Genomic DNA, 144,179 nt, shown 5'->3' on the forward strand with positions numbered 1-144,179 from the left:
AGATAGTAATTACTAGCGATTGGAAACACTCAAAACGCTACTCCTCTGGCACCGAATGACCGGTAGCTGCCGGAGTATGGGCGTGTGAAAAGGAGTGGGAATTTCGAAAGCAAGCAGGTAATTGGTCAGATATTACTCCTTCTGCCTAACCCTCTCTGCAAGCTCAGACTCAGAGATTATACTCTGTCCGAAGTAGTGTAGGCTACTGAATCCCTTTTCTAAGAGCTATATGTTCATTCATCACTGCACAATTAAACGGACACAAAAAAATCCCACCATGTCGAACGAACTACTGACTTTACAATGCACCTGCCGCGGGACATTTGGGACCAGCCCTTCCCTCCACGAGACCCCCGGGACCAGCCTTCCCCCCCCCCACAGGACCCCGTGACCAGCCTTTCACACCACGGGACTAGCTCTCCCCGCCACGGGACCAGTCCTTCACGCCACGGGACCAGCCCTTCATACCACGGGACCAGCCATTAATGTCAAGGGACCTTTGGGACCAGGTCTTCCCACCATGGAACTCCCAGAACCAGCCCTTCCCACCGGGACCCCCAGAACCAGCCCTTCCCGCCACTCGAACCCCAGAACCAGCTCTACCCGTCATGCGACCTTGGAACCAGCCCTTCTCGCCATGGCACCAGCCCTTCCTGCCACAGAATCACTTGGACCAGCCCGTCCCGCCACGGAACCCCCGGGACTAGCTCATTCAACAGCGGCACCTCTAGGCAAGCCAAAGACCAAATGTCCTAAATGCAGTTCATGGCTAAACAAAAATGATCTAAATAGACATAACTTTAGAAAGCATTCACCTGTTGTGAAGGACATCACAGCACAATCCAATCTAAAGAGCCAATGCATAGACCAGCAAAAAGGGATTTCTGCAGAAATCTTTCCAGGGGACATGTGTCCCAATACATGTGATGAAAAAAACATTGGGGTCAAACACAAAGGATTGCCTGTGAATTGGATGTTGAAGAAGTGGGTTTAAGTTAAATCAATTTCCCCATACATGCTCAATTGATTACTGCACATCTCTGAAGGAAAAGTGTCTTATAACAGCTGATTAGGCAAAGTAATGGTGGTTTAATTCAAAGGAAAACACGTGGCACTGCCCTTGCTCCAAGGCCAGAGTTTCCTGTGTCTATAAATGCATTGGAAAATGGTATCTATTCCAAATTAAGAGGCCTCTTTCACACAGTGACCAGCACTGAGAATGTTAAACAGCACTTGCCATGTGATGTATATCCAGAAAACATTTGCGAAGACGATCTTGAACAAACAAGCACTGAATACACACCCAGGAATGAAGGTCTGACAAGGATGGTACACTATATTTATGAACATAAGAAATTACCATCCATCTGTGCTGTCAGAAGACGCTTTTGACCATCTTAGGGAAATAGAAGTCCCCAAAAGAACTAGTGCCAGAGATCTTTTGCAGAGAATGCTTGGGTATGTGCCACTTGGTTAACCATTGTTGATCACTGCTAAAGCAAAGGTTCCTAGATTGACTGAAAATAACTACAATGCAAGTGACTAATGTAATCATAGTTAGATCCTTGTTGAAACCATTTATGAAATATATTTATATTGAACATTTATAAACTGTATCTCCCAATGTACAGTACCAGTCAAAAGTTTGGACACACCTACTCAGTCAAGAGTTTTTCCTTTATTTTTACTAATTTCTACATTGTAGAATAACAGTGAAGACTTCAAAACTATGAAATAACACATATGGAATCATGTAGTAACCAAAAAAGTGTTATACCCCATCCTGTAAGGAAAATACACCTTCATTGCAGATCTCTATGTCCCTCCGACATGACTAGCACCCACCAATTAGCACCTTCACGGTAAGCTAAACTTTCTGGTGAAACACATAAATGGCCACCTTTTAAAACATGACAGTCAGTTTATTGTGCATTACCTCCCTTGTATTACGAGAACGCTCACATGGAAGACACCTTGATCATCCCACTGTGGAACCATGTGCACTTTCTGCTCTGTGTAAATTGAGACCTTTTGTGCCAATGTTTATTACTAGCCATCATTATTTGGATGGATTTGGATTGATTAAAGCCCAGTTGTAGATCCAATAACAGCATGGGATGGGCAATTGATGTGTGTGTTCACTGAAGTTATGAATAATGTCATTTTTTTGTTCTTCTGTTACGGTCCTGTCTAATACAGCTGTTACTCTGCTGTCTCGTTCTGTGGCATTGCTGTTTGCTTATCATCCCGACTGCATGTTCCCTAAAGGTTATGAGGCCACAACAGAAATAAATATTTTTCTGGACTCCAAGTATACAGAGAGAGCACAAGAGTTTGGACATGAAGGCTCTCTGAGTGTTTTAAGATCACCTGAGGATTACATGTTCTTTGGCGGTCATGTTCCCATGACCTGCTTATGAAGTTTAAAACCTCTAACCTTTAAGACCCTTTTTTTCAATTTTCGCCTAAAATGACATTCCCAAATCTAACTGCCTGTAGCTCAGGACCTGAGGCAAGGATATGCATATTCTTGATAGTATTTGAAAGGAAACACTTTGAAGGTTGTGGAAAGGTGAAATTAATGTAGGAGAATATAACACATTTGATCTGGTATAAGATAATACAAAGAAAAGAACATGCGTTTTTTTTCATCATCTTTGAAATGCAAGAGAAAGGCCACAATGTATTATTGCAGTTCAGGTGCCATTTAGATTTTGTCCACTAGATGGCTGCAGTGTATGTGCAGAGTTTTAGACTGACCCAATGAACCATTACATTACTGTTCAGAATGTTGTATCAAGTCTGCCCAAATGTGCCTAATTGGTTTATTGATACATGTTCAAGTTCATAACTGTGCACTCTCCTCAAACAATAGCATGGTATTATTTCACTGTAATAGCTACTGTAAATTGGACAGTGCAATTAGATTAACACGAATTTAAGCTTTCTGCCCATATCAGATATGTCTATGTCCTGGGAAATGTTCTTGTTACGGATAATCTCTGCTCTCTGCAGAATCACATGTTCTATTCACGTTTGTGTTTGGCATTATGTTCTTTATAGAAGTTATATATACAGTATATATTTTTTTTTACATATATATTTTTTTATAACACTACATTTGTCTCTTGCTTTCTCAGTGACCTGGCAAAGCAGCTTGTCCCTGGGACGTGCACATAATAATAGTTGGCCTGGACTTAAAGGTAATAGTTTGCATTGAGTGCTTTTTTGCATTTAATGTTATTATTTGGTTTCAAATATTTTGTTGTCTATTTTGTAACTGAAACTATTATTTTATCTCTTGAAACAGGGACTTCCTGGGCAACCATACGGCAATGATTCTTTATGCTCATGGTCAGATTTCACTGATCTAAAATCATAATTTTTTATTTAACAGACATTTTAAATGGTAATTCACATAATTATGTTTTATTGATTGTTTTCTTTCCAGTACCCATGGTATTTTGTTATGGACACTCCGTTTTTATTTTTCGATCATAAGTGGTATTATTTCAAATGCAGAATAGGTATTTGTTTTGTATTTACAGATGCTCAAAATTAGCAATTGAAAATACATTCTGACTGTGCACTTCCTTCAGCTCGACGTGCCTGGTCTGAGGAGATGGTGGTGTGTGGTCCTTCTGGAGAACCTGGAGCTGGAAGGGTACAATCTGTTATTTGAATAAAAGACAATGTAACTAAGATTATAAAGAGTGATATTACATTTTGAAGTGTTGGAACGTTTTTTCTGAAAATGTGCAGGCATGGCAGAAAGTTTTCCCACTGGACAGACCAAGGCAAGGCTATGGTGAGGGGGGGCTCTCCAACTTAAATTATGAATTTCACGGAAAAGGAGACATGAGGAAGCAAGTTGGTCATTTATTATAATGAAAATATGACATTATGTCATGGTCCCAGATGTACTTGTTAAAGGTTTTAGACTAGAGTATGTTATAACTATGAGTTAAATGGTGGTCTGATTTTTACAGACAGCATCAAATATATCTGAGGACCATGCATATGCCAAGAAGAGCCCAGAGGGTGTTGGTTTAGTGTCCATGGTAAATCTTCACAAAGTCACCACATGTAGGAGCATACACGACACAGACACACTCTCTCTCTCTCTCTCTCGCTCTCTCTCTCATATTCTCACTGGCCACTACAGAGTAGCTGTGTATGCATGCACATGGTTGGGGAGTAAGTTTGTTCCACCTGAGCGAGTCTGACCACAAGTCAGAGACCACTATGATGACACACCAAATGTGTTTGATGGATCGCAGGAAAAGAGCAGGAATGGGCTTTTGTAGGCTACAGTCCAAGCCATGTCTTCCAATGGTGCGACTGCTGTCAGCATCCAAAGATTATCCAACTTGAATAAACGCTTGGAGGTAAGGATGACAGCAGTGGTGTAGTCTATGGCGATACAGATATCATGTATTATTGATATCTACATAGCACATTGATGTGAATCACACTGCTGCTCTCTCATTTAGCTATTTGCGTCTTACGGATTGTGGTTGTTGTGGATAGCTGTTCACAAATCTAAATGTATATTTGAACCCAATAATGGTTGAATTCAAGAAGTTTAAGTTGCCTAATCATTGTCTTTGAAACCAGTGAACAGCCAATGAAAAATGCGCTCTTGCAACAGATGCATAGTGCGGATTCCAGCCTATGGAATACAAGTAGGGCTTTTATTACTCAACCTAATTCTTGCTGATAAAAACAATACATCCATAGGTCTAATGGACACATGCTCAAACGAGCACACTTTTGATATATTTAAAGGACAATCTGTAGTTGCTACATCCATTTTTAGACTTATAAATTATATATTAATGTAAATATATAATTGAATCATATTTTTATGTGTAGTAGAAAGCGATGGGTTAGAAGAAGCCTATATAACCAACCCATAAAGTAACATTTAACATCCATGTATGACCAACTATGTAAACTTTAACATTGTTTTATCCTGCAATAGATGTCGTTCAATTGGTAAGATACATTTTTGTCTTCTTCTAATGCCTCTTAAGGGGAAAGTAATCTAAAAGTAACTGAATGTAATCAGATTACATTACTGGGTTTGGGTAATCCAAAAGTTATGTTACTAATTACAATTTTGGACAGGTAACTTGTAACTGTAACGGATTAAATTTAGAAAGTAACCTACCAAACCCTGTGCATGCACTATATACTGTAAATGTACTGTATGTAGGCCATTGAACATTCTTTTTTAAATAACTTGTATCTCTCCCAAAAGCCACCAGACATATATAGGTACCAACCAACATATCTCTTGCAATATTGTTAAGTAAGTATTATTCAATGTTTTAGACATAGTAAGAAAATTGAGAACAGAAACAAGGTCTGTTTTTTATGAAACCTTTACTTGTGTCTCTGGCAGCAGAGCAACAGTGGCATGAAAATGTTACAGCACAATTGATCGATTCAAGAATTGAATTTATCATCAACTCTTTGTGTTTCACCCGTTTCATATATCATGTCGACTTTAGCAGTATTCTAATTATAAGCATATTCATTTTAATAATGTTATGTTCTCCCTGATTCTCCCTCTGTTTCTTGATACGGGCGTGGTGATCATGGAGAGGAAGGTGAGAGCATAGGGATGGGGGTCTGTCATATCTGTGACAGAGGGTTGGAAGAGGAGAGGGGGGATATACACTACATGACCAAAAGTATGTGGACACTTGCTCGTCATACATCTCATTCCAAAACCATGTCCATTAATATGGAATTGGTTCCCCCTTTAGTGAGGTTGAGCACTGATGTTGGGCGATTAGGCCTGGCTCGCAGTCGGCGTTCCAATTCATCCCAAAGGTGTTCGATGGGGTTGAGGTCAGGACTCTGTGTAGGCGAGTCAAGTTCTTCCACACTGATCTTGACAAACCATTTCTCTATGGATCTTGCTTTGTGCATGGGGGCATTGTCATGCTGAAACAGGAAAAGGCCTTCCGCAAACTGTTGCCACAAAGTTGGAGCACAGAATCGTCTAGAATGTCATTGTATGCTGTAGCGTTAAGATTTCCCTTCACTGGAACTAAGGGGCCTAGCCCAAACCATGAAAAACAGCCCCAGAACATTATTCCTCTTCCACCAAACTTGGCATTCGGCCAGGTAGCATTCTCCTGGCATCCACCAAACCAAGATTCGTCCATCGGACTGCCAGATGGTGAAGGGTGATTCATCACTCCAGAGAACGCATTTCCACTGCTCCAGAGTCCAATGGCGGCGAGCTTTACACCACTCCAGCCGATGCTTGGCATTGCACATGGTGATCTTAGGCTTGTATGTGGCTGCTCGGCCATGGAAACCCATTTCATGAAGCTCCTGACGAACAGTTGTTGTGCTGACATTGCTTCCAGAGATAGTTTGGAACTCGGTAGTGAGTGTTGCAACCGGGGACAGACAATTTCTACGTGGTACGTGCTTTAACACTTGGCGGTCCCGTTCTGTAAGCTTGTGTGGCCTACCACTTCACGGATGAGCTGTTGTTGCTCCTAGACATTTCCACTTCACAATAACATCACTTACAGTTGACCGGGGAAGCTCTAGCAGGGAAAACTGTCTTGTTGGAAAGGTGGCATCCTATGATGGTGCCACGTTGAAAGTCACTGAGCTCTTCAGTAAGGTCATTCTACTGCCAATGTTTGTCTAATGAGATTGCATGGCTGTGTACTCTATGTTATATACCTGTCAGTAACGGGTGTGGCTGAAATAGCCAAATCCACAAATTTGAAGGGGTGTCCACATACTTTTGTATATATAGTGTATCTGTTACATATAGGTCATGGGGCACGGTGGGTACTTAGGGGGAGAGGCAGGGTGGGTACTATTGAAAGAGAGAGGTGGGGTTCTGTATGTTACACTATCAATCAATAAATAAAGTGTGTGCAAATAAATAAATCAATATACTGTATCTGTTGCACTATAAGACTCCAAGTGGGTGAACTGAGGGTGGATGGGGTAGGAAGGTTGAGGGGGTTACATCTGTATCAAAGTCTCTGGTTATACAGTGCATTCGGAAAGTATTCAGACCTCTTGACTTTTTCCACATTTTGTTACGTTACAACCTTATTCAAAAATTGTATTGAAATTGTTTTTTACCCTCATCAATTTAAACACAATACCCATAATGACAAAGCAAAAAACTTTTTTTTCTTTCAATTTTGGCAAATTTATCAAAAATAAAAACTGAAATATAACATTTACATAAGTATTCAGACCCTTTGCTATGAGACTAGACTGAGCTCAGGTGCATCCTGTTTCCATTGATCATCCTTGAAGAGAAGAAGGGGCATGGTGGGTCCTGGGGAAGGAGAGAGCAGGGGGATCGTACATGCTATTCCGTACCTTGGGACGTCCCTACCCCATTGAAGTTGAAATTTCAAATGGTTAAGGTTAGGTAAGGGTTAGGGTAATGACCTCACAAGGATCCCGGATAGCACAGACAATTACCCTGCTCTCTCTTTCCTCACTACCCACCATGCCAATTATTTTCATCAACCCCCCACTAAACAATATATACATACAAAACAGTTTGTTCAAGCAATTAAACAAAGCATACAAATTACAATTGAACATGATAGTGAGGTGCAGCAGTGGTGAGTGTAAAAGTGTATCACAGTGTTTTGTGTTGTATGCATGGATTTGGGAATTAACCTGGACTAATCCATTGAAGGGTTTGTGCAGGATGTCTGGGAGGTACAGTGTGTGTACTTGTAGATGATGGTGCATAATTGTAGTATATTCATGGTGTAGATTGACATGATATTGAGTTTCTGAAACAGAAGAGCAGATCGAGCCAAGTAGTTAGAGGCGGCTTTCTTGTTAATTTGTGTAGGTAGGAAGCATATGTACTGGCCCACATAATATTGCAGTAAATGAGATAGGTAAATGAAACTGTCGTATATAATTACAAAGCAAGCCTGGTGAACCAAACCACTAATCTTTCTGATGATACCAATGGACTTCATCACTTTACAGCAGACAAAGCAATTTCAGACTCATATGTTCGCTACCTTTACCATCTTAGAATTTCTGTGTTCAATATTACCTATATATAATTATGTTATTCTGTCTATCTATTCATACTCTTTGTGTGTCTCTTATAACAAAACTATCTGTAAAATGTTTTGCATCATCAGCTGTAGGTGTAACCTTCCGGTTCTAACTCCTTTCTGAGGCAACCAATCAGCAGACACGGACACAATGGTACTGGAGCTCATGCAATCTTTATTTGCTATTTCTGGGACAGACAATAACAAACAATGCAGTGTTAGTTGACTTATGGCTTCTGTCACACTCCATTAATTCCATCAGCATGAAAGTCATATTATTCTTGTTTTGATCTATAGTATTTTTACTTTTTTTCTTAATGCATATGAGCTCCATATAAAAATGTAGAATAACAATTACATAGATCAAATACCCAGACAGCAAATTCATTCACATACCTGAGACAGACAATAACATACACCACAGTGTTCGTTGACTTATGGCTTCTCTCACACTCCTACAACATAAAAGGATTTTTTTAAACTCAACAAAAGTTTGAACCTTCTACCTAGGTTTGGACGGGTGCACATTTTGAAAACAAGCTAGTAACGTAAACTCACCCCTTACCATATAAATGTGCTAAACCGCAACATTCAAACGAGGCTACAAAGAAAACGAATGGGACTGTAGCGACTGTGTTGACTTCAAAATCGGGGGTGTGAACTAGGTTTCTATTCAAGCGTTGATCGACATGGTAATGGCTCTATAGTATTGGAGAAAAGTTGAAAAAACGGACCCTCCGTTACATCGTGGCGTGTCATGTTGTAACGTACAGCACACATAAAGCAACTATTTCTGTCTTACAATCTCTCTCCACCAGGTGTAGCACTTCTCTCATCGTTTAAAAACAAGAAATGGACAGTGACGGGGGTAAGGGGGGATACCTAGTCATTTTTTTGCTCATCATTGCATGCCATCATCATTCTCAAAGCCGCTGTTTACTTCTAAGATCACTTTAGCACCGCCCTAAAAACGAGATTCAAATTCGACACAAACCTTCAAATAGGTATGTAACCACACATTATATAAACTCTTTATAGTGTTTCATTTACATTTTAGAGGCGATAAGGTGATAAGTTGGACAGATCGAGTGAAAAAAAGCAATTTTCCCACACGACATCTTTCCTCACTATCACGCATTAGTTTCGCTTCCCCACCCGCCATTTTTAAAAAGACCCGACGGAGCTCATTGCCTACTTGAATTATGCAGAAACGGGCAGTGTTTAGGTCATGTAATTGATTCTGTTGGAAAGGGGAGAAATTGTGCTTTACAATGGTATTGACATTACAGTTGATCTGGAAGTATTACGTTTTTGGGGCGCTAAAATAAGGGCAATTGTACGGACCAAGGCGATGTACGAGTTACGGTACATGGCTAACAGGAAAAGAGCTAGCATAGCTAACATGTTAGCATGGAAACTTGGTAAAAACAACCAAAATACACTTCACATTATGACATACTACATGTCATTACATTGTACATTAGTTCACATATTCTGTGACCATTTGGATGCAATTATATCAAATGAAAGTACCTTTAACTGGAAAAGGAGCGGAGAAGCATTTCCTTCTGCCATTAATTCCATCGGCATGAAACAGTCTGAGGGAAAATGGTGCGCAAAAATAATACAGCAGCTAGGGTGCAATACTGTCAACCAACCACACAATGTCAGTCAAGTACCCATGAATGAAACCTGGCAATAGAGCACAGAACTTTAGAGCATTAATTCAATGATTATAAAACACATTTTGGCGAAATTCACAAATAAAACAAGATATATTTCTGAATCTGTTACATAGCATGCCTGTTACGCGAATGCAGTAAGAAGCCAAGGTAAGTTGCTAGCTAGCATTAAACTTATCTTATAAAAAACAATCAATCAATCAATCATAATCACTAGTTATAACTACACATGGTTGATGATATTACTCGTTTATCTAGCAGGTTCTGCGTTGCATATAATCGATGAGGTGCGCATTCGCGAAAAAGGACTGTCGTTGCTCCAACGTGTACCTAACCATAAACATCAATGCCTTTCTTAAAATCAATACACAGAAGTATATATTTTTAAACCTGCATATTTAGCTAAAAGAAATCCAGGTTAGCAGGCAATATTAACCAGGTGAAATTGTGTCACTTCTCTTGCGTTCATTGCACGCAGAGTCAGGGTATATGCAACAGTTTGGGCCGCCTGGCTCATTGCGAACTAATTTGCCAGAATTGTACGTAATTATGACATAACATTGAAGGTTGTGAAATGTAACAGGAGTATTTAGACTTATGGATGCCACCCGTTAGATAAAATACGGAACGGTTCCGTATTTCACTGAAAGAAGAAACATTTTGTTTTCGAGATGATAGTTTCCGGATTCGACCATATTAATGACCTAAGGCTCGTTTTTCTGTGTGTTATTATGTTATAATTAAGTCTATGATTTGATAGAGCAGTCTGACTGAGCGATGGTAGGCACCAGCAGGCTCGTAAGAATTTATTCAAACTGCACTTTCGTGCGTTTTGCCAGCAGCTCTTCGCAATGCTTCAAGCATTGCGCTGTTTATGACTTCAAGCCTATCAACTCCCGAGATTAGGCTGGTGTAACCGATGTGAAATGGCTAGCTGGTTAGCGGGGTGCGCGCTAATAGCGTTTCAAACGTCACTCGCTCTGAGACTTGGAGTAGTTGTTCCCCTTGCTCTGCATGGGTAACTGTAACGTTCGTCGTAGGCTGAAGGAAGAGTGGACCAAGGTGCAGCGTTTAAAGTGTTCATGATTTAATCCAAAAACCCAATCTAACAAAAACAACAAACAGGAGAACGAAAGCGAACAGTTCTGTCAGGCAAACAAAACAGCTAAACAGAAAATAACTACCCACAAAACACAGGTGGGAAAAGGATACCTAAGTATGGTTCTCAATCAGAGACAACGATAGACAGCTGCCTCTGATTGAGAACCACACCCGGCCAAACACACAGAAATAGAAAACATAGAACACAAAACATAGAATGCCCACCCCAACTCACGCCCTGACCAAACCAAAATAGAGACATAAAAAAAGAACACTAAGGTCAGGGCGTGACAGTAACGCTGCTTCGAGGGTGGCTGTTGTCGATGTGTTCCTGGTTCGAGCCCAGGTAGCGGCGAAGAGAGGGATGGAAGCTATACTGTTACACTGGCAATACTAAAGTGCCTATAAGAACATCCAATAGTCAAAGGTATATGAAATACAAATCGTATAGAGAGAAATACTCCTATAATTCCTATAATAACGACAACCTAAAACTTCTTACCTGGAAATATTGAAGACTCATGTTAAAAGGAACCACCAGCTTTCATATGTTCTCATGTTCTGAGCAAGGAACTTAAACGTTAGTTTTCTTACTTCTCCAACACTTTGTTTTTGCATTATTAACTCAAACTGGATGTACCCGTAACTAGAATCATTTAATGCTGGTCTGACCAATCGGAATCCACGCTTCAAGATTATTTTGATCACGCGTACTGGAAAATGTTCCGGGCAGCCTCAGAGAACAACATTGATCTATACGCTGACTCAGTGAGTGTGTTTATAAGGAAGTGCATTGGAGATGTTGTACCCACTGTGACTATTAAAACCTACCCTAACCAAAAACCATGGATGGATGGCGGCATTAACCATGGAAAGAAGACTGGGAATATGGCCGAATATAAACAGTTTAATGTCGCCCCGTAGCACTCACTTCTGTCATCATGAAGTGCTTTGAGAGACTAGTCAAGGATCATATCACCTCCACCATACCTGCCACCCTAGACCCACTTCAGTTTGCATAACGCCCCAACAGGTCCACAGACGATGCAATCGCCATCACACTACACACTGCCCTATCCCATCTGGACAAGAAGAATACCTATGTAAGAATGCTGTTCATTGACTACAGCTCAGCATTCAACACCATAGTACCATCCAAGCTCATCATTAAGCTGGAGGCCCTGGGTCTCAACCCCACCCTGTCCAATTGGGCCCTGGACTTTCTGACGGGTCGACCCCAGGTGGTGAAGGTAGAAAACAACATCTCCATTTCACTGACCCTCAACACTGGGGCTCAACAAGGGTGCGTACTCAGCCCCTCCTTTATTCCCTGTTCACCCATGACTGGCAATGCACGCCTCCAATTCAATCATCAAGTTTGCAGATGACACAACAGTAGTGGGCTTGATTACCAACAACGACAAGACAGCCTAGTAGGTGAGGGCACTCGGACTGTGGTGTCAGGAAAACAACCTTTCACTCAACGTCAACAAAACAAAGGAGATGATCGTGGACTTCAGGAAACAGCAAAGGGAGCACACCACAAACCAAATTGAAGGGACAGTAGTGGAGAAGATGGAAAGCTTCAAGCTCCTCGGGGTACACATCACAAACAAACTGAAATGCTACAAGAAGAAGTATACCTAAGGAGGCTGAAGAAATTTGGCTTGTCACCTAAAACCGTGACAATCTTTTACAGATGCACAATTGAAAGCATCCTGTCAGGCTGTATCACCGCCTGGTACGGCAACTGCACTGCCCTCAACCGGAAGGCTCTCCAGAGGGTGGTGCGGTCTGCACAACCTATCACCAGGGGAAAACTACCTGCCCTCCAGGACACCAACAGCATCCGATGTCAAAGGAAGGCCAAATCATCAAGGACAACAACCACCCGAGCCACTGTTCACCCCGCTACCATCCAGAAGGCGAGGTCAGTACAGGTGTATCAAAGCTGGGAACGAGAGACTGAAAAACAGCTTCTATCTCAAGGCCATCAGACTGCTAAACAGCAATCACTAACTCAGAGAGGCTGCTGCCTACATAGAGACTCACTAGTCACTTTAAACAATGCCACTTTAATAATGTTTACATATCTTACATTACTCATCTCATATGTATATACTGTATCTTATACCATCTATTGCATCTTGCCTACTCCGCTCGGCCATCGCTCATCCATATATTTATATGTACATATTCTTATTCCATCCTTTTAAATTTGTGTTTATTAGGTAGTTGTTGGGGAATCGTTAGATATTACTGCACTGTCGGAACTAGAAGCACAAGCATTTTGCTACACTCGCATTAACATCTGCTAACCATGTGTATGTGACCGATAAAATTTTATTTTATTTGCTATAACTACCGGTACATTGGATAGTACATGGAAAAAGCTATCATTACAGTGCGACCTACTGTTTACACTAATCTGGTGATGCAGTTTATCTGGATAGTAAGTGACTTTGAAATAGGCAAAAGCAGACAAAGGACATGTTAGCAACAAAACAACGCAGAATGTCAGAAGCAAGTATGGGTAGCTGCAGCCTAATATGGCGACCAGAGTATGGGCGAGTGCTTGTGTCGAAAGGAGTGGGCGTATGGAAAGAGAATCAGCTAATTGGGGATATTTGTTGCCCCTCAAGACCGTTTTGCGTGGCTGATTGGGCTGCATGACGAGTCGATAAAAGCCAATCTATGCTTGATCCGAAAATGTGGTCGGAAGCTTCTTATGGAGGGTGTGACGCATTTACGGAGCCCCCAGAGGAGGGCTATGTATAACTCTGAAGTGACATGATTGGTTGACGGTAGGTGGCGGTGGGAGGTCCAGTATAAACACAAACTCACTTCCAGTCATGGAAAGATGGCGCCGGAGGGTAGGGCTGCCGTCTTATCGGCTCTTAACCAAACATGCTATTTTGTTTGTTTTTTCGCGTTGTTCGTAACTTGTTTTGTACATAATGTTGCTGCTACCGTCTCTTATGACCGAAAACTGGGATTACTCACAAATTGCACGAGGAGTTCTTCTTCAACGAGTCGGACGCGAGGGATATACTACGGACACCCGACCAGGCCCAGTTCCCCGTGATTGGAAAGGAAACGTAGGTTTCGCGAAAAGAGATCAGGATGCCTTGTGAGGATCAGGCGATGAGTGGCTAATCTGCCCTTGCCTTCCATTCTGCTAACTAACATTCAATCACTGGAAAAAAATGGGACGAACTGAAAGCACGTATATCCTAGCAACGGGACATTAAAAACTGTAATATCTTATGTTTCACCGAGTCGTGGCTGAACGACGACATTAAGAATATACAGCTGGCGGGTTAAACACTCCATCGGCAGAACAGAACAGCAGCCTCTGGTAAGACACGGGCGGGGGCCTATGCATATTTGTAAACAATAGCTGGTGCACGATATCTAAGGAAGTCTCAGAGTTTTGCCCGCCTGAGGTAGAGTATCTCATGATATGCTGTAGACCGCACTATCTACCTAGAGAGTTTTCATCTGTATTTTTCGTAGCTGTCTACATACCACCACAGACCGAGGCTGGCACTAAAACCGCACTCAATGAGCTGTACTCCACCATAAGCAAACAGGAAAACTCTCATCCAGAGGCGGTGCTCCTAGTGGCCAGCAACATTAATGCGAGGAAACTTAAATCACTTTTACCTCATTTCTATCAGCATGTTAAATGTGCAACCAGAGGGAGAATTCTAGACCATCTTTACTCCAAACACAGAGCCCTGTACAAAGCTCACCCTCACCCTCCATTTGGCAAATCTGATCATAACTCTATCTTCCTGATTCCTGCGCACAAGCAAAAATTAAAGCAGGAAGCACCAGTGACTCAGTGTATAAAAAAGTGGTCAGATAAAGTAGATGCTAAACTACAGGACTGTTTTGCTAGCACAGACTGGAATATGTTCCGGGACTCTTGTGATGGCATTGAGGAGTATACCACATCAGTCAGTGGCTTTATCAATAAGTGCATCGAGGATGTTGTCCCCACAGTGACTGTGCGTACATACCCCAACCAGAAGCCATGGATTACAGGCAGCATTCACACTGAGCTAAAGGGTAGACCAGCCATATCAAGGAGCAGGACTCTAACCCAGAAGCTTATAAGAAATCCCTCTATGCCCTCCAACGAATCATCAAACAGGCAAAGCGTCAATACAGGACTAAGATCGAATCGTACTACACCGGTACCGATACTTGTCGGATGTGGCAGGGTTTGCAAACTATTACAGACTACAAAGGGAAGCACAGCCGAGAGCTGCCCAGTGACACGAACCTATCAGACAAGCTAAATAACTTCTATGCTCACTTCAAGGCAAGTAACACTGAAACGTGCATGAGAGCATCAGCTGTTCCGGACGACAGTGTGATCACGCTCTCCGCAGCCGATGTGAGTAAGACCTTTAAACAGGTCAACATTCACAAGGCCGCTGGGCCAGATGGATTCATTAACTACAGCTCAGCGTTCAACACCATAGCGCCCTAAAAGCTCATCACTAAGCTAAGGACCCTGGGACTAAACACCTCCCTCTGCAACTGGATCCTGGACTTTCTGACGGGCCGCCCCCAGGTGCTAAGGGTTGGTAACAATACATCAGCCACGCTGATCCTCAACACGGGGGGCCCCTCAGGAGTGCGTGCTCAGTCCCCTCCTGTACTCCCTGTTCACTCATGACTGCACGGCCAGGCGCGACTCCAATACCATCATTAAGTTTGCTGATGACACAACAGTGGTAGGCCTGATCACTGACAATGATGAGCCTATAGGGAGGATGTCAAAGACCTGACAGTGTGGTTTAAGGATAACAACCTCTCCCTCAATGTGGTCATTCAAAGGAGATGATCACGGACCACAGGAAAAGAAGGACCGAGCACGACCATTCTCATTGACGGGGCTGTAGTGGAGCAGGTTGAGATCTACAAGTTCCTTGTGTCCACATCACCAACAAACTAACATGGTCCAATCACACCATGACAGTTGTGAAGAAGGCACGACAAAACCTATTCCCCCTCAGGAGGCTGAAAATATTTGGCATGGGTCCTCAGATCCTCAAAAGGTTTTACAGCTGCACCATCGAGAGCATCCTGACGGGTTGCAACACTGCCTGGTATGGCAACTGCTCGGCCTCCGACCGCAAGGCAATACAGAGGGTAGTGCGTACGGCCCAGTACATCACCGGGGCCAAGCTTCCTTCCATCCAGGACCTCTATACCAGGCGGTATCAGAGGAAGGCCCTAAAAATTGTCAAAAACTCCAGCCGCCCTAGTCATAGACTGTTCTCTCTGCTACCAGACGGCAAGCGATACCGGAGCTAGGTCCAAGAGGCTTCTTAACAGCTTCTACCCACAAGCCATAAGACTCCTGAACATCTAATCAAATGGCTACCCAGACTATTTGCATTGCCCCCCCCACCGGTGTCAATTACCTCGACACTGGTGCCCCCCCACATTGACTCTGTACTGGTACCCCTGTATGTTATTTACTGCTGCACTTTAACTATTTGTTATTCTTATCTTTTTTTTGGGTGAATTTTCTTTAAACTGCGTTGTTGGTTAAGGGCTTGTAAGTAAGCATGTCACTGTAAGGTCTACTTACACCTGTTGTATTTGGTGCATGTGACAAATACAATTTGATTTGATTTGAAACAGTTTACTCAAAGGATATGGTGTGAATGCAAACAACACCGGGACACAGTGCCCTTCGCTCCCACTTGACAAGTACTAATGTCCAGAAACAGTGTGGGAAGTAGCTACCTGGTGTCAGGGTGACAGTCACAATAAGCACACGGATGCAACACCCACCCATCATGATTACTTTTTAGTCAAAAAATAAACAATTGTCAGTTTTATAACTGAAAATGTACAATTATTTGTGTAAAACTAACAATGAAATATGACTCAGGCTCATCCTCTGTCTTCAAAAAAGAAATCCTAACATAGGTAGGTAGGTAGGGTAGTTGCCTGGTAAGAAATGGAAGGAAAAAAACAGCTCAATCAAAACCACCTAACCTATAGCAGAGTGCTTTCGACACACCCACTCCTTTCCACACGCCCATTCCTTTTCTTTCGACACACCTACTCACCCATATACTGCACTCTAGCAGCCATATTGAGCTGCAACTACCCTTCTTGTCAGAAGTCTCTGCAACGTAAGGTAGAGAACGGTCAGGAATTGACAAATGGGAACACTTTTAATTGCATAGACAACATTGTTCAATCAAGAGCGTCTAACCTATAGCAGAGTGCTTTTGACACACCCGCTCCTTTCGACACACCCACTACTCCAAGACATTCTTGGTCCGGTACACATCTATCTATACTTGTAGCACAGATAGAACAATGTGCCAGATATTTCATGTATATAAGTGTGAAGCATCCGTTTAGCTATTCCACTCACTACCAAATATGGCGATGAGAGGAAGCCCAGTGTCCGACAGTGGGAGGTGGAGTGAGATGGATTTTGGCCAACATTATGCAAATGTCATCAATGAAATTTGATCTCAATTCAGTTTTCCGTTCCCAAAACTAGAATGAGTGGAACAGAGTGGACTAAGTTTTGTAGATTTTACACTTTGCCAAAGTTTTTTTTAAATTGCGTTGTTTAGAAGGAGTGCAAGGCTACATTTAGTTATTGCACACGCGCACTTTACAGAGTAGGCGTTCCCTAATGGAAATTTGCAAATATATTCTAGAATGAGCCAATAGGATCTGCTAGCTTGTGCTTGACTCTGCCTACTATGACTCATTTTCATTTTTACAATTTTTATTTCACCTTTATTTAACCAGGTAGGCCAGTTGAGAACAAGTTCTCATCTACAACTGCGACCTGGCCAAATAAAGCAAAGCAGTTCGACACATACAACAACACAGAGTTACACATGGAATAAACAAACATACAGTCAATAACACAATAGCAAAAATCTATATACAATGTGTGCAAATGAGGTAAGATTAGGGAGGTAAGGCAATATATAGGCCGTAGTGGCGAAGTAATTACAATTTAGCAATTAAACACTGGAGTGATAGATGTGCAGAAGATGAATGTGCAAAGGAGCAAAAAATAAAAAATAACAATATGGGGATGAGGTAGTTGGATGGGCTATTTACAGATGGGTTATGTACAGGTGCAATGATCTGTGAGCTGCTCTGACAGCTGATGCTGATGAGGGAGATATGAGTCTCCAGCTTTAGTGATTTTTGCAATTCGTTCCAGTCATTGGCAGCAGAGAACTGGAAGGAAAGGCGGCCAAATAGAAATTGGCTTTGGGGGTGACCAGTGAAATATACCTGCTGGAATGCGTGCTATGGGTGAGTGTTGCAATGGTGACCAGTGAGCTGAGATTTGAGATTGGTTCCCATTGGAAACGACAGGCTATGGTCAATCTTGGGTTAGTTAAACAAATACTTCCTTGTAGTGCCTGCAAAATGACGCTTTTACCACAGATAGAAAAATGAAACAGATATTTCACCGGATGTATAAATGTGAAGCAAGCGCTTGGTGTTTCCACTCACTGCAAAATATGGTAGTGAGAGGAAGCCCAGTGGCCGCGGTGGGAGAAGATGGAACGAGATGGATTTTGGCCGACATTCTGCTCATTGATGAAACATTTGATCTCAATACAGTTTTCTATTCCCAAAACTAAAATCTGTTACGAACAGAGTGGACTACGTTTTGTAGACTTTGCCATTTGTCAAAGTTTTAAAAACGTGCGTTAATTAGAAGGAGCGCAAAGGCGAATTGAGTTACTACACACGCAAACTTCACAGAGTAGGCATGAACGCAATGTATGCTAGAACGCTCCAATATAGGATCTCGCTAGCTCTGCCCAACTCCTTGCTTTTTCTGCCCACTGTGACTAATTTCTTCCCATTTGAAACGACGGGCTGTGGTCTATCTTGGTTTAGTTATATAAATCTTTGCTATAACTATTGCTCACTATAAGCATGGAACTAGTTAGTGCAACCATTTGTTTTACGGGGAGCAAAATGAACTGCTGCACCATACCATTGCATGAATTCATGGCAATTGGAAGCGAATGAGCTAGTCATCATTTTGAGTGGTTTGGTGAATGCTAGTCAATTTAAACTGCGTATATAAACATAACAGTTACTAAGTTATTTAAATATAAAAATTATTATCTTCTGAATAAAGACCGGAAGGTGTGTGGACGACGGGCGGCAGTCCAACTAGCTACCTTGGTAACTTCAAATAGGCCAGAATAAAGATGGAAACGATACTTGACCTACCAATCGAAAATAAGATATTTTATGCTGTTCTGGTGTTCTCGTGGACGGTTTATCTATGGGAGGCCTACCTTGCGTACAGACAGGTAATTGTTTACTTTGTTTCGTAACTGTCTCTGTCAATACCGCACAAGGCCCCCGCTGCTGCCCCATTCATAGACGCGAACTACTTTAGCGCCAATTGACAATAAAACCTTCTGACGGGTGATGTTTGTTAATAACCTCTACGGGATCAGCTAACGTAGGCTAATGTGATTAGCAAGAGGGTTTAAGTAACAACAACAAAAATTCCCAGGACCTAGACATATCTGATATGGGCAGAAATATGACATTCTTGTTAATCTAACTGCACTGTCAAATTTACATGAGCTATTACAGTGAAAGAATACCATGCTATTGTTTGAGGAGAGTGCACAATTATGAATTTAAATGTATTAATAAACCAATTAGGCACATTTGGGCAGCCTTGATACAACATTTTGAACAGATATGCAATGGTTCATTGGATCAGTCTAAAACTTTGCACGTACACTGCTGCCATCTAGTGGCCAAAATCTAAATTGTGCTTGGGCTGGAATAATACATTATGACCTTTCTCTTGCAGTTCAAAGATGATGGTAAAAAAATAATATTTTACCTGATCTAATGTGTTATATTCTCCATTCATTTCACATTTCCACACATTTCAAAGTATTTCCTTTCAAATGGTATCAAGAATATGCATATCCTTCATGTCCTGAGCTACAGGCAGTTAGGGTATGACATTTTAGGCGAAAATTAGCTTGCGGTACTTTTTTGGAAACATAAGGAATGTGTCTTTCATATCAGCCATAAATGCTTAATAAAAAACAAAATGTACATTAGTAGTTACACTTGTTTTAGGATTAGTGTTCCCACACCGCCATGTCTACATGTTACAACACTTGTTTATGTAAGACAAAGGCCGCCACCAGTACTAATTAGCTATCTAGCATGCTCTGAACATCTGGGTGTAAGATAACTGGGGAGGAAGTGTAGTTTGTCAGCTGGAGGCACAAAGTGTATGGATCTGTGCAAAACTACTTCAGTAAGTATATTTTTTATTTGAAAGATTATTTCTCACTGACATGAAAGATAAGGGGCATTTCAGCATATCTTCAAAATGGATGATTGTCGGAATTGTCGTTTACAAGGAGCCAAATGTGGGCGAATGTAATGGCTGAAGGGATTTCGAGAGCTAGATAGCAGCATGCTGACTCAGTTTCATTTATATTGTTTCAATACCATGTTTCAGTCCAGTTTTTATGCGAGTAAAGTCAAAACGTATTTAAAAAATAATTGTGCCAGCTGTGCAGGTAACGGGAAGTTTCTGTACTATTTTTCAATTGCTGTCGGATCATTTGTTTGTTCGACATGGTGGGATCTTTTTGTGTCGGTAAAATGTATTAGGTAAGAAATGGAGGTGGAAATGCCTTTATGCGGAAACATTGATATAATTACCAACGTATCGAAATAATGCGATGATATGGTGTGTGGTCCTCCCACTATGACTCGGAGAAACCATGGAGTTTATTAGGATACAGATTAAATAAATTATGATGAACTACACAGGGTGGTGAAATTGCACAGTGATCTTGATGCTCTTTTCTAAAAAATATCTAGGGTCTTATTTTAGTGACATGATGATCAATGCTTGACTTCCGTTTGACAAATACAAATATTCTTAATTCAAGGCTATCCATAATAATCTCATCATGTAGACTAGACTACCCGCACTGTATCTGCAAGCTGTTGGCTAGAGTCCATGTGCCAAGACCAAAGTAGGCACATTTGCTATTTAACGCAGGTTTTGTGACAACTATTGGTAGAGTTGAAAATGCAATGGTAACACATTGAACTTAATATTTTTATTCGGTACATGACAAGGTAAGCGAAAAAAAATGATTTTCTGTGCACTATGTCATAACGCAGCGATTTTTATCCACGACAAGTCTGTTTGGACTTCCCACTGGTGGGAAAATGCGCATATTTTCTTGGTGCGTCTTTTGGAATATTTGCATGAATCTGTCACCAATTGAATGGTGTTTGCCAGTCTCTCAATATTTTTCCAAGAACAAAGCTGTCTTCAGGATTGCCTAAAATCAGTGTGATACCAATTGTTGATATACAGTCTGAAACAAAGCACTACAAAAACATGGAACGTTTCCTTACAAGCCAGAATGATGAATACAATTACATTTTATTTTAGCTACTCTACTGGTTGTCTGTGCAGTAGGTACTTCAGCTGGTTGAAATGAGACAAATATCCACAGGAAAGTATTATTTTGTCAACTTTTTAGACCACCAGTACTGCCAAATGTCTGTCACCGGTTACATGCGCAAAACCATGTAGCTAAATTCCTGCAAGACCTTGGTTAGTTTGCTTGCTTGTACTTACTTCTGTCTTGTGCACGTGCCTTTAGTTGATGAGCAAATACATCGGGATAGCCCCACAGAAACCTGCGTTTCGATCATACTTTCCTGTGGATTATAACACTTTCCTGTGGATATTTAGTCAAATTTAGACCAACTGAAGGACCAACCCCAAAGACAATTGGCAGAGTCAGTTCAAATATAGTTTAGTCAACATTCTGACTTGTAAAGGACTGTTTGGAATTGTTTTATCTAAAAGTTAGAGATTTGAGTGGGTTGTCCAATCCACACTAATCTTTGTATTGCAACTTGAGACCCACTAGTCATTCTGTAACATGGAAATTTCCTTTAGGATTAGCTATATGAATGGAAAAATAATATGAATAACTTGTCTTCTAACCACATAGCGGAGGATATACAGGTCGACCATGCACGTGCCCCAAGAGTTGGGGAAGATCATGGACACGGATACCTTTGAGAAGTCACGTCTTTATCAACTGGACAAGAGCAACTTCAGTTTCTGGTCTGGACTATATTCAGAAACTGAGGGGACGGTAGGTACAACTAAACGATCCATTGGTTTGTTAGGACCTACTTTGTTATATTAGAACGTAGCTGCCTATATCTGCTTACAGAGCATATCACCCAACAGAGGGAATTTTGTGTTTTTAACACTGTTGTTGTCTCATAGCTGATCCTGCTCCTTGGTGGAATCCCTTTCCTTTGGAAAGTTGCTGGGACTGTGACTGCTCGTTTTGGATTGGGTTCAGAGTATGAAGTGTGTGAATGCTCCACGGTTAAAATGATCAGTCCAGTATTACGAAGGTTTATTTTCTTGAATCATTCCATATATTTCAATGGTTCTTTTTCTTTCAGATCTTCCAGTCTCTTTCGTTTCTGATGCTTGCGACTCTGTTCAGTGCCTTCACTGGTCTTCCCTGGAGTATCTACAACACCTTTGTCATTGAGGAGAAGCATGGCTTCAACCAGCAGGTACCATGTCCAAACTCTCTGGGAACATTCTTATTATACAGGCAAACGTTTCGTAGTTTGAATCAATTACACTTTTTCGCTAGCATGGTTTTAAACATATAGTCTCTGTTTTTTTGTTGTTTTCTATGGTTCTTCTTTCAGACGCTGGGTTTCTTCCTGAAGGATGCTGTGAAGAAGTTTATTGTGACCCAGTGTATCTTGTTGCCAGTGACTTCACTGCTCCTCTACATCATCAAGATTGGTGGAGACTTCTTTTTCATCTACGCCTGGCTCTTCACACTGGGGGTCTCTCTGGTTAGTCCTTTCACCTAGGGCTGGGGCGGTCATGAAATTTTGTCAGCCGGCGATTGTCAAGTAAATAACTGCCGGTCTCATGGTAATGGACCGTGAATTAATATAAACACGTTTAGCATCTCCTGGCTTCCACGCATAGCCTACAAGCTACTGATGCAGACCTTGGGAACATCTACATTTTTTTAAGTATAATAAATCCATTTAATATAGCATACACCATCACAATAAATCCATGATTTATTTTAGACCAGTCTAAAGAAGCATGATATGAAGAAAATGTTGTCTATTTCAAAAGAACAGAATAGCATACTCTGAGTTGTCCTTATGTTAGGCCCTGATATGGCTATGCCATATGGCTGTGGGCTACACTAGTTCATTTAGTAGACAAGATTTGCTTAGAATTCCGTGGCATTCTTTTTTATTATTTTATAGTATGAAGAATACAATTGACTGTAGCAAAATAAAATAGAAAGGATATTTACTAAGGAATTGCGCACATACGGCTATTCTATGTTGAGCGGTTAACAAAGAAACAGGTTCTCCTACGTGCTTAACTTAGTTACTTATGCAACTTTAGTTGTGATACAAAACGTTGGGCTATATGTTTATTTTTATTTTTAATACATTCTAAGGCTGCATGATGCAAACCTAATGATGATTTCAAAAAAGTCGCATGAAAGGCATGAGCTCTGATTTTGTTTCTTGTGCAGGCTGAACAGTTCATCAGTCTCTCATTCACAATTTGACAAGCACTTGATAATATTCTCACCAGGACTTGAATTTCCTGGCGGCATCCCCCTTGTGTGACCATAATGCCCCCTAAAAAATCCATGCCTTTTGGCAGCCACTTGTTGTGCACTTGGGCTGAATATAATAATTATAATTCCCTTCTCCCGGCTGCCATGCTCCGAAGCACCTCTCACATGGCTCTCCCAGATATCTAAATTCTTATTAGCCAATGCCTGTCACGTGATCGGGTCCTTCTCACTGGCATCTCAGCTACAAGTGAAGACAGACACTTATTGAATTCCGAGGCGCATATTGAAGATGTTAGAAGAACTGTCCACATTTAGCCTACTTTTTGTCAGCCAACAAGGTGAGTAGGCTTAAAGAACTGCAAAAGCACTAGCCCAGGGTTCCCCAACTGGCGGCCTGCGGGTGGTTTTATTTGGCCCCTGTGTTTTCTGAGCTTTTTCATTGTTGGACGTGAAGAAATATAAAAACACCAGGAAATCAGCTCCAACATAGAGATGTGATTGTGTACAAATGTAAGCAAGGTTTGAAATGATTGTTTTAGTCAAATATTATATATGTCTGGTCTTCTTTTGGTCAGTTTGCAGACTACAAATGATTTGTAAGTATGTTTTGGCACCCCGACCATCCACTCAAGAAAAGAAATCGGCCCACGCCTGAATCTAGTTGATGATCCCTGCACTAGCCTATGTCATGCTATGCTACTATCCCCAATAGTACAAAGGTTGACCTATTCTATTGGCAGTTGCAAAGAAAAAGACATATCAGACCTGCCAATGAAAATAAAAGATTAATATGGGAAAAGGGACAGACCCTGGACAGAGGAACTCTGCCTAGAAGGCCAGCATCCCGGAGTTGCCTCTTCACTGTTGACGTTGAGACTGGTGTTTTGCGGGTACTATTTAATGAAGCTGCCAGTTGAGGACGTGTGAGACGTCTGTTTCTCAAACTAGACACTAATGTACTTGTCCTCTTGCTCAGTTGTGCACCAGGGCCTCCCACTCCTTTTTATTCTGTTTAGAGCCAGTTTGCGCTGTTCTGTGAAGGGAGTAGTACACAGCGTTGTACGAGATCTTTAGTTTCTTGGCAATTTCTCGCATGGAATAGCCTTCATTTCTCAGAACAAGAATAGACTGACGAATTTCATAAGAAAGTACTTTGTTTCTGGCCATTTTGAGCCTGTAATCGAACCCACAAATACTGATGCTCCAGATACTAAACTAGTCTAAAGACGGCCAGTTTTATTGCTTCATTAATCAGGACAACAGTTTTCAGCTGTGCTAACATAATTGCAAAAGGGTTTTCTAATGATCAATTAGCCTTTTAAAATGGTAAACTTGGATTAGCTAACACAACGTGCCATTGGAACACAGGAGTGATGGTTGCTGATAATGGGCCTCTGTAGATATTCCATAAAAAATCAGCCGTTTCTAGCTACAATAGTCATTTACAACATTAAATGTCTACACTGTATTTCTGATCAATTTGATGTTATTTCAATGGACAAACAATGTGCTTTTCTTTCAAAAAGGACATTTCTAAGTGACCCCAAACTTTTGAACGATAATGTATTTCTAAACACCAATGCGCAGCAATGCACACACTATAGGCTATACACGCGAATGTTCCAAAATGCAATCAAATAGCAGGAAAACACCATTCTCAAAAGTGACCGCAAATGTAATTATGCATGTAATGCTTTATTATAAAGGTGCATTTTTATGGTAAAAAGGATCTTCCCCAAACTTGAAACTCATGCACCGTCTATGTATGCCAGTTAGGCTCTACATCAGTTGTAAAGTGGATTAATGTGCTTACCTTCTTAAAATTATCTGGCCACTTTAGGTGTGATACATATAGGCCTATGGGCTATGCTATATGATGTGTGCAATTATGATTTGAAAAAGTCACAAAAGGCATGCACTGTTTCTTGCCTTACTGCACACGCTGGGCATCATTCACAAGTGATAGTACATATTTCACAAGTGAATGGCTAATATTGTCACCCATCAGACTATTCTTAATTTAATGTTGTCTTTACATGTACTAAATAATATACAGTACCAGTCAAAGGTTTGGACACACCTACTCATTCCAGGGTTTTTCTTTATTTTTACTCTTTTCTACATTGTACGGTAATAGTGAAGACATCAACACTATGAAAAAACACATGGAATCATGCAGTAACCAAAAAAGTGTTAAATCAAAATATATTTTATATTTGAGATTCTTCAAAGTAGCCACCATTTGCCTTGATGACAGTGTGTTGGGACATTGTCCTGTTGAAAAACAACTGATAGTCCCACTAAGTCAAAAACCAGATGGGATGGCGTATCACTGAATAATTCTGTTGTAGCTATGCTGGTTAAGTGTGCCTTGAATTCTAAACAAATCAGTGTCACCAGCAAAGCACCATCACACCTCCTCCTACACGCTTCATGATGGGAACTACACACACAGAGATCATCCGTTCACCTACTCTGCGTCTCACAAAGACACGGCGGTTGGAACCAAAAATGGCAAATTTGGACTCATCAGACCAAAGGACAGATTTCCACCGGTCTAATGTCCATTGCTCGTGTTTCTTGGGCCAAGCAAGTCTCTTCTTCTTATTGGTGTTCTTTAGTAGTGGTTTCTTTGCAGCAACTCGACCATGAAGGCCTGATTCACGCAGTCTCCTCTGATTGCTTTATAAATACATTTGATTGAACAGTTGATGTTGAGATGTGTCTGTTACTTGAACTCTGTGAAGCATTTATTTGGTCAGCAATCTGAGGTGCAGTTAACTCTAATGAACTTATCCTCTGAAGCAGAGGTAACGCTGGGTCTTTTATTCCTGTGGCGGTCCTCACGACAGCCATCATAGCGCTTGATGGTTTTTGCGACTGCATTTGAAGAAACTTTAAGTTCTTCAAATTTTACGGATTGACTGACCTTCATGTCTTATAGTATTGATGGACTGTCATTTCTCTTTGCTTATTTGAGCTGTTCTTGCCATAATATGGACTTGGTCTTTTACCAAATAGGGCTATCTTCTGTATACCACCCCTACCTTGTCACAAAACAACTGATTGGCTCAAACACATTAAGAAGGAAATAAATTAACTTTTTCTTTTTTTAAACTTTTAAGAAGGCACACCTGGTAATTGAAATGTATTCTAGGCAAAGGGTGGCTACTTTGAAGAATCTCAAATATAAAATATATTTTGATTTGTTTAACACTATTTTGGTTACTACATGATTCCATATGTGTGTTTTCGTAGTTTTGATGTCTTCATTATTATTCTACTAAAGATCTACCCTGGAATGATTAGGTGTGTCCAAACTTTTGACTGGTACTGTATGTGTGAAATTAGTTTTGATTTAGAATGGACCATTATCATGCACCTGTCTCGGAACAAAAATACATGTAATCTATGCACTTAAATAGTGAATGGAGGACGCTTTTCCCGTAGTTCATTTTCATGGCAGCCAGGTAGGCTATACTGCTGTTGTAAAGCGAAGCAATGTGCTTAATATTAGGAAAGTTGAGAAATAAATATAGTAGGCCTAGCCTATAGAAAGTGAATGGGATCCTCCTCTTTTTAATAGAGGCCATCAACTATGTTTCTCATGCAATTGCAGAGCCTATAGAAATGTTGAGCTCATGGGCTCTCATGAAGTGTTTGATTTTCAAAAACATTTGCATTGATGTCAGTTATTAGAGGGACAATAGAGTGCTGAGTACCAGTCAGTTAGCACGTTTGGTAAGCTACTAATGACCATCAGCAGCCTCAGAGTTTGGAGAAACTTAGTTACCGTGACTAAACGGTCAAGTGGAATTTGACTGCTGGCATGACTCGTGTGGTGGTAATACGGTCACCGTAACAGCCCTACTTTCACCTCCTTGCTACCTTGAAACAGCAGTTTTATAGGCTCAAGCAATTTAATTATGCTTAATGGGTTAAGCTATAGTCAAATTAGTCGAAAGTATTTAATTCTGATCATTCTTCCTCACTCTTAGGTGCTGGTGACCATCTATGCTGATTACATTGCTCCCCTATTTGACAAGTTTACTCCTTTGCCAGAGGGCGAGCTGAAGGAAGAGATTGAGAGCATGTCCAAGTCTATCAATTTCCCCCTCACTAAGGTCTATGTAGTAGAAGGTAAGGCACAATACATTAACTCAACAACTAGTTTTGTCCAAAAGATGGGACTGCTTTCACTGTATCTATAATTGTTTATCATCAGAGGAGACCAAAGCATAATGGGCGCTGAGGAGACCAAGGCATAAGTGGGAGGTGGTCACATTTTCGCTGTAACATATGGGCAGTAAAGTTGTATTGTAATTAGGGCTGTCAAGCGCTAAAAACATTTAATCGAATTTGCTAAAATTAAGCTGTAATTTACGATTTTTTTATACAATTTTTTTTTACAAGAATATTGACGTCTTGATTTTTGTCTTAAGGTTACGGTTAGGTAAATTGAGGAACCACACTTTCTTTAACCTCAATATCAACTTGTTTTTAGCTTTATAGATTATCTATTTGGGATGTTTTCAGTGTATTTTGAATGTTTCGGATAATGCAATTAAATCACGATTCAAAAAAATGTAGTGCACTAAAATTGCAAAAAGTTAACTGATTTAACTCTGACAGCCCTAGTTGTAATGATCTGTTTTGACCTACTCTTCCAGGTTCCAAGCGCTCCTCCCACAGTAACGCTTACTTCTATGGGTTCTTCAAGAACAAGCGCATAGTGTTGTTCGACACCCTGATGGAGGACTACTCTCCCCTCAACAAGGACGGAGAGCCAGAGAATGTGCCTGCAGAGGAGACTGACACACCAACTGAGGCCAAAGCCAAGCCCAAGGTCAGACGTACTCCTTTACACAGAGAACTGTGTGTCAACATGTTATTAATCTAAAATACTGAAAGAAGGTTCAGGACTGCAACTTGATTTCCTTCAATTTTATTTATTGCTGAAACAAGCTTCTTCAAAGCACTCCATTATTACTGAGCACGGCTTCAGCATTACCGAACATTTTTGTAATCTTGGTTAGAGCTCCGCAGCACAATACAATTTTCATGTAATGAATCTAATTTGTTGAGGGGTCCTATCATAGAAACCAATAAGATGGTATACTAGTCTTTGTAGTCAGTGTTTCATACATACTTCATTAAAATCAATTTATTTATGTTCTAACTCTTTTCAGAACAAGAAGCAAGGCTGCAACAACCCAGAGGTCTTGGCCGTATTGGGCCACGAGCTTGGCCACTGGAAGTTGGGCCACACTGTGAAGAACATTGTCATCAGTCAGGTTTGTTTGGAAATTCCCTTGATATGTATTTGCATGTCACATCTATACCAGTATTCCACTCTTGCAGATCCTGGAAATTCACATGCTGATGTAGAAATGTCAATAACCATGTTACCATCCACAGTTTCTATGCGAGTAAAGTCATAGTGTAAAAAAAGTATAATAATCACGACAGCTGTGATGGAAACGGAGTTTCGGTACAATTTTGTAAATGCCGACAGATCATTTGTTCATTTGATATGGTGTGATATTTTTGTGTCGGTAAAATGAATTATCTAATTACGTAGACTAGTCTACCCGCATTGTATCTGCGAGCTGTTTGGCTAGAGCGCAGGTGCCAAGACCAGAGGAGGCACATTTGCTATTTAACTCAACAGTTTTTGTGACAAAACTATCGGTAGAGTTGAAAATGCGATGGAAACGCATTGAACTTAAAAATGTTTAGGTACATAACATAAGCTAAAAAAAAAGTACATTTAGTGTGCACTGTCATCACGCACTGATTTTTATCCACAACAAGTCCGTTTGGTGGAAACACCACTGGTGAGTGAATTATTTTTCTGAAGGTTTTATTTATTTATATATATTCGCATTAAAATCTGTCGCCAATTGAATGGAAACCTTGTTAATGGTAACATTTTTCTCCCCTGCCTCTGTCCTTGCAGATGAACTCCTTCCTGTGCTTTTTCCTCTTTGCTGTGTTGATTGGACGAAAGGAGCTATTCATAGCCTTTGGTTTCTATGACAGCCAGCCCACGTTGATTGGTTTGATGATCATATTCCAGTTCATCTTCTCCCCATATAATGAGGTGAGTGACTCCCATCTCCTAAACAATGCATTTTATATCTAACATCTTAATACACTTCAGTGGAGGCCTTAGATGTTAGCGCTGCAAGTGCTGTGCAGTGTTTGTTTTGCGAAAATACCTTGGGCGTAGTAGCAAATATTATCCAATGAAATATACAGCTAAACCTACAATATAGAGTATCTATTAAAGGATATAAAATGTGTAAGCAAATCTCTATTTTTGATGGAAATGGCATGTTATACTTTCTCATCCTCATTGTGCAGTAAGGCTCAGAATTGTGCTTTTTTTTTTACATTCTCCAAATACGTCCTTTTAGTAGAGTCCTTTTTGAGTTTGGTTCTATTATTTTTTTTAATAAATCAGTTTTTGGTTTAGATTTATTTTTGTAAACATTAAATGCATTATGTGGGTTTAATGCTGTAACAACACAAAATAAAACAATTAATAAAAGTCCATGATGGTAGTGACTGCCCATTACTGCTTATCACTTATTAACCATAATTTATTCATATTACTTTACTTTAATAAAATATGTGTTGTGTGTATATTATATTACATTTTATTATGTCTTTATTATTTCATTCTTAGTCATCTTATCTATAAAGAGCGAGCTGCTTTCTATGAAGAAATACTAAAATTGTGATTTTGTCAGACAGCAAAGTAAATAAGACATACTTTTATGACTGCTGATTACCAACTATCAATCACTTAGATCATGTACTTTCAGGTAGAGACCTCGCAAACCAACTGCTATCTATCTCTCGCATATCGCATATTCTTCTCTCTTACGTAGCAGGCGTAAAAGAAACAGACTGGACAAGTAGGCGCACAATGGATTATGGTTATTGTAGTTAATTACCACATTTTCTGCGCTACACTATCGATTATTGGTCTGTTGGAAACTACAACACCCTACTACATCGCACAATTTGGGAATTCAAATAACTGAAGCATTGAAAATAATGCATTTCAGTTAATCGCTCAGCACTATCTTTTAGAAATGGAAAAGCTCTCAGTATAGTGATGCAGGTTTTTAGATGTTGTACACATGAAATTGTCATTCCAAACTTGATCCGCACCGTTATATTCCATTTTGTTGCTACACGAGTGATACCTCTCCATCCATTCTAGCAGCAGGCTGTACAGAGAATGGAACAGCTGGATAGGGGAAACAGCTGGTATCGCACAAAATGAAGTATTACGTTACCGCTAAAGTTCGCAATGACAATTCCATATGTACAACATCTAAAGACCTGCATCACTGTACTGAGAGCCTTTCAGATTTCCAAAAGGACATATTTGGATGTTTTTGGAGCATTTTTCTCCTGAGTCTCCGTACTGCACAATGAGAACGTGAACCGCTGGTTGGGTTAAGTTTATAAAAAAAACATGACATTTACATAAAGAAATTGAGATTTGGTTGTAAAAAAAGCAAAGTTGAAGTTGTTTTATTAGTCGTACTGTATGTACGGCATACGCATGGTATACATCGTCCAACAAAATGCTTACTTGCTGGTTCCTTCTCGACAATGCAACAACAATAATACATAGTAAAAAATAGAATACGAACATAAAGTAAATGGCAGTAGAATATAATAAATGTTTGAGTGCAAGTAAACTCAGCAAAAAAAGAAACATCCTCTCACTGTCAACTGCGCTTATTTTCAGCAAACTTAACATGTGTAAATATTTGTGTGAACATAACAAGATTCAACAACTGAGACATAAACTGAACAAGTTCCACATACATGTGACTAACAGAAATGGAATAATGTGTCCCTGAACAAAGGGGGGTCAAAATCAAAAGTAACAGTCGGTATCTGGTGTGGCCACCAGGTGCATTAAGTACCACAGTGCATCTCCTCCTCATGGACTGCACCAGATTTGCCCGTTCTTGCTGTGAGATGTTACCCCACTCTTCCACCAAGGCACCTGCAAATTCCCGGACATTTCTGGGGGGAATGGCTCTCACCCTCCAATCCAACAGGTACCAGACGTGATCAATGGGATTGAGATCCGGGTTCTTCGCTGGCCACGGCAGAACACTGACATTCCTGTCTTGCAGGAAATCACGTACAGAACGAGCAGTATTGTCATGCTGGAGGGTCATATCAGGATGAGCCTGCAGGAAGGGTACCACATGAGGGAGGAGGATGTCTTCCCTGTAACGCACAGCGTTGAGATTGCCTGCAATGACAACAAGCTCAGTCCGATGATGCTGTGACACACCGTCCCAGACCATGACGGACCCTCCACCTCATCGATCCCGCTCCAGAGTACAGGCCTCGATGTAACGTTCATTCCTTCGACGATAAATGCGAATCTGACCATCGCCCCTGGTGAGACAAAACCGCGAATCGTCAGTGAAGAGCACTTTTTGCCAGTCCTGTCTGGTCCAGCAACGGTGGGTTTGTGCCCATAGGCGACGCTGTTGCCGGTGAGGACCTGCCTTACAACAGGCCTACAAGCCCTCAATCCAGCCTATTGCGGATAGTCTGAGCACTGATGGAGGGATTGTGTGTTCCTAGTGTTGTAACCTTGCAGCATGCCTAAGGCACGTTCACACTGATGAGCAGGGACACTGGGCATCTTTATTTTGGTGTTTTTCAGAGTCAGTAGAAAGGCCTCTTAGTGAACAAGCATGGGAAACAGTGTTTAAACCCTTTACAATGAAGATTTGTGAAGTTATTTGGATTTTTACGAATTATCTTTGAAAGACAGGGTCCTGAAAAGGGGAGTTTATAATACAGGAAGGCACAATTTATTGTACAATATTTACATCTGTTTTGGGGAAGGAGTGTACAAATTGAGCAGTATAATAAGAATATGGTAGTAGCAGTACTGATGTGTGAGGAGAATCAGAGCAGGTGGTCTCCTTTTAAGTCAGCTTTAAACAGAAAATGTTAAAATGGAGATGAGGATGGGATGCTAAGAGTACCTCTGACACTTCACTGAGGAAAACTGAAATGGTTTCACATTCCTACCTCCAGGTCCTGTCCTTCTGTCTGACGGTCTTGAGCCGCAGGTTTGAGTTCCAGGCAGACGCCTTTGCGCGGGGCATGGGCCGAGCCTCAGAGCTCTACTCCGCCCTCATCAAGCTCAACAAAGACAACCTGGGCTTCCCTGTGGCCGACTGGCTCTTCTCCATGTGGCACTACTCCCACCCTCCCCTCCTGGAGCGCCTACGGGCCCTGGGAGGCACCAAGCAGGACTGACGGGCCCTGAAGGGAGAGCCACGTCTGCTGCCTCTCCCCAAGGGCCTCCGCAAGCCACTTCTGGCCCTTTGATGTCCTCCCCACCCCCATATTTCTTGCTGTTGCCCTGTTTTTGTTATCTTTTATCCTCACCAGTAGGTTCTTTTTTTCAATTTCGAACTTGCACAATACCAAAATGTTTTGATGAGACGACGAAGATATCTCGTCTATGCTTATTCTAGGCAAACATGAAGATACAGATGTCATAAACACAAAACCATTGTGGGCATAAATAATTGCCTTAATGTTATTTTAAGCACTTGCCACTAGTACAGGTCACATTTATCAAGGATTGCTCATTATATTTCAGCAAGGTTTTTATTTCTTACTCAGTTTTATTTACTTCCCTAAGAATTCGTCATTCCTAATGTTTTCTCATTAAACCTCAAATTGTATTGTAACGGTCCCGGTCCAATCCATTTTTAGAGGGGTTTGAAAAAGAAACAGTGCTCCCCGATTTATCAAGTGTCAATAGGATGTTTTGCTTGTACAGAGAATGGGCCATCAATTAATTAATTAATAGTATAAACTGCTGCCTAGGCTGGTCGACTGGCTCAATCTACAACTGTTATATATAGTTTGAGTGCCTGTGACTTCCCAGGGATCTGTGACTTGTGATAGTTTTTAAGTAAAGCTTTGGCCAGTGAATTCACTATTTAGGTTACATTTCTTCGCATTTCTTTTTGACACAATTTCATTTTTTTTATGCACTTGTTTGTAAACAATGGTCTGACCATACTGTACTTGTAAATAATTGATTGGCGATTAGCTTTGCAAAAGGAGAAAAAAGTGTACGCAAACTTTTGACCTATTTGAATGTGGTTTGGAATCTTCTGTTAATGTGTTATTGTTTAGTTCTCTACTTCTGGTGCCTATGTGCGAGGTTTGACTGACAAAGGCTGGGGGACTGGGGTGGCTATAAGTCACCTCACATCACAAAACTCAAGTGTTTGGTTTGATATAGGACATACAGTACTTTTCTTGCAGTATTGTGAATAAAGTCCCTCACAGCAGCTGTCCTATTTGTCTCACCTTTGCTATGGTAATGGTAGTGAGTCATGTGATATACAGTGAGCTCCAAAAGGCTCTGTACTCCAGCGCTTTGGATTTGAGGGCAGCTTCATCCATATCAGGTGAACCGTTTTAGAAATTACATCACTTTGTACAAACTCCCCCCATTTTAGGGGACCAGAACTATTGGGACCAATTCACTTTTATTAAAGTAGTAAAAAGTTATTTGATCCCATATTCATAGCACACAATGACTACATCAAGCTTGTGACCGCAAATTTTTTGGGTGCCTTTCCTGTTTCAGATTATTTTGTGCCCAATAGAAACTAATGGTAAATGATGTATTGTGTCATTGTGGAGTCACTTTAATTTTTATTGTACCTACATGCTAGGCAGTGTCTAGCAATTTTGGGGGGCCTTTCACAAAGACTCCAGCCACCCGAGACAGGGACTGTTCTCCATGCTCTCATCTGGCAGGCGACACTGGTGCATCAAGACTTAGCAAACAGACTTCTAAACAGCTTCTATCCCCTGACCATAAGACTTATGGCTAACAGCTACTGCTCTCCCTTTCCTACACACTATCCACACTGACTCGAGGCACATCCACAGGTCCAACCACTTAGACACAACCTATGCTGTTGCTAAAATGATTATTGATTACTCCATTACGCTGCTGTCCATTGATTGTCATTACCATTAGTATCTATTTATCCACTATTACTCTTGTTTACAAGTATACACAGTGTACAAAGCATTAAGAACACCTGCTCTTTCCATGACAGATTGACCAGGTGAATCCAGGAGAAAGCTATGATCCCGTATGGATGTTTTTTGTTAAATCCACTTCAATCAGTGTAGATGAAGGGGAGGAAACAGGTTAAAGAAAGATTTTTAAGCTTTGAGACAATTGAGTCATGGATTGTTTGTGTGCCATTCAGAGGGTGAATGGGCAAGACAAAAACTAAGTGGTAGTAGGTAGGTGCCAGGCGCACCAGTTTGTGTAAAGAACTGGAACACTGCTGGGTTTTTCATGCTCAACAGTTTCCCGTGTGTATCAAGAATGGTCCATCACCCAAAGGACATCCAGCCAACTTGACACAACTGTGGGAAGCATTGGAGTCAACATGGGCCAGCATCCCTGTGGAGCGCTTTCGACACCTTGTAGATTCCATGCCCCGCCGAATTGAGGCTGTAAGTATTTATATATTCCTGCTACCAATCACTTTTCAGCCCTGTTTACATGTACATTCTACTACCAGTCACTTTTTACAAATATATAAACCTACCTCAATCATTTCAGTATCCCTTCACCACAGGAGGTTGGCGGGATCTTAATTGGGGAGGACGGGCTTGTGGTAATGACTAGAACGGAATCAGTGGAATGGTATCAAATACATCAAATATGTTTTCAATGTGTTTAATGCCATTCCATTTGCTCTGATCCAGCCATTATGAGCCGTCCTCCCCTCAGCAGCCTCCACTGCCCTTCACATTGAATAAGGTACTGTCACTGACCTGTATATACTTCCGTTCTAGTGTTAACTCACATTGTAGTTCTTGTGTGTTCATTTTAATTACATTTGTTATTCTATTTTCTATTATTATCACTGCATTGTTGGGAAAGAGCTCTCAAGGTAAGACTTTCCCAGTACTGTTTTAGACCTGTTGTATCCTGTGCAACAACTTGGACATTTTAAAATACAAAAGGTAATGTCTTATTTTAAATGTCAAGTAGTTGTTGTGTAGGCCTACTGTGTATTTGACAACATGCATATCTGGCAAACAAATCTATAATTTAGCAGAACTGCTCACAGACTGGAGTAGACCAATGCAATAAACAAATGGCAACGCCACTACGTAGTGCGCAGCGCATGCACATCAAACTGTGGGTATCATGCTGTCCGCTATATGAGGCCGTACCATTACAGATAGGGGTGGACACATTTCCAAGTGACATTTTGGTTGTTTAAGACTGATAGCCATTTATTAAAACGTGTCTAATGAAAAATTACACACGTTTTTACGGATGGTACTATTGAGCTGGATCTAATTGATCCTTCATAGAAAAATAATAAAGACTCAGCTCATCCGTTTACACACCCATTTTAGACAATGGTGAGGACCTGTTTTGGTTTATTTTGGTAGACAAGGGCAAATGGTCAAATGATAGTTGTTTTGGTGCGAAATGGCAAGATTTTTGAGACCTGACGTTAGGAGTCTACTCACCACACAGCTAAGGATGACATCTGACCAGGTAAAAAGGCACAACATATGATAAGACCACGTTTTGCTTTTCGCTGCTAATACAGTCTAAAGTTCAAGTGAAACAAGTGATTTGGCCTTGGACAATTTTTTTATGTTTTTTTTTGTTACCTACTCAGTCAGTCAATGTTTCACAGATATTTGGAACTTTCATCTAGATTCTGGTGCAACATTGTAGTAAACGACTATACTGACAGCATTCTATGAAGCGAAATTGTTTTGTAAGCAGTTCAATGTGTCCAGTTAGTTGAAAGCCAAGTAAAACATATTTTTGGGAAAAATATACACTTCCGGTCTGATGTCTTCATGGAATTTGGTTGAATTCGTCCATCCTATGAATCGTTATTGAAACAAGTCTCTGGTGCTGTCAGTTGTTGCACACGATGGTCAGAGGTATTTTTTAAATTAAGGCATTGTTGACGTTCTCTTGTCAACTCCGTACAATAGGTTTTTTAAGTGAACATTAAAGGAGGGCGTTTTACATTGGGGCATGAAAATCAATGTGTGAGGCCATATGGCCTAACATTTTGCAATATATTGACATATTAGATTAGTGTTCCACATGCAAAAAGATTCCCATTTCAATCTTTGCTTTAGCTAATTCAGCTGCATGTCACATGACACCAATTAATACTAATAACCATTTACTTTTATACGGCATATGCTGATAACAGCCTAGCCTTTACCATTGCACAACGAAATCTTTATGCAATTTGAAGGTCATACATTTTTTTCGGTAATAAAATATGTGAATTACACAACACACCAATGTCATACATGTTCCTTAGTAGGAGTAACTTGTTATTATGTTTACTTATTCATTTATCTTTCCTCATGTACCAGCTGGGTGAGTTGGGCAAAGGTGCAGGGAAAGGAGGGGGTGGCGGAGGATCTGTCAGAGAGGCAGGAGGAGCCCTTGGAAAGAAACAGGCCGCAGAGGAGGAAATGTACTTCAGGTGAGTTGGGGCTTATACAGTACATTACCAAAAGTATGTGGACGCCTGCTTGTCGAACATCTCATGCCAAAATCATGGGCATTAGTATGGAGTTGGTCCCCCCCTTTGCTGCTATAACAGCCTCCACTCTTATGGGAAAGCTTTCCACTAGATCAGGGCTGCACAACAAGACCTTAACTAGCTGAATCAGATATGCTAAATTAGGGTTGGATTGAAAACCTACAGGACAGTAGATCTCCAGGAAGAGGGTTGGGCAGCCCTGCGCTAGATGTTGGAACAATGCTGCGGGGACTTTGGGCCTGGCTCGCAGTTTGCGTTCCAATTCATCCCAAATGTGTTTGATGGGATTGAGGTGAGGGCTCTGTGCAGGCCAGTCAAGTTCTTCCACACCGATCTCGTCAAACCATTTCTGTATTGATCTCGCTTTGTGCACAGGGGCATTGTCATGCTGAAACAGGAAAGAGCCTTCCCCAAACTGTTGCCACAAAGTTGGAAGCACAGAATTGTCTGTCATTGTATGCTGTAGCGTAAAGATTTCCCTTCACTTGAACTAAGGGGTCTACCCCGAACCATTATTCCTTCTCCGCCAAACTTTACAGTTGGCACTATACAATTGGGCATGTAGCGTTCTTCTGGCATCCGCCAAACCCAGATTTGTCAGTCGAAGTGCCAGATGGTGAAGTGTTATTCATCACTCCAGCTGACTCTTGGCATTGCACCTGGTGATCTTAGGCTTGTGTGCGGCTCCTCGGCCATGGAAACCCATTTCATTAAGCTCCCGACAAACAGTTATTGTGCAAACATTGCTTCCGGAAGCAGTTTGGAAATCGGTCGTGAGTGTTGCAACCGAGAACAGATTGATTTTTACATGCTCGCCGGTCCCGTTTGAGCTTGTGGCCTACAACTTCGCGGCTGAGTTGTTGTTACTCCTAGACATTTCCAACACTTACAGTTGACTGGGGCAGCTCTAACAAGGCAGAAATTTGACGAACTAACTTGTTGGAAAGGTGGCAACCTATGACGGTGCCACGTTTAGGCCATTCTACTGCCAATGTTTGTCTATGGAGATTGCATGGCTGTGCGCTCAATGTTGTACACCTGTCAGCAACAGGTGTGGCTGAAATATCTGAATCCACTCATTTGAAGGGGTGTCCACATGCTTTTGTGTTTATAGAGGTTTTGTGGCGGTCTCCCCGACCTATAGAGGCTTTGTGGCAGTCTGTCTCATGTCATCACTGTACCTCATGCTTTCCTATCTCTGAATCCAGACGTAAAGAGCAGGAACAGTTGGCTGCACTGAAGCAGCACCACCAAGAGGAGATTGATCACCACAAGAAGGAGATTTCGAGGCTGCATAGCGAGATTGACCGTCACAAGGGGAAAATTAGGAAGCTGAATCATGATGATTGAGACTCACTCTATTTGAATGAAGCCCAGGGATTCTTTATTGCCAACCCCTAGTCATTGCCTGCATTGCCTCTCTGGGCCAGCTCTGTGTATGTGTGATGAATTGTTCTGTATATGCTCGAGGTTATTAAAACAATTATTTGAAATGGTTAATGTTCTACTTTTTCATGGTTATTGCTTTCAATATATTGTTAATGCTAAGATGGTAATTTGAGATGCCACATTACAGAAGGATGATGACAGTCCGTGGAGCTGGCAGAGGCGTCATGCCCATAGGGGGCAACAGGGTCCTGTTTTGACATTTTCCCATGTTAAATTAATTACTAAACTTAATTTTTAAGCCCACGTTTTATAATAATTATAAAATAAATTGTCAGCTGTATTTTGCGGAGTGTCACACTGACTGGACTAGGCAAAGAGTATGCAATATTTTATTTTTATTTGAAAATTTGAAGGATGAAATCTCTTGATGCGCCGTCTCATTTTCAGGATGGTCGGGGGGGGGGGGGAAACTATACATAGTAACAAGAATAATATAGAATCTACTGTCTAATAACTAATAAAAACTACTGCTACTACTACTAATAAAACTAAGTACCTATAATATATTCATACAGTGCCTTCGGAAAGTATTCAGACCCATTTGAATTTTTCCACAAAAATCCTCAGCAATATAACATTTTCAAATGTATTAGAAGTCAAAAACAGACCTTATTTACATAAATATTCAGAACCTTTGCTATTAGACTTGAAATTGAGCTCCGGTGCATCCTGTTTCGATTGATCATTCTTGAGATGTTTCTACAACTTGACTGGAGTCCATCTGTGGTAAATTCAATTGATTGGACATGATTTGTAAAGGCACACACCGGTCTATATAAGGTCCCACAGTTGACAGTGCATTTCAGAGCAAAAACCAACCAATGAGGTTGAAGGAGTTGTCTGTAGAGCTCCAAAATAGGATTGTGTCGAGGTACAGATCTGGGGAAGTGTACCAAAAACATTCTGCAGCATTGAAGGTCCCCAAAAACACAATGACACATCATTCTTAAATGGAAGAAGTTTGGAACCACCAAGATTTCCTAGAGCTGACCGCCCGGCCAAACTGAGCAATCAGGAGAGAAGGGCCTTGGTCAGAGAGGTGACCAAGTACATGATGGTCACTCAGACAAAGCTCCAGAGTTCATCTGTGGAGATGGGAGAACCTTCCAGAAGGACAACCATGTCTGCAGCATTCCACCAATCAGGCCTTTTTGGTAGTGGCCATACGAAGCTATTCGTTAGTAAAAGGAACATGACCGCCCACTTGATGTTTGCCAAAAGGCACCTAAAGGACTCAGACCATGAGAAACAAGATCCAATTATTTAGCCTGAATGCCAAGCGTCACGTCTGGAGGAAACCTGGCACTATCCCTACGGTAAAGCATGGCGGTGGCAGCAATATGCTGAGGGGATATTTTTCAGCAGCAGAGACTGGGAGACTTGTCAGGATCTAGGCAAAGATGAACGGAGTAATGTACAGAGAGATCCTTGATGAAAACCTGCTCCAGAGCGCTCAGGACCTCAGACTGTAAATAGTCAGGGCAGGCCATTTGATTAGTTGTTCAGCAGTCATGGGTTGGGGATAGAAGCTGTTAAGGAGCCTTTTGGTCCTAGACTTGGTGCTCTGGTACCGCTTGCCATGCGGTAGCAGAGAGAACAGTCTATGACTTGGGTGACTGGAGTCTTTTGTAAAAAAAAATGTGGGCCTTTCTCTGACACCTCCTTGTATATACAGTTGAAGTCGGAAGTTTACATACACCTTAGCCAAATACATTTAAACTCAGTTTTTCACAATTCCTGACATTTAATCCTAATAAAAAATCCCTGTCTTAGGTCAGTTAGGATCACCAGAATTAAGAATGTGAAATGTCAGAATAATAGTTGAGAGAATGATTTATTTATGATTTTATTTATTTCAGCACATTCCCAGTTGGTCAGAAGTTTACATACACTCAATTAGTATTTGGTAGCATTGCCTTTAAATTGTTTAACTTGGGTCAAAGCTTCCCACAATAAGTAAGGGTGAATTTTGACCCATTCCTCCTGACAGAGCTGGTGTAACTGAGTCAGGTTTGTAGGCCTCCTTGCTCGCACACACTTTTTCAGTTCTGCCCACATTTTCTATAGGATTGAGGTCAGGGCTTTGTGATGGCCACTCCAATACCTTCACTTTGTTGTCCTTAAGCCATTTTGCCACAACTTTGGAAGTATGCTTGGGGTCGCTGTCCATTTGGAAGACCCATTTGCGACCAAGCTTTAACTTCCTGACTGATGTCTTGAGATATTGCTTCAATACATCCACATAATTTTCCTGCTTCATGATGCTATCTATTTTGTGAGGTGTACCAGTCCCTCCTGCAGCAAAGCACCCCCACAACATGATGCTGCCACCCCCACGGTTGGGATGGTGTTCTTCGGCTTGCAAGCATCCCCCTTTTTCCTCCAAACATAACGATGGTCATTATGGCCAAACAGTTATATTTTTGTTTCATCAGACCAGAGGACATTTCTCCAAAAAGTACGATCTTTGTCCCCATGTGCAGTTGCAAACCGTAGTCTGGCTTTTTTATGGCGGTTTTGGAGCAGTGGCTTCTTCGTTGCTGAGTGGCCTTTCAGGTTATGGCGATATAGGACTCGTTTTACTGTGGATATAGATACTTTTGTCATTTTCTGGAATTTTCCAAGGTGTTTAAAGGCACACTCAATTTAGTGTATGTCAACTTCTGACCCACTGGAATTGTGACACAGTGAATTATAAGTGAAATAATCTGTCTGTAAACAATTGTTGGTAAAATTACTTGTGTCATGTACAAAGTAGATGTACTAACCGACTTGCTAAAACTATAGTTTGTTAACAAGAAATTTGTGGAGTCGTTGAAAAATTAGTTTTAATGACTTCAACCTAAGTGTATGTAAACTTCAGACTTCAACTGTAGGTCCTGGATGTCTTGGAAGCTTGGCCCCAGTGATGTACTAGGCCGTACGCATTACCCTCTGTAGTGCCTTGTGTTCAGATGCCGAGCAGTTGCCATACCAGGCGGTGATGCAACCGGTCAGGATGCTCTCGATGGTGCCGCTGTAGAACCTTTTGAGGGTCTGGGGACCCATGCCAAATATTTTCAGTCACCTGAGAGGGAAAAGGTGTTGTCGTGCCCTCTTCACAACTGTCTTTGTGTGTTTGGACCATAGTTGGTGATGTGGACACCAAGGAACTTGAAACTCTCGACCCACTCCACTACAGCTCCGTTGATGTGAATGGGGGTGTGTTCGGCCCTCCTTTTCCTATAGTCCACGATCATCTCCTTTGTCTTGATCACATTGAGAGAGAGGTGGTTGTCCTGGGACCACACTGCCAGGTTTTTGACCACCTCCCTAAAAGCTGTCTCATCGTTGTCGGTGATTGGGTCTACCACTCTTGTCGTCAGCAAACGTAATGATGGTGTTGGAGTCGTGCTTGGCCACGCAGTATTGGGTGAAGAGGGAGTACAGGAGGACACTAAGCACGCACCCCTGAGGGGGCCCAGTGTTGAGGATCAGCGTGGCAGACGTGTTGTTGCCTACCCTTACCACCTGGGGGTGGCCCATCGAACTCCAGGATCCAGTTTGAGGGAGGTGTTTAGTCCCAGGGTCCTTAGCTTAGTGATGAGCTTTGAGGGCACTAGTGTGTTGAACGCTGAGCTGAAGTTAATGAACAGCATTCTCACATAGGTTTTCCTTTTGTCCAGGTGGGAAAGGGCAGTGTGGAGTGCGATTGAGATGGCGTCATATGTGTCTTGGGCACAGGGACAATGGTGGCCAGGGAGAGGTTGAAAATGTCAGTGAAGACACTTGCCAGTTGTTCCGCGCATACTTTGAGTACACGTCCTGGTAATCCGTCTGGCTCGGTAGCTTTGTGAATGTTGACCTGTTTAAAGGTCTTTCTTACATCTGCTACGGACAGCGTGATCACACAGTCATCCGGAACAGCTGGTGCTCTCAAGCATGCTTCAGTGTTGCTTATCTCGAAGCAAGCATAAAAGGCATTTAGCTCGTCTTGTAGGCTCGTGTCACTGGGCAGCTTGCGGCTGGGTTACCCTTTTTTGTCTGTAATAGTTAATAGGTCAAGCTAGGTGGCCTATTAATTCCTTCTTGATGAATAAATAAAAAAGCTGTTTTGTTTCTCTAATACTAGCCACCAGTGTTGACCTGTCATTCAGGGTTTTGAGCCCCACATTTTTTTGGGGGGGCTTGCCTGTTTTGCATGTTATTTTGGCGTTAATATGTGTCACATATCAGTTTGTAAACAAAGTAAAAAATATATCAGAGTTAGTAAAACAGCATAAAAATATGCTCTGTTTTCTTGAGTAAGGCAGCCCCAAAATGCAGGTGTTTCAGCCTAGCTCAGTGCTTTCTTTGGTGGGGCAAGCCAGCAGAAAATACGGAGCGTTGTGCCATGATTGGCTCAGTGTTCTGTCACTCATGGGGACACTACATCACTGCCAAGTCTAAGGTTAGACCTTAAATTCTAGCCCCTTGGGTGCTGCCATAGTTACATCAGAAGTGCCCATCCAAGAAGGCTCAAGGTCATTGGCCACAGATAGAATTGTCAATTCAAGTGATATGTACAGTAGCTTTGATTGGACTGCTTTCAAAATCTTAGCTACCAGTCATCATGAATCAAGTTGACAATCTACTGGCAAATCCTTTTTAATCCTTGTCATATGAAGATAAATTACAGATAAAATGTATCAGTGCACATCGGCCATTGGACATAAACCTTACACAACAAGTTGGAAATCGCAAATTCAACAATGAGTGGTTTGGATGGAATCAGTGACAGTGGCTCTGTGGTCCCAAATCTGGGATTAAGGGGCTCTTTTCCAAGTTTAAAATGATAAACATTCATCATTGGCCATGCTGTCAATGAAGCATGATTTGTGCTGCGCTCAAAACAACTGTTAACTTGACTTCATCGAGTTCAAGACAACTGGGAATTCCGTAAAAAAATTAACTCCGATTGTGAAATACGTTTTGAATGGTCATCCAACTCGGAATTATAAATCGGGCACTTTGGCCTTTTTCTAGAGCTACGACCTGAAGATCAATGACGTCATCATGATTTTTCTGAGTTCCCAGTTGTCTTGAAGGCACCATAAATCCAGAGAATGCCAGACTTTGATGACAGAATTTGCCCATGAAGGACCACTGTGCCACCTTCCTGTTCAAGGGTGCACAGCACAACAAGGTGAGTCCCAAAATGTCTTGTATGCTGCTGCATAAATGATTTAATATGTCAGGGAGATATGTATACTGTTGCTAAGAAAGTAATTCTAAGTATGTTGTGTAGTAAGCTGTTAATAGCCCATGTTTATCACCCTAATAATTTGGTCTATTTACCCCCTCTTAATTTCACCAACTGTTCTGACTTGGTGGTGCACATGTAGCCTATAGCCTGTTTTAGAGAAATGTAATCATCACATTTTGTAAGAGCTTTCATTGTCTGCTTACAAGCCCCCTTTATTTATCCTACGGTTCTAACTTGGTGTACAGGGAGAAGACTGTAAGAATGGCCCATGTTCTGAATTCTGTCGCTGTACATTTCAAAAGTGCTAAACAAATAGTTATATTGACTACGTCCGTCCTAGCTCGCTCATTGATGTCTTAATCGAAATTACGGATTGCCTCTTATCTGCTTGTCGTCCCCTTATGCCATAGTTTGTACATCTCAATTGTCAGTAGAAACCACATTTGTTTAAGCAAGTCAGCCATGTTTTTTTTAAAGGCAGTAAATGAGGCTGAATGAACTTTCTCACTGCCAGACAAGGCTCCGCTAGCAGTGGTAAGGTTGGGACTGCTGTTGGGACAGATTTATGTAGGCCCTAACAGTTTGTGGGCACCGTTTGTCACTGTTATAGTGCAATTAATTTATTGTTTAATGTTGTGTAGTGGCTCTGCTGGCATGCATCCCACTTTATTTTTTATTTTTTTGGCCCACCAAGATTTACATGCTAAAATCGCCACTGCTAGCCACCTACCAATTTTTAAAAGTTGGCTTAAACTAGCCAGCTAGATAAGTTCCCAATCTCCCAACCTCGTAACTAGCTACCAAGCCATTTCAGGCTATCAATCAAGTAAGTAACTTGTCTAACTATTTTAGCTGGAATGCCTGCTGGCAAGGTTGCTAGACTTCATAAAATACTAAAATTGCTTTAATTCTTGGGTTACGGTACTATTTACCAGTGTGTCCTTTGTACTAAACTCCATAAAAGTCATAAAGGTTCGTAATCAATGTGCATTATTAATTAAATGACAAATTAATAGGTTATGAGGTGTGCTTAGATAACCTATATAGAAAAATATACCTGTTTTTTACAGAATTAGGCATAATGATTATGGCTCTAGATTGCAGGAAAGGCTGTTTCAGGTGTTTGAAAAAATGCTATATTCAAACGTCAAGTACTTCGTGCCCCCTCTAAAATAATGGGTGCATGATGCCCCTGGTAGATGGTAATCGATTAGGTGATACCATCCCCAGCTATTACCGCCAGGCCGCCGATACAGATCCCATGTACACAAAACCGCCAGAATCCACAAATAATTTGTCCCCACCAGTATAAGACATATTAACTCTGCCCAACAATGCCCCCCCCCCCCCCCCCCTCCTATGAACTGTAGCTAATCTAATGAACCCTATCCAGCTGTTGTTTTTGTTGTAATATTGTTTGTGATTTACATTGTTGTGGTGATGCTGTGCCGTTGAGACAATTTTCATGAAAGGGACTCACAATAAAAATATATTAATTAGATATAAGGTATGGTAATTATTTTAGAGCGCTATGAGAGCCAATACATGTATGAAAACATGAAGCTGACACGTATGAAAACAGATAAAACTCTTCCTTGAGAATCAGGCACTAATTTGTCCACTGAGGATAACGTAGTAGCCATAAGACATCATACATTGAGAATCCCCAAGAGACGCTTGTAGAATATTATACATTTGAGACATCAGTGTCTTTTTTTAACGAGTTAATATAAAAAGATGATGATGGTCCATTTCATGTCTAGGGAGAGACATAGTTTCAAATACACAGGACATGATGTTAAAATGCCTTGTGCCAATAGAAGATCATGAGCACTAACCTAAAATACTTGCTCCGGTGTTGGGACAGGGCAGATACGCCAGTAGAGTTTTCAAGTTGGCACCTTCCATCTTTAATGTTTCATTGATGAGCCTGCGACATCCCAAGAAAGCTCAACAGTGAGTTCTAGCGTCCAAGAACCTGTACCTGCCTAGTCTTCTCCCTCTCACTTTGAGGGCCAGCTGGGATCTTTCCTCTTCAGCCAGAGCCATTGGCTACTCCTTTCGGCAACACCTGATGTTGCCTTGATGGTTTGGCGAAGGGCTTGGCCGCAGATTCCAAGGTCCTTCAGCTGGGTCAGATGGTTTAGACCATTTCTTCTTTAAGGTTGCTGCCCCTATCATCGCCAAGCCTATCTCCGACCTTTTTAACCTGTCTCTCCTTTCTGGGGAGGTTCCCATTGCTTGGAAGGCAGCCACGGTTTGTCCTTTATTTAAAGGGGGAGATCAAGCTGATCCTAACTGTTATAGGCCTATTTCTATTTTGCCCTGTTTATCAAAAGTGTTGGAAAAACTTGTCAATAATCAACTGACTGGCTTTCTTGATGTCTATAGCATTCTCTCTGGTATGCAATCTGGTTTTCGCTCAGGTTATGGATGTGTCACTGCAACCTTAAAGTTCCTCAATTATGTCACCATTGCCCTTGATTGTAAGCAATGTTGTGCTGCTATTTTTATTCACTTGGCCAAAGCTTTTGATACGGTAGACCATTCCATTCTTGTGGCCCGGCTAAGGAGTATTGGTGTCTCTGAGGGGGTCTTTGGCCTGGTTTGCAAACTACCTCTCTCAGAGTGCAGTGTATAAAGTCAGAAAATCTGCTGTCTAAGCCACTGCTTGTCACCAATGGAGTATCCCAAGGCTCGATCCTAGGCCCCACGCTCTTCTCAATTTACATCAACAACATAGCTCAGACAGTAGGAAGCTCTCTCATCCATTTATATGCAGATGATACAGTTTTATACTCAGCTGGCCCCTCCCCGGATGTTGTGTCAAATGCTCTACAGCAAAGCTTTCTTAGTGTCCAACAAGCTTTCTCTACCTTTAACCTTGTTCTGAACACCTCCAAAACAAAGGTCATGTGGTTTTGTAAGAAGAATGCCCCTCTCCCCCACAGGTGTTATTACTACTTCTGAGGGTTTAGAGCTTGAGGTAGTCACCTCATACAAGTACTTGAGAGTATGGCTAGAAGGTACTGTCCTTCTCTCAGCACATATCAAAGCTGCAGGCTAAAGTTAAATCTAGACTATTGTAATTGCTCCTCTTTCACCCCAGCTGCCAAACTAACCCTGATTCAGATGACCATCCTACCCATGCTAGATTACGGAGACATAATTTATAGATCGGCAGGTAAGGGTGCTCTCGAGGGGCTAGATGTTCTTTACCATTCGGCCATCAGATTTGCCACCAATGCTCCTTATAGAACACGTCACTGCACTCTATACTCCTCTGTAAACTGGTCATCTCTGTATACCCGTCGCAAGACCCACTGGTTGATGCTTATTTATAAAACCCTCTTAGGCCTCACTCCCCCCTATCTGAGATATCTACTGCAACCCTCATCCTCCACATACAACACCCGTTCTGCCAATCACATTCTGTTAAAGGTCCCCAAAGCACACACATCTGTTGGCCGCTCGTCTTTTCAGTTCGCTGCAGCTAGCGACTGGAACGAGCTGCAACAAACACTCAAACTGGACAGTTTTATCTCCATCTCTTCATTCAAAGACTCAATCATGGACACTCTTACTGACAGTTGTAGCTGCTTTGCGTGATGTATTGTTGTCTCTACCTTCTTGCCATTTGTGCGATTGTCTGTGTCCAATGTTTGTACTATGTTTTGTTGCTGCTACCATGTTGTTTTTCTACCATGTTGTTGTCATGTTGTGTTGCTATCATGCTGTGTTGTTATGTGTTGATGCCTTGCTATGTTGTTCTTACGTCTCTCTTTATGTAGTGTTATGTTCTCTCTTGTCGTGATATGTGTTTTGTCCTATATATATATCAAATCAAATCAAATTTTATTTGTCACATACACATGGTTAGCAGATGTTAATGCGAGTGTAGCGAAATGCTTGTGCTTCTAGTTCCGACAATGCAGTAATAACCAACAAGTAATCTAACCTAACAATTCCACAACTACTACCTTATACACACAAGTGTAAAGGGATAAAGAATATATACATAAAGATATATGAATGAGTGATGGTACAGAACGGCATAGGCAAGATGCAGTAGATGGTATAGAGTACAGTATATACATATGAGATGAGTAATGTAGGGTATATAAACATTATATTAAGTGGCATTTTTTAAAGTGGCTAGTGGTACATTTCTACATAATTTCCATCAATTCCCATTATTAAAGTGGCTGGAGTTGAGTCAGTATGTTGGCAGCGGCCACTAAATGTTAGTGGTGGCTGTTTAACAGTCTGATGGCCTTGAGATAGAAGCTGTTTTTCAGTCTCTCGGTCCCTGCTTTGATGCACCTGTACTGACCTCGCCTTCTGGATGATAGCGGGGTGAACAGGCAGTGGCTTGGGTGGTTGTTGTCCTTGATGATCTTTATGGCCTTCCTGTGACATTGGGTGGTGTAGGTGTCCTGGAGGGCAGGTAGTTTGCCCCCGGTGATGCGTTGTGCAGAACTCACTACCCTCTGGAGAGCCTTACGGTTGTGGGCGGAGCAGTTGCCGTACCAGGCGGTGATACAGCCCGACAGGATGCTCTCGATTGTGCATCTGTAGAAGTTTGTGAGTGCTTTTGGTGACAAGCCGAATTTCTTCAGCCTCCTGAGGTCCTTAAACACACCAGCCAGCTGGTCTGCGCATGCTCTGAGGACGCGGCTAGGAATGCCGTCTGGGCCTGCAGCCTTGCGAGGGTTAACACGTTTAAATGTTTTACTCACCTCGGCTGCAGTGAAGGAGAGCCCGCAGGTTTTGGTAGCGGGCCGTGTCAGTGTATTGTCCTCAAAGCGAGCAAAAAAGTTATTTAGCCTGTCTGGGAGCAAGACATCCTGGTCCGCGACGGGGCTGGTTTTCTTTTTGTAATCCGTGATTGACTGTAGACCCCGCCACATACCTCTTGTGTCTGAGCTGTTGAATTGCGACTCTACTTTGTCTCTATACTGGGACTTAGCTTGTTTGATTGCCTTGCGGAGAGAATAGCTACCCTGTTTGTATTCGGTCATGTTTCCGGTCACCTTGCCCTGGTTAAAAGCAGTGGTTCGCGCTTTCAGTTTCACACGAATGCTGCCATCAATCCACGGTTTCTGGTTTGGGAATGTTTTAATCGTTGCTGTGGTTACGACATCGTCAATGCACTTTCTTTTTTTTTTGAAAACTCTGTTTATTAAGTTTTACACACACAGACAAGACAAAGCAATATAAATAATATACTCAACTAGAAAAAATACAAATAATACATATAAAAAAAATAACTTTAAAGATACCATACTTTAGACAAGTTAAACACACCAGGCAGAAGGCTACAAAAGGTTAAAGGGCAATCTATAGTATAGGGACAGAGCAAACACCTCACCATTGTTCCTGTAAACAGTCAAGGGATGGGGTGGAGAAATGCAACCACTCACAGACAGTCAAGGCCACAGACCAACCATCCACTGGACCAAAAATAAAAAGTTACAATGCTTTAAAATAAAAAATGAATAATAATAATTTTATGTAGGCGTGAACAGAATTAAAAAATAAAAATAACTGGGAAAAACAAGCTCACACCTTAGTCTCTGCCCGGGCAAGATGAACAAGGCATCCACAGGTCACAATCAATAAGCACATCAACCTTAATGCCCCCCACCCCCACCCCAGAAAAAAACACAGAGAAATGCTCATCCAACCCCTAAGTCACAGGGGGGTCAAATACAGACTTATTTTGGTTTTAATAGGAATACCATCAGAGGATGGACTGTTTAAAGTAAGACCGGAATGGAGCCCAAGCCTCATTAAACAGTTTGGGGTTCCCACGTGAATTGAATTGAATTTTTTCTAGTTTCAGAGAGGACAACACATCTCTCACCCAATATTTATAAGATGGGGGAGCTGCCATCTTCCAGTTCTGTAGTATTAGCCGTCTAGCTAAAAGAGTTGTATAAGCAACAGTGTCCGACTGGATTCTTGACAGGGGGGTACCTATGGGCAGTACTCCAAAAAGGGCTGTAAGGGGAGAGGGATCTATAACAGTGTTATATATATCAGAGAAACATTTAAATATTAATTCCCAGAAACCTGACAGTTTATGACAGCCCCAGAACATATGCAACAGTGTGGCTGGTTCAATTTTACATCTGACACAGGTAGGATCAAAATCAGAGAATATTCTTCCAAGTCTGGCCCCAGACCAGTGGATCCGGTGAACCACCTTGAATTGAATGAGGCTGTGTCTAGTGCTAAAAGAGGACGAATGCACCCTGCGCAGCACAGATTCCCAGGTGTCTTCCCCAAGTTCCTCCCCCAAATCCTTTTCCCATCGAGTCTTTAAAGGCACCAAAGAAGGGTTCTGTAAGTCATGAATGATTGCATATACATCTGAAATTGCGCCCCTAGGAAGCTTGTTCAGCTCCAGGATGCTCTCTATAGCTGTATTCGCAGGCCTATGGGGAAATTCAGGTGTGTTAGCTCTGACAAAGTTCCTAGTCTGGAGATAGCGGAAAAAGTGGGATTGGGGGAGGTTGAACCTTTCCTGTAGCTGAGCAAAAGAGGCAAATGTATCATCAAAGAATAATTGGGCTAGTGAGGAGAGGCCTAGTGAGTGCCAGATGCCAAAAGCCCCATCATTCAAAGATGGAGGAAATAAAATGTTCTGATTGATTGGGCCTGATAGAGAAAAGCCTCGGAGGCCAAAGGCTAAACGGAACTGATTCCAAATTTTAAGAGACTGCTTTACAATTGGGTTGACACACCTTTTGCCTAGGGACACTGGGAGAGACGAGCACAACACAGAAGAAAGTGCAGCAGGTTTACACGATTCAGACTCCATCTGGACCCAGATTGGTCTAGGGCCAGTAGGATCAGTCTGCAGCCAGTACAGAAGGGTTCTGAAATTTGCAGCCCAATAGTATGTCTGAAAATTTGGTAGAGCTAAACCCCCCAATGACTTAGGCTTCTGTAAATGTTTTCTACCAATCCGTGGTACCTTGCCATCCCAAATAAAATGCATGAATGTTTGATCCAGTGAAATAAAAAAAGATTTTGGAATAAAAATGGGTAAACATTGAAATAAATATAGAAATTTGGGCAACACACTCATTTTAATGACATTAATCCTTCCGATAAGAGAAAGAGGTAGCGCATTCCAAAAAGTAAAAGATTGTTTCAAACTGTCTGCTAGAGCAACCAAGTTTTCCTGAAACAGATTTGAATATTTCCTTGTCACTTTAACTCCCAAGTAGGTGAGTTGATCCCGGACAATCCTAAACTGAGAACTTGTAAAAGAGCACTTTAAAGCAGCCTTGTTTACAGGAAAAAGCTCACTCTTGCCTAGATTCAGCTTGTACCCTGAGATTGATCCAAACCTTTTAAGAACAGATAAGGCGCGTGGCAATGAGGTATCAGGGTTAGAGATAAACAAAAGGAGGTCATCCGCATATAGCGAGACTTTCTGCTCTGAGCCCGTCCTGCTTATTCCTTGAATGGCATCATTAGAGCGTAGTGCAATGGCGAGAGGTTCGATTGCCAAAGCAAACAACAAGGGGGAGAGTGGACAGCCCTGTCTGGATCCGCGGTGCAAGGGAAAATAGTCAGAGAACAAGTTGTTAGTCCGTACCGAAGCCATGGGGGAAAAATAAAGAATCTTTATCCACGCAATGAATTTGGGGCCAAAGCCAAATCTATAAAGGGTAGCTGTTAGGTAATCCCACTCAACGCGGTCAAACGCTTTTTCTGCATCAAGTGAGACCACCACCTCTGGGTCCTCCGACGCTGGGGAGTACAGTATATTCATAAGGCGCCTAATATTGAAAAACAAATGCCTATTTCTCACAAAGCCAGTCTGGTCAGAGTGTATTACTTGATGCAGCGAGCCTTCCATACGGATGGCTAAAAGCTTGGCTAGGATTTTGTAATCACAGTTTAAAAGCGAGATTGGGCGATAGGATCCACATTCCAGGGGGTCTTTGTTTTTCTTTAATAGTAATGAAATTGAAGCCTGATAAAGACTAGGCGGTAGCTTTGAGGTATTAAGGCACTCTGCAAATAGTCGAGACAAGAATGGGCAAAGCAGACCAGAAAACGTCCTGTAAAATTCGGTTGGAAAACCATCCGGACCCGGTGATTTACCACTTTTCATTGCGGACACTGCTGTTGCAATCTCCTCAGGTGTAAATTCTTCTTCTAGACAGTCATGGGTGTCTGTATCAATTGAAGGCATATTCAGGCCATTAAAGAAGGAATCAATCAGCAAAGGGTCTTGAGGGGATTCAGAGGTGTATAGCGCAGAGTAAAATTGTTTGAATTGATCATTGATCTCTTTATGTATAACTGTGGTGGCACCAGACGGGGTCCTTATTTGTGGGATTAAACGTGAGGCCTCAGATTTACGGATCTGATGTGCAAGGAGTTTACTGGCCTTGTCGCCTTGTTCATACACTCTGTACCGAGCTCGCAAGAGTAACTGTTCAGCTTGCCTGGTAGAAAGCTCATCAAATTCAGATTGGAGTAGTTGGCGCTCTTTATGCAGATCAGAGGAAGGAACCGTAGCATACTTCTCATCCAATGTGGCTATGGATTCGCTCAGGTCCCGAAGTCGCTGAGAGCGAACTCTGTTTTGGTTGGCTGTATAAGAAATAATTTGGCCGCGTAGGTATGCTTTGAGAGACTCCCATATGGTAGAGCAGGACATACCTGGTGTTGAATTAGTTTCTAGGAATAAGGTGATTTCAGAAGAAATGAAATTTACAAACTCCTTATCTGAGAGTAAAATGGGGTTAAGACGCCATTGATAACACATAGGAGGTCGCTGGGGAAACTCTAGTTCAAGCACTAATGGTGAATGGTCAGAAATAACAATACTCTTGTAAGTACACTGCCGAAGGTTAGGCAGAAGTTTTTTGTCCAAAAAGAAGTAATCAATCCGGGAGTATGTTTGATGAACATGAGAATAAAAGGAATACTGTCTATCTGTAGGATGTAGGAAACGCCAGGCCTCAAACATGGCATATTTCTGAAGAAAGGCTTGAATAAGTAGGGCACATTTAGATGGGCCTGTAGTTGTTCGTGAGGACTTGTCAAGAACTGGGGACATTTTGCAGTTGAAATCCCCCCCTAAAATCAACAAATGAGAATCTAAATTGGGTATAGCAGACAAAAAGGAAGAAATGAAACTTGTGTCATCCCAATTGGGAGCATAAACACTAGCCAAAACAAGAGGGGTAGAAAACAGTTTACCGGTTACTATGACGTATCGTCCCTTAGGATCAGCGATAACCTCAGAAGCTACAAAGGGAGTGGCTTTATCAACCAAAATGGCAGCCCCTCTTGATTTACTATGAAAGTTAGAGTGGAACACTTGACCAACCCAGTCCCTACGCATCCTAAAGTGCTCACCGGTCCTCAAGTGAGTCTCTTGTAGAAATGCAACATTTGCATTCAAACCCTTTAAGTGTGTCAACACCCTCTTACGCTTCACTGGGTTATTAACCCCTTTGGTGTTCCACGAAATGTACTTGATCGCATTGTTTCGGCCCCTCTGGGCATTCCCGTTATACAACCCTGTCATTAGAGCATAGAATGGAAAAGCAATGAGCGCCCAAAAACCCCAGAATAACTTGTCTCAGAGTAATAATGTACGGTGGTAGATGTTTGGAAAAAGTACAGAAAAAAAAACAAAAAAGACAGAATGACAACATTAGAACTGAACAATTCAACCCCTCCCCCCACCCCCTCCCCCCATCCCAGACAATACCTCCCCAAACGAGGTACAAGCCTAAATAGAACATGTTCTCTTCGCACAGTATGTCTGTGAGAGTGCGGTCTTAAACCTAAACCCACAGTCCCGCTCTTTAACCCTTTCATGCGTGAGTTCCAAATATTTCTAACGGTCGCCCCAGCGTGAGTTTTTTTATGCACGTGATGTTAGAACGTTCTCTCCATTCAAGAATGTGATTGTTATGTAACAGTACATTTAATCTGCGCTGCCCTCAAACCAAAGCACGCAGCCTGTTTTATTTGTCAATTTTAAATTATTTTCTAACAAGTTTTTTATTTTCTAATAACAGTTTGAAATGAGGTGTGTTCCGCCTCATTCATTCACATAAAAGTAGTCATTTTTACTTTTGCGGACCAATTAATTTTTTTGACATTTCTGACCCGGACAAAATTCCCCAAACACTTCTCAATTGTTTGTGCAGGACATTTACTCATCTGCCGTCCTGCATACACGTGTTCATATTTTCCACCTGTCGCCTGCATCGAAATCAAAGTTGTTTTCGTTACCAATAATACCTTTGGAAATGTGTGCGTTTCTATCAAAGTGCCTTAATACGTTATAATAGTTTCTGCTGTAACGTCATGTTTTTGTGTATATTCCTTATAACCGCGGACACGCAATGTAACGTTACTCATTTCATAACATTTATGGTGTTATACTCAATGCTTAGGTATCTAGCTACATTCTTCTATTAGCTCTGGAAAACAATGCTAATTGCGTCAGGGAAGTATTAGCATGTGTTGTATTTCGAAGCTACCCTGGCCTTATGACTCCCAAGTGGCACAGCGTCTCAGTGCTAGAAGCGTCACTACAGAGACCCATCTTCAAATCAAGACTGCGTTTCTATCAAAGTAAGTGCCTAATTACGTTATTGTGTCGTGTTATACCGTTTCTACTGTAGCTCACTGTGTGAATGGAGCATAATATATTTGTGTATATTCCTTATAACCGCGGACACGCTAGGTAACGTTACTCATGTTACTCACCTTTTATGGTGTTATATTCAATCGTGCTTATGTAGCTAGTTACATTATTCTATTAGTTCTTTAAAACAATGCTAAATGCGTCAGAAGTATTGGCATGTTGTATTTTGACGCTACCCTGGAAAAATATCTTATACCACTTGGTCGTTTTCTGAGTGCATTCCACAAAGCTGTTTATCATGTCAGCCTTATCCACTGCCCCCATTTTGAGGTAATAGTCAAGCACGCAGTCTGGTTTGATGGTTCTCTGTCTGGTTTGTTTCTCTCTCCCGTCAGGTGGTCCACCTTCCCTGTGGCCGACATGGTTGCTGTATGGACAGTGGAGAGGACATGGACGTCTCGTTTGTCATGCCACTTTACTGCCAGCTGTTAACATTTCTTATTTTGTATAACGGGTCATTTAGGATGGTAGTAGCGTTGATGAAATGCAGTCATAGCAGCAGAACTAGAAAGCAGTCTTTACTGTCACCAGGAATGTATACATTTCACTAATTGTGGTTGTCCCCCACTCCTGGCTCTCTCTTATCCTGTAGCTCCAAGGCATAGCGATTGGTCTCTACTATGTCTCCCACCAGCTCCTCTGTCAGAAACAACTTGAAGCACTCTGCCTCAGTTGGAAATGGCAAGGGGCGTTGCACTCCAGACTGGGACTCGTCAAAGCAAACAGCAGGGCCAGGAGGGGTGAAATGACTGGTGGCCTTCCAGCTACCACAGAACTCCTGTACTTCATCCACTGTTGGTATGCCTCCATCACCACCAGCATCTTCAAAGGGACCTGGGACTTCGTCAGTGGACAAGGGAAATTCAGATTCAGGGTTCTCAATGGCTACAAGGTTGGGGGGCAGCTCCTCACTCAGTCAGAATCTGATTCCTGACTTTCATACTCTGACTCATTGTCAGAATTTAAAAAAAAATCTCCAGAATTTCCACATTTGTTTGTTGTCTCCTTTTGAAAGACATTGCTAATGCTTCAGCTTAGCTCACTAGCTACATACATAAACAACAACACTGAATGGTTTAGAGTGAGAGGGTACGTGGTTGACTGCCGGCACGCGCCACTTGTATCAATAAATCACTATCAGAAAATGTTTTGTGTGGCAATTATTTGTGTATTTACGGTTTTATTCACATGTTTTCAAATCTAGGTGACAAATCATGCATTCCGATTCTTGCACAGATTGTAATGGGCACATATTATGTGTGTAAAATACTTTTTTGAAGGTTGTACTGATTATGATGAGCTAAGCTAATTCCAGCTGTGTAGCCATGTTTGTTGACATTCAATGCATTCTGGGTTCACGTAATCGTCTTTGACCAAAGATGTTATAACAAAATGAGGTGAGTAAGAGTTCACTCATTTTTTGAGGACTTCCGGAAATGAATGGTGGGATGTGAACGATGGTAGATGACACACCCCTTCAACATGCATACTATAAACAGACCAAACTCATCTCGTCTTCTCTTATTGTCTTAGGTTTCTGTGAGGAAAAAATGCATGGGTGCGCGCTGAAACTAATCGTCGGATTACTTTCGATTTCTAAAAAGTGCTTTACCTAATTATTTCGATCAATGGTGAGCTCACCCGTGATGTGATTAATTATACATAGTAATTGCTATTAGCTAATTCATATTGTAGTTTGTCAGCGTGTGTTGGGTCAATCTTTCCTCAGTTAGCGCTAGGACAAATGTAGCCTACATTTTTCCGGTTAGGATGATTGTGTTATGCTATATATACTTCTGTGAATATCTGAACATTGAATCCAAAAATAAACTGCTCACATTCTGGACATAACTTTGTAAGGACTGTGTTTGTGTAAATAGTTTCTGAAAAAAGTGTGGCCAGCTCAAACGCTGATTGTTGCGTCATTCGAAACTGGCCGTTCTAAACGAGCGTTCTAAATGAGTGTTCTAATCACACGGGTGTGATCGTACGCTTCAGGGACCACTGTAGAACGATCACACCCATGTGATGGTACGTGTGAAAGGGTTAAAGTCGCGTTTTGTTAGTGGATCAAACAGCAAAAAGAGATAATCATTTTTTAAATAAAAAAAAATAAAAGTGAATCCCTTGTGCAGACGAAATTACAAAAGCACCACTTGCAGATATATATAATTATATTCCCAGTCTTATAACAGGCATTTGAGAGAGAAAATAAAGAAAATAAATAAAATGTATAAAGGCTCTCAGCCGAAAACCTAATTTGAAGTAAGGAAATCGTAGTAAGACAGCTTACAACCAAGACCAAAAAACTACGTGTGCGCAACGTTGAACGCTTGCTGGGCATAAATGACGCTCAGAACTTTTAAAATTTAAGTGAAGACCCCAAAAAACGTGTCGCCTCGGGAAGCATTTACTGTTTACTGGGTCAATGCAAACGGATGCAGTAAGCAAATAACCAAGAATATTTTGAGTCACTGAGACACTATGTAAACAAACTGAATAGGTGAGCAAGACAGCCTAGAAAACACAGGAGTATAGTAAAACCTCAATACAATGAAATTAAAATGACTGAATGCTTGTAAGGCAAGCACACTAGATGATCAAAACATTAGATCACATCAAATAAGCCTGAATGGGTTCGCCAACTCCCCAACTATACAAAATTAGCATGTTGTAGCTAAACATAATTGTACCACAGGTGGGTTACTTACTATCCACAGTTCGCAAGCAACAGTTGCTGAACTATGAGCAAGTTCAAGACTTCTTGATGTGACGTTGAATGTGAGAGAGAGCCTCATCCGGAGATTCAAATGTGTAGGCTTTACCATCATGAGATAGCCATAAACGGGCCGGGAATCGCAGTCCGTACTTCACACCTGGATGGTCCCGAAGTAGTCGTTTGGCCTGTCCGAAAGCTGCGCGCTGCCTGGAAACAGTGGGGGAGTAGTCCTGGTAGATGGAGAAGCTCTGTCCTTGAAAGCTCAGAGTGGTATTGCGGGCTCGTCGGAGAATCTCCATCTTCTCATGGAAAAAGTGCACTCGAAGAATTATGTCACGGGGCCTCTCCCCATCCCGGGGCTTTGGGCGCAGCGACCGGTGGGCACGATCAATCAGGGGCTTTTCATCTAAGGCAAGAACATCCTTCAGCAGCCCAGAAACGAAATCCGTGGCGCGAGGCATTTCCGCTGACTCTGGGACTGATACAAGTCTCAGGTTATTGCTGCGAGAGAATCCCTCTAAACTTACACAGCTCTCCTTCACCTTTTTCAAATCCGCAGCTAGGCGTTTCACGTCAGCCTCCAGGGATGTAGTTAAGTCGGAGACATTTGTAGCGAAGGTCTCCAGTGCTGCAATCGTTGTAGTGTGCGACGCCATTGTTGTTTTGAGTGATGTGATTGCTGGCACCGTCTCGTTCCGCAGGATGGTTAGATCTGCTTTTAAAGTATCAGAAACCTCCTTTATTCGGGCCTCAATCGTAGCAACCACCTCCGTTTTCATTTCAACTATCTCAGAGCGTAGTAGTTTGATGGCCTCGAGAATGTTCACTTCAGCGCCGCCAGGCCAAGCCGCCCCCCCGGGTAAAGTATCAGTCCCCGGGCCGTCAGGCTCAGGGGAGGGCGGTGATGAGAGTGTGTCTTGTAGGCCGGGTTTTCTCAAAGTCATGCTTTTGGCCTTATGTTTCGTCGACATGCTGACATTTGGAAGTAAAGTAGTCTTGGTTTTTACGGGAAGGGATCACCAAAATAATATATGAAAATAAATACGGTTCTGCTGCAAAATTCACATAAACTTTAAAAATACCACGGGAGCAAACGGAAAACACGTCAGTCGCACATGGCGTCCCTCCAATCCCCGTCAATGCACTTTCTAATGAACTCGCTCACCGAATCAGCGTATTCGTCAATATTGTTGTTGGACGCAATGCGGAACATCTCCCAATCCACGTGATCGAAGCAGTCTTGAAGCGTGGAATCAGATTGGTCGGACCAGCGTTGAACAGACCTGAGCGAGGGAGCTTGTTGTTTTAGTTTCTGTTTGTAGGCTGGAAGCAACAAAATTGAGTCGTGGTCAGCTTTTCCGAAAGGAGGGCGGGGGAGGGCCTTATATGCGTCGCGGAAGTTAGTATAACAATGATCCAAGGTTTTACCAGCCCTGTTAGCACAATCGATATGCTGATAGAATTTAGGGAGTTTTGTTTTCAGATTAGCCTTGTTAAAATCCCCAGCTATGATGAATGCAGCCTCAGGGTGTGTGGTTTCCAGTTTACAAAGAGTCAGATAAAGTTCGTTCAGGGCCATCGATGTGTCTGCTTGGGGGGGAATATATACGGCTGTGAATATAATCGAAGAGAAATCCCTTGGTAGATAATGCGGTCGACATTTGATTGTGAGGAATTCTAGATCAGGTGAACAGAATGACTTGAGTTCATGTATGTTGTTATGATCACACCACGTCTCGTTAATCATAAGGCATACACCCCCGCCCCTCTTCTTACCAGAAAGATGTTTGTTTCTGTCGGCGCGATGCGCGAAGAAACCAGCTGGCTGCACCGACTCCGTTAGCGTCTCTTGAGTGAGCCATGTTTCCGTGAAGCAGAGAACGTTACAATCTCTGATGTCTCTCTGGAATGTTACCCTTGCTCGGATTTCATCAACCTTATTGTCAAGAGACTGGACATTGGCGAGTAGTATGCTAGGGAGTGGAGCGCGATGTGCCAGTCTCCGAAGCCTGACCAGGAGACCGCTTCGTTTTCCCCTTTTACGGCGTCGCTTAGGGTCGCCGGCTGGGATCAGATCCATTGTATTGGGTGGAAGGCAAAACACTGGATCCGCTTCGGGAAAGTCATATTCCTGGTTGTAACGATGGTGAGTTGACGTTGCTCTTATATTCAGTAGTTCCTCCCGACTGTATGTAATGAAACCTAAGATTACCTGGGGTACCAATGTAAGGAATAACACATAAAAAAACAAAATACTGCATATTTTCCTAGGAACGCGAAGCGAGGCGGCCATCTCGGTCGGCGCCGGAAGTTGGTGTGGAGGCCTTTGATAGTCCGTCATTGTAAATAAGAATTTGTTCTTAACTGACTTGCCTAGTTAAATAAAGATTAAATGTGGCGACAGCAACCTGGTGGTGGATGTCACCACAAATCCACGACACCCAACCTCCACTGGGCAAACCCTTGCTTTCCAGCCACGCTGCTCTGCATCAGCTGCAAACTCAGCATACCGCAGCATTGTCTCCATATGCTACATTTAATGGGACATTTTAAAATGTATGACAAAATGTAATGGGAAATGTTTTCTGTAATCCCCACTCTGCCCAGGAGGTGGCAATGTGCATATTATATGCTGCGTATAAAGCCCTGAAGAAGAATGAAAATTCGTAATTTCCTTTAACGCTATAGCGCCGCCCAGAAACCCCTGTCTTTTACAGCGGGCAACCCCGTCTGTCTTTCTTTTCGCAAATCATGGCGGACCGGTTCAATAAGGTGTGTAACAGCGCAAGAACCAACATTGCTATATTTGTTTATAATACAGCCATATACATATAATTGTATCCAGAAGTGGAGCTAACTATTGCTCAGTGTTAAGTGAAGACTAGGGGGAAGGTCATTCATTGCTTTATTTGACACGTGAATGGTGTTGCTGACGTCGCTAGCTAAGCTAGTCATGCCTTCATTTAACGTTAGCTAGCTAATTAAAGCAAGGACCCTGCAAAATTTATTCCTGATTCTTAGGCCTTTTTGATATAGTGTTTAGATGAAATACCTCAATTTGCCATGTAAGATTACTCAAATAACATGACTGAGTTCAACTCTCAATAGTTGGGTAACGCCATCTATTGCGCGAGTTAATGTTTAGCCCCAGTTAAGCTCTGAACGTTCTTGCCAGCCGGACGTGGCCATGTGGACACAAAACCATAACTAAAATGTATTTATCCAAGTTCGTATTTATTTTTGCTTGTCAGTGATGTTTACCACAGTAACGTATTCGAGTTTGACGACCATGAGAATACTTTACATGCACTACCATCTGAGACATAAAAACAAGCTCGTTGAATCATTTGAACCCCAGGTGGTGGGCAACTAGTTATTCGCATATGACTTGATTATGCTTGTCCTCCAAGGTTCTGCTGCTTGATGGCAGAGGCCATCTACTTGGTCGTCTTGCTGCCATTGTGGCTAAGCAAGTTCTGCTGGGTGAGTTTTGGAAGTCCAATATTTTGTCAATTAATACCCATCTCGTGACTTTGATCATTATCCAGTCCAAGGATATTGTCACTTGATGTGGACACAGCCATGTCTAGTTTGCTACAACTGTCAGTGACGCTTTTTAACCTACATTGTTTGAGTAACTACAATGATAACTCACATTACCCTCTGAGATGGTGTATATTAAACAATTGGCCTGTGTACTTGTCCATGTTTCAATATGTAAGTCATGATTTCTCTCCTTTTCAGGACACAAGGTGGTAGTTGTGAGATGTGAGGGTATCAACATCTCTGGGAACTTCTACCGTAACAAATGTAAGTTATTGTCAGGTTTACTTTTTTGGTTTAATTGTAATGTTTTGAAGGATTGTGTGGTTCTATTTTGATTCACAGTAAATATTTTCTCCTAAATCATAAGCTTTGCTTGTCAGTGATTAACGCAGTAAATGTTTGAGTTTAACGACCAGTAAAATACTTTACATGCACTACCATCTGACACATTAAGCAACATAGTATATGTTGACCACAGTTGTGAAATAATTGTGGCTGTGGTGAAGCGGTTGAGACTATGGCTTAGCTTGATGGTGTACTGCACCTGTTTTATGAATAGTGAAGTACCTGGCTTTCCTGCGTAAAAGGATGAACACCAACCCCTCTCGTGGACCATACCATTTCAGAGCTCCCAGCAGAATCTTCTGGAGGACCGTAAGGGGTAAGATCAAAATTCCTTCTGTCTGTTTTTCAGCTCTGGCTTACTGGTCCAGTGATTTGCATGGATATTTATTTAAATGGTCCATATTGGGTTGATAGCATGAAGTACACACATTCTGAACTCTACTTTGGACAATGGATGGTTCCTACTTGACTGTGATGAACACTTATCCCAAAGCTGATCATTTTGATGAGAAACTTCCGGATCTGACTGCTGAGTTTAGTCAAGGCCACAATGTTGTGTTGGGATCTATTAAGTCATGGGGAAGTTACTGTACATTGGGAATTAAAGCATATTCAAGTTATGTATCTAAGTATTGTGATTTAATTCCCCCCCCATGGCTTCACTTACACTACGAAGTATTGCCAATCCGGTGCAGGGGGACCTAATTGCCTAAATGTTTTGTTGATGGCCCCTTTGACCCCAACAGGCATGCTCCCTCACAAAACCAAAAGAGGACAGGCTGCATTGGAAAGGTTGAAGGTGTTCGATGGTGTCCCCCCTCCTTATGACAAGGTGACTGATGTTTCAATAATTCAGCGTAACTCTATGATTGTGTGCTGTCAGTGATGCTACTTTTTCATACATACATTGTTTGAGTTTTGACTTTGAGAATACCCCTGAATCTGAGACGCAATTGTCCTCCCCTCTAATGGACTTGCAGTTGTTTGGAGCTGACGTTTATTTTGTTCCACAGAGGAAGCGCATGGTCGTACCTGCGGCCCTGAAGATTGTGCGTCTGAAGCCCACTCGCAAGGTAAGCCTAAAATCAGTTTGTCAAATAACGCCACTGACTTTATCAAAGCTACATTGACTAGTAGGTAGCTGTGTTTCAAAAGTTGCAGCTTGTGCTAATTAGAGGTCGACCAATTATGAATTTTTGATACCGATACCAATTATTGGAGGACCAAAAAAAGCCGATACTGATTAATCGACCGATTTCATAAATAAAAAAATAAACTGTTTTTGTAATATGGACAACTACAACAATACTGAATGAACATTTATTTTAACTTAATATATAATACATAAATAAAATCAATTTAGCCTCAAATAAATAATGAAACATGTTCAATTTGGTTTAAATAATGCAAAAACAAAGTGTTGGAGAAGTAAAAGTGCAATATGTGCCGTGTAAGAAAGTTAACGTTTAAGTTCCTTGCTCAGAACATGAGAACATATGAAAGCTGGTGGTTCCTTTTAACATGAGTCTTCAATATTCCCATGTAAGAAGTTTTAGGTTGTAGTTATTATAGGAATTATAGGACTATTTCTCTCTATACGATTTGTATTTCATATACCTTTGACTATTGGATGTTCTTATAGGCACTTTAGTATTGCCAGTGTAACAGTATAGCTTCCATCCCTCTCCTCGCTGCTACCTGGGCTCGAACCAGGCACACATCGACAACAGCCACACTCGAAGCAGCGTTACCCATGCAGAGCAAGGGGAACGACTACTCCAAGTCTCAGAGCGAGTGACGTTTGAGACGCTATTAGCGCGCACCCCGCTAACTAGCTAGCCATTTCACATCGGTTACACCAGCTTAATCTCGGGAGTTGATAGGCTTGAATTCATAAACAGCAGAGCTGCTGGCAAAATGCACGAAAGTGCTGTTTGAATGAATGCTTTCAAGCCTGCTGGTGCCCAGCATCGCTCAGTCAGACTGCTCAATCAAATCATAGACTTAATTATAACATAACACACAGAAATACGAGCCTTAGGTCATTAATATTGTCGAATCCGGAAACTATCATCTCGAAAACAAAACATTTATTATTTCAGTGAAATACGGAACCGTTCCGTATTTTATCTAACGGGTGGCATCCATCAGTCTAAATATTCCTGTTACATTGCACAACCTTCAATGTTATGTCATAATTATGTACAATTCTGGCAAATTAGTTCGCAATGAGCCAGACGGCCCAAACTGTTGCATATACCCTGACTCTGCGTGCAATGAACGCAAGAGAAGTGACACAATTTCACCTGGTTAATATTGCCTGCTAACCTGGATTTCTTTTAGCTAAATATGCAGGTTTAAAAATATATACTTCTGTGTATTGATTTTAAGAAAGGCATTGATGTTTATGGTTAGGTACACGTTGGAGCAACGCAACGACAGTCCTTTTTCGCGAATGCGCACTGCATCGATTATATGCAACGCAGGACACGCTCGATAAACTAGTAATATCATCACCCATGTGTAGTTATAACTAGTGATTATGATTGATAAGTTTAATGCTAGCTAGCAACTTACCGTGGCTTCATACTGCATTCGCGTAACAGGTGGGCTCCTCGTGAGGCAGGTGGTTAGAGCATTGGACTAGTTAACCGTAAGGTTGCAAGATTGAATCCCTGAGCTGACAAGGTAACAATCTGCCGTTCTGCCCCTGAAAAGGGCAGTTAACCCACTGTTCCTAGGCCGTCATTGAAAATAAGAATGTGTTCTTAACTGACTTGCCTAGTTAAATAAAGGTGTTTTTTCCCCCCGGCAAAATCGGCGTTCAAAATTAACGATTTCCGATTGTTATGAAAACTTGTAATCGGCCCTAATTAATCGGTCGACCTCTAGTGCTAATGTTTAGCCATGTCGTTCTTGCGAGTCAGACATGGATTTAGCCAGGTACCAATCTTTGCTTATTGTCAGTGATGTTTACCACAGTAAGTATTCGAGTTTGACGACCATGAGAATACTTTACATGCACTACCATCTGAGACATAAAGCAACATCCAAATAATTATTTTCATCCCAAGTTATGGCAACTGTTCTTTTATGATCTGATATTGGATTATGTTAGCCTAATGATTTGATTTGTAATGCTTTTTCATTAGTAATTTTTCCTGTCCTTTGTGTGAACTTGCCTTCCCTAGTTTGCCCTCCTTGGACGTCTGGCCCATGAGGTTGGCTGGAAGTACCAGGCTATCACAGCCACTTTGGAAGAGAAGAGGAAAGAGAAGGCCAAGATCCGGTACACCAAGAAAAAGATAGAGATCAAGCTGTCAAAGCTGGCAGAGAAGAATGTGGAGAGCAAGATTTCAAAGTACACTGCTGTCCTTAAACAATACGGTGTCCTTGTCTGAGCTTGTTCATGGTTGCCTATAAAGATGGATAAATGTTTATAGAATGTTTGACTCGCTTGATTTCTTGGCATGTTTGAGGTGCATGAAGTTGACATGGCATTGTGAAGGAAAGTAATGAGCAATGCATCATGACATGTAGTTCTACAACTAGAGATGAGGTGTTAAGTTTGAACACAACAGAAGCATTTGGAGCAGCATTCAGATTGTACTTTTTTCAAGGAGACCGAGTAATTTTGCGTATGACATTTAGCACAACAATCAATTGTTAATCTTTCTATGGCGTCAATTCTATTCAACACGATGACCCTGTGTGGTGCTTTCGGAAACCCCGTGTATCAAATACGTGCGCGCGACTGGCGGTTGGAGAGGAGGCCGCGTCAATTGCCCTAGCTGTCAATTCGCCAGTATGCAAACCAAAATAAACATGAACCCCACTTAGGAACACTTCACATTTGGTATATTGTGACAATTTGAACTTTGCGGATCGGTAAGTGCTTCCTGTTTTTCTGGTATTGTGGAGAGGAAAGGATTGGCCAAAGGGTCTGAAATTGCAATACTGAAGCAACTAACGCTCGCTAGCAACACTAGCAGTACTACTAGCTAGCAAGACAGCTATAGGAGTTAAAAATGGGGTAAAACGCAATCAAGTAGCATATCTACTATTTAATTTTTTTTTTTTTTACAACTTATGTCTGATAGCAAAGGACCGGTATTTTAAGCGAATTGTCAATTTAATTCTCAGTTGCGGGGTGGGTCGGTCGCCTTAGAATTTGTATACAATACGAACCAAAACATGACTCGAGACACCCGCGTCCCACTCCCAGATATAACATACAGACATGCGTCATGCAGTCCAGCGATTAATAGACGTGTCGCTCAAATGCAAAATATATTGCGAACGACTAGGAGCTAGCTACTTCCCTAACTTTTAAACTAACTGGCTGGGACGTTATTATAATAGCATTTCATACATTAAAATGCGTTTCAGTATAGCTCGTGAAAAAGTAGCCCAACCTGGACTCGGGTAGACTAAACAAAGTAAATACGGGACGCTCCAATTGTTACATTTCGTGTGGTATATTAATTTGTGGAGGTCCCATAATCCACTTCGCATGTTACGAATTACGATTCGTATGATGCTTTCGTATATAGTGTATGCGGACACTCCTTCAATTGACTGGATTCGGCTATTTCAGCCACACCCGTTGCTGACAGGTGTATAAAATCGAGCACACAGCCATGCAATCTCCGTATACAAACACTGGCAGAATGTCCTTACTGAAGATGCCTCCTTTCCAACAAGTCAGTTCGTTAAATTTCTGCCCTGGTAAACTGGAAGTGCTGTTATTGTGAAGTGGAAACTCCATGGTTCAGGCTAGGCCCCGTATTTCCAGTGAAAGGACATTCCAGACGATTCTGTGCTTCCAACTTTGTGGCAACAGTTTAAGGTCCTTTGCTGTTTCAGCATGACAGTGCACAAAGCGAGGTCCATACTGAAATGTTTTGTCGAGATCGGTGTGGAAGAACTTGACTGGCCTGCACAGAGCCCTGACCTCAACCCCATCGAACACCTTTGGGATGAATTGCAACGCTGACTGCGAGCTAAAACGCCCAACATCAGTGCTCGATCTCACTAATGCTGTTGTGGCTGAATGGAAGCAAGAACCCGCAGAAACTGTTCCAACATCTAATGGAAAGCTTTCCCAAAAGAGTGGAGGCTGTTATAACAGCAAAGAGGGGACAAACTCCATATTAATACCCATGAGATGTTCGACGAGCAGGTGTTTGGTCATGTTATAATTGTTTTATTTGTTGTGGCTAACATTAGCTAGGTGGGTAATGTTAAAGGGGTACTTAAGGATTTTGACAATAATGCCCTTTATCTACTTTCCCAGAGTCAGATTAATTTGTGGATACCATTTTTATGTTTGTGTGCAGTTTGAAGGAAGTTGCTAACTACATTTACATTTAAGTCATTTAGCAGACGCTCTTATCCAGAGCGACTTACAACTAGATACTCCAAGACATTTAGTCATATTGGCTCACAAAACTACCCCTAACTTCCTGCATACTGGACACACACCACCTTTCCATTCAGGTTTATTTAAAAAATCAATAATAGCTGTGACAGAAACAGGAAGTTCCGGTGTAATTTTATAAACGCCGACAGATAATTTGTTCGTTTGACATGGTGGTGGGATCTTTATTTGTCAGTAAAAATAATTATGCTGGAAATCGCGGTGGAAATGCCTTCATGTTCAAATATTGATATAATAACCATCATATCAAAGTGAATTTGGAGTCACGCGATGACGTGTGGTGTAGTCATTCCACTACGACTCTGAAAACCATGCAGTATATTAGGCTTCAGATGAAATAAATTATGAGCTTCACACAGTGGTGAAAGTGCACGGTAATGAGGTTGATGCTGGTTTCCAATAAATATTGAGGGTCTTATTCTGGTAACATGATGATCAATGCTTGACTGTCGTTTGACATAAAAATATTCTAGCTCTTATCCATAACAATCTCATTACGTTGACTAGACAACCCGCACAGCCTACTCGCACTATAACTGCAAGCTGTTAGCTAGAGCGCAGGTGCCAAGACCAGAGTAGGCACATTTTCTATTTAACTCAACAGTTTTTGAGACAACTATCTTTAGAGTTAACAATGCAATGGAAACACATTTAACTTTAGATTTGTATTCGATGCATGAAAACTTAAGCTAAAAAGTATATTTTGTGTGCACTACTTCATCACGCGCTGATTTTTATCCACAACAAGTCCATTTGGTGGAAACATACCACTGGTGGAAAAATGCACATATTTTTTAAATGCAGATTTTAGAATATTCACATAAATATCTGTCATCAATTGTATGGAAACCTAGCAACTGGCACTTAACTCCTGCTTTGTTGGCAGTGTAGATAGCTAATTTACCAAGTTCAACTTCCTATTTTTCCCATTTCAAATATGCATCCACTGAATTTCTGTCGACTTAGGTCTGATCATTCTTTCTCTGCTGGAGGTTTATTGGGCTATTGTACGACGGTAACATTAGCTAGGTCAGGTGGCAATGGCAAATAATTGTTAGTAAGGCCTACTTTATTGCAGAACAGTTGCATTTGACCCTTTATCTAACATGTTCATATCCATAATTGGGCAGAAAATACTATTAGACTGTATAGTATTATGTCTTGCATATTGTTTGTGAATTAATGTGCAGCATGTATACTCCTTCATGTGGTTTCTAGTCACAGCCATGATGCACTGATATCTCTTGATTCCCATCATTTGTCCCTTAGGAGAATGGCAGCTAAGGTGAATGGCAGTTCAGCTCTGGTTAAAGAGGACGAGGAGCCCATGGACATAACTGTAACACACACAGAGCTCTACCAGACCCTCATAGACGCAGGCCTTCCACAGAAAGTGGCGGAGAGCCTTAATAAGATATTTCAGACTGGTAAGTGCAAGGGGGGTTGTTCACAGTACTACTTGATGGCATTTCATGATATTTCAAAGACCTCATAATGTATATTTCTGCAAGCTCGAGAACACTGTATCAACCGAAGGATTCCACCTTGGTCAGTGGTCATATGATTTAAGTCACTTTGAGTAAAGGGGTCAGTATGTGCATAGCTGTGGAATGGTGACATGCAGAGCCCTCTTCGCTGAGCGACATCATGTTTCAGTGGCTCTCGAGGAATATATGACTCTTATCAAATGTGACCCTATAAGTAGAATTTCTCTCTGTCTGTGTGTATAAAAGTAAATTATTAGGTGGGTTTTTACATTTGTCCTATTTCACACATGTACAAGTGTGTGTTGTATGTGTGAATTAGGCTTTTGTTTTTTGCATATCCCACACCCTGAGACACCTGGCTGTGACCCCACTCTCCACGGGTATCAGCCATTATTAATGGAGACTCTGGAGCAATTAGGGTGCCTTGCTCAATGGCACATTGGCAGTTTTTTCACCGTCTCTGAGATTCGAACCAACGACCTATCGGTTACTGGCCCAGCGCTAGGCTACCTGCCACCCAGTGTGTGTGTGTGTGTTGTCTGTGCATTCCAGGACTGGTGGCTTACACTGACCTGGACGAGAGAGCCATTGACGCCCTCAGGGAGTTCAATGAGGAGGGAGCCCTGTCAGTGTTACTGCAGTTCAAGGAGAGTGACCTGTCACATGTGCAGGTGAGCGGTCTTGTCCACACTGTCCCTCAAAAGCAGTTACACAAAGAAGCTAAAAAAAATAATAATTGTGATTTACACTTAAAATCTATTGGTGCTCTCTCTCAGAACAAAAGTGCGTTTCTCTGTGGCGTGATGAAGACATACAGACAGCGAGAAAAGCAAGGAAGTAAAGTTCAAGAATCCACAAAGGGACCTGATGAGACTAAGATAAAGGTGAACAAATTGTTTCTTATTTTTTCCGTTAAGCGCAGTACGTTTGTTTTAACAGTGATGGAAATATGTCATGTAGGTCTCTGAATGAATGAATGTATGTGTTGTTGATGCTGTCTAGGCTCTTCTGGAAAGAACAGGTTACACTTTGGATGTCACCACAGGACAGAGGAAGTATGGGGGGCCTCCACCTGACGAGGTGTACTCAAGGGCCCAGCCTGGAATCGGAACAGAGGCAAGAAGCACAACCTTTACTGGTTGTGAAAGACATAGCCATCTCATGTATTGGCTGTTAGGGAGATGTCCTCTCAATTATTGTCTGTAAAAAAAATCATTGTAACCTAATGGAAATGAATGCTGGTGAAAGACTGTTAAACATCTAATATGCCTTTTCACAAACAAACCTCTTAGATTTCTAGGGAGCACCATCTTATCCAAGTCAAATACAATCAAAGTTACACAGTATGTCTATAATTTGACATTTTTATCTTATCAATGCAGGTATTTGTCGGCAAGATCCCCAGGGACCTGTATGAGGATGAGCTGGTCCCTCTGTTTGAGAAAGCCGGGCCCATTTGGGACCTGCGTCTGATGATGGACCCCCTTCTCTCGGGTCAGAACAGAGGATATGCCTTCATCACCTTCTGCAATAAAGATGTTGCCCTAGAGGCCGTCAAGCTTGTAAGATTTCCCCTTTTAATCACCAGACATAAAGACTGGTGACATGACTTGGCAATTAACAGTATTTGCTTTGCTATCCTTGCACCTTGTAGACAGGTGGATCACTTTGTCTCATCATACCAGAGTTATCTGGAAAGTGTAAATGTGCATGACTTACCTGTGTGGTTTGAGAACACTTTTTGTTGATCTTTTTGTTTTAGTGTGATAATTATGAAATCCGGTCAGGTAAATACCTGGGTGTCTGCATCTCTGTCGCAAACAACCGTCTGTTTGTTGGGTCAATTCCAAAGAACAAGACAAGAGAAAGCATATTGGAAGATTTCAGCAAAGTCACAGGTTAGAGAAAGATTAGTACCATTTTTCTATCTTTTTTTGTTCCCCTTAAATCTAAATAATGATTTAAATTTGGAATATCGGCTGACAAGTCAAAGGAAATTGCCTTCAGTAAGTACACCTCTTTACTTTTTCCACATTTTTGTTGTCTTACAGCTGAATTTAAAATGGATTAAATTGAGATTTTAGTCACTGGCATACACACATTACCCCATAATGTCAACATTTTTACACATTAATTAAAAATGAAAAGCTGAAATGGCTTGAGTCAATAAGTATTGAACCCCAGTTTTACAGCAAGCCTAAATAAGTTCAAGAGAAAAATATGTACTTAACAAGTCACATAAGTTGCATGGACTCACTCTATGTGCAATAATAGTGTTTAACATGATTTTTGAATGACTTCCTCATCTCTGTACCCCACACATACAATTATCTGTAAGGTCCCTCAGTCAATCAGTGAATTTCATACAAAGATTCAACGACAAAGACCAGGGAGGTTTTCCAATGCTTCGCCAAGTAGGGATCCTTTTAGGAGATGGGTAAAAAATAAAAAAGCAGACATTGAATATCCCTTTGAGCATGGTGAAGTTATTCATTACACTTTGGATGGTGTATCAATACACCCAGTCACTACAAAGATACAGGCGTCCTCCCTAACTCAGATGCTGGAGAGTAAGGAAACCGCTCAGGGATTTCACCATGAGGCCAATGGTGATTTTAAAACAGTTGCAGAGTTTAATGGCTGTGATAGACAACTGATGGTTCAACAACATTGTAGTTACTCCACAATCCTAACCTAATTGGCATAGTGAAAAGGAATCCTGTACAGAATACAAATATTCCAAAACATGCATCCTGTTTGCAACAAGGCACTAAAGTAATACTGAAAAAAGTGGTATGTTTGCAGCAAATGCAACACATTACTGAGTACCACTCTCCACATTTTCAAGCATAGTGGTGGCTGCATCATGTAATGGGTATACTTGTAATCGGTTTCAGGATTAAAAACAAAACAGAATGGAGCTAAGCACAGGCAAAATCCTAGAGGAAAACCAGGTTCAATCTACTTTCCACCAGACACTGGGAGATTAATTCACTTTTCAGCAGGACAATAACCTAAAACATCCAATCTACACTGGACTTGATTACCAAGACAGTGAAGGTTCCTGAGTGGCCGAGTTACAACCAATTTGACAGAGCTTAAAGAATTTTAAAAATAATAATGTGCAAATATTGCACAATCCAGGTGTACAAAGCTCTTAGAGACTTACCCGGAAAACTCACAGCTGTAATCGCTGCCAAAGGGGCTTCTATAAAGTATTGACTAAGGGGTGTGAATACTTATGTCAATGAGATATTTCTGTATTTCATTTTCAATACATTTTCATTATGGGGTATTGTGTGTAGATGGATGAGAAAAAAATCTATAATCCATTTGGAATTCAGGCTGTAACACAACAAAATGTGGAGTAAGTCAAGTGGTATGAATACTTTACTGTATATGGAGATTTTCAACAAGTTATTAAGCTATCTGAGAAGATCAGTGATTCGGTCCTACATATTTTATTCATGCTTTATTACCTGGATACCCCACCTGGACATAAAGACCTGCCATTCTTTCTCTGTGTTTTATATTGTAATAATGCACAATTATAATTAGGTGGGTGCTTACCCTTGATCAATTCGGGTTAAGTGCCTTGCTTAAGGGCACATCGGCATATGCTTTATTTAGCTTGGGGATTCGAACCAGCAACCTTTTGGTTAATGTCTCAACGCTCTTAATTAACTGCTAGGCTATCTGCCGCCGTATTGTACTGTTTGGTATAGCCCTGTGTGATCTGATATTCATCCTAAATGATTTCATTAATCATGAAACTTACCGGAGACACACTTGACCACCACCCAGTGACGACATATCCTAGTCAATCATATTTTACGATCAGTGTAATGGAAGCTTTTCTAGGAATTTTTTGACCGTGCACTTCTGTTTGCTTCCACCAGAGGGCCTCATGGAGGTGATACTCTACCACCAGCCAGATGACAAAAATAAAAATCGTGGCTTCTGTTTCTTGGAATACGAGGAACACAAGTCTGCAGCCCAGGCCCGTCGCCGCCTCATGAGCGGCAAGGTGAAGGTGTGGGGGAACCCTGTTACTGTTGAGTGGGCAGACCCAGTAGACGAACCGGATCCAGAGATTATGGCAAAGGTGAGATCTTAAAGACCTGCACCTCTGGGGTCTAGTGTCTGAACACAGCTAAGCGATGATAAATCACAGATACTAGGGTGTAGAGATATCTTTGCAGATATCTTTCATTTAGAAATAAAATGGCCGTCCTATGTCAGAGAACCACTTCTAAAGGCTCTCTTTTGGTCTTGCACCAGGTAAAAGTGCTGTTTGTGAGGAACCTGGCCACACCAGTCACAGAGGAACTCCTGGAGAAAACTTTCTCCCAGTTTGGGAAGTTGGAACGGGTCAAGAAGCTGAGAGATTATGCCTTTGTGCACTTTGAGGACAGAGATGCTGCCGTGAAGGTGAGTACAGGCATCTTCTACGCCTCCTTTGAGTATGTATGCTGTGTGTTTGCCTTGTGCTTATGGAGAATCTCTGGGAAATTCACTTGGGGAAACCCGCCACCGTTTAGGCAATGCAAGAAATGAACGGCAAAGAATTGGAAGGCGAGGAGATAGAGATTGTTCTGGCAAAGCCTCCGGACAAGAAGAGGAAAGAGCGGCAGGCCCAGAGACAGCCAACCAGGACCACAGGGTGAGTAGTGTTCGACCACACCTAGCGACACCCAGTCTGCTTGGAGTGGCTGGTGTGACCGTCTTATGACCTGTTTTTGTGTTCTACAGTGCCTTCAGAAAGTATTCACACTTGTTCCACTTTTTGTTGTGTTACAGCCTGAATTCAATTTTCTCACCCATCTACACACAATACCCCATAATTGCAGAGTGAAAACATGTTTTTACAGAAATACCCCTGAGTCAATACTTTGTAAAAGCACCTTTGGCAGAGATTACAGCTGTGAGTCTTTCTTTCTGGGTAAGTCCCTAAAGCCCTGTTCACACTGCAGGCCTTAACTTCTCTAGGGTAGGGGGCAGCATTTGGAATTTTGGATGAAATGCATGCCCAAATTAAACTGCCTGCTTCTCGGGCCCAGAAGATATGATATGCATATAACTGGTAGATTTGGATAGAAAACACTCTAAAGTTTCCAAAACTGTTAAAATAGTGTCTGTGAGTATAACAGAACAGAGCAGGCGAAAACCTGAGAAAAATCCATTCAGGAAGTAGTTTTTTGGGGGGTTTTGTAGTTTTCTATTCAATGCCATTACAGTATCCATTGACTTAGGACTCAAATTGCAGTTTCTATGCCTTCCACTAGATGTCAACAGTCTTTAGAAATTGTTTCAGGCTTGTATTCTGAATAATGAGGAACTAAGAGCAGTCTGAATGAGTGGACCCTAAAGTGTCACAGAGCTTTTTCATGTGCGAGACTGAGAGAGTGCGTTTCTTGTTTACCTTTTAAATTGACAACGTTATTGTCCGGTTGAAATATTATCGATTATTTAGGCTAAAAACAACCTGAGGATTGAATATAAACATCATTTGACATGTTTCTATGAACTTTACGGATACAATTTGGATTTTTTTGTCTTCCTGTTTTGACGGCGTTTGAGCCTGTGGATTACTGAAGAAAACGCGCGAACAAAACTGAGGTTTTTGGATATAAAGAGACTTTATCGGACAAAAGGAACATTTATTGAGTAAATGAATGTCTGCTGAGTGCAACCATATGAAGATCATCAAAGGTAAGGGATTCATTTGATCTCTATTTCTGACTTGTGTAACTGTTCTACTTGGCTGGTTACTGTTTGTAATGATTTGTCTAGTGGGCTACGTTCTCAAATAATCCTAAAGTATGCTTTCGCCGTAAAGCATTTTTAAATCTGACACCGTGGTTGGATTCACAAGAAGTTAATCAATAAACCTATGTAAAATATGTTTTGTTTTCTGAATTTTTATAATGAGTTTCTGTATTTGAATTTGGCGCCCAGCAGTTTCACTGGCTGTTGAAGAGGTGGGACGCTAACGTCTCACGTACCCAAGAGAGGTTAATGCTCAAATCCGTTTTGTTTTTCAAATCCATTTTGGATTACTGACTGTCCAAACAGCAAATGACCAAATCGGATTTGTGTGTGTTCAGACACCAGTCATTTGCTGACCAGGCTACGCTAGATTTCATAGTAATGACGGGTGTATGTGCAGTGGTGTAGGCTTATTGGTGGTGGTGCTTGTGCTTCCTATCACTCAGAAGTTATGTAGCAAGCTAAGGTGACAACAATGCCTTCCGTGAATGTTTCCCAGTTGCTTTGAATGTTCAAAATCATAGGTTAAGAACACTTTTAAAGCCTCAAAGGATAACATGATCCAACTTGATCCAAGCAAGTCATTTTTGGCTAGCCACAGCATTCAACTAGATAGCTAGGTAGCTGTTTAGTTTTCTATTGCATGCACTAATCTGTTTGTAAACAATTAACAAGCTAGTTAGCTACCTCATGTTCATATCAAACTGTCAACAGAGTAGCTAGCAAGCAAAAATATATGCCAAATAACAGTCTAAAAGCCACTTGGGGGCAAATAAATCAGATTTGACCGTTGAGACAGAAGTCACATGGCCAGGAATCAGATTTGTATCTGACTTCAAACCATTTATGAAACTGTAACTTAGCCACTATGGAACATTCACTGTCAGTGTAGATTTGGCCTTGTGTTTTAGATTATTGTCCTGCTGAAAGGTGAATTAATCTCCCAGTGTCTGTTGGAAAGCAGACTGAACCAAGTTTTCCTCTAGGATTTTGCCTGTGCTTAGCTCCATTCAATTTCTTTTTTATCCTGGAAAAACTCACCAGTCCTTAACGATTACAAGCACACCCATATGACATAATGCATCCACCACTATGCTTGAAAGTATGGAGATTGGTACTCAGTAATGTATTGTATTAAGTTTGCCCAATCATAATGCTTTGCATTGAGGACAAAAAGTGAATTGACCCATTTTTTGCAGTATTACTTTAGTGCCTTGTTGCAAACAGGATGCATGTTTTGGAATATTTGTATTCTGTACAAGCTTCCTTCTTTCCGCTCTGTCAATTAGGTTAGTATTGTGGAGTAACTACAATGTTGTTGATCCATCCTCAGGTTTCTCCTATCACAGCCATTAAACTCTGCAACTGTTGTAACGTCACCACTGGCCTCATGGTGAAATCCCTGAGCGGTTTCCTTACTATTCAGCAACTGAGTTAGGAAGGACACCTGTATCTTTGTGGTGACTGGGTGTATTGATACACCATCCAAATTGTAATGAATAACTTCACCATGCTCAAAAGGGTATTCAATGTCTGCTTTTGAATTTTTACCCATCTACCAATAGGATCCCTTCTTTGCGAGGCATTGGAAAACCTCCCTGGGATTTGTGGTTGAATCTTTGTATGAAATTCACTGATTGACTGAGGGACCTATCAGATAATTGTATGTGTGGGGTACAGAGATGAGGTAGTCATTCAAAAATCATGTTAAACACTATTATTGCACACAGTGTGAGTCCATTCCATGCAACTTATTATGTGACTTGTGAAGCAACATTTTACTCCTGAACTTATTTAGGCTTACAATAACAAAGGGGTTGAACACTTATTGACTCAAGACATTTCATTATTTATTCATTTTTAATAATTCCACTTTGACATTATGGGGTATTGTGTGTGTGGACCAGTGACAAACATCTCAAATTAATCTATTTTAAATTCATGCTGTAACAACAAAATGTGGACAAAGTCAAGGGGTATGAATATTTTCTGATATATTCACACTTGAGTGTATGAAACATTAGGAACACCACCTCTTTCCATGACATAGACTGACCAGGTAACTCCATGTCAAAGCTATGATCCCTTATTGATGTCACCTGTTAAATCAACAGTGTAGACGAATGGGAGGGGACAAGTTAAAGAAGGATTTTTAAGCCCTGAGACAATTGAGACATGGATTGTGTATGTGTGCCATTCAGAGGGTGAATGGGCAAGGCAAAATATTTAAGAGCCTTTGAACGGGGCATGGTAGTAGGTGCGATGCGCACCGGTTTGAGTATGTCAAGAACTGCAACGCTGCTAGGGTTTTCACGCGCAACAGTTTCCCGTGTATATCAAGAATGGTCGACCACCCAAGCCAACTTGACACAACTGTGGGAAGCATTGGAGTCAACATGGGCCAGCATCCCTGTGAAATGCTTTCAACACCTTGTAGAGTCCATGCCCTGACAAATTGAGGCTGTTCTGAGGGAAAAAGGGGGTGCAACTCTATATTAGGAAAGTTTTCCTAATGTTCCTGTCTGCACAAAAAAACCTGTCATGTTGCCTCTCTTGCTTTGTTGTCACAGGTATGATGATTACTACTACTACTATCCTGCTCCACGCATGCCACCTCCCATGCCAGGCAGGGGGAGAGGCGGGAGAGGTGGATATTCATACCCACCGGACTACTACGGTTATGAGGATTACTACGATGATTACTACAGTGGTGGTTACGACTACCATGACTACAGAGGTGGCTACGACGACCCTTACTACGGTGGTTACGATGACGTCTACGCGCCGAGAGGAAGGGGCAGGGTGAATCGAGGTGCCCCCCCTCCCAGAGGCCGAGGACCACCACCCCCTCGTGGCAGAGGTGGCTACGTCCAAAGAGGGGCTCCTATGGGCGTACCGAGGGGGAGCCGTGGGTGCCGGGGAGGCCCGCCCCAGCTGCAGAGGGGTCGCAGTATCAGAGGGGCCCGGGGGAAACGCGGGGGCAACGTGGGCGGGAAGAGGAAGGCTGACGGTTACAACCAACCGGACTCCAAGCGCCGGCAGACCAACAACCAGAACTGGGGCTCCCAACCCATTGCCCAGCAACCCCTACAACAAGGTGGCGACTATTCTGGTAACTATGGTTACAATAATGACAACCAGGAGTTTTACCAAGATTCTTATGGGCAACAATGGAAGTAGATAAAAAATGAACTTTTGATTGCTTGTATGTTAGAGCTGGGCGATATGGACAAAAATCCATATCACGATAAATTGACCGAATTATCACGATAGCTAAATTGAACGATATGTTTAACTTTAAAGGTCCAATGCAGCCGTTTTATCTCAATATCAAATCATTTCTGGGTAACAATTAAGTACTATACTGTGATTGTTTTCAATTAAAATGGTCAAAAAGAAACAAAAATAGCTTCTTAACAAAGCAATTTTCAAGCAAGAATTTTGCTAGGACTGTACGGGAGTGGCTGTTATTGGCAGAGAGATTTAAAACGTTTTATTGGGCTATTAACCAATTTACAGGCAGGCCAAAACATTTTACTTTTCAAACAGCTCTTACACTAAAATGGCATTATCATAATTTTCCCTGTATTATTCCAACTTCATAGTATGGAAATATATGTGAAACACAGCCAAATCGTGTTTTTAGACTGCACTGGGCCTTTAATGTGCACCACATATGTTTTGATATTACCCTTACAACTGCTTCTACTACTTTGAATGTTATACCTATCAATTTTCCCATATTAGCGGACTTATTTAATTTTAAACTATATAGGTTATATATCGTAATCAACTATAGCAGCAAAATGTCCACGATAAGTGGACGGTGTCGATAATTTTCAGTTTATCGTCCCAGCTCTACTGTGTGTATATATCAGCCTTCACATTCTAAGGAAATATTAACAAAAAATGCATGCTTAAATTGGCTTAACATGACCCTTTTTGAAATATAGATTGGTTTCACTACAGTACCAATATGGAGCAAAAGAGTACATAAGCTTGCTTAATTTTTTCTAATCCTTTTATGCTTTTCTTGTGGCTACTTGACATTTTGGGGTTAAAAAGCAAGACTATTATTTTTAAAAGTAAATGATAATTTAGATAGTTTTTAAGCTGGCATTTATAGGAAAAAGTGGACAATCATTAAAAAAAAATATATATATTTGAGAAAGCATTTGCAATCATGAGAACCATTCAGTGACTGGCCACCAACCCCTTCCCAGACCCCCCTCCTTATTTGACATTTTCCTCCCAGATTTCTGATATGTATACATAGGACATTGCTTGTACAAGGCTTTAAAGTGAGAGCTGTTGCAGAGGTGGGTAAAAAAGGAAAATTGCACTTTTTCATGTACCGTAACGGTTGTGCTAAAGTTGTATGTTTAGCATTTGTAGAAGTAGATAAACTATGTTTTTCTAAATGTGTTACTACAACTTCAACTGTTTTCTCTCAAATTTCCCCTTTTAGATAATGGGTCTGGCAAAACCTTAATCGCCAAGACAATTTGTTCTTTGTTGTGTTTGTATTTATAAAAATGTTATTGTTACCTTTCAATAAAACTCAACCATACTACAATGAATTATCAGCTATTTCAAATTCAGTCGTGGAATATTTTGATCAGACCAATTTTTATCTCCATGTTTGGCCTTGAATGTGAGATAAACATTTTTTTTTTAAAGAAAGACACAGAACAACTACATCTATTGAGATCAAGTAGTTATTTCACTGAGGTTGTACTATTCTGTTTTGGGCATCTTTACACCAAAAAGTTGAGTGACCAACGCATTTACACCAAACACCTGGCAGTTGATGCTAATGTGCTCTTTCCTGGTCCCTCTATTACCTGGCAATATAAATAGCACAGCATCTTTTTCTTACATTTTTTTATCGTTTTGATTTCTTATTTAGCTACTCTCCCATTTTATTACAACTTAAGTTTTATTTTGTGTTTTGTTTGTTTAAGTTTCTCCTTTTATTCCGAATTACCCCAGGTGAAGACGCGAGAACGGCCGCGGTTGAGTGAGTGTGGAACACATCTATTCTCTGCTGTGTTCTTCCCCAAAGAAGGGTGAGCCTGGTTTACCTCTTCACTGCTAAACTGGCGCTACCCCTCTGCGGAGGGGCCTCAGCCCACATCACTTGTTTTGCTCAGTAAAATAATACACCATTTTGATTACAACAGCTAGTGTCTGATTTTAATTTATGTTAAAAATGACTAAATTCGTTTTCTAGTAACACCTCTAGTAAAAACAAATTCTGGTAACATGAATGGGAATTTCTGCTTAATACTTAGAGGCATACGTGTGAACAAAGATAATGCCGTGGTGTGTTTACAGAGTAAAACATGGGGAATAGCGCTTTACTCTTATAAGGACTTCAGTCACAAAGCTTCCCAAAACTAGCACTGCCTTATTAAACAGATATTAGACTACCTTGCCAGAGACCAAAGATGGGTACAGATGATGCATATTATACTAGGTGTCACCTGTTGTTTAAAGTCAAAAGTTCACTGCAATCCTGAATAAGAATTATAAGAGGGCAGACGAAAAAGACTAGCCTGCACTCAGGACAATCCTGTTTTATAGACCTATCATGGCCACATGTCCCAAATGCTCATGTCTAAATTTGGAAAACCAGTGATCCTCTGAAGATTGTGATAAATGTTTTTCTGCTCACCATTTTGAATCTTGAGGACTAATGCAATTGGAATATTATGTCTGCTGAACTTCTCATGGAAGGACCACACGATTGGCTAATCTGTTTGTACTGATTGGATCCTGTTGCCTCATAATGGATCTTTGGAAGTACAGATGGACTTCATGATCACTGATCATTGTCTCTACTCTGGCACCCTATCTAGGGTGTATTCAGATATACATCAATTTCAAATTTGCCAAACCTAATTTGTTCAAGGGCACAGAAATTCTATGCCTTGGAGTTGAACCAACAACCCCTTCAGTCATTTGTTTATACCCTCAGACATTACTTTGCTGATCAGATATATCTTCTGACAGACTATTAGATGGACAGAATATAGCCGTTAGCTTGCTACTATTGTATTATAGGCTAAATACATTTTGTTTACAATAGGACTGCTTGTCAAGTGTTTATCATTTTTATCATTTTATCAAAATGATTTTTATCATTTTTATCATTTTACTGGAAGTTAGTGATATTTGATGTGTTAGTATTTTCGATACAATGCCATCTGGTGTGTTTTTTTCTCTTAGTACAGTTGATGGTCGACTTTTACTAGAGACAAATATGATAATACAATATTTTTTTTTCATTATTAATATTGCTTTGTACGAAAAGGAAATGTTTAATACAGTGCGGTCCTAAATATTGACACCCTTGATAAAGATGAGCAAAAATGACTGTATAAAATAATTCAAACACTACAATGAATGCAAAAAAATGGGGAAATTATATATATTTTTTTATACGAATACAATCATCCATACAGAATCCTTCTAGATCCTTGGTATCCTTCGTCATGGAAATAATATATTTTCCCACATTTTTTGAGTATAGTATTATACATTTTATATAGTATTTTTTGCTCATCTTTATCAAGACGCTAATTTGCTTGAAATCAATTGAAAAACGTTGGTTAACAACATGTAAAGAAAATGTGTTTTATACTCAGTTTGCAATGAGATTTTGCAATTAGAACCAAATCACCACTGAACCAGAAGCTAAATACAATTGATTATTACCATGCTACAAATGATTCAACAACCAAACAGTGCCAAAGCACTACACCCAACTTTACAAATTCACGACCGAAACTGTTTTGAATCTCTAACCTGTGGTTAAAAACAGAAAAGGAATCAACAAAAGAATCTGATTAATTTCAGATGACTTCCAGAAAGAGTGATGTAAGTACTTCCGTATCATATTTTAACTCCTTGCTTTTGTCGCCTGGCTTATCTATCAGGGTGCGTGTCAGAGGTGGCCCCGACCCAGTCTTGTCACGATGTGGACTTGCTAGGTGGGGCTCGCAGTCAGAGGCAGCTGTGAGGACTATGGGGGTAAGTTTAGGACGTTTCTTCCTAAACCGTTCTCTTTCACTGTTTTTCTTACTCTTCCCATTATTCAGGTTTCACCAAATTCCTGTGGGGATTAAGATCCTGAAAGCAGAAGTCAGTTTCTGGGTGAGGTAAGAGAGAAAAGTATCCCTTAACCCTTTACACGTATACGGGTTGAAAATGGCAGGTTTGGGCACTGATAAGCGCTTAAATTGGAACGCAGTGGCTGTACAGTAACATGCTATAAATGACGTCAGAGCACAGGCTCTGCGCTTCACAGCGCTGTGTGGGTTTTGACTGACAGCCTTTCTGAGCTTGAGCACCGCATGCGACAAGAAGTTGCCCCCATCCCTCCCGCTAATTGGGCAACTTTTGTCATTTTTTTGTTGTCTGAGAGAGGAAAATGCTGTAAATTAAGAGGACTCAACAATGTATTTTGAAAGATGAGACATTGAGGATTATAATAAATACTGCTTTGATGTCATACAAGCAAGCCAAATACCTGTGAGTCCAAATGTGCACTTCCATATCATAAAACTCATGTCATATACAGTGTCAACATTTATGATGACTGTTTGTACAGTTACAAGATGACATGGTGTCATACCCTGGGTTGTTCTGAACAGATGGAAGAAAATCTCGCCTGAATGCACCTCATGACTCCTTTCTATGCGCACCAAAATTACAATCTGTTTCTCTGAATTGCTTTGTGAAAGCCTGACACTGTAAGATCATGTTTTATAACTTAGCTAGTCATGTTGGCAATAAAACAAGCCCACTTGACCTGGATTGCAATTTATAATGTGCTGTTTTTGGATTGCGTAAACAACAACAGTAATTGTGTGATGGCTGGGATGCAGGGTTGTCTTCCAAACGAAACAACTACAAGTGTGCTTGGCCTAGTTCCTCAACAGCACAGCTAGGAGAGCTACAAAAAACCTGAACACCAGTTAGTCCTCTCATTCAAACCCTTATGTTGCACCTAACCCACATTTTCCAGGAATATTCTTATGTAAGTAATGGATCCAGACTATTTAAGATTTCGTTATCAACAAATGCAGCAAAAAGTACAGCAAATGTCAAATGCACTTTATAAGACCCAAGTTGAGGACAAAACAGTTCACCTGACACAAGACTGAATTCAAACATTACACTGTTTAATTTACAGTGCATTCGGAAAGTATTCAGACCCCTTGACTTTTTCCACATTGTGTTACATTACAGCTTTATTGTTAAATGTATTAAATCGTTTTTTCCCCCTCATCGATTTACACACAATACCTCATAATGACAAAGCAAAAACAGGTTTTTAGAATTGCTTGCAAAATTTCTTTTTTCACTGAAATCACATTTACATAAGTATTCAGACCCTTTACTCAGTACTTTGTTGAAGCATGGGTATGACGCTACAAGCTTGGCACACCTGTATTTGGGGAAGTTTCTTCGATTCCTCTCTGCAGATTCTCTCAAGCTCTATCAGGTTGGATGGGGAAAAATGATGTATTCACCTTATTTGTTGGATATGTAAAAATTATTTTTTTACTAGAGATAGAGTTTTTTTTTTTTACTAGAGATAGAGGTACTAGAGGTTTTTACTAGAGATAGCTTGAAACTGACAAATGATTGATGTTGGTGATAAAAACCTAAAAGCTGCCATTCTATAGACAAGATGTGGTGTGTGTGACCCGAGAGAGTGATAGCCAAGAAGAGTTTAGAACAATGCCTCATTGTCTCATCTTCCTGGCATCTGGGAAACTAAGCCAGGTTGGGGGTAAAACACCATCCTGTGTAGATAACCTAGGTGGCTTATGGGAGATGGAACCATTGTGACAAAGCATTTGTAGGTCCTATATAATATCTGTTTTTTTTTTCATTTTCAGTTAGGCTCTCAGCCTAACAGTCAGAACAAGACTGTTGGGGTGACGGTTTCATTATTGCAATAATTAATCAATATTAATAAAGATGATTGTTTGAAGAAATGACCAAGTCTCTCTCAGTACTGAATTTCCATGACACGCTGCACAGCTATTTTCAGGTCTCTCCAGAGATGTTAATGTCCGGGCTCTGGCTGGGCACACAACATGCCTACCTCTTTGAAGTTGCAAAATATTTTTTATTTTGAACCAAACAAGAAATAAGACAAAAAAACAGAACTTGAGCATGCATAATTATTCACCCCCCCAAAGTCAATACATTGTAGAGCCACTTTTTGCAGCAATTACAGCTGCAAGTCTCTTGCTGTATGTCTCTATAAGCTTGGCACATCTAGCCACTGGGATTTTTGCCCATTCTTCAAGGCAATACTGCTCCAGCTCCTTCAAGTTGGATGGGTTCCGCTGGTGTACAGCAATCTTTAAGTCATACCACAGATTCTCAATTGAATTGAAGTTTGTGCTTTGACTAGGCCGTTCCAAGACATTTAAATGTTTCCCCTTAAACCACTCGAGTGTTGCTTTAGCAGTATGCTTAAGGTCATTGTCCTGCTAGAAGGTGAACCTCTGTCCCAGTCTCAAATCTCTGGAAGAATGAAACCGGTTTCCCTCAAGAATTTCCCTGTATTTAGCGCCATCCATCATTCCTTCAATTCGGACCAGTTTCCCAGTCCTTGCTGATGAAAAACATTCCCACAACATGATGCTGCCACCACCATGCTTCACTGTGGGAATGGTGTTCTCGGGTGATGAGAGGTGTTGGGTTTGCGCCAGACATAGCGTTTTCGTTGATGGCCAAAAATCTCAAAAATCTCAATCTCAAATCCTTCTTCCATATGTTTGGGTAGTCTCCCACATGCCTTTTGGCGAACACCAAATGTGTTAGCTTATTTTCTTCTTTAAGCAATGGCTTTTTTCTGCCACTCTTCTGTAAAGCCCAGCTCTGTGGAGTGTACGGCTTAAAGTGGTCCTATGGACAGATACTCCAATCTCCACTGTGGAGCTTTGCAGCTCCTTCAGGATTATCTTTGGACTCTTTGTTGCCTCTCTGATTAATGCCCTCCTTGCCTGGTCCGTGAGTTTTGGTGTGCGGCCCTCTCTTGGCAGGTTGGTTGTGGTGCCATATTATTTCAATTTTTTAATAATGGATTTAATGGTGCTCTGTGGGATGTTCAAAGTTTCAGATATATTTTTCTAACCCAACCCTGATCTGTACTTCTCCACAACTTTGTCCATGACCTGTTTGGAGAGTTCCTTGATCTTCATGGTGCCGCTTGCTTGGTGGTGCCCCTTGCTTAGTGGTGTTGCAGACTCTGGGGCCTTTCAGAACAGGTGTATATATACTTAGATCATGTGACACGTAATTGAAGTCCCCCTGTGTGCAATCTAACTAATTATGTGACTTCTGAAGGTAATTGGTTGCACCAGATCTTGTTTAGGGTCTTCATAGCAAAGGGGTTAAATATACTTGAAGTCGGAAGTTTACATACACCTTAGCCAAATACATTTAAACTCAGTTTTTCACAATTCCTGACATTTAATCCTAGTAAAAATTCCCTGTCTTAGGTCAGTTAGGATCACCACTTTATTTTAAGAATGTGAAATGTCAGAATAATAGTAGAGAGAATGATTTATTTCAGCTTTTATTTCTTTCATCACATTCCCAGTGGGCCAGAAGTTTACATACAATCAATTAGTATTTGGTAGCATTGCCTTTAAATTGTTTAACTTTGGTTAAATGTTTCTGGTAGCCTTCCACAAGCTTCCTACAATAAGTTGGGTGAATTTTGGCCCATTCCTCCTGACAGAGCTGGTGTAACTGAGTCAGGTTTATAGCCCTCCTTGCTCGCACACACTTTTTCAGTTCTGCCCACAAATTTTCTATACGATTGAGATCAGGGCTTTGTGATGGCCACTCCAATACCTTGACTTTGTTGTCCTTAAGCCATTTTGCCACAACTTTGGAAGTATGCTTGGGGTCGTTGTCCATTTGGAAGACCCATTTGGAGACCAAGCTTTAACTTCCTGACTGATGTCTTGAGATGTTGCTTCAATATAGCCACATAATTTTCCTGCCTCATGAAGCCATCTATTTTGTGAAGTGCACCAGTCCCTCCTGCAGCAAAGCACCCCCACAACATGATGCTGCCACCCCCGTGCTTCACGGTTGGGATGGTGTTCTTCGGCTTGCAAGCATCACCCTTTTTCCTCCAAACATAACGATGGTCATTATGGCCAAACAGTTCTATTTTTGTTTCATCAGACCAGAGGACATTCCTACAAAAAGTACGATCTTTGTTCCCATGTGCAGTTGCAAACCGTGATCTGTTTTTTTTATGGCGGTTTTGGAGCAGTGGTTTCTTCCTTGCTGAGCGGCCTTTCACGTTTTGTCGATATAGGACTCGTTTTACTGTGGATATAGATACTTTTGTACCTGTTTCCTCCAGCATCTTCACCATGTCCTTTGCTGTTGTTCTGGGATTGATTTGCACTTTTCGCACCAAAGTACGTTCATCTCTAGGAGACAGAACGCGTCTCCTTGCTGAGCGGTATGACGACTGCGTGGACCCATGGTGTTCATACTTGCGTACTATTGTTTGTACAGATGAACGTGGAACCTTCAGGCGTTTGGAAATTGCTCCCAAGGATGAACCAGACTTGTGGAGGTCTGCAAAACATTTTCTGAGGTCTTGGCTAATTTCTTTAGATTTTCTCATGATGTCAACTAAAGAGGCACTGAGTTTGAAGGTCGACCTTGAAATACATCAACAGGTACACCTCCAATTGACTCGGGCTAATTGACATCATTTATCAGAAGCTTTTAAAGCCATGATATCATTTTCTGCAATTTTCCAGGCTGTTTAAAGGCACTGTCAACTTAGTGTATGTAAACTTCTGACCCACTGGAATTGTGATACAATGAATTATAAGTTTAATAATCTGTCTGTAAACAATTGTTGGAAAAATTACTTGTCATGCACAAAGTAGATGTCCTAACCGACTTTCCAAATCTACAGTTTGTTAACAAGAAATTTGTGGAGGAGTTGAAAAACAAGTTTTAATGACTCCAACCTAAGTGTATGTAAACTTCCGACTTCAACTGTACATATGCACGTACCAGTTTTCAGTTTATTTTTTTGATTTCACTTCACCAATTTGGACTATTTTGTGTATGTCCATTACATGAAATCCAAATAAAAATCAATTTAAATTACAGGTTGTAATGCAACAAAATAGGAAAAACGCCAAGGGGGATGAATACTTTTGCAAGGCACTGTACCTACTGCCTCTGATCTGGCGGACTCACTAAATACATGATTTGTTTGTAAATGATGTCAGTGTTGTACTGTGTCCCCCCTGGCTATCCGTAAATATACACTGCTCAAAAAAATAAAGGGAACACTAAAATAACACATCCTAGATCTGAATGAATGAAATATTCTTATTAAATACTTTTTTCTTTACATAGTTGAATGTGCTGACAACAAAATCACACAAAAATTATCAATGGAAATCAAATTTATCAATCCATGGAGGTCTGGATTTGGAGTCACACTCAAAATTAAAGTGGAAAACCACACTACAGGCTGATCCAACTTTGATGTAATGTCCTTAAAACAAGTCAAAATGAGGCTCAGTAGTGTGTGTGGCCTCCACGTGCCTGTATGACCTCCCTACAACGCCTGGGCATGCTCCTGATGAGGTGGCGGATGGTCTCCTGAGGGATCTCCTCCCAGACCTGGACTAAAGCATCCGCCAACTCCTGGACAGTCTGTGGTGCAACGTGGCGTTGGTGGATGGAGCGAGACATGATGTCCCAGATGTGCTCAATTGGATTCAGGTCTGGGGAACGGGCGGGCAAGTCCATAGCATCAATGCCTTCCTCTTGCAGGAACTGCTGACACACTCCAGCCACATGAGGTCTAGCATTGTCTTGCATTAGGAGGAACCCAGGGCCAACCGCACCAGCATATGGTCTCACAAGGGGTCTGAGGATCTCATCTCGGTACCTAATGGCAGTCAGGCTACCTCTGGCGAGCACATGGAGGGCTGTGCGGCCCCCCAAAGAAATGCCACCCCACACCATGACTGACCCACCGCCAAACCGGTCATGCTGGAGGATGTTGCAGGCAGCAGAACGTTCTCCACGGCGTCTCCAGTCTGTCACATCTGTCACATGTGCTCATGTGCTCAGTGTGAACCTGCTTTCATCTGTGAAGAGCACAGGGCGCCAGTGGCGAATTTGCCAATCTTGGTGTTCTCTGGCAAATGCCAAACGTCCTGCACGGTGTTGGGCTGTAAGCACAACCCCCACCTGTGGACGTCGGGCCCTCATACCACCCTCATGGAGTCTGTTTCTGACCGTTTGAGCAGACACATGCACATTTGTGGCCTGCTGGAGGTCATTTTGCAGGGCTCTGGCAGTGCTCCTCCTTGCACAAAGGCGGAGGTAGCGGTCCTGCTGCTGGGTTGTTGCCCTCCTACGGCCTCCTTCACGTCTCCTGATGTACTGGCCTGTCTCCTGGTAGCGCCTCCATGCTCTGGACACTACGCTGACAGACACAGCAAACCTTCTTGCCACAGCTCGCATTGATGTGCCATCCTGGATGAGCTGCACTACCTGAGCCACTTGTGTGGGTTGTAGACTCCGTCTCATGCTACCACTAGAGTGAAAGCACCGCCAGCATTCAAAAGTGACCAAAACATCAGCCAGGAAGCATAGGAACTGAGAAGTGGTCTGTGGTCACCACCTGCAGAACCACTCCTTTATTGGGGGTGTCTTGCTAATTGCCTATAATTTCCACCTGTTGTCTATTCCATTTGCACAACAGCATGTGAAATTTATTGTCAATCAGTGTTGCTTCCTAAGTGGACAGTTTGATTTCACAGAAGTGTGATTGGCTTGGAGTTACATTGTGTTGTTTAAGTGTTCCCTTTATTTTTTTGAGCAGTGTATTTTAAAATTGTGCCTTCTCGTTTGCTTTATGTTTTAGCAATTACATTTACTTTTGATAGTTAAGTATATTTAAAACCAAATACTTTTAGACTTTTACTCAAGTAAAATTTTACTGGGTGACTTGTGCTTTTACTTGAGTCATTTTCTATTAAGTTATCTTTTCTTTTACTCAAGTATGACAATTGGGTACTTTTTCCACCACAGGAGATGAGACTTATTCATTTTTTCAAGTCTGAGTGTACGCCATAAGTCATTCATCAATAAAACATGTTTTTAACTGTCTGACTTTGGTCTGTTCTTATTCTGTGTATCACACACAGGGTTTACAAAAAAAGGTTACTATTTACTAATCAATTATGTTACTAGGAAAAATATTGTAATCCGATTACAGATACTTTTGAAAAACTAGATGATTATTTACTATTTTCTACATTTGTAGAATAATAATGAAGACATCACAACTATGAAATAACACGTATGGAATCATGTAGTAACCATCAAAGTGTTAAAGAAATCAAAATATATTTGAGATTCTTCAAAGTAGCCACCCTTTGCCTTGATGACAGCTTTACACACTCTTGGCATTCTCTCAACCAGCTTCACAGGGAATGATTATCCAACAGTCTTGAAGGAGTTCCCACATATGCGGAGCATTTGTTTCCTGCTTTTCCTCATCCCAAACCATCTCAATTTGGTTGAGGTTGGGAGATTGTGGAGGCCAGGTCATCTGATGCAGCACTCCATCACCCACCTTACCTTCTTGGTAAAATAGCCCTTACACAGCCTGGAGGTGTGTTGGGTGATTGTCCTGTTGAAAAACAAATGATAGTTCCACTAAGCCCAAACCAGATGGGATGGCGTATCGCTGCAGAATACTGTGGTAGCCATGCTGGTTAAGTGTGCCTTGAATTCGAAATAAATCACAGACCGTGTCACCAGCAAAGCACCATCACACCACCTCCATGCTTTACGTTGGGAAATACACATGCAGACATCATCCGTTCACCCACACTGCTTCTCACTCCAGACCAAAGGACAAATTTCCGCCTATCTAATGTCCATTGCTCGTGTTTCTTGGCCCAAGCAAGTCTCTTCTTATTGGTGTCCTTTAGTAGTGGTTGGTTTCTTTGCAGCCATTTGACCATGAAGTCCTGAATCACGTAGGCTCCTCTGAACAGTTGATAGTGAGATGTGTCTGTTACTTGAATTCTGTGAAGCAATTATTTGGGCTGCAATTTCTGAGGCTGGTAACTCTAATGAACTTATCCTCTGCGGCAGAGGTATCTCTGGGTCTTCCTTTCCTGTGGCGGTCCTCATGAGACACAGTTTCATCATAGCTCTTGATGGTTTTTGCAACTGCTCTTGAAGAAACTTTCAAAGGTCTTAATTTTCCATATTGACTGACCTTCATGTCTTAAAGTAATGATGGACTGTCGTTTCTCTTTGCTTATTTGAGCTGTTCTCGCCATAATATGGACTTGGTATTTTACCAAATAGGGCTATCTTCTGTATAACCCCCTACCTTGTCAAGAAATTCCACAAATTAACTTTTAACAAGGCACACCTGTTCATTGAAATGCATTCCTGGTGACTACCTCATGAGCCTCAGAATCCTACGGTTCTGACTTGGTGTACAGGGAGAACACTATAAGAACGACCCATATTCTGAATTATGTTGCTATACATTTCAAAAGGGCTGAGCAAATAGTTATATTGACTATGTCCGTCCCTAGCTCGCTCATGAATGTCTTAATTGAAATTACGGATTGCCTCTTGTCGTCCCCTTATGCCATAGCTTGTACATCTCAATTGTCAGTAGAAACCACATTTGTTTAAGCAAGTCAGCCATATTCTTTTAAAAGGCAGTAAATGAGGCTGAATGAACTGTTTTGCTTGGCAGACAAGGCTCCACTGGCCAGGTGTAGCAGTGGTAAGGTGTTGGGACTGCTGTTGGGACTCTGCTTTTGGGACAGCTTAATGTAGGCCCTAACAGTTTGTTGGCGCTGTTTGTCACCGTTATAGAGCAATAATGTATTGTTTAGTGTTGTGCTGTGTAGTGGCTTTGCTGGCATGCATCCCACTTTTATTTATTTTTTGCCCCGCCAAGATTTTCATGCTAAAATCGCCACTGCCAGTCTGCAATGTTTTGGACAGGCTGCACCTTGTAATTGGTAGGCTATATATTTGTTGTTTTTAATGCACTTTGAGTTATAATTTCAAATATAATAATGATTAAGCCTACTTATACATAATTACACAATCATAAGCTTCCTATTCAATCTATGGCTGGCCGCCTGAATAAATAATTAGCTTAGGCTATTTAAGAACTCAGTGGTAAAATAGGAACTCATAATGTAATTAATTAATGAATATGTTCTGCGCTGATTACTTATAGCACACTGTTTTTCCACGATTGTGTAAATGTGTTTGTTAATATGTAGGCGTAATAATCATATCTATTATCATATGTAGCCCATAACAGTGCTGGAATATATTTGTTTCATTTGGTTTTGGATTCAGTTAGCACAGTATGTATTCATTCATATGATCTCAATTAAGAAATGATGTTCTCTAACCTGAAAGTAGTTTTAATCATGTCTGATGGAATTATCAAGTTTTCACCCTCGTGTCAGAAAATCTCAATTCATTATCGCAATTGGAATATTAGTCGCCCAAAAATCGCAATTAGATCTTGCAGTCCAATTCGAAATGTAATGTGATGCATATTAATGACTTGAGATTTTTTGATCTGTCAGCCCTCTATGTTAGTGTACCTTTATTGACCAACTGCTAGACTGTGATCTGACTGCAAAGACCAAGACCGAGACATGGCCTGGGTTACTGAGCTGGATTTATTGTTGAATCATTTCAGTTATCTGCGTGATTATATTCCAGCTGTGTTGTTCAGTGAACACCAATTGTATCCAACCCAATCAGGGGTCAAGGGGTTGAAACTTTTAATCAGGCTCATGCCACATGTTCAATGGCTTCATTTTGGGAAATTCTATAGGTGTCAGGAGATGATTTCATCTCAAAATAAATTGCCTTTTGCTACCACTTGAGGGCAGTGAAATACTTGCTTGTAGCAGAGAAGGAAGGAGGGTCCAGCTTTTCTTCCCTCTAAACTGTTTAAAATATTAATAGTTGCATCTCACTAACTGTTCAATTTACACATAGGAAAAATGTAACCATTTAGAAAAGCAATAGAAGTGTCCATACATTTTTTATTGTATAAGTGACTCCTTGATAAAATTGTGATTTAGAACTAGGCTGTTAATTGGGCCATTTTGTTGCTCTCTCAGGCGGTTTCTATATAATAGTAAGCATTAAACTCACTGCCAAACGCTTAAGTGTTATGAGCATATTCATTGTAGTTTTCCTATCTCACTACACCAGTAATATGCTACACTCCTAATTTTTCAATGCTGACTCTATGCTTGGCTACTGGGCAGGGAAGAGAACCACTCCCCTTTAGCTGAAGACTATAATGAGACCATACACTCCGACTTTCAAAACATTTCAGTGCGTCCCGCTCCCTGACCCTCTCTTCCCTTTGAGAATGAAGAGGATGCTTCTTTTGAGGATGCTTCTTACTATACTGAACAAAAATATAAACATAACATGCAACAATTTCAAAGATTTTACTGAGTTACAGTTCATATGAGGAAATCAGTCAATTGAAATAAATTCATTAGGCCCTAATCTATGGATTTCACATGACTGGGAATACAGATATGCATCTGTTGGTTACAGATACCTTTAAAAATATAGTGGGCCTCAGGATCTCGTCACTGTATTTTTGTGCATTCAAATTGCTATAGACAAAATGCAATTGTGTTCGTTGTCTGTAGCTTATGCCTGCCCATTCCGTAACCCCACCGTCACCATGTGGCACTCTGTTCACAACGTTGACATCAGCAAACCGCTCGCCCACACGATGCCATACACATGGTCTGCGATTGTGAGGCTGGTTGGAAATAGTGCCAAATTCTCTAAAATGACGTTAGAGGCAGCTTATGGTAGAGAAATTAACATGAAATTATCTGGCAACCGCTCTGGTGGACATTCCTACTGTCAGCATGCCAATTGCACACTCCCTCAAAACTTTAAACATTGTGTTGTGTGACAACTGCATATTTTAGTGGCCTTTTATTGTCCCCAGCAGAAAGTGCACCTGTGTAATGATCATGCTGTTTAGTGAGCTTCTTGATATGCCACACCTGTCAGGTGGATGGATTATCTTGGCATAGGAGAAATGCTCACTAACAGGAATGTAAACAAATTTGTGCACAACATTTGAGAGAAATAAGCTTTTTGTGCATATGGAACATTTCTGGGATATTTTATTCCAGCTCATGAAACATGGGACCAACACTTTACATGTTGTGTTAATATTTTTGTTCAGTATAGTAATAGGACCACCTCACTTTTGAAGTGCTTGGCTTGTACTAGCTTCATGGTATCACTTTTACCTGGCCCTCTACAATATGAAAAAGTATCTACTAGACAGAGTATACTAAAATGACTGAAATGTAAGTCAAATTGGTACAGATGTTTGCCGTAAGTGTTTGCTGTGGTGAAGTTGTGATGGTGCTTTTATTGACCGAGACCATTTGAGCTTGTCATTTGACATTTGATGAATAGCGAAGTTACATTTATTTGGATGTTGATCATCTAAATTCAGTGGCCATGTCTCATTCCTCCAAATCTCATTTCAAAATATAAAACCTTGAACAAATGACAGCTTAAAAATGTAACATTAAACTCCTGTCTGCTCTGCTTGCTTTAGAGCAGGGTTTCTTAAGCTTTGGTCCCAGGCAGAAAAAGAAAGAAAACATGGAACTATACGTAAATATCGGTACATTTCATTGCCCTTATGCCTAAAACAAAGGCAATATAGAATAAAACTAATAACAATGAAATACCCATATAAATAGCTATTTATGTTTATTTTCCCCAATTAAAAACACTCTTATCTGTCTAGGTTGGAACTGTTGCTGTTAAAATACAATAAATAATTTTCATTCTCAACTGGAATAAACTGATTAATCACATCACACAGATAACAGAACACACACACAGGTTCAGTTGTTTATAGTGCAACCCTAAGTAATAGTACAGATGAGGCCTACTGTATGTCTTACTGCATAAATGATTATTGAAAAAAATGTAGGTTGCTGTTAAAATAAAATAAATATTTTGAACTGGAACAAACTGATAGATCGCATCACAATAGACGTAGACCAGAAAACAAACGCACACAGTCCTAATGACAGGTGTGTGGCTGGTTAAAGTTTTCAACAAGCAGGTCTATTCTGGGCTCAGTTTGACAGTGCAACGGTGAGGTCATGCTCAGTATTGAGTCTGTTTCTGTACTTGTTTTTTAAGCACGCCAGAGTTGAGAACACTGTCTCGCATAGGTATGTGGTGCCAAACTGTATCAGAACATCTACTGCTTTCTCAGCCAGGCAGGAGACTGCTTCATGCTATAGATTAGCATCCCAGTATTGTATGAGTGTGTTTGCCTCAAAAAGCATCTTGCTGCCTGCCATTGCTTGCTTCCAGTGTCACTAAGGCCTCCATTTCTGGCAGACTTAGTCCTAGGTCTGATGAGGACACTGCTTGAAAGGGATACCTCACCCATTTAAGTTTTTGAGATCTGTGGGTTAGGGAAGTACCGGTCAAAATTCTTCTGCAGGCTGGCCGTGTGCTCAGCCATGTCCTTCACAAGTGAGCTGACAGAACAGGGAACATGCCATATGCTCAAGCATTCAGCTGCGACTGCCACAATCCCAGGCATGCAGTACATCCTCTGATGCCATCTTCAAGCTCCAAAATGGTTGATTCCTTGCCCTGGAGGCTTGTGTTCAGCTCATTGAGCTTTCTGGAAATGTCAACCAGGTAAGCCAGCATAGCCAGCCATAGTTTGTCACGGAAGAGGTCTGCAAGGTCGCTGTCCTCTTTCTTCAGATAGGCCAGAAACTCCTCTCTCTCAGTTCCCACAGCCCTCCAGGACCCTCCCTCTGGACAATCACCTAACCTCAAATTGAAAGAGCAGGTGCTCATGGTCTGCTCCCATCTCCCTGCAAAACTCTCTGAACAGCCTTGTTTGAAGAGGTCTCTTCTTGATCAGATTCATTACCTTTACAACTGAGTTGAAAACTGCCCCTAGGTTATGTTGTAATGCTTTGCTGGCCAAAGACTCCCTGCGCAGAAACAATGTGTCAGCTTCAAATTGGGCCCCACTATGCGGACATGAGCTATGAATCCCGAGTTGCAGCCAGTCATGCATCTTGCAGCATCAGTGTAAATCCCAACACAATTTGCCCAGTCAATTTCTAAGTCTTTCAAATGACTGTCTACCACGCTGAAAATGTCCTCTCCCCTTGTTGTTTGTAAATGGTCACAGAAAATAAATTCCTCCTGGATATCGTCATCAAACATGTATCTTGCATATACCATCAACTGCGGAATTCCAGCCACATCTACTGACTCGTCTAATTGAAGAGAGAATTTATTGTGCTGTTTTATCATTTCTATCACAGATGCTTGTACGTCAACTGACATATTTCTTATTCTTTTACCCACTGTGTCATTGGAAAGTGGGACTGAGTCCACTGTTTTTGCTGCCTCCTCACCCAAAAGAGAGAGACCGACATCCCTCAGGCAGGGTTTGATGAGCTTCTCTCCTATACTATGAGGCTTCTTTGCCTTGGCAATATTTAGGCTCACCTGGTATGAAGCTTTGAGGGTAGCTCTGTTCCCTTTGAATGCCTGTTAGAGGGGCAGAGAAAGCCTTTTGTCAAAAGCCACCTACAATCAACTATCATGTTAAAATAACAATTCTAAATATGACATGCTCTTGATTTATCTTATCAGCCGTGTGTCTGTCTGTTATGGTCTACATCTTATTTATTTATTTTATTTAACCTTTATTTAACTAGGCAAGTCAGTTAAGAACAAATTCTTATTTACAGAATCAAAATTATTACTTGTATTATAATAGCAACAGTTCCAACCTAGACTTTTTTCCCAAGTCATTTATACAGTAATATGTAGTCTTCATCTGTACTGTTACTAAGGGTTGCACTAGCTCAGTAGCTAGCTAATTTGCTTTGGCTAACACTAGCTAGCTATTAGCTGTGTACAAGAGGATTGTTTGAAAGAGGAACTCACACCTACTATGAGAGATGAGATAGTACTCCCTTATTTCTGCATATCACCTGTTATAAAATGACATCAATACCTTGCTAGTTTACTTTTCACACACTGTCGAAACACTGTTTCTTGAAGCATTCTGCCCTGTTCTGCAAGAACTCCCTAGGTTTACCTTCATGCTGTGGATGATTGGTTAGTATGTCATTTTAATTAGTTAGTTTTGAGAGACTCCTTACTAAGCACTTCCCCACACAAAACACATTGTGGGCGCTCCTCATTATTTTAAGTTTGTATAAAACCAAGAGAGAGAAACTCATTGCTGTTTTTGCGTTTCATGACAATTGAGCTCAGTCAGAACTTGTGGCTAGCTTGAGTCCATTCGATGAAAGTGGTTAGTGATGGTGAATAGGAATGACAAGTCAATGGCTGACAGCGTATCATCATCTACTGCTGAACAACAGCACTGCTGTTGCGGAGCGATCTTCAAGAAAACTGCAGAAAAAAGAGCAGCCAGCTCGTTCCAGTCACTAGTTGCAGCGAGCTGAAAAGACGAGCGACCCAGGGATGTGTGTGCTTTGGGGACCTTTAACAGAATGTGAATGGCAGAATGGGTGTTGTATGTGGAGGATGAGGGATGCAACAGATATCTCAGATAGGGGGGAGTGAGGCCTAAGAGGGTTTTATAAATAAGCATCAACCAGTGGGACTTGCGACGGGTATACAGAGATTACCAGTTTATAGAAGAGTATAGAGTGCAGTGATGTGTCCTATAAGGAGCATTGGTGATATTGACGAGCCTAGAGCACATCCCACCAACCAACAAAAGACACCAGAGAATCTGAGTCACTGCCTCTGTGAGAAGAGCGGAACATAGCGTTTGTGCTAATGTGATTATGGGCAGGGTTGTTTCGTCATTGTTTTAATGACAGTTTTAATTTCAAGTGGCTCCAACCCGATCATGAACTGCAGCTTATTAATGTAATTAAGGCCTGTGTAGGATTGTGTGTGTGTGACACACACGCAAACTCCTGGGTGGCTAATTGCTCTGGCCTTCAAAGCAGAGAGAAAAGCGGAGACAAATGAGCAGGAGAAATTTACCTGACTTAAGAGGAAAATGGTGTCCATGAGAAAACAGATGGAGAAATTGCCATGACTACTCCAAAAAATGTAGTTTTTAGATGGTGCCGCTATAGAGCTCTCTTTAACCATAGGCAACCACTGATCCCCCAGTGCTGGAGGGATACTGTTAAAGTGAGAAATATTCATGCGAGTAGACTGCTGATTGGCCAGCAGGATGACATCATCCTCTATGAGGAAATAGCAAGCATTTTTTAAATGGTCAGAGGTGCATTCATTTCGCTTGAACGTTTGCTACATTGTGGAATGAGACGTTTCCCCCAAAACATTCTTGTACGTTCTTGAACAGACTGAGGTACGTTTGCTCCTGTTAGGTGGGTGTGGCAAATTGTGGCTTGAAGCAATGAGTGACGTATTTTAAGGGCAGTGGACATGCTGAAAGCGTGCCCCAACCCACAACCCCTCCCTGTTTTTCAACTGGACGTTCAGTACAGCACGGTTTCCATTCAATTGAACGTTCCAGAACGTAAAAATGTACTGAACGCAGCCCTGTTAGTGGTCTGTTTTCTTAAGTGTTCTTGTCTCCAATTTATGCTAGCTTGCACTTGCTAGCTAATTTGTCCTATTTAGGTAGCTTGCTGTTGCTACCTAATTTGTCCAGGAATATAAACATTGAGTTGTTGTTTTACCTGAAATGCACAAGGTCCTCTACTCCACCAATTAATCCACACATAAAACGGTCAACCGAATCATTTCTAGTCATCTCTCCTCCTTCCAGGCTTTTTCTTCTTTGAACTTATATGGTGATCGCATCTAAACTTTCATTGTATTACCACGACAACCGGCAACAAAGTTCGTCTTTCAATCACCCACGTGGGTATAACCAATGAGATGGCACGTGGGTACCTGCTTCTATAAACCAATGAGGAGATGGGAGAGGCAGGACTTTCAGTGCGATCTGCGTCAGAAATAGGAATGACTTCTATTTTAGCCCTTGGCAACGCAGACGCTCGTTGGCGCGCGCGAGCAGTGTGGGTGCAATAATTGAATAACATGGATTTCTAAATTTATTTTGCGACGCTCGCGAACGCGACGTGTCCGGTCTGGTCAGCATGTTAGTGCTTAAGATGTGGGGCAGTAATTCTCTCCACAGATTCCTGAAGGAAGACAGCCAGACTACACGTACCTATGGAAAATACAGAAATAATGTGAGATCAATAAAAGTTGTGCATGGTGAGGATTTAATAATAAATCGTCATGAGACAAAGCAAAAACAGCGTCTGGACAAGAGAAACAAAACGACATTAATGCAGACACGGGGATGGACTGAGGAAGTGACAGATATAGGGGAAGCAATCAATGATGTGATGGAGTCCAGGTGAGTCCGATGAAGCGCTGGTCCGCATAACGATGGTGACAGGTGTGTGTAATGATGAGCAGCCTGGCGACCTCGTGCGCCAGAGAGGGGGAGCGGGAGCGGGAGCAGACGTGACAGTAATGTTAGCTAGTAAGCCAGCCGTCTAACATCAGCTATCTAACAGTAAGCTTTAACTTGCAATGAGAACAACTTTCTGACAAAATAAGAAACGTATATATCTGAAACTGTAGCTAGACTCTTACCCGTATACATGGATGAAAGCTTCACGGCAGACTGCAACCCCTTTCATTAAATAAGACGTCCTGTGTCGTTTCCGTTTTGTTTGTACAGCTTGTTTAGCCCATTGTGTTAAGTCACTCTGGTTCACACTGACCGTGTGCAATGCCATAAGAATCATATTAATCTTTAGCCCCCACCCAACTCTGACCATTTTACTCGCCCTAGCAGAGCTGGTTAGGCTGTTTTCATGTTATCCAGAGCGTTGGTGACTGTAACTAGGCTCCTGGCAACAATTTAATTACGCTTTTTTGCCGACGTTTACTGACACTGGCCATATTCAGCGGGTCTTGAGCATACGTAAATTCATCAGTTATTCTGTACCCTGGCACACTCAGACGAGAGTGCTCTGAAACAGTTGTTGCAGTGACATTCTATTGAAATGGATACATACTTGCATAATGGAGTCTTTTTTATTAAGTTTTACTACGCGATACATAAAAAAAAAAAAAAACAGCATTAGACAGGATTATCTACACATACTGAGCAGCTCAAATAGACAGAAGTGGGCTGTATGGCTGAACAATCTAAACTAATCTCTCGGCATGTCCAGCCCACTCATTATCTCAGCCAATAATGGCTAGCGGGAAGGTTCCTGGCTTTTTCTGTGGATTAACCAACTAGGCTCGTAATTTAATCATTCTTATTTACAGATGGCATGCAAGTTTGTTATTAAGGCACATGACAGTTCCCATGTTCAAGAAGGCATTTCTGTGTGATGGAAATGTTTATGTTTGTGCTTTTCTATTAACCAATAATTAGAATAAGTTTATAATTTATTAATAGTCCTATGTGTGATTCGGAACACGAGAAGTAGAGAGATAGAGCACACTGCCCCTGAATGAGGGGCACCTGTCTAGTCTATTTTACTATTACCTTATGGGATACAATGAAGTTAAGATGGAGTCATCAAGGGTTGTAATTCTAATTGTATTTGTTATTTTGATATGACAGGCAGTGTTGTTGTTTTTTATGCATGAATCATGATGTGAGTCATGTGTCCAAAGGGGGAATTACCAGTCCCCTGGGGCCGTTTGGTAAATATGCAAATTGTTTTTATTCAAATGCCTGAATATAAAAGGATGAAATATATGCTGGTCATGGTTGACAGTTACTCCGAATGGATTACCAGTCGCCTGGGGCCCCGGCCCTTTGGTAAATATGTAAATAGATTTTCTTCACATGCCTGCCTATAAAAGGAAGAAATATATGTTGGTAGTGGTTGACAGTTACTCCAAATGGATTGAAGTTTTCCCCACCTCGAGTGATATATGTGTATTGCTGTTGTGTTATTGAAGCAGACAAAAACAAAAAAAACATCTCACCAGATTGGGTCTAATGGATGGTTGGGATTTCTCCCTAAGGATTAGCCCTCTCTGACCCTGTGCCTGTGAGATCGCCAAGATGATAGGGGAGTATACAATTAAAGTGTTAGAGCCAATGTGAAGCACTAAGGACTGTCATTCTAAATTTGGGTTGGATAATTTAGCAATAGTTATAATTATGATTTGGAAAGGTGAGGCTTCTAGAGACCGAGCTATGCCCCTAAATTGTCAGGAGAGCCACTAAATTGTAGCTTGGGCTAACCTTGCAACAATCTCACTCTTATCAAGGTAGGTGTGAAACTGTTATAACATGTGTTCTCTCTCTTCCCTGTGAAAGTGAATATGCATGTGCCTTAGACCAAATTCGTGAGATCTCTAGAGACGTAGAGAAAATTGGAAATGCTAAAAGAATTGCGTAAATTGGCTCTGCAAAACAGAGAGGCTCTTGCCTACCTTTTGGCAGGTCAAGGGGGCACTCAATTTGAATTCCCCACAACAAGAGTGGATGCCTGGAACTTGGTTGGAATCCCTGTTTGGAGGTTGGCGTTCCCAAATTGGCTGCAGCGTGTGTTTTTTTTCTTAGTTTGTCTGAATTGTGTTATTTAACATGCTGTGTATGTGTGTGTGTTTTGGATTAATTCACTCCTGTTAATAGATGTATAGCCTTTATTATGATGATATTATTACCATACTAATTAGATTGTATAACCCAGAATGAAGGGTTTGAAATTATGAAGTGTCTGTTTTTTTATAGGAGTGTATAATATTTTGATATAGAAGCTAAAATCTAAATGCTTACATTAAAATTTAATGATTATTATCACACAAGTGATAAGAGGATGGAATGTGATGGACATTTTTATGTTTGTGCTTTTCTATAAACCAATTTCTGTGTTTATGCAAGTGACTGATTGAACAAATCCTCACTATCAGTATCTGCAATTTTGCAGTACGCCCAGAACCTTGTTTAGAGAAAGGGATATCTCAGTTTCAAGGTCTCAGCTTAGAGAGAGGAAGCCTCATGAGTTATTGGTCTATCACATGCATGACCCAGTCATGAATGAAGCAAACATTAATTATGAATGATGAATAAGCTAAATCATGCAAATATAACTTGCCAGTATATAAGGGAACTAACAGGACTGCTCCGTTAGGGCTCATGGTCAACATGTGTACATATGGTGCATTGAGTTGATTGGAACCTCTCCAGCATGCTGACAAACAATGGTTTATTTAAGATTGACTTCGAGTGTCCCTGTGTAAGAATTTCCACGACAATTACCAAAACCTTTCTGCAGCATTGAAGGTCCCCAAGAACACAATGACCTCCATCATTCTTAAATGGAAGAAGTTTGGAACCACCAAAACTCTTCTAAGAGCTGGCCTCCCGGCCAAACTGAGCAATTGGGGGTGAAGGGCTATGGTCAGGGAGGTGGGCAAGAATACGATGGTCACTCTGACAGAGCTCCAGAGTTCCTCTGTGGAGATGGGAGAACCTTCCAGAAGGACAACCATTTCTGCAGCACTCCACCAAACAGGCCTTTATGGTAGAGTGGCCAGACGGAAACCACTCCTCAGTAAAAGGAACTTGACAGCCCACTTTGAGTTTGCCTGAAGCCACCTAAAGACTCTCAGACCATGAGAAACAAGATTCTCTGGTCTGATGAAACCAAGATGGAACTATTTGGTCTGAATGCTAAGCGTCACATCTAGAGGAAACCTGGCACCATCCCTACGGTGAAGCATGGTGGTGGCAGCATCATGCTGTGGGGATGTTTTGCAGGGACTGGGAGACTAGTCAGGATCAAGGTAAAGATTAATGTAGCAAAGCACAGAGAGATCCTTGATGAAAACCTGCTCCAGAGCCCTAAAGACCTGAGATGGGGGCGAAGGTTCACCTTCCAACAGGACAACGACCCTAAGCTCACAGCCAAGACAACGCAGGAGTAGCTTCGGGACAAGTCTCTGAATTTCCTTGAGTAGCCCAGACAGAGCCAGACTTGAACCCGATTGAACATCTCTGGAGAGACCTGAAAATAGCTGTGCAGAAACACCCCAAATACAGGTGTGCCAAGCCTATAGCATCATAGCCAAGACTCGAGGCTGTAATCACTGCCAAATGGTGCTTCAACAAAGTATTGAGTAAAGGGTCTGAATACCTATCTAAATGTGATATTTATTTTTTAACATTTCTAAAAACTTGTTTTTGCTTTGTCATTATGGGTTATTGTGTGTAGATTGATGAGGGGAACAAACAATTTAATCCATTTTAGAATAAGGCTGTAACGTAACAAAATGTTACCTTTCAATATAGTATTAGCCTTATATTTAGCAAATAAATTATGGGTTATGCAAAAGCTTCTAACTTATACCTTTTGTTTCTTGCGGAATATGCACCTGCGCTCTACTGGCCTCTCTCCTTAAAAAACGCTCCTTAGCTCTTGGAGTCCCAGAAAAGCTAGACTAGAATAGCTTGCTGGGCATTTTTTTGCAAGCTCTTACAGTAGAGCTTGCAAGTAGCTAATAGAACTCACAGGGAGATTGAAAAAAAAAAAGAGAACACGCAATGGCGGTAGGCTAGAGCAGTTACTTGTTCAGACCCATAACCATTCAATATTCGCGAAGATAAGTGAAAGCCGTCTGCATCTTATTCAAGTCCTATATTATTCAAGCATGTCATTACAATGATGAACATAAGGACAACACAACGTATTTCATTTTACTATTGAAAGCGGGGAATGAATGAAGCAACAATAGAGGAGAAAGAGGAGGTAACGTTATTATAGATAGGGTTCGGGTTCACGTTTCTTGGCCTGGTGGGAGATCCGTCAACATGCCCTTGAGCAGGGCATTGACCCTGGATGCTTCTGTGTGTCGCTCTGAACGGGAGTCTGTTGGATGACTGGTATGGTGTAGTTGTTGAGCGGCTTCATTGCAAGTATATTGTATGTTTTGAATATTCAATAACATTTATTTTTTAAAGATATTAGTGTTTTATTTTTCATTAATTAATTTTTCTCCAAATTTGACATAGTATTTTGTGTAGATTGTTGACAAAAAAAATACAAATCTATTTTAAATCACACTTTGTAACACACCAAAATGTGGAAAAGGGTCCAGGGGTGTGAATACTTTCTGAAGGCACTTTAGCTACATCTATGGTATTTTATGTTTTGTAGTGTATAATGTGTGATAGCCTATATATGATAAGCTATGTATTGGATAACGGCACAATCATTTCATTTGGGCTTGGGCTCATAAAATGTATTTGATGTAGGGCTCATAAAATGTCTAATGTATGGATCATCAGGTTCAGGTTTCACCAGGCTTGAATTTCATGCAGATCAAAGCTCTAATCAAATCCAGACATAATTATATGCTTTCTATGCTATAGAATGACACCACTGGTTTGGGCCGGAAATACAAGGGTTACCTGGGAGAAAAGTGATTTATTCTCGGGAAGGGGACATTTGTAAAATACAGGGAAAATATTCACCTCTACTCTGGATACTACCCTCTGCAACTGGATCCTGGACTTCCTGACGGGCAGACCACAGGCTGTGAGGATTGACAACACCACCTCCTCCACACTGACCAAGGTAGCAGCTACTCTTCCTGGGGTCTGGCAAAATTAAGGCAGTTATACCATTTTAAAAACATTACAATACATTCATGACAGATTTCACAACACACAAAATGTGTGCCCTCAGGCCCCTAATCCACTACCACATATCTACAACACAAACTCCATATGTACGTGTGTGTATAGTGCGCATGTTATCATGTGTCTGTGCCTATGTTTGTGTTGCTTCACAGTCCACGCTGTTCCATAAGGTGTATTTGTATCTGTTTTTTAAATTTGATTCTACTGCTTACTGTCACACTGATCTGTTTCACCTGTCTTGTGCTTGTCTCCACCCCCCACCAGGTGTCTCTCATTTGTTCCCATTATCCCCAGTGTATTTATACCGGTGTTTTCTGTCTGCCTGTTGTCAGTTCGTCTTGTCCAACCTACCAGCGTGTTGTTGCCATACTCCTGGTGTTTCTAGTCCCTGTATTCTAGTCCTCCCGCTTCCAACCTTTTCTGCCTACCTTGACACTGAGCCCGCCTGTCATACCATTCCCTGGTGGCTTGTCATTGTTGATAGACAACATAATTTTTTCACACTCACAGAATTCAAATTTATATTCTTGTGTTTCATAATTTGGAGAGATATACTTGGATGTGTGGAGTCAGCGTTTGTTGCTGGCATGTCATGCCTAAGTTTAGCAATCTTGCCAATTAAAAAAACATTAAAGCAATATCAGTCAGTTTTGTGATGAATGATTGAGGGATACCTTCTCGAGCACAAACTTCTTGATGAACTACAATCTGGCTTTGGAACAGCTCATTCCACTGATACTTGCCTTATCCACCTTTTTGACCACATTAAGCAGGGAAGTGAGAAGAGGAACTATACAGGTATGGCCATGTTAGACTTGCAGAAAGCTTTTCAAACTGTGGACCATGATATTCTCCTGATAAAACTGAAATTCATGGGTCTAAATTATGTAGTAGTGAATTGGTTTAAGTTTTATCTGACCAACAGAACACACGTATGTAATGTTGGTGATATTCTGTCAGAGGCCAAAGAAATGTGCAGTACCGCAGGGATACATCTTACTTACAGTGGGGCAAAAAAGTATTTAGTCAGCCACCAATTGTGCAAGTTCTCCCACTTAAAAAGATGAGAGAGGCCTGTAATTTTTATCATAGGTACACTTCAACTATGACAGACAAAATGAGAAAAAAAATCCAGAAAATCACATTGTAGGATTTTTTATGAATTTATTTGCAAATTATGGTGGAAAATAAGTATTTGGTCAATAACAAAAGTTTATCTCAATACTTTGTTATATACCCTTTGTTGGCAATGACAGAGGTCAAACGTTTTCTGTAAGTCTTCACAAGGTTTTCACACACTGTTGCTGGTATTTTGGCCCATTCCTCCATGCAGATCTCCTCTAGAGCAGTGATGTTTTGGGGCTGTTGCTGGGCAACACGGACTTTCAACTCCCTCCAAAGATTTTCTATGGGGTTGAGATCTGGAGACTGGCTAGGCCACTCCAGGACCTTGAAATGCTTCTTACGAAGCCACTCCTTCGTTGCCCGGGCGGTGTGTTTGGGATCATTGTCATGCTGAAAGACCCAGCCACGTTTCATCTTCAATGCCCTTGCTGATGGAAGGAGGTTTTCACTCAAAATCTCACGATACATGGCCCCATTCATTCTTTCCTTTACACGGATCAGTCGTCCTGGTCCCTTTGCAGAAAAACAGCCCCAAAGCATGATGTTTCCACCCCCATGCTTCACAGTAGGTATGGTGTTCTTTGGATGCAACTCAGCATTCTTTGTCCTCCAAACACGACGAGTTGAGTTTTTACCAAAAAGTTATATTTTGGTTTCATCTGACCATATGACATTCTCCCAATCTTCTTCTGGATCATCCAAATGCTCTCTAGCAAACTTCAGACGGGCCTGGACATGTACTGGCTTAAGCAGGGGGACACGTCTGGCACTGCAGGATTTGAGTCCCTGGCGGCGTAGTGTGTTACTGATGGTAGGCTTTGTTACTTTGGTCCCAGCTCTCTGCAGGTCATTCACTAGGTCCCCCCGTGTGGTTCTGGGATTTTTGCTCACCGTTCTTGTGATCATTTTGACCCCACGGGGTGAGATCTTGCGTAGAGCCCCAGATCGAGGGAGATTATCAGTGGTCTTGTATGTCTTCCATTTCCTAATAATTGCTCCCACAGTTGATTTCTTCAAACCAAGCTGCTTACCTATTGCAGATTCAGTCTTCCCAGCCTGGTGCAGGTCTACAATTTTGTTTCTCGTGTCCTTTGACAGCTCTTTGGTCTTGGCCATAGTGGAGTTTGGAGTGTGACTGTTTGAGGTTGTGGACAGGTTTCTTTTATACTGATAACAAGTTCAAACAGGTGCCATTAATACAGGTAACGAGTGGAGGACAGAGGAGCCTCTTAAAGAAGAAGTTACAGGTCTGTGAGAGCCAGAAATCTTGCTTGTTTGTAGGTGACCAAATACTTATTTTCCACCATAATTTGCAAATAAATTCACTAAAAATCCTACAATGTGATTTTCTGGATTTTTTTTTCTAATTTTGTCTGTCATAGTTGAAGTGTACCTATGATGAAAATTACAGGCCTCTCTCATCTTTTTAAGTGGGAGAACTTGCACAATTGGTGGCTGACTAAATACTTTTTTGCCCCACTGTATATACGTTAATGAAATGCCAGATACAGTAAAGTGCAAACTCCTGCTTTATGCTGATGATTCAGCCATACTGATATCAGGGAAGGATACAGTTTACATAGAGGAGACCCTGAGTAAGGAATTGCATTTTGTTAGCGATTGGTTGACTGACAACAAATTGTCACTACATTTGGAAAAAAAATCATTGATTTTGTTTGGAACAAAACGTAGATTGCTTAGGGCTGACAAGATAAAGGTAAACTGTGCAGGCAAGGAGATTGAATCTAAAACAAGTGTATCTTATCTTGGTGTGTCCCTAGATCAATCCCTTTCTGGAGACCTGATTGCTGCTAAAATTATTTATCAAATGGCGAACAACATTTAACATCAAAGTTAAGAAACTGCTTGTCTCAATCTTGATTCAGTGTCATTTTGATTATGCCTGCTCTGCTTAGTATAGTGGACTATCAAAAAAGTTGGAAAAGAATGCAGGTCATGCAAAATAATGTTATCTGGTATATACTGAATGTCTCCCCTAGGACCCACATAGGGGTACAGGAGTTCCGGGAGGTGGGCTTGTTGCCTTTGGAGTCCAGAGTGGACCAATTTAAACTTAATCATATGTTTGACATCTTAAATGATCGTGCCCCAGGTTACATGAAAAACCACATTGATATGGTCTATAACCAACACAATTACAATACTAGAGCTAGTGTTGTCTTGTAAAATCCCAAGAGTACACAGCATTGCGAGGGGCACATTCTTCTATACAGGAATGTGTCTATGGAATAGCCTTCCCTTGGAGATCAAGAAAAGAAAAAGTAAAAATAGCTTTAAAAAGCAGGCAAAGGTTTTCATTTGAACAAGGTTGTCTAAATAAGAGAAACCACTCTACTGCCCATTGTGCCCCCTACTGCTGGTCAGGTGTATTTATTTGAAGGATCGGTATGATGTGCAATTAATAGATTGTTTTAATGTGAAATGAATATGGTTGATTTTTAAGGTTAGGGAGAAGTGCAGTGAATAGTGCCACTTTTTAGGATGTCAATATAAATGAATGTATTTATGGTTGTTTGTCATTTTGTCTTGCCTTTTAAATCATTATATATGTTATTGTTTTAACCATCGAGGACCACTTTGGAAACAAGCGTTTTGATTAATACTTTCAAGTGATATCCTCTGGGTGCACATTGTACATTTTGTTGTATATGTCTGTTATTCAATTCAATGATGGTACTGAGTTTGCCTTTTTCCCCCAAATGTCATTGAAGGTGCTCCAAAGCTTTTTACTATCATTCATCTTTGTTTCATAGTGTAGTTTCTTCTTTTTATTCATTTTAGTCACAAAATCTCTCAATTTGCAGTATGTTTGACAATCGGTTGTGCAGCCAGACTTATGTGCCATTCCCTTTGCCTAATATAAGGGCACAAGGCGAGACCCAGATGCAGACATGGGAGGCAGATGGTTTGAGTCTTTGATATTTATTAATCAATCCAAAAGGGGTAGGCAAGAGAATGGTCGTGGACAGGCAAAAAGGTCAAAACCAGTTCAGAGTCCAGGAGGTACAGAGTGGCAGGCAGGCTCGAGGTCAGGGCAGGCAGAATGGTCAGGCAGGCAGGTACGGGTTCCAGAAAACAGGCAAGGGTCAAAACCGGGAGGACTAGCAAAAAGAGCATAGAAGCATAGGAGTACGGGAAAACATGCTGGTTGATTTGAAAGACATACAAGACGAACTGGCACAGAGAGACAGGAAACAAGGATAAATACACTGGGGAAAATAAGCGACACCTGGAGGGGGTGGATACAATCACAAGGACAGGTGAAACAGATCAGGGGGTGACACCTAATCCCTCTCAACCATTCAATTCCTCATCAATCCACGGGAATTTAACAGTTTTTACAGTCATTTTCTTAATGGGTGCATGCTTATTAAAAACTGGGATAAGCAATTTAATAAATGTGTCAAGTGCAACGTCTGTTTGCTCCTCATTACACACCACGGATCAACAAATATTCTTTACATCAACAATATAGGAATCACTAAAACTTATTGTATGACCTCTTATGCACTATATTAGGCCCAGCCTTTGGAACTTTGGTTTTCCTAGATATGGATACTTTATTGTGATCCCTACATCCAATGGATCTGGATACTGCTTTTAAACACATTTCTGCAGCATTAGTAAAGATGTGATCAATACATGTTGATGATTTAATTCCTGTGCTGTTTGTAACTACCCTGGTGGTTGACTAATAACCTGAACCAGGTTCCTGGCACTGGTTACAGTTTGAAGCTTTTTCTTGAGTGGGCAGCTTGATGAAAATATACATCTCTGTTGATACCACATACATTATCAAGCATTTCACACGTTATCCAGAAACTGACTGTTAACACTTGGTGGTCTATAGCAGCTCCCCACCAGAATGGGCTTTAGGTGAGGCAGATGAACCTGTAACCATATTACTTCAACAGTATCTAACATGAGATCCTTTCTAATCTTTACAGGAATGTGGTTCTGAATATAAACAGCAACACATCCACCACTAGCGTTTCTGTCTTTTCTGTAAATGTTATAACCTTGTATTACTACCACTGTATCATCAAAGGTATTGTCTAAGTGAGTTTCAGAGATAATCAGAATACAAATGTCATCTGTTACTAGCAAGTTATTAATTTCATGAACCTTGTTTCTTGAAGCTACATATGTTAACGTGGGCTATTTTCAGCACTTTTATGGGATGCTTGCTTGTTTCCATTGCTTTACTGGGAAGCTTAGCAGAAGTAGATATTCTCATGTTATTTATGTTAGTGCAGGGTGAGCTGCACACAGTGGACTTCCTACTAGGGCACAACACCTCAGTGCTAACAGCATACATCTGGTTCATAGGCACATGATTGCTCCATACACTAGCTGTAGGATCAACAGAGGCATTCAGGGCAGTTAGAGGGCCAAAAATTAAGTTACTTACATTGTGTCTACCAACGCCCCTGGTATAATGTACATTTGCTAAAGCATAATGATGACTCAGCAACACAATGGTAGGGATTAACTGAGCTGGGCTTGGGTCATTGATAAGTCATTGTCTCAGCGCAGCCTTATAATGCTGTGAAAGGATCCAGGAACCCAAATGATTTGGGTGGATCCCATCCTCCTTATAAAACGTGTTTTGTTTCCAAAAGGTATCACAATTGTCAACAAAAGTTACACCCATTGAGCTGCAATAAACACGTAGCCAGTTGTGAAGACAAAGAATCCTGCTAAAGTGTTCAATGCCATGATTCGGAGAGGGCACAGGGCCAGATATGATGGGTCTTTTATTAGTGTCCAGCGGAGAGTCAGCTCTTTAAAATCCAGTTTCAACTGTTCAGAGCTGCCTTTCATACTGTCATTAAAACCGAGATGGACTACGATAGATTCAATATCCATGTCCTGGCATAATACATTCGGGAGCAGCTTAGTAATGTAATTTACTCAAGCTCCGGGATAGGACATTGCACCAGGAATAGTCACATTTCTTACCATGGAGCTGCCCAAAATCAGGACGAGCGAGAGGCAGTATAACATGAGCCCGTAGATCCAGGAATCGAGAGCATCCTGACCGATTGCATTATGGCCTGGGACTGGAATTGCTCCGACCACGACCGCAAAGCCCTCCAGCGGGTGGTGAAATGGCCAAGAACATCACTGGGGCCGTGTTCCCACCCATCCAGGACATGTACTTGAAACGGTGCCTGAGGAAGTCCCACAGCATCATCAAGGATACCATACACCCCAGCCTGGAGTTGTTCACTCTCTTACCGTCGGGCATGAGGTCTGATAGAAACTGTTTCTGAGCCTGTTGTTATCTACAAGCCATCAGACTGCTGAACACTTGAACTGAAAATCTGTACTGACTCTCCGCACCTTAACACACACACACACACACACACACACACACACACACACACACACACACACACACACACACACACACACACACACACACACACACACACACACACACACAAGTACACACACGTACATACATTTATGATACACACCCATCACAATTGCTGCTACCAGACACTTATTTACTATTGCTAATACTGCACAATTTAAACACTTGCCCCCCAATCCCCCCTTTTTCTGTTGGACGCTGTATACCATGTGTATCCTGTACATACGACTAATAAAACTTGAAACCATTCTTCCACGGGAAATTCCATAATTTGGTGTTTTGTTGATAGTGGTGTAAAACACTGTCTCAGGCGCTGCTCCAGAATCTCCCATAAGTATTCAATGGGGTTGAGATCTGGAGACTGAGACGGCCATGGAATATGGTTTACATCGTTTTCATGCTCATCAAACCATTCAGTGACCACTCATGCCCTGTGGATGGGGGCATTGTCATCCTATGGGGGCATAGCCATGGTAGCCAAAATAATTACCCTAAGCATGATTGGATGTTAATTGCTTAATTAACTCAGGAACCACACCTGCTTTTAATATACTTTGTATCCTCATTTACTTAAGTGTATCCACTTGGGAGTCTGAGCTCTTTGTTGGGGTCGTAGTAGGCAAGGATTGGTCCTGGTTCTCTTGTGATCAAGTCTTTCACTCTGGAAAGCAATGTCGTGTTGCTTGTCCCAGAGGAACTCACTGGACTGCTTTAGCAGCTGACACAGGGGTGCATTAGCATTGGAGAGAGTGGGTGAGAACTTGGCTAAGTAGTTGACCATACCAAGCACTGTTTCCAGCTCTGTGCGGTTCTTTGGTGGCTCCATTTCTTTTATGGCTGAGATCTCCTGTGGATCTGGCTTGATTCCTTTCGCTGTGAGAAGATGTCTGAAGTAGCTGACCTTTGTAGCGGCGACTGTGCTCTTCTCTGGGTTGAGCCGGACTCCTCTCTCGCGGGACCTTTACAGCATCGCGTGGGAGGTTTCTGTTGTGTTCCTCTTTGGTTCCACCATAGACAAGGATGTCATCCACAATTGCCACAACTCCGTCGAGGCCTTTGCACAATTTGTCGGTCTTTCGCTGAAACTTGTCTTGGGCTGAGATAATCCCAAAAGGCAGGCAACGAAACCTGTGGCGTCCAAACGGTGTGTTGAACGTTGTGAGCTTAGATGACTCTTCTGTGAGTTTGATAGCCCAGTAGCCTGATCTGGCGTCCATGACACTGAAGTAGTCCCCGGCGACGATCCACGGTCCGGAGTCCCCGGCGAAGATCCACGGTCCGGAGCTTCCGGCGACGACCCACGGTACGGATCCTCCGGCAACGATCCAGTTCCTCCGGCGACGATCCACGGTCCGGTTCCTCCGGCGTCGATCCACGGTCCGGTTCCTCCGGCGTCGATCCACGGTCCGGTTCCTCCAGCGACGATCCACGGTCCGGAGTCCCCGGCGAAGATCCACGGTCCGGAGCTTCCGGCAACGACCCACGGTACGGAGCCTCCGGCGACAATCTACGGTCCTGTCCCACCGGCGACGACCCACGGTCCGGTTCCTCCGGCGACGATCCACGGTCCGGTTCCTCCGGCGACGATCCACGGTCCGGAGCTTCCGGCGACGATCCCCGCACCGGAGCCGCCCCCGACGTTAGATGCCCACCTGGTCCCTCCTCTATTGAGTCAGGTTTTGCGGCCGGAGTCCACACCTTTGGGAGGGGGCCGTACTGTCACGCCCTGACCATAGAGAGCCTTTTATTCTCTATGTTGGTTAGGTCGGGGTGTGACTAGGGTGGGTTATCTAGGTTATTATATGTCTATGTTGGTCTGGTATGGTTCCCAATCAGAGGCAGCTGTTTATCATTGTCTCTGATTGGGGATCATATTTAGGCAGCCTTTTCCCACTGGGTTTTTGTGGGATCTTGTTTGTTTGTTTTTGGTTAGTTGCCTGTGAGCATGCAACTAGCGTCACGTTTCGTTTGTTCTGTATTGTTTTGGTGAGTTTAATTTATTAAACATGTGGAACTCTACGCACGCTGCGCCTTGGTCCGTTAATTCTACAAACGATCGTGACAATAATAGTTGAGAGAATTATTTATTTCAGCTTTTGTTTCTTTCATCACATTCCCAGTGGGTCAGACGTTTACATACACTCAATTAGTATTTCGTAGCATTGCCTTTAAATTCTTTAAATTAACTTGGGTCAAAAGTTTTGGGTAGCCTTCCACAAGCTTCCCAAAATAAGTTGGGTGACTTGTGGCACATTCTTCCTAACAGAGCTGGTGTAACTGAGTCAGGTATGTAGGCCTCCTTGCTCGCACACGCTTTTTCAGTTCTGCCCACAAATTTTCTAAAAGATTGAGGTCAGGGCTTTGTGATGGTCACTCCAATACCTTGACTTTGTTATCCTTAAGCCATTTTGCCACAACTTTGGAAGTATGCCTGGGATCATTGTCCATTTGGAAGACCGATTTGCGACCAAGCTTTAACTTCCTGACTGATGTCTTGAGATGTTGCTTCAATATAGCCACAATTTTCCTGCCTCATAATGCCATCGATTATGTGAAGTGCACCAGTCCCTCCTGCAACAAAGCACCCCCACAGCATGATGCTGCCACCCCTGTGCTTCACGGTTGGGATGGTGTTCTTTGGCTTGCAAGCCTCCCCTTTTTTCCTCCAAACATAACGATGGTCATTATGGCCAAACAGTTCTATTTTTGTTTCATCAGACCAGAGGACATTTCTCCAAAAAGTACAATCTTTGTCCCCATGTGCAGTTGCAAACCGTAGTCTGTCTTTTTTATGGCGGTTTTGGAGCAGTGGCTTCTTCCTTGCTGAGCGGCCTTTCAGGTTATGTCGATATAGGACTCGTTTTACTGTGGATATAGATACTTTTGTACCTGTTTCCTCCAACATCTTCACAAGGTCTTTTGCTGTTGTTCTGGGATTGATTTGCACTTTTCGCACCAAAGTACGCTCATCTCTAGGAGACAGAACGCGTCTCCTTCCTGATGACGGCTGCGTGGTCCCATGGTGTTTATACTTGCATACTATTGTTTGTACAGATGAACATGGTACCTTCAGGAGTTTGGAAATTGCTCCCAAGGATGAACCAGACTTGTGGAGGTCTACAATTTTTTTTCTGAGGTCTTGGCTGATTTCTTTAGATTTTCCCATGATGTCAAGCAAAGAGGCACTGAGTTTGAAGGTAGGCCTTGAAATACATCCACAGGTACACCTCCAATTGACTCAAATTATGTCAATTAGCCTATCAGAAGCTTCTAAAGCCATGGCATCATTTTCTGGAATTTCCCAAGCTGTTTAAAGGCACAGTCAACTTAGTGTATGTAAACTTCTGACCCACTGGAATTGTGATACAGTGAATGATAAGTGAAATATTCTGTCTGTAAACAATTGTTGGAAAAATTACTTGTGTCATGCACAAAGTAGATGTCCTAACTGACTTGCCAAAACTATAGTTCGTTAACAAGAAATTTGTTGAGTGGTTGAAAAACGAGTTTTAATGACTCCGACCTAAATGTATGTAAACTTCCGACTTTAACTGTATACTGTAGCTAAGAAAGTAATACTAATTGTATGTTGTGTAGTAAGCTGTTAGTAGCCCATGTGCCTCATCCTAATAATTTGGTCACTTTTCCCCTCTTAATTTTGCCTACTGTTCTGACTTGGTGGTGCACATATAGCCTGTTTTAGAGAAATGTAATCATCAAATATTGTAAGAGCTTTCATTGTCTGCTTTTATGCCCCATTTATTTATAGGCCAGGTGTATCAGTGGAAAGGTGTTGGGACTGCTGTTGGGACAGCTTTATGTAGGCCCTAACAGTTTGTGGGCACCGTTTGTCACCGTTATAGTGCAATTAATGTATTATTTAGTATTGTGTTGTGTAGTGGCTTTGCTGGCATGCATCTAAAAAAATATATTTTGAGTTTGCCCCACCAAGATTGCCACTTTATATATCAATTTAAACTTGTTTTTTGAAAATTATTTCCTGCTGATATGAAAGATAAAGTCCGTATGCTTCCAAAACTGTACCGCAAGCGATGCGTGTTAATGTTTAGACCGAGCTCTTAATAAAACTCCCCTCTACAGAAGTCGCCTTCATCCAATGACTTGTGTAATGTAATGGAACAAGGGCATGATCAAGTGCTATGTTGAGAGGTAGTTTGCAAGTAAGCATTTCATTGCACTGTTTACACCCCGCTGTATCCTGTGTATATGACAAATGCAATTTGATTTGATTTAATTAGATTTTTTACAGTAAGGATGCTTGCCATTTCAAGAGACACAGTTCTAAAATAGAGTGCACCAAGGCTATGTCTCCGGATAAATTCAGCCAGGAGGGCTGGACTTCTCCGAAGTGCCAACCCAGCAACAAGGCACACTTACTGGGTCAAATCGAGATGCAGTTCAGCCTTTACAAGAAGCAGACCTTCAAGTGGGTGGTTGAAAATGCCCTGTGGTATGCTGGGTGTTTGGTGGCATCGATGAAGAGTAGCCTAGCAGTTAGAGCGTTGGGCCAGTAACCAAAAAGTTGTTCGTTCGAATCCTCAAGCTGACAAGGTGTACAATCTTTCTTTCTGCCCTTGAGCATGGCAGTTAAACCCCCACAACAGCTCCTCGGGCGCCCAATGTGGCAGCCCCCCACACCTCTCTGCTTCAGAGGGTTTGGGTTAAAAGCAGAAGTCGAGTTTATAATGTAAAATACATTTTATCCTTTAATTGAATCATGACACCACACCGCCCAGAGACATTGTGGCTGATGTGGAGGGTTCTTCTGACTGTGTTTGGCCCGTGTTTACAACTGTGACTACAGGAAAAAACAATTAGTGGAACAGAAATAGACCATTAAATCCACCCCAAAAATATTAATTTGACCCCCAGTGAAACAGCGTCAAACTGTGTCCTGCGCTCAACTGTGTCTGTTTACCCTGGGTACATGTTCAGTCATCTGAGCAGAACAGTGAATGCTTGATCGCACTGCCTGGAATATAGTGTTTTGGGAGAGGTTGGAGCGAGGCGCAGAGGATGAGATAATCAGATGACTGTCCAGTAGCGACATGACACACACATACCGCTGCTGTTCTATCATATACTCTTTATTCTACTTCGCGACCAAGACACTACCCACTTTATATTTGTAAATACAGTCCGTTATTACTATGCATACTACATCTTCTATTACTTAGTTTTTATTTGATGCTTATTATTGTTAATATTGATTAATGTACTGCATTGTTGAGCGAGCGAGCACACGAGCACTTCGCTGCACCTTTTATACCCGCTGTAAACTGTGTACGTGACGAATACAATTATATTTGATTTGAGTTTCTCCCCAGACATGGAGCCGCTGGCTCCCTCACTGCAGCATCGTGGCAGTCAGTTCAATTCTTCTGACCCCTTCAGTTTTTCCAGAGCTTAAATGCCAGTCACGTCCAGAGGGAATCTCTGGGAGAGTGGGGTTACATTATTAAAATGGTGACAGACTATTACAAGCGTTCTCCGGGAGAAAAGAGGCAGAGCAGAAGAAGAGACTCAGGATTATTTTTAACTACATTCTCTATGGTCTCACACGTCCTGCATTTCATGGAGGTGGATAGACAAACAGACAAGCACGAACGCAAACTCAGAGGAACGTAATGTTCCCATCTCTTCCCTTCCTCTTATGGATGTTGTGGGGTGGGCGGCTTGAGCCCCTCAAGACCACAGCCAATAAACACAAAGAGATGCACACATTTAGTAATTAACCAACAGTAGGCTAGTTAGAAACATACAACACAACCTTTATCCTTCATTATATCATTTTTTTATCGCTTTGGTATTATTGTCTCAAGGCTTAAAAATCCTTATTTAACCCCTCTCCTTCATCTACAGTGATTGAAGTGGATTTAACAAGTGACATCAATAAGGGATCATAGCTTTCACATAGATTCACCTGCTCAGTCTGTCATGGAAGGAGCAGGTGTCCCCAATGTTTTGTATACTCAGTGTAGGTGTACTATCTGTAATCAAATGTAAGAAATTAAATTAAACAAATTCAATGAATGAAAATAAAACAATGTTTAGCACGCATTTAATTTGCATCAAGCCTGTCTTGAGCACTTGGCCATAAATTCTCATCCACATCACAGTGAATGTCCTCATTGTTCATGCACCACTGGAAAACCTTTTGGCATGGCGAATCCAAGCTTGACATTGGTTTGTGTTGATGTCGTCGCATGCCTCATCCATGGCCAGAAGGAGGGTGGCACACTCATGGGGATGGCGATGGTACATCATCTCCATGCTGAAAAAAAATTATTCAATAGGGTTGAGGAAAGGAGAGTATGGGGGAAGGTATAATGTTATGAATAGGGGATAGGCCCGGAACCATGCCTGAACCACCTCTGCACGGTGGAACCTGACATTGTCCCACACAATGACATTGGTGACCCATTCACCTTGACAGGCCTGATCAATTTCATTGGGAAACAATGAGGTGTGCAGCATTGTAGGATCCAAGTGATGGCCTACGTCCTACCACACCATCTTCAGAGATACTGTATAATTCTGTACCTGAACATACTCGGCCCGCAGTAGTTTCACGCGGTCGTTGTTTCTCTGAAAAGGCACAAGGTAAATGTTTTAATAGATACCTGGTGCCTCTTCCAAAGGCAGGGGAGAGTTGGTAGGCTGAATGATGACACATCGGCAAAGGTGTCACCGTTCTCCTCAATGGCCTGCTTTATTATTTCTTTTCCACCACTGCCCACTCCCACTGCTCGGTCAGCACCCGGCCATGGCCACCACCATGGGGTCTTCTGTCAATTCTGAGGGTAGAACAGAGTATAATGTCAATAGATCATATCGTAAGAATACTGTAACATGTTTTGTGAATTTACATGCATTACAATATGTAATTTACTGTAAATGTAATGGTAAAGCATAGTGCATATCTTGCAGACATAATGGTTTCCTTGGCGAAATGTTCTCATGATCATATTGACAGTTGATCTTTTCAGATTGGGGTGAACTAATCTGGCAGCCTCTGCCATGGTAAGGCCTCTGTTTATGTTACACGCCTCAGACTGAGATGTGGTCAGCAGATAATAAACTGGAATTAACAGTAAAAAAATGATGAGACGGAGAAACATTAGTGGTGTTCGGTAGTAGGCATTCTCCAAGATGTATTCAAATATTCTATTTTCTTCATCTTTTTTTGTCGTCAAAATCAATTATGCATTACAACTCTATTGTAGTTTTAAATCTTCCCATTCCATTATCCCAAAAAATAAAAGGTCTCAGGTTCGAAAAACCTATCATACTTCTACACATTAACATTATATATATATATATATAACTTACTGTACTATCATGTCAATTTAGAAAAAGTTTTAAATTACTGGAGGCCTGTGCTAACAATGCTACAACCATTACACTATAAACCACCAACATGTAAGCTAACATTGCCTGAAACCAACTAGCCTAGAGCTAGCTAGTGCCCAGCCAAGCTAAATTTGGTTAGCATCAAGCTAGGGAACTGTTAAACATCATTTTTGTACAAATATGAACACTTTAACACATTTTATTGTCACATCACATATTTACATATATTCCCTGAACTAAACTGAGCCTTCGTTCATATAAAATAAAACAAATAAGAGCTAAAACGTTGTTGAAAAAACATTAAATTTGGACGCCATCTTAATCCCTTCTCTTACATGTAAACCATTAGCAACCTAGCCAACCTCCATTATTTTCAATGGGGGGAATACCAACAAGTTTCTCTCGATTAAAACTCATGGTCGTCACAAAACAAACGTCACCAAACTCATGGTCTATGTAATTAGCCATGTTACCTCAATATTTTGAGAATCATATTGCACTTTTGCACAATACATACCTGAATTAACAGGATACAATTATGAGGCGGTGAAACGTTAGTGGTGTTCAGTAGTAGGCATTCTCCAAGATTGAAGATCTCACTAACGCTCCCATTTGACGTCACAGCTCCCCCTAGTGGCAGTATTCATATACATTAATTGAAACGCAAATACCTGGGAGGCCTAAAAAATGACAAGGGGTGGCCCCATAAAATAACAAATGAAATAAAACATCAAAAATATGACCATACATATTTGTGTGTGTCACATTTACCACATGGTCAACGACGATGGCCCGGACTTTAGACACAACAGTTCCATGCCGTCGGTCTCCCTCTCTCTGATGTCCTCCTCTTTGACGGGGCCCATGCCCACCTTTCTGACAGTCCCCTTGCTCTTTGATTTCTTCCTCTCCCTTGCGGTCTATCTGGCTCCATGTTGAAAGAAGTATTCACACACACACACCCTGTTTCTATGGTGACCAATTGTGGTTACCACTATGTGAAATCAATAAGCAATAACGAGCAGTCATTATGTATGGTTATCATGTATCATACATGCCATTTTGATGTTTATCATTTACAAACACACATTTTATTTCTGTAGTTTTCAAAATCCATATATAGTATTTAAAAATCTATAGGTTTAATATAGGTTAAGTGATTAACCATTCAGCACAGTTGGATTAAGTAATTGTCAAATATATTTAAACAAATGAGAAGAGAATAATATGAAAATAATTGTGAGCATTGCATTATGAAAGACAATTACTTTATATGAAAGGTACAGTATTTCTAGATGAAACACTAATTAGGTTTGGTGAAAAAGTTACTGTGTGATTTTGTGTGTCGTACTTAGTCAATTGAAAATGTGCTTAAAGTTTTGAAAACAAACAGCCTTTATGATGATCTGTTTTGAGTTTTGCACTAAGAGTTGTACAATTGTCACATTTGTTGGAATGAATATCGGACCAAGGCGCAGCGGATGTTGAGTTCCACATAATTGCATGAATAAAGTGAAACTTAGCAAAAGACAAAAACAAATAAACAATAAACTAACAACGAACCGTGACTACAGAGATGCTACGTGCACAAACTCAAAACACAATATCCCATAACACACAGGTGGAAAAAATTAAACTTAAATATGATCCCCAATTAGAGACAACGATTACCAGCGGCCTCTAATTGGAATCATACAAAATCACCAACATAGAAAAACAAACCTAGAACCCCACATAGAAATAATAAACTAGACTAACCCCCCGACCTACTCCAACATAGAAAATAAGGACTCTCTATGGTCAGGACGTGACAGTACCCCCCCCCCCAAAAGGTGCGGACTCCGGCCGCAAAACCTGAAACCAAAAGGGAGGGTTAGGGGCGGTGTCTAGTGTCGGCTCTGGTGCAGGACGAAGAACCCTCTCATCCCGCGGATCCGCCAGCATCGGAGGCGGCTCTGGTGCGGGACGAAGAACCCGCTCATCACGCGGATCTGCCAGCATCGGAGGCAGCTCTGGTGCGGGACGAAGAACCCGCTCAGCTCGCGGATCCGCCAGCATCGGAGGCGGCTCTGGTGCGGGCCGAAGAACCCGCTCATCCCGTGGATCCAGCCATGGACCCGGGCTGAACACTGTTCCTGGACTGGACCTCGGTGTCAAGGAAGGCTCCTGCCATGGAGCGGGACTGGACACCAGATCTGGACTGGACATCAGTGCAGAGGAAGGCTCCCGCCATGGATCAGGACTGGACGCCTTATCTGGACTTAGCACCGGCGCAGGAGAAGGCTCCGGCCATGGAGCTGGACTGGACGCCGTGCCTGGACATCGGCGCAGGGGAAGGCTCTCACCATGGAGCGAGACTGGACGCTGTGCCTGGACTGGGCACCAACGTAGAAGAAGAGTCTGGCCTTGGAGCTGGACGCTGTGCTTCGACTGGGCATCGGCGCAGGGGGAGGTTCCGGACCGGGCATCGGCGCAGGGGGAGGTTCTGGACCGTGGACCGTCGCCGGAAGCTCTGGACTGGGAACCGTCGCCGGAAGCCTGGTGGTGGTACCGGACTGGTGACACAGGGCGAGTGCGAGGAGCAGGCACAGGACGTACCGGACTGGGGAGGCGCACTGGAGGCCTGATGCATGGGGCCGTCATATGTCCGACAGGATCTCCTGTCCTTCCATTCTTTCCTCCCAGGTCCAACTTATTTTCCCCATTGTAGCACGCTGCTTGGTCCTGGTGTGATGGGATATTCTGTCACGTTCGTTTGTAGAAACGGACCAAGGCGCAGCGGATGTTGAGTTCCACATAATTTAATAAATAAAGTGAAACTTAGCAAAGACAAAAACAAATAAACAATAAACTAACAACGAACCGTGACTACAGCGATGCTACGTGCACAAACTCAAAACACACTATCCCATAAAACACAGGTGGAAAAAATGCTACTTAAATATGATCCCCAATTAGAGACAACGATTACCAGCTGCCTCTAATTGGAATCATACAAAATCACCAACATAGAAAAACAAACCTAGAACCCCACATATAAATAATAAACTAGACTAACCCCCCCAGTCACGCCCTGACCTACTCCACCATAGAAAATAAGAACTCTCTATGGTCAGGACGTGACAACAATTTTACCACAAGTGATAAAAATAAAAATGGATCAATTATAACTCAATGGATTTTCTTATTTTTGCCTTACTATCTATTTCACACAGAGTCTCCCATCTCCCTTTATATTGAGCACAAAGATAGAAGCTGCTATGTGGCAGTACAGAACACCCCATAGACCCAGTGTGCCTGGGAGTCAGAAACAAAGGAACAGTAGGGATGGTGCAGCCTGATTCAGAGGGGTTGGGTTAAATGTGGAAGAAACATTTCAGTTGAATGCATTCAGTTGAACAATTGACGAGGAATCCCCCTTTCTCTTTAAAATAATAGCTATGGTGCCACCCTTGGGGAAGTCTTTTTACTGAATAATATATCTGAGCTGGTGCTGAAGATGGCAAACAAACTTCAGTAAATATGTTTTATCTTTGTTGGGATGCACAACAGAGAGTGCCATAGGGAGCGAGGGATGACTGAATCTAGGACCCAAACTTATCTGAGAAAGGGGTTGTGTTGAGGGAATGTACTGCAGCAACATTTTGAAATGTACATCCAATGTTGTGTATCTTGTTAATTCCACCTCTGTCTGATGACTAACACCAGAAACCTATCAAAATTTTCCCATATGAAAAGTTATGGAAATTAACAACGACCTCCCCAAAATGTCTGTGAATCATCAGTACTGTATCTCACCTCAAATATTTTAACACCATTAAGAGCACATAATTGAGGAACAATGACTACTTCTCCTGCATGTACTATATCCTCAGACTTGGATTGAGGGAGCTTCCATTATCCTCTCTCTTTTTTCCGGTTTTCCGGTTTTGTGACAAAGGCCCTACAGTCATCAATAGTTGAGGTGGAATATATCAAAACATATACCAAAACACAGTAAGTGCCGTACGGATTGGACTGCAGAAAAGGCACTTCATAGTAGTAGGGCAAAGGAGTCAGGGGAAGACTTTAATTATCACACACAGAGGAAAGAGCTTGGAGGAAACCCTATTATACTGTATATGATTAGGTCGGATGTATTCACAACCCTTGACTTATTCCAAATTTTGTTGTGTTACAAAGTGGGATTCAAATGAATTTAATTGTAATTTTTTGTCAACAAATCTACACAAAATACTCCAATGTCAAAGCAGAGGAAAAATTCTAACATTTTGTAAAAAAATTCATGAAACATAAAACACTAACATTTCTTCATTAGATAAGTATTCAACCGTGTGAGGACAGATGCTGGGAGACGGGAAGCAAGTACAGGGAGTGAAGATTTAATGGATAAACGGACATATAACAAAAGAAGAACAGAGTCTGGATAGGGGGAACAAAACGACATTACAACATCAATGCTGACACTGGGAACAAACAGATATAGAGGGGGAAAATCAACAAAGTGATATGCTGATACTTCCAATTGTGGTGTATGCATTCTGTAATGGTCTTGAGACGACAGACGCTGGGAGACGGGAAGCAAGTACAGGGTGAAGATTTAATTAATAATAAATCGTCATGAGACAAAGCAAAAACAGCGTCTGGGACAAGAGAAACAAAACGACATTAATGCAGACACGGGGATGAAACTGAGGAAGTGACAGATATAGGGGAAGCAATCAATGATGTGATGGAGTCCAGGTGAGTCCAATGGAGCGCTGATGCGCGTAACGATGGTGACAGGTGTGTGTAATGATGGGCCGCCTGGCGCCCTCAAGCACCATAGAGGGGGAGTGGGAGCAGGTGTGACAGTACCCCCCCTCTTGGGGCGCCACCCGGCCGAGGCGTGGGAGCCCGACGAGCCGGCAGAGGCATGATGTGGGATGGGAGCCTGCCGAGCGAACCCGAAGCAAGGAAACCTCTCGAGTCAGCTAAGGCGTGGAAGCCAGTCAAGCCAGCTGATGCACCCCTGGTTCATTCGGCAGTGGCACCCGACATCACCAACAAAAACAAAAAACTCCCTGATGCTTCAAATATTGGTGTCAGCATTCTGGTGACAGGTGTGCGTAAGGATGGGCCGCCTGGCGCCCTCGAGCGCCAGAGAGGGGGAGTGGGAGCAGGCGTGACAAACCCCCTGAGTCAACACATGTTCGAATCACCTTTGTCAGTGATTACAGCTGTGAGTCTTTATGGGTAAGTCTCTAAGAGCTTTGCACACCTGGATTGTACAATATTTGCACATTATTCTTTTTTAAATTCTTCAGCTCTGTCAAGTTGGTTGTTGATCATTGCTAGACAGCCATTTTCAAGTTTTGCCATATATTTTCAAGACGATTTTAGTCAAGCTGTAACTAGGACGTTCAGGAACATTCAATGTCATCTTCAATTTGGCCTTTCGTATAAGGTTATTGCTCTACTTGAAGGTGAATTTGTCTCCCAGTGTTTGCTGGAAAGCAGACTGAACCAGGTTCTCCTCTAGGATTTTGCCTGTGCTTAGCTCTATTCCGTTTCTTTTTATCATAAAAAAAACTCCTTAGTCCATTCTGATGAAAAGCATACCCATAGCATGATAAAGCCACCACCATGCTTGAAAATATGAAGAGTGGTCTCAGTGATGTGTTGGATTTGCCCCAAACAACACTATGTATTCAGGACATGAAAACCTCCCTGGTCTTTGTGATCTTCTTTGTGAGACATTGAAAAACCTCCCTGGTCTTTGTGGTTGAATCTGTGTTTGAAACTCACTGCTCGACTGAGGGACCGTACAGATAATTGTATGTGTGGAGTACAGTCATTCAAAAATCATGTTAAACACTATTGTTGCACACAGAGTGAGTCCATGCAACTTATTATGTGACTTGTTAAGCACATTTTTACTCTTGAACTTATTTAGGCTTGCCATAACACAGGGGTTGAATACTTATTGACTCAAGACATTTAAGTTTTTTTGTTTTTCTTAATTTGTAAAAGTTTCTAAAACAAATTTCCACTTTGACATTATGGGGTATTGTGTGTAGGTCAGTGACAAAACATCTCTATTTAATGATTTTTAAATTCAGGCTGTAACACAACAAAATGTGAAAAAAATCAAGTGCACATTGCTGTGCCTAACATTTGAAGAACTAATAGTTTATCAACACTTTTAGCTAAACATTCTGATCTGTTCCATCAGCCTTATTATTAACTGATATGGCGTATACATCCAGTATTCTACATTGATATGCAACGTGGGGGTGGCAGGAAGCCTAATGCGTTGGACTTGTAATTGAAAGGTTGCAAGATCAAATCTCCAAGCTGACAAGGTAAAAATCTGTCGTTCTGCCCCTGAACAAGGCAATTAACCCACTGTTCCTACGCTGTCATTGAAAATAAGGATTTGTTCTTAACTGACTTGCCTAGTAAAATAAAAAATGAAATGTGGGGATTATAAAGTGAGTATACACAATGCCCACTGAAAAACATAAGTGGGTATATAAATCATTGTACCATCTAAACTGCTGTGAAATATCTTTTCAATAACCAAAAATGTATATTCAGCTGTTTGAAGCTGGTGTACAATACCAAAAGTAAAAGATGCAAAAACTAAACTTAAGAACGGGAAGCATAGAAATATAGAACAGATCTACTGCTACTTATACTTGCTTTCAATGCGAATGACAGATCTATAACGTACATTTCTATGTGAATTTGGACGGGTCGCCCCAAAAATTACATATTGCAGCTTTAAAACCTGTTAAGGCTAGGGGGTGCTGTTGTCACTATTTATGGAAATCGTGTAATTTTTGAAACGGCTTCCTACAAACTTCTTGATCGTACAATATGCATATTATTATTATTATTGGATAGAAAACAGTCTATAGTTTCTATAGCCGTTGAAATTTTGTCTCTAAGTGGAACAGAACTCATTCTACAGCAATTTCCCTGACATGGAGTCAGATTTCACACATTTTGGCCCCTGTTCTGGAGTCAGTTTTAAGGCCACTGTTATTCCTATTAGTATACGGACACTGCTTACGTCTTCCCCTGGATGCCTTTACGTGATGACGCTTTGAATGGTATCGATTGCCCAATCACAGCCACTATAAATGAAAAAATCCTGTAGGTAGGACCTCTTTTCTAGGTGCGTCATGCGCGCGGAGGATACCGACCTACTGTTTTTCCAAGCATTAGTGTAGCCTGTTATATTTCTCCGGTCATATTTTTACTCGTTATAGGAGTTAAAAACATCATAAGGTAGTTAATTTAAAGCGTTTTATAGCAATTTATATCCGTTTAGTGCGATTTTGGGACATTTATTTCTGAGCCACTGTGAATCTCTGGGCACCGTTCCAGTTCATGCCGAACGCAATGTGCATTTCTGCATGGCAAGAGGACAGCTTTCGACCAAAAGACGATTAGACCCAAGAAAGGATTCTTTGCCCAAGATTCTGATGGAAGAACAGCTCAAAGTAGGAACAATTTATTATGATAAATCGTGTTTCTGTCGAAAAATGTTAGTGGCTTAGGACGCCATCTTTTTTGACGTAGCTTCGCTTGGCGCAAACTGTATTGAAAAGTAAGGATAATTTAAAAAATGTAATTCCGCGATTGTATTAAGAATTAAATTGTCTATCAATCGCTGTCCACCCTATATTTTTTAGTCACGTTTATGAGTATTTATGTATACGACTAGATCACTGTCTAATATGGCGCACGGCATTTTCTGACCAGCTCGGCTACTTTTCTCATTGTATAACCACGATTTTGGTGGCTAAATATCCACATTTTCGAACAAACTGTATATGTATGTTGTAATATGATGTTACAGGAGTGTCATCTGAAGAATTCTGAGAAGGTTAGTGAAAAAATTAATATCTTTTGGCGATGTTGACGTTATCGCGCTCTTTGGCTAGAATCAATGCTGGGGTAACGTTTGCATATGTGGTATGCTAATATAACGATTTATTGTGTTTTCGCTGTAAGACACTTAGAAAATCTGAAATATTGTCTGTATTCACAGGATCTGTGTCTTTCGATTAGTGTATGCTGTGTATTTTTACGAAATGTTTTATGATTAGTAATTAGGACACGTTGCTCTATCTATTTATTCTAGTCGATTTGTGACGGTGGGTGCAATTGTAAACTATGATATCTACCTGAAATATTCACATTTTTCTAACAAAACCTATCCTATACCATAAATATGTTATCAGACTGTCATCTGAGGAGGTTTTTTCTTGGTTAGTGGCTATCAATATCTTAGTTTAGCCGAATTGGTGATAGCTAGTGGTGTTGGTGGACAAAGAAAAAATGGTCTCTTTTGCTAAGGTGTTTACCTAATAGATTTACATATTGTGTCTTCCCTGTAAAACATTTTAAAAATCGGACATGTTGGCTGGATTCACACGATCTGTATCTTTCATTAGCTGTATTGGACTTGTTAATGTGTGAAAGTTAAATATTTAAAAAAAATATTTTTTTTGAATTTCGCGCCCTGGCTTTTCAGTGGGGGGGGGGGGGGGGTGCCGCTAGCGGCACCCCAGTCCTAGACAGGTTAACCATAAACGTATATATATTTTTAAATCTGGGGTTTTTATTTCATTTTATGAGGCATGTCTTACCTTGTTTCAAAATAGCCTAGCCAAAATCAAACCATATGTTGATGGAATTATTTTAGAAACACTTGAAACCAGCATTCTCGATTGTTCTATTGGTTTTCAAATATACTTTTTTTCATTGCCCAGCAGGCAAAGACACAATCCGAGTCATATTAGCAACCCATGCTAGTTGTTGCATCTTTAGATCTCCCCTCTTTCAACATATTTTCCTCTCTGTCACATTAAACCACTCACATGTGTGGTGTTCCTGCTAATTGCATTTTGGAACATTCGTGCGTAGCCTATTGCTGTGTGTACATTGCTGTGCTTAGTGCATTTATAAGGTGAAGAAATAATAGTCTATCAACCTTTTAAGCTAAACGTTCTGATCTGTTGCATTAGACTCATTGCTTTTACATTCTTTATGTACAGTAGGCTTAGTTGTATACATTTTGGATCCATCATCCCAGAACTGTCCAAGAGTCTGTTTGAACCATTACAGAAAAAAAAAAGATCCCCCTGGACAATGGGACGCCCTTAATTTACAGCCCTGGCTACATACCAGAGAAAAAGCACATTATTCAATCCTCTCCCCCTCTCTCTGAAACGGTTGAATGATTATTTCTCAGTTTCTCTTCTTTGCTGTGTTGGCTCTAGTAATGATTGGTAGGTCTGGGGGCGGTCAAGGTACAACGAATGAGGCAAACAAGAATTATGAGGGAGAAGTATGTAGCTAGCTTTTGCTAGTTCATTCGTTTGTTGTTCTCACATGACTTGTCATGACTGCCTATTGCAGTGGTCTCTCAAAATCAATGACTGTGCTCAGCACACACAACCCTCCGGCCCTCTCCCTCTCTCCCTCCCCCCACTCACTGACTCAGCAACTGCCTGCTTGACTGCTGACAGTTAGCAGTAGCAGGTCACAGTGAAATTAATAAAACCGTTTTTAAAGCGATGCCATGGAGGCCGTGGTGCAAGTTAGAAGCCCAAAAACCTGCAACCCATGTCAATCCATTTTCACCCAAGACATTGTTTTCAAAGTAGCTCATTGCGGGAAAACCGCAGACATGGCAACCCGGCTGCCGACATATTGTTTGAAGTATAATAGACCAACATAGTTACCGTAGTAAGTCAAAGCTGTGTGCTGTAAAACCTTGGTAGAGCATGGATGAAGTAGGCATTGTGGTGCTCATGAATTTCCTAGCTATTTCGACTTCAGACTAATGCCTATTTTTCACTTAAAATGTAGTATGTTGTTTTTAATATACTGGGAGAATAAAATGTAATGTAGGATATACAGTGCATTTGGAAAGTATTCAGACCCCTTCCCTTTTTCCACATTTTGTTACGTTACATCCTGATTCTAAAATGTATTAAATTATTTGTTTCCCTCATCAATCTACACACAATACCCCATAATGACAAAGCAAAAACTTTTTTTTAGGAACTTCTGCAGATTTATAAAAAATAAAAAACAGAAACACCTCATTTACTTAAGTATTCAGACCCTTTGCTATTAGAATCGAAATTGAGCTCAGGTGCGTCCTGTTCCATTGGCTGTTCTTAAGATGTTTCTATAACTTGATATGAGTCCACCTGTGGTAAATTCTATTGATTGGACATGATTTAGAAAGGCACACACCTGTGTATATAAGGTCCCACAGTTGATAGTGCATGTTAGTGCAAAAACCAAGCCATTATGGTCGAAGGAATTGTCCTTGGAACTCCGAGACAGGATTGTGTCGAGGCAAAGATCTCAGGAAGTGTACCAAAACATTTCTGCAGCATTGAATGTCCCCAAGAACACAGTGGCCTCTATCATTCTTAAGTGGAAAAAGTTTGGAACCACGAAGACTCTTCCTAGAACTGGCCGTCCAGACAAACTGAGCAATCGGGTGAGAAGGACCTTCGTCAGGGAGGTGACCAAGAACCCAATCATCACTCTGACAAAGCTCCAGACTTCCTCTGTGGAGATGGGAGAACCTTCCAGAAGAACAACCATCTCTGCAGCATTCCACCAATCAGGCCTTTATGGTAGAAGGGCCAGACGGAAGCCACTCCTCAGTAAATTATCCTCAGCACATTACAGCCCGCTTGGAGTTTGCCAAAAGGCACATAAAGACTCTCAAACCATGAGAAACAAGATTATCTGGTCTGATGAAACCAAGATTGAACTTTTTGGCCTGAGTGCCAAGCGTCACGTCTGGAGGAAACCTGGCACCATCCCTACGGTGAACCATGGTGGTAGCAGCATCATGCTGTGGGGATGTTTTTCAGCGGCAGGGACTGGGAGACTAGTCAGGATCGAGGGAAAGATGAACGGAGCAAAGTATAGAGAGATCCTTGATGAAAACCTGCTCCACAGCACTCAGAACCTCAGACTGGGGGAGAAGGATCACCTTTGAACAGGACAACGACCCTAAGCACACAGCCAAGACAACGCAGGAGTGGCTTCGGGACAAGTCTCTGGCCCAGCCAGAGCCCAGACTTAAACCCATTTGAACATCTCTGGAGAGACCTGAAAATAGCTGTGCAGCGACGCTCCCCATCCAACCTGACAGAGCTTGAGAGGATCTGCAGAGAACAATGTGAGAAACTCCACAAATACAGGTGTGCCAAGCTTGTAGTGTCATACCCAAGAAGACTCGAGGCTGTAATCGCTGCCGAAGGTGCTTCAACAAAGTGCTGAGTAAAGGGTCTGAATACTTATGTAAATATGATATTTCAGTTGTTTTTATACATTTGCAAAAACTATGGGGTATTGTGTGTTGATTGACATGGGAAAAAAACCATTCAATCAATTTTAGAATAAGGCTGTAATGTAACAAAATGTGGAAAAAGTCAAGGGGTATGAATAATTTCCGAATGCACTTTATTATAGCATTATATTGGTTGCAAGAATTTTGTATAATAATTTAAATGTAATAACTCTTAAGTTTTGAATCCGGCATCGTTTTGTATATCATTTTATAAACCATGTGCCATGGAATCAGTACATTGAACATTTCCTCCCAACTCTTTTGCAACCTTTATGGCACAGCTGTCAATTTTTTGGACCTTAAATGAAACGGGTATACTTTTTTATTCATCACAATTTTCTTCAACCAATTTTGGTCTTTAATGCAGGGCCAACAGACAAGTTCCTTACCTTCTCCCCTTGCCACTCGCCTCCTTCATTTTTGTGGTAATGCTGCAATCATTTGGTTGTAATTTTGGATAGAGCAGACATTTGCAAATATTTTTGTTAACTTCTTAGGGCTAGGCCCCTTTTTTCTCCACTTCCTGTCTAAACGATGTGGCCAAAGTAAACTGCCTGTAGCTCAGGCCCTGAAGCCAGGATATGCATATAATTGGTACCATTGGAAAGAAAACAATTTGAAGTTTGTAGAAATGTTAAAATAATGTAGGAGAATATAACACAATAGATATGGTAGGAGAAAATCTAATTTGGCTACCTTTCTATTATAATGTATTGTAGTGAGATCATGAGTACGGTCTTAATGCCAGCATCGGTTTGTGGTGGTAAATAGCTGCAAAAAATATATAGATGAAAACTCTCTTGGTAAATAGTGTTGTCTACAGCTTATCATTAGGTATTCTAACTCAGGTGAGCAGAAGCTTGAAACTTCCTTAATATTATAGATCGTGCACCAGTTGTTGTTAACAAAGATACCCACACCCCCTCCTCTGAGCTTCTCTGATGCAGCCCTTTTGGTCCTGCCGATGTATATAAAAACATCTAGATTTATATTTACCATGTCCATGTTCAGCCACAACTCTGAGAAACATAGGATATTGCAGTTCTTCAGATCAAGTTGATAGGATAGTCTCGAACGGACCTCATCCAGTTTATACTCCAGCAATTGCACATTTGCAAATAGAACGGAGGGTAGAGGCTTTTTATCCATTCTCCGACGTAGTCTCGTCAGTTATCCCACACGCCGGCCTCTATAGTGCCATCTCATCCGTCTCGAGTGTCAGAGATTTGGGCCTGGCCTGCGATAATCAATATGTCTTTCGCCTCTGACTCTTTGAAGTAAAAGTCCTCGTCCAAAAGAAGGCTGGTGATAGCTGTTCTGATGTCCAGAAGCTCTTTTCGGAAACGATGGCGGAAACATTATATACCCCCCCCCCAAAAAATTCCGATCAGAAAAAAAATACTCAAAATAGCACAATTGTTCAGGAGACCGTAAAACGGCCGCCATTCCCTCCAACGCCATTATATCAAATGAAATGAAAAAATAAATAATTATAAATCTTGTTAGGGCTAGGGTCCTTTTTTCAGAATTTCCGCCTGACTGACGTGCCCAAAGTAAACTGCCTGTTACTCAGGCCCAGAAGCCAGGATATGAATATAATTGGTAGCATTGGATAGAAAACCGTTTGAAGTTTGTATAAATGTTAAAATAATGTATGAGACTATAACACAATTGATATGGTAGGAGAAAATCCAAAGAAAAACCAAACAGACATTTTTTTTGTTGAGATCCCATGCTCTTCCATTACAACGTATAGGGGCAATGTTAAATCCAGCTCCCAGATTGCAATTCCTATGGTTTCCACAAGATGTCAACAGTCTTTGTTCAAGGTTTCAGGCTTGTTTTTTCCCAAACGAGGAAGAGTTTTGGCACTGGGAGTCACAGTTGGAAATCAGGCTGTGGGCTCGCGACGCGCACTTGATAATTTTACTTTTCTATTGAACATACTTCTTTCCGTATTAAATATTATAGTTTAATTACATTTTAGGGTACCAGAGGATTGGATAGAAACGTAGTTTGACTTGTTTTAACAAAGTTTAGCTTAAGATTTTTGGATTCCTTTGTCTGCATGTTGAACGAGTGGATTACTCAAATCGATGGCGCCAACTAAACAGACTTTTTGGGATATAAAGAAGAATTTTATCAAACAAAACGACCATGCGTGTTGTAGCTGGGACCCTTCGGATTGCAAACAGAGGAAGATTTTCAAAAAGTAAGTGATTATTTAATCGCTATTTGTGATTTTATGAAGCCTGTGCTGGTTGAAAAATATGTTGACGTGGGGCGCCGTCCTCAAACAATCGCATGGTATGCTTTCGCTGTAAAGCCTATTGTAAATCGGACAATGCAGTTAGATTAACAAGAATTTAAGCTTTTAACCTACATAAGATACTTGTATGTTCATAAATGTTTAATATCCATACTTTTTATTATTATTTATTTGAATTGTGCACCCTCCAATTTCACACCTAGCCTTATAAGGAGCCTTTTGATCCTAGACTTGGCGCTTCTGGACCACTTTCCGTGCGGTAGCAGAGAGAACAGTCTATGACTTGGGTGACTGGAGTCTTTGACAATTTTTGGGCTTTCCTCTGACACCACCTAGTATATAGGTCCTGGATGGCAGGAAGTTTTGCCCCAGTGATGTACTGGGCCATACGCACCACCCTCTGTAGCACCTTACGGTCCCATGCCGAGCAGTTGCCATACCAGGCGGTGATGCAACTGGTCAGGATGCTCTCGATGGTGCAGCTGTAGAACTTTTTGAGGATCTGGGGACCCATGCCAAATCTTTTCAGTCTCCTGAAGGGGGAAAATGTGTTGTTGTGCCCTCTTCATGACTGTCTTGGTGTGTTTGGACCATGCTAGTTCGTTGGTGATGTGGACACCAAGGTACTTGAAACTCTTGACTCGCTCCACTACAGCCCCGTCGATGTTAATGGGGGCCTGTTCGGCCTTTGTCTTGCTCACATTGAGGGAGAGGTTGTTGTCCTGGCACCACACAGTATATGCTGTCTCTTCATCGTTTTTGAATAATCAGACCTCCTACAGTTGTTTTCATCAGAAAATGTATTGATGGTGTTGGAGTCGTGTTTGACCACGTAGTGGTGTTATGTGTAAAGACATTTAGGCCTGCCATGGAATGAGAGAAAAAATATATTATATCATGCTTCTGACCCAATCCTATTTAGAAATCTTTTTGAAAACTTTTAACAGCTTCTACGCCCAGGCCATAAGACTGCTGAACAATTAATAAAATGGCCACCCGGACTATATTTACATTGACAGGCTGTATCACAACAACGTGTGGAAAAAGTAAAGGGGTGTGAATATTTTCTGAAGGCACTGTATCATATAATATATCTATCATATCATGTACCTTTCTTATGTAGTAGAAAAATAAGTGAAAGGAGAATAGTAAGGATATCGAAAATACGCTCATTAAAACAGATCAACGGTAAAACAGATATGTTTGAAAATACACTCAAAAAAAGGTGACGTTCTGTACCGTCATCTCATATGAAACATTAGATCTAAAATCCAAAATGCTGATGTATAGAGCCAAATGTATGGATGTATGATTTCAACTTCACTGTCCAAATACAGTCAAGTCCATAATTATTGTCACCCTTGATAAAGATGAGCAAAAAAGTAATACAATACAAATGTTGTATTATAAATTATATAAATACTGAGCCATATTGTATGGCCAAATTTAAATTTTATTTTATGCTAATACAGTTGCTCAGAGAAAGAGATTTTGTTTGACAAGTAATAATAGGCTTAAAAATGATTGACAACCATGTTTTCAATACTCTAGCACCCTCCCCTTGTGAGGATAACACTGAGCCTTTAAAAAAAAATGTTTTATGAGATTGGACAACACGTCGGGAGGGATCTTAGACAATTCCTCCATACAAAATATTTCCAGATCCCTGATATCCTTCGTATGTTCTTATGGACTGCCCAATTCAAACCAAAGGTTTTCAATGGGGTTCAAGTCCGGAGACTGAGATGACCATTGCAAAATGTTGATTTTGTGGTCAATTAACATTTTCTTTGTGGATTTTGATTAGTGCTTGGGGTTATTGTCTTGCTGGAAGATCCACTTGTGGCCAAGTGTCAGCATCCTGGCAGAGGCAACCAGGTTTTTTGGCTAAAATGTCCTGGTAATTAGTAAAGCTGGTGATGCCGTTGATCTTAACTAGGGCCCCAGGACCAGCGGAAGCGTCAAAGCCCCATAACATTAAACATTCACAACCATATTTTATCATAGGTATGAGGTACTTTTCTGCATATGCTTTTGTTTTTCAATGACAAACCCACCAGTGGTGTGCCAAAGAGCTCTATTTTCATGTCATCTGCCCATAGCACCGGTTCCAATCTAAGTGCCAATGCCGTTTATCAAACTCCAGGCGGTGTGATGGGGGCTCAAAGGTAACTGGAGCTTAGGGAACCCCTGAAGAGATATGCCATCTGGAATGATAGCTGATTTTGTGCTAGATAGCAAATGCAGGGAAACATGTCCAGCATACAATACAATGCCATATTGACGGCTAACAAGATGCTATTTGAAAGTACATCCATAACTGTGTTATTTTCAAAATATATTTTGGGGAGTATTGCTCTGGGCTGTAATGTAGGAAATTGTTTGGAAAATCTCATGTTGTAGTACCCAGTAGGAGACTGGAACATGAACTAGCATCTACAATAGAAGAAGTTAGGGGAGGAAGAATAAAGTGGCACAGTGTGGCAAAATTCATGGAAAAGATCAGAGACATGTCATTTCCAGATTTGTGGTGCTTATCTTTTCCATTTATTGGGGTTGAGGCATATAACTGGATCTATGCAACCGATGGCATGGGTTGAAAACATCTGACATCTGATTTTGGAGTGTAATGGCCGTTTAAGCTTTGGGAGGCAGGTCTCACGTGGGTCTACCATCAGGGTATGTTATGGTACTGACGCAGCTCTGAGACGTGCTCCAGTTGTCTGTGTAATAGGGTCGGCACCCTGCAGCCAAAGGCTATTGTGCGGAGGCCTCTGCTGTTGCATTGTGCTTTCAGGAGCTGTACAATGACAGGGAATGTGAAGAACTGACATTGGAGAGAACACACACATGCTTACACACACAGCTCTTATACGCCTTCTACACGCTACTCTATTTATAATTGGCACCATTGAGAGCTGATGACTTTGGACATTTCTGAGAATACTGCCCACCTTTGCCAAACCAACAGAGAAGTGGATTTACTGTTTTCAGAAGGGGATTCTTTATTTCGAGGCCAGCTTTGTTTTTGACAACCATTTTCTTCCTTCCACCCTCCACGTTTTGGGATGAAAGATTGTCTGGGACTACCTTACTTAGAGATCTGCTGGTTTTATAAATGGGTTCTGGGATGTGGATAGTTTCTAATCTATCGAGGGATCATTCAGAAACGTTCTCACACTTTCCTTTTTGATGTACTGCTTTTCTGTGGGAAAGAGGAGAAATAAAGATATAAAGCTTTACTGTTGAAACTTTGGCAATGCTGCCACTTCATTACAGGGTCAAGTTAGAAATTAGGCCTGTGCGAAAACGCCAAAAGTTATCCAAGGAATTTTCCTAGTGCAAACTGTCACGATAGCTAGCAAAGTTGTAGTTTGAAGTGATGTCACTGTCACGGTGAAGACAGATAAACCCAGTTTAGACGTGTTCGTTGGAACACTAATGATTATTGAGCACCCACAGGGCTGCATTAGACCATTTTCTTTCACTCAATCAGGAATTGGAGTGAAGCCCCCAGTTCACCCTAGCTCCATCAGTATTTGACCCCTCTATCACACACTGGGGCCCTTGATAACAAAACATTGAAAGAGAATCTTGGAATTCACCTACTGCCTTCCAGACTTAATTAATTATAATCATATTCAAGCCAATGGGACAGCAGGAACCAGTCGCCATATCCAGAAGCCCTCCTGGCCCTTCTGGCTATGAGTGACAGGAAAACCCAGGCAGAGGGACAGCTTTGTAATTATATTTTTCTACACCAGATTTTTCCTCTGGGGGCATTTCATTGTGCTGTTTTTCAAATTCTATGCCACATTGCATTGCATTGGTGGTGATGTAGTCATTACCAATACATATCAGGACTTCCCTCCATCTGCCACAGGGTAAGCAGAGATTGTATTGGCAGGAAGCATGAAGTGAGACACATAGTGCTATCATTTAATGGAGATGCCCGGCGATGCCTCTCAGGCAACTTTATTGCTTCTCAAGCAGCTATCAGAGTCCAAAAATGTGTACGCGTAGGCACAGCAGTGTTCTAGAATTTTGGACCAACCGTTACCCCATTCAAAATAATATAAGACATGTACTCGGAGCCGCACTGGTTGGGAATATGGGGGAGGTGCGTGGTCGGGCTGTGCATCCTCCACGAACCGTGGTCTCAGAGCCACGTAGGTATGTCACAATGGGCCACCGGACTATCGCGTCTCTGACTGTGGACTCTGAATTACGCTTCAGGCAGATAGGAGTTAGTGTGTCTCCTTTGCTATCTGTCTTGGCTTATTTAACAAAAGTGTTATGGCTTTGCCTTTGATAAATGGCGGGTGGAGAGGGGATTTGATTTACAGAGATGAACAGAATGCAATGGTCCGACTCCACTGGCTGCTGTGTCTCTCTTTGAAGGAATGCATTCTGGGTACCCAACATTCCCCTGACCCCCAGACAGACCCCTATGCCCTGCTTGTTTATTTCATGCTTTTCTCATCAAACTAAGGTCAGCCAAAAGTTGTGGCACAATCTTGAAATGCCCTTATCACAGAGGGAGTTTAACTGTGTGCCACCTAATGTTTTTCTGACCTTAAGAAATCATAAACAAGATTTGTCGTAATAGGTGATTCATTCTAGTTGACCATGTGCTGTAAAAGGGCAAGAGGCTCTTGCCAACCTTGTCTTTGCCATGAATGGAAGCCCTGCTCATTAATTAATTCAATGGAGCCCATTTTACAAGATCTCTTGGGCTCATTTAAAAAATGCAGTTTTTAAAAGTTATGGCATGAATGTTCGGTAACTACGACACAGAGCAAAGGAAATCATTCAAAGACTAGTTGAACGAGTGAGGTAATCATTTGTGGATCAATCGATTCATTTATCATCCAGTATGAAGCTTAGTGCTGCCGGCTCAGACGGCACTGAAGAGCCAGTTCAGAGATGGGATGCTGCCACATGGCTAGTTAGCGAAGCTTGTAAAGCTAGCTTGGTAAAAATTCAAAGCATTGCAATTTCAAAGTGCACAAAAAGGAAACACAGAGATTGTCACTATCTCAACAGAAATTCCCTTAATGCGGGTGGGATTCAAACTAAAATATTTTAATAACAGGAATGGCTTTGGTTTATATCCAAGGAAATGTCAGCAAGAGACTGTATACACAGTACCAATTAAAAGTTTGGACACACCTACTCATTCAAGGGTTTTTCTTTATTTTTACTATTTTCTACATTGTAGAATAATAGTGAAGGCAACAAAACAAGGAAATAACACATATGGAATCATGTAGTAACTAAAAAGTGTTAAACAAATCAAAATATATTTTATATTTGAGATTCTTCAAAGTAGCCATCCTTTGCCTTGATGACAGCTTTGCACGCCCTTTGGATTCTCTTAACCAGCTTCATGAGGTAGTCACCTGGAATGCATTTCAATTAACAGGTGTGCCTTGTTCAAAGTTAATGTGTAACCCGTTTCAGGAAACTAGGCGTATGTCGCGGGTCACTACTTCACAGGAGCGCCGTTTGAACGAAAACTCTTTTTTTACATCAAAATGCGTTTTTTGGGCAGAAATGCCTTCTTGAATATGTGAACTTTCACGTGCCTTAAAAACAAATTTGTATGCCATCTGTTAAATTACGAGCCTAGTTGGTTTAGCCAAAGAAAAAGTGAGCAACCTTCCTGCTAGCCATGATTGGCTGAGAAAATGAGTGGGCTGGACATGCCGAGAGATGACTTTGGATTGGTCTGCCATATAGTACACTTCTGTCTACGTAAGCTGGTCAGTATATCTAGATAATCCTGTCGAACGCGGCTTTCATTTAAAAAAATTGTGTATTAAAACTGCATCAGGGCTCCCGAGTGGCGCAGCGGTCTAAGGCACTGCATCTCAGTGCTTGAGGCATCACTATAGACACTCTGGTTTGAATCCAGGCTGTATCACAACCGGCCGTGATTGGGAGTCCCATAGGGCGGCGCACAATTGGCCCAGCGTCGTCCAGGTTTGGCCGGTGTAGGCAGTCATTGTAAATAATAATTTGTTCTTAACTGACTTGCCTAGTTAAATAAAGGTTAAATAAAAAATATAAATAAATAAGCGTTGCTCTCCAAGTTTTGAAATCAGTGGAATTCAAGTATGGTAGCTAAGGAGATGGATTACATCTCTGGATTACATCTTCAAATTAAGGGTAACCATGGCATCCGACAGGAGACATGTCCAACCATGAATGATATATACGGGTAAGATAGTGTAGCTAGCTACATTTTCAGATATTACACGTTTCTAGTTTTCATAGAAAGAGCCATTTGCTTGGCTAGCTATAGCCCAATGTTAGCTAGCTAACATTGAACCTGGTTGGTTAGCTACCTGCAGATTCATGCCAGTCAAAAGTTTGGACACACCTACTCATTCAAGGGTTTTTCTTTCTTTTGACTATTTTCTACATTGTAGAATAATAGCGAAGACATCAAAACTATGAAATAACTCATATGGAATCAATCATATAGTAACCAAAAAAAGTGTGAAACCAATCACAATATATTTTATATTCTTCAAAGTAGCCACCCTTTGCCTTGATGACAACTTTGCACACTTTTTACATTCTCTCAACCAGCTTCACCTGTAATGCTTTTCCAACCGCCTTGAAGGAGTTCCCACATATGCTAAGAACTTGTTGGCTGCTTTTCCTTCACTCTGCTGTCAAACTCATCCTAAACCATCTCAATTGGGTTGAGGTCAGGTGATTGTGGAGGCCAGATCATCTGATGCAGCACTCCATCACTCTCCTTCTTGGTCAAATGGCCCTTACGCAGTCTGGAGGTGTGTTGGGTCATTGTTCGGTTGAAAAACAAATGATAGTCCCATTAAACGCAAACCAGATGGAATGGCGTATCGCTGCAGAATGCTGTTGTAGCCATGCTGGTTAAGTGTGCCTTGAATTCTAAATATATCACTGACAGTGTCACCACCAAAGCACCCCCACACCATCCCACCTCCTCCTCCATGCTTCACGGTGGGAACCACACATGCGGAGATCATCCGTTTACCTACTTTGCGTCTCACAAAGACATGGTGGTTGGAACCAAACATCTTAAATTTGGACTCAACAGACCAAAGGACAGATTTCCACCAGTCTAATGTCCATTGTTCGTGTTTCTTGGCCCAAGCAAGTGTGTTCTTATTGGTGTCCTTTAGCAGTGGTTTCTTTTCAGCAATTCTACCATGAATGCCTGATTCACTCAGTCGTCTCTGAACAGTTGATGTTGAGATGTGTCTGTTACTTGAACTCTGTGAAGCATTTATTTGGGCTGGTAACGCTAATGAACTTATCCTCTGCAGCAAAGGTAACTCTAGGTCTTCCTTCCTGTGGCGGTCCTCATGAGATCCAGTTTCATCATAGCGCTTGATGGTTTTTGCGACTGCACTTGAAGAAACTTTAAAAGTTCTTGAAATTTTCCAGATTGACTGACCTTCATGTCTTAAAGTAATGATGGACTGTCGTTTCTCTTTGCTTATATTAGCTGTTCTTGCCATAATATGGACTTGGTCTTTTACCAGATAGGGCTATCTTCTGTATACCACCCCTACCTTGTCACAACACAACTGATTGGCTCAAACGCATCAAGAAGGAAAAAAATTCCACAAAATAACCTTTACAAGGGCCACCTGTTAATTGAAATGCATTCCATGTCACTACTTCATGAAGCTGGTTGAGAGAATGCCAAGAGTGTGCAAAGCTCTCATCAAGGCAAAGGGTGGCTACTTTGAAGAATCTCAAATATAGAATATATTTTGATTGGTTTAACACTTTTTGGTTACTACATGATTCCATGTGTGTTATTTCATAGTTGTGATGTCTTCACTATTATTCTACAATGTAGAAAAAAGTGTAAATTAATAAAGACCCTGGAAAGAGTAGGTGTGCCCAAACTTTTGACTGGTACTGTATGAGATGAGTGAATTTTTGGAAAATTCCAGAAAATGATGTCAGGGCTTTCTTTAGAAGCTTCTGATAGGCTAATTGACATAATTTCAGTCAATTGGAGGTGTACCTGTGGATGTATTTCAAGGCCTAACTTCAAACTCAGTGCCTCTTTGCTTGACATCATGGGAAAATCTAAAGAAATCAGCCAAGACCTCAGAAAAAAAATTGTAGACCTCCACAAGTCTGGTTCATCCTTGGGAGCAATTTCCAAACGCCTGAAGGTACTACGTTCAGCTGTACAAACAATAATACGCAGGTATGAACACCATGGGACCACGCAGCCGTCATACCGCTCAGGAAGGAGACGCGTTCTGTCTCATAGAGATGAACGTACTTTGGTGCGAAAAGTGCAAATCAATCACAGAACAACAGCAAATGACCTTATGAAGATGCTGGAGGAAACAGGTACAAAAGTATCTATATCCACAGTAAAACGAGTCCTATATCGACAACCTGAAAGGCCGCTCAGCAAGGAAGAAGCCACTGCTCCAAAACCGCCATAAAAAAGCCAGACTACGGTTTGCAACTGCACATGGGGACAAAGATCGCACTTTTTGGAGAAATGTCCTCTGGTCTTGTTACGGATACAAGTGTTCTGTGTGTATCCTGTGTATTTCTTTTCTCTCCTGCTCCCCTACTCACAGGTGACAATAATCATTCCCCAATCAGTCATCAATCAGTCGCTAATCGGAAGACACCTGCTCCTTTTCCCTTACCCAATCACAGTCCCTTTCCCTTGGTTTAAAACCCCTGTCAGTTGTTGTCTCCCCAGCTCAATCTCTTTGTAACATGCCTTCTGTCTGTAGATCGCTTGTGTGTTTTGCAGCTACATGTCACTTTGTCCCCACCTGTGAGTATTGTTTTGGTTATGGTGTTTGAGTGTTTGTTTGATGGTGGGAAAAGGGGGTAACCAGACAAGTCGCCCTTGGGCTACACTACCCGTAGTTAAACATTGTTAAAAACACTAGTTAGAACTGGGCGGACCACCCCCTGTATTTTTGGTTAGTTAGTTAGCTGTTTGTGAAGTAGGCTAGTCTAGCTTAGGGGTGTTTTTGAATTATTATTCTTTCATTCCTTGGGTCCCGCTCAGCCCCTTTTCCTGCTTCCCCCATTTACCGTGTGTTTATAAATAAACATTTAGTGTTTGACGGTAATTAAGTTGTCTGTGTTATTTGTTCTCACTGTTACGTTTTCACTACTATAATTTGCATGAGTTGTGTTACGGGTCCCATTACCATCCCCCCTAGACTGTCGGGCCAAAGGGATTCGTAACAGGTCTGATGAAACAAAAATAGAACTGTTTGGCCATAATGACCATCGTTATGTTTGGAGGAAAAAGGGGAGGCTTGCAAGCCGAAGAACACCATCCCAACCGTGAAGCACGGGGGTGGCAGCATCATGTTGTGGGGGTGCTTTTCTGCAGGAGGGACTGGTCCACTTCACAAAATAGATGGCATCGTGAGGCAGGAAAATTATGTGGATATATTGAAGCAACATCTCAAGACATCAGTCAGGAAGTTAACTTCTTTGTGATAGGGGGCAGCATTTTCACTTTTGGATGAATTGCGTGCCCATAGTGAACTGCCTCCTACTCTGTCCCAGATGCTAATATATGCATATTAATATTACTATTTGATATAAAACACTCTGAAGTTTCTAAAACTGTTTGAATGATGTCTGTGAGTATAACAGAACTCATATGGCAGGCAAAACCCTGAGAAAAAATCCAAACAGGAAGTGAGAATTCTGAGACTGGTCAATGTTCAACTCATCGCCTATTCAATTTCCTGTAAGATATGGATATGTTTGCACTTCCTACGCCTTCCACTAGATGTCAACAGTCTGTAGAACGTGGAATGAAGCCTCTAGTGTGATGTGGGGCCGGATGGGAGGTGTTTCATTCATTGGTCTGGCAGAATGCCAGTTCCTGGTCACGCGCGTTCCAAACGATATCGTCTTGCTTTCCATAACTTCTAGAGACACAAAGGAATTCTCCGGTTGGAACGTTATTGGATAGTTATGATAACAACATCCTGAAGATTGATTCTCTACTTAGTTTGACCAGTTTATTCGACCTGTATATAACTTTTTGAAGTTTTCGCCCGAGTTCGCCTGCATCTGCGCGAGCGTTTGGACATGTGCACTAAACATGCTAGCAAAAGGAGCTACTTAGACATAAGTAATGGACATTATCGAACAAAACAACGATTTATTGTGGAACTAGGATTCCTGGGAGTGCATTCTGCTGAAGATCAAAGGTAAGGGAATATTTATGATGTAATTTCGTATTTCTGTTGACTCCAACATGGCGGAGAAATTGTTATTTATGAGCGCCGTCTCAGATTATTGCAGTTTTTTTTAAACTGACACTGCGGTTGCATTAAGAACAAGTGTATCTTTAATTCTATGTAAAACATGTATCTTTCATCAAAGTTTATGATGAGTATTTCTGTTATTTGACGTGGCTCTGCAATTTCTCTGGATATTTTGGAGGCATTTCTGAACATGGCGCCAATGTAAACCGAGATTCGTGGATATAAATATGCACATTATCGAACAAAACATAAATGTATTGTGTAACATGATGTCCTATGAGTGTCATCACGGTAGCGTCCCACTTGGCCAAAAGCCAGAAAAATGTAGCGCGCCAAATTCAAATATATTACTATAAAAATCTATCTTTCATGAAAGACACCAAATTAAAGCTACACATGTTGTGAATCCAGCCAACATGTCTGATTTCAAAAAGGATTTACGGCGAAAGCACACCAAACGATTATGTTAGCTCAGTACATAGCCACAGAAAAACACAGCCATTTTCCCAGCCAAAGATAGGAGTCACAAAAAGCAGAAATAGAGATAAAATGAATCACTAACCTTTGATGATCTTCATCAGATGACACTCATAGGACATCATGTTACACAATACATTTATGTTTTGTTCGATAATGTGCATATTTATATCCACAAATCTCGGTTTACATTGGCGCCATGTTCAGAAATGCCTCCAAAATATCCGGAGAAATTGCAGAGCCACGTTAAATAACAGAAATACTCATCATAAACTTTGATGAAAGATACATGTTTTACATAGAATTAAAGATACACTTGTTCTTAATGCAACCGCTGTGTCAGATTTCAAAAAAACTTTACGGAAAAAGCACACCATGCAATAATCTGAGACGGCGCTCAGATATAACAACATTTCTCCGCCATGTTGGAGTCAACAGAAATACGAAATTACATCATAAATATTCCCTTACCTTTGATCTTCATCAGAATGCACTCACAGGAATCCTAGTTCCACAATAAATCGTTGTTTTGTTCGATAATGTCCATTCCTTATGTCCAAGTAGCTACTTTTGCTAGCATGTTTAGTACACATGTCCAAACGCTCGCGCAGATCCAGGCGAATGTCGGACGAAACTTCAAAAAGTTATATTACAGGTCGAATAAACTTGTCAAACTAAGTAGAGAATCAATCTTCAGGATGTTGTTATCATAAATATTAAATAACGTTCCAACCGGAGAATTCCTTTGTGTCTACAGAAATAATGGAACGCAAGGCGATATCATTTGGAATGCGAGTGACCAGGAACTGGCACTCTGCCAGACCACTGACTGAAACACCTCCCATCCGGCCCCACATCACATCACACACATCACACTACTATTCAACGTTCTACAGACTGTTGACATCTAGTGGAAGGCGTAGGAAGTGCAAACAGATCCATATCTTCCTGGGATTTGAATAGGCGATGAGTTGAAAATCGACCAGCCTCAAAATTCTCACTTCCTGTTTGGATTTTTTCTCAGGATTTTGCCTGCCATATGAGTTCTGTTATACTCACAGACATCATTCAAAAAGTTTTAGAAACTTCAGAGGGTTTTCTATGCAATAGTAATAATAATATGCATATATTAGCATCTGGGACAGAGTAGGAGGCAGTTCACTCTGGGCACTCTATTCATCCAAAATTGAAAATGCTGCCCCCTATCACAAAGAAGATATCATACACTGCATTTGAGGAACAATGGGAAAGTAATTATGCTTTGAAAGTTGATCAACTTGTAAACTCACTTTTGAGAAAATAGCCTTTGAATGATTTTGTATCTAGTGAAGAGCTCTTCTTTGTCTAAATCCATTATGCATCGTTCACAGACTCTTAAGCTTTAGCCCCACCCATCTCCTTTCGCGCTCGGCGTGTACACTTGATGCTCTCGGAGCGAACACTTGACGCTCTAGCCGATGGTTTGTTTATATCTGGATAACATGAAAACAGCCTATCCAGCTCTGCTGGCAACAATTTCATAATGCGTTTACGTTTACTGACACCAGCCATATTCAACTGGTGTTGTACACACATCACGTAACGTTAGCTAACGAGCCGGCCTAACGAGCCGGCTCTATCTAGAAAAGCAAATGTTTCTGGGAAACTAATAATAACGTCAGCTAGGGAGCCAGCCAGCTAACATTAGCTAGCTAACAGTACACTTTAGCTGAAGACATACAGCTAGCTAGCTAGCTAGGTAAACAACTAACCTAGCTAGGTAAACAATGTTTAAGATCACACACATCACATAACGTTAGCTAACGAGCCAGCCAGCGAACGTTAGCTAGTTAAACAACAATGAACAAATTGCCAACAATGCCACAGTGCTGGGAGCTAACCAACCAGATTCAATGTTAGCTAGCTAACATTAGGCTCTAACTAGAAAAGCAAACGGCTCTGGGGAAACGAATAATAACGTCAGCTAGAGAGCCAGCCAGCTAACGTTAGCTAGCTAGCTAACAGTACACTTTAGCTTGAAATGAAACCACTTTCTGTCAAAATTAGAAATGTGTAATATCTGAAAATGTAGCTAGCTAACCTGTATACATCATCATGCATGACGGACGTGTCTCCCTGTTAGGAATGCCATACCATGGTTGCCCTTAGTTTGAAGATATAATCTGGAGACAGGTGTTTTCTCCATCTCTTTAGCTATCAAACTCTAATTCCACTGATTTCAAAACTTGATCCTCCAGAAAGTGGAGAGCAACACTTATGCAGCTCCACTAAACAATACATTTTTTAAAAAGCTGCGTTTGACAGGATTACCAACACAGACTGACGAGCTCAAATAGACAGAAAAATATATTTTACATTCAAACGGCTCGCCTGTGAAGTCATGACTTGCGACATTCGCCTAGTTTCCTGAATCGGGTCACAAATAAGCTTTTTCTGCATATGGAACATTTCTGGGATCTTTTATTTCAGCTCATGAAACATGGGACCAACACTTTACATGTTGTGTTTATATTTTTGTTCATTATAATATAATTTCCCAATTTTTTTGAGCATACAATTTAGCTCAGTATTTGAATTATATTTTATATACAGTCATTATTGGTCATCTTTATCATGGGTGTCAATCATTTTGGACCCCACTGTAGGTCAGGCAGAAAGACACCAGTCACAGTCTGGTATCATCCACTTGGTCAAGCCTTCAATGATCCTGCCTGTCTCTAAACATCTGAAGGTGTGTCATTACATGACAGGGGAATTCAAGGCTTCAATTGTCCTTGACACTGGAGCCGTGGTACGAGTGTCAAAATGCACTCAGCTCCAGCGGTCATTGCTGTGTCATTTACCGTGCGTGACAGGTCTGATAAGCTCATTATTTGAGGCTGACGTCGATGCCTCTCAGTAATAAGGTCTTCAGGAGTCAGTCAGCGGAAGAATAAATCTCCCCCTGATCAATACACTGAGACTTGGTCGTCCCATCGATCATCACTGCCTCTCACATCCCTCTCTTTGCCAGCCTCCAGCTTCGCAGCATACACACACCACACTAAGTACTAAAAACCAGGGAAGAGGAGGAGGGAGGAGAGATGGACGGGCGGAGATGAAATGCTGACTCTCTCTCTCTCTGTCATCCAGGATAGACAGATCATGACCAGGATATGGACTGCCTGAGCATGGTAACGGTTTCCACGGATA

The 144,179-nt window shown here is 41.4% G+C and overlaps 4 protein-coding genes and 4 non-coding genes across 13 annotated transcripts; all 8 read left to right on the top strand.

Annotated features, from left to right (window-relative positions):
* The first annotated feature begins 18,859 nt into the window (after positions 1-18,859).
* Positions 18,860-33,934, top strand: LOC120023486 (CAAX prenyl protease 1 homolog). Its single transcript, XM_038967512.1, has 10 exons — positions 18,860-19,209; positions 21,922-22,068; positions 22,206-22,292; positions 22,391-22,507; positions 22,649-22,801; positions 27,558-27,699; positions 28,230-28,405; positions 28,749-28,853; positions 29,519-29,662; positions 32,653-33,934. The coding sequence occupies exons 1-10, from the start codon at positions 19,105-19,107 to the stop codon at positions 32,875-32,877; spliced, it is 1,401 nt and encodes a 466-aa protein (XP_038823440.1). The 5' UTR covers positions 18,860-19,104; the 3' UTR covers positions 32,878-33,934.
* A 2,053-nt stretch (positions 33,935-35,987) lies between these two features.
* LOC120023448 (ATPase inhibitor B, mitochondrial-like) lies at positions 35,988-38,708 on the top strand. The gene is made up of 3 exons (XM_038967468.1): positions 35,988-36,184; positions 37,036-37,148; positions 38,417-38,708. The coding sequence occupies exons 1-3, from the start codon at positions 36,116-36,118 to the stop codon at positions 38,556-38,558; spliced, it is 324 nt and encodes a 107-aa protein (XP_038823396.1). The 5' UTR covers positions 35,988-36,115; the 3' UTR covers positions 38,559-38,708.
* A 21,269-nt stretch (positions 38,709-59,977) lies between these two features.
* LOC120023778 (60S ribosomal protein L13a-like) lies at positions 59,978-64,636 on the top strand. 2 transcript variants are annotated; one of them, XM_038967878.1, is made up of 7 exons: positions 59,978-60,068; positions 60,707-60,779; positions 61,041-61,106; positions 61,402-61,503; positions 61,934-62,019; positions 62,201-62,260; positions 64,379-64,636. In XM_038967878.1, exons 1-7 carry the CDS (start codon positions 60,048-60,050, stop codon positions 64,586-64,588), a joined length of 618 nt encoding a protein of 205 aa, XP_038823806.1. In that variant the 5' UTR covers positions 59,978-60,047; the 3' UTR covers positions 64,589-64,636. The 2 variants fall into 2 exon arrangements, with proteins under 2 accessions (XP_038823806.1, XP_038823807.1); XM_038967879.1 differs by lacking the exon at positions 60,707-60,779 and having other exon boundaries at positions 60,032-60,068.
* On the top strand, positions 60,540-60,622 carry LOC120023854. Its single transcript, XR_005472777.1, has one exon. It is a non-coding gene; the product is annotated as a small nucleolar RNA Z195/SNORD33/SNORD32 family (small nucleolar RNA).
* Positions 61,215-61,293, top strand: LOC120023855. Its single transcript, XR_005472778.1, has one exon. It is a non-coding gene; the product is annotated as a small nucleolar RNA Z195/SNORD33/SNORD32 family (small nucleolar RNA).
* On the top strand, positions 61,654-61,723 carry LOC120023857. The gene has a single exon (XR_005472780.1). It is a non-coding gene; the product is annotated as a small nucleolar RNA SNORD50 (small nucleolar RNA).
* Positions 64,147-64,228, top strand: LOC120023853. Its single transcript, XR_005472776.1, has one exon. It is a non-coding gene; the product is annotated as a small nucleolar RNA Z195/SNORD33/SNORD32 family (small nucleolar RNA).
* Positions 64,637-64,914: 278 nt separating the features above from the next.
* Positions 64,915-102,596, top strand: LOC120023777 (heterogeneous nuclear ribonucleoprotein R-like). 5 transcript variants are annotated; one of them, XR_005472749.1, is made up of 14 exons: positions 64,915-65,075; positions 67,897-68,054; positions 68,667-68,785; positions 68,891-68,998; positions 69,117-69,230; positions 69,497-69,676; positions 69,877-70,012; positions 72,014-72,219; positions 72,396-72,545; positions 72,656-72,777; positions 76,454-76,995; positions 78,876-78,952; positions 80,825-81,046; positions 102,412-102,596. XR_005472749.1 is itself a non-coding variant. In XM_038967875.1 (13 exons), the coding sequence occupies exons 2-12, from the start codon at positions 67,901-67,903 to the stop codon at positions 78,905-78,907; spliced, it is 1,863 nt and encodes a 620-aa protein (XP_038823803.1). In that variant the 5' UTR covers positions 64,915-65,075; positions 67,897-67,900; the 3' UTR covers positions 78,908-78,952; positions 80,825-81,334. The 5 variants fall into 5 exon arrangements, 3 of the variants coding, with proteins under 3 accessions (XP_038823803.1, XP_038823804.1, XP_038823802.1); XR_005472750.1 differs by having other exon boundaries at positions 80,987-81,046; positions 102,412-102,595; XM_038967875.1 differs by lacking the exon at positions 102,412-102,596 and having other exon boundaries at positions 80,825-81,334.
* The last annotated feature ends 41,583 nt before the right edge of the window (positions 102,597-144,179 follow it).

The sequence above is a fragment of the Salvelinus namaycush genome, chromosome 28, assembly GCF_016432855.1.
Source record: "Salvelinus namaycush isolate Seneca chromosome 28, SaNama_1.0, whole genome shotgun sequence".
Classification (NCBI taxonomy): domain Eukaryota; kingdom Metazoa; phylum Chordata; class Actinopteri; order Salmoniformes; family Salmonidae; genus Salvelinus; species Salvelinus namaycush.

Excerpts from the sequence above, each read along its gene's own strand:
- LOC120023486 (XM_038967512.1), top strand. The coding sequence starts at position 19,105 with ATGGAAACGATACTTGACCTACCAATCGAAAATAAGATATTTTATGCT. Across the intron at positions 22,802-27,557 it reads TCACACTGGGGGTCTCTCTG|GTGCTGGTGACCATCTATGC; the intron begins GTTAGTCCTTTC and ends CCTCACTCTTAG. Across the intron at positions 27,700-28,229 it reads TAAGGTCTATGTAGTAGAAG|GTTCCAAGCGCTCCTCCCAC; the intron begins GTAAGGCACAAT and ends CTACTCTTCCAG.
- LOC120023448 (XM_038967468.1), top strand. The coding sequence starts at position 36,116 with ATGGCAAGATTTTTGAGACCTGACGTTAGGAGTCTACTCACCACACAG. Across the intron at positions 36,185-37,035 it reads TAAGGATGACATCTGACCAG|CTGGGTGAGTTGGGCAAAGG; the intron begins GTAAAAAGGCAC and ends CTCATGTACCAG. Across the intron at positions 37,149-38,416 it reads GAGGAGGAAATGTACTTCAG|ACGTAAAGAGCAGGAACAGT; the intron begins GTGAGTTGGGGC and ends CTCTGAATCCAG.
- LOC120023778 (XM_038967878.1), top strand. The coding sequence starts at position 60,048 with ATGGCGGACCGGTTCAATAAG. Across the intron at positions 60,069-60,706 it reads TGGCGGACCGGTTCAATAAG|GTTCTGCTGCTTGATGGCAG; the intron begins GTGTGTAACAGC and ends TTGTCCTCCAAG. Across the intron at positions 61,107-61,401 it reads GAACTTCTACCGTAACAAAT|TGAAGTACCTGGCTTTCCTG; the intron begins GTAAGTTATTGT and ends TTTTATGAATAG.
- LOC120023777 (XM_038967874.1), top strand. The coding sequence starts at position 67,901 with ATGGCAGCTAAGGTGAATGGCAGTTCAGCTCTGGTTAAAGAGGACGAG. Across the intron at positions 68,786-68,890 it reads GTGACCTGTCACATGTGCAG|AACAAAAGTGCGTTTCTCTG; the intron begins GTGAGCGGTCTT and ends GCTCTCTCTCAG. Across the intron at positions 68,999-69,116 it reads CTGATGAGACTAAGATAAAG|GCTCTTCTGGAAAGAACAGG; the intron begins GTGAACAAATTG and ends GATGCTGTCTAG.